The sequence below is a fragment of the Rhinichthys klamathensis genome, unplaced genomic scaffold (genome assembly GCF_029890125.1).
Source record: "Rhinichthys klamathensis goyatoka isolate OS25496 unplaced genomic scaffold, OSU_Roscu_1.1 h1tg000191l_1, whole genome shotgun sequence".
In the NCBI taxonomy this organism is placed as follows: Eukaryota; Metazoa; Chordata; class Actinopteri; order Cypriniformes; family Leuciscidae; genus Rhinichthys; species Rhinichthys klamathensis.
The window spans coordinates 2,103,902-2,248,080 of record NW_026606717.1 but is presented as its reverse complement, the minus strand read 5'-3'; the positions used below and the strand labels follow the sequence as shown (position 1 = coordinate 2,248,080).

Genomic DNA, 144,179 nt, shown 5'->3' with positions numbered 1-144,179 from the left:
TATAACACTTTGTCAGATCCATTGACATACTGTGAAATCAGCCGCTACAAACTTGTTGTTGATCTGTAATATGAAGGGAAATACTTGGCATGTTATATGTTAGCCTAAAGATTGACCTCTGTTTCTTTTTCAACAGTCTACTCAGTTTTTTGACGTGCTGGAAAAGATGGAGGTAAGAAGTGAAATCCTTTTGATAGTATGATTTATATATGATATAAATATTTCAGGATTTCCCCATTAAAGTAGATAGGGCTTGGTCTGGATGTCCGAAATAGCTGCCCGGAGGGGCTGCAAAATGGCCGCTGAGTGAACAGACTTTCCTCAAATGAGTCTTTGATGCATTCTGTGCCTCTCATGCTCAGCACTCCTCCACTGTCAGTTGCTAACACTGCAACCTTTTGACCCTGACCCCTTAGCAGGTTTCTGAGGTGGAGGAAATGAGGCCACAAAGAGTAAAGGTCAGAGGGTGTGAAAAAACTACAAGATTACACCTCAGCTCAGTGCTTGTCTGTGTTTCAGAATTGTAGTATTTTCAATGCATGAGGTTGGCTTCTTTAGATTAAGGTAATGATTGTGAGATCAAAAAGATCAAAGGTAATGATTGTGCCCTGCACAGAGGGCTCACGGGTTTTATCCACTTCGTTCAGATCACCCTGACAGACCCTAAAGTCTTATTGATTAACTTCATTGCTAAATTGTAAACAGTATGTCCTCTGCCCTTTAAAGGGTTAGTTTGATGTGTATGTGCACTGAAAAAAAATAGAAACATTTCATATTTCCAAACATTCAAGTTAAATTTAAATTTAAAACATTTTTTTTAAATGGCTTACAGGCAAAATAACAACAAAGGCAACCACTGAAGATACAATCCTACGCTCAAATGCATGTTCATTCAGATTGTTCAGACAGCCTAAAAAAAAAAGTTTGTTGCAAGCATGACTGTGAAGCATTGTGTGGACTGCATGTAATTTCTCACATAATGGGGTTGCATGAGCTAAACATATGCCTCATATCACGCTTCCTGTCATGGCACAAGAATCTTTCCAAAGCACTGTTAAGATGTCCATTTACAGCATTATCTTATATTTATATTACTATTACCCCTCCAGGATGATTACATTCCATACCCACGGATAGAGGAGGTACAGCAATTTAAGTCACCTGTTACTAATAATTGTTTCTAATAGCACTTTATGTGTATCAGACGTCAGTCTCTTTCTATTTGTTTGATTTCTCTTTCCAAGGTGTTACAGCGGGGTGAGCCATACCCTCAGGTCATCCTGCCTGAGTTCGGTGGTTACTGGATTGAAGATCCTGACGCACCTGCCGCCATTCCGAATTGGATGAATGGCTTCTGTGATGATGAAGATGGAGAAGGAAGGAATTCAGGAGAGTTTGGCTACGCACTGGAGAGTAACTTCGCCATTCGAGCGTACCGCAAGCACTTTATTGGCAGGGTGAGAACTCACATCAATATAGTGGTGTTATACTTAAATGGACCATCAGACAAAGGCTTTTGGCAAATATTTGTGTGAGATCATTTTAAACGGATCATTCAATGTCAGAGCTGGGATAATCGGCAGTCGGTGTAATTTAACGCTGTGTTCATGTTGGCAATGAATTGGTTCACAATTAAACCGCTTTCTCTTATCTGCCGGTCTCAGGAACATCTGAACTTCTACTGCACGGCCAGTAACCATGGCAACCTCGTACTGTCCCTCAGACACGAGGAGGTGAAGGAGCAAGAGTACCTGCACATCATTCTCAGGTAATAACATCCCTTTCAAACACTCTATGTGTAATTACATGATTGGCACATTTTGAAACGTTTGATTGCATTTTTCTATCAATTTCTGCCTTGTTTAGGGCTCCATCGAAGACCGTCTATGACAGGATCTCTTTGGCAGGCTTGACTGAGCTCCCCAGTGTCCCTCAGTTAGCAAAGGTAACATGGCTCACAGGTTTTATCCACTTCAGATCACCCTGACAGACCCTAAAGTCTTATTGATTAACTTCATTTCTAAATTGTAAACAGTATGTCCTCTGCCCTTTAAAGGGTTAGTTTGATGTGTATGTGCACTGGGAAAAAAATTGAAACATTTCATATATCCAAACATTCAAGTTAAATTTAAAATTCTCCCCCCATGGACCTTTTTCACGGACTGTGAAGTTATCAATATCGCAAAACTATAGATTTTTTGTTTTAAAACACTAATTCATAACACTATACTCTGTGTTATGTTACCTTGGCAGTAAATTACAAAAATGAATCAATGCTGCTGCGAATTTGACATCTTTCTCTCTTTTGACTGCTGTAATCAATCTCTCGATGTTTTGCCTCTTTTGGAAAGTCATGGAAATGCCAATACAGCTTTTTATCTTTTGCTTTTAGAGCAATTACAAAATGACCAAAATTGTACCTTTTCAACGCTATAGAATTTTACCCAGTTATGCCGACGTCCGCTTCTGAGAACCCCAGAAATGGTAAAAGGGTCCATTGTTTTGTGAATCTGTCTCTATGAAATGCATCTTTGCAAAGATGCTGTTATTGAAGGATGGAGGCGGTCAAAGTATGTTATTAAAAAATATATATATTGGATATGACAGTAAACCCATAACCCCTGTCTGAGTGGAGTTTCTCATTTTGCATGCAAATGTGGCATTTCTTACAGACACATCAACAAAAAAACAGACCATTTGTTTGTAAGATTCAGACAGAGGGTGGAAAATATTTCTGAAAAACAACATTATATGCTTTTTTGAGTGTTTTTTTACAATTGTAAACAGTATGTCCTCTGCCCTTTAACAGTATGTCCTCTGCCAGTATCTCCTGTCTTCTGCCCATAGAGTGTGTTTGTCACAAAATAGTAACATTATAAATGAAATACAATACAATATTTATAAAATGATATGACCTCTTTAAAGAATTAAATTACTGAACCGTAATAGTCATACTATTACCTACTATACCTACTATAAGTGGCTTGACTAAGTTTGTGTTTTTGTGATGTCATTGTTTCCCCACTATAGCTACTGTGTGAAGACATTGTAGGTCTGAGATTTAGTCCTGTGCTGTACCCAAAGGTGAGTCCAAGATTAATATTATGTTTTTATTATAAATATTGTACTAAAATTAGGGGGAATATTATTATTCCTTCTTCCTCTTCTTCTTCTTCTGCTCTTGAAGTCTAAGGCAGCCCATAGAATTGCTTGCGGGAAAATGGTGAAATTTGCAACACGTATAGAGCACAGTCTGAACATTAACCACAGAAAATTTAGAGTCTCTAACTCAATCCCTCTAGCGTCACCAACTGTCCAAATTTGTTATAGACACAACATTACTGTTTTTACTGAATTTTTGATTAAATAAATGCAGCCTTTGTGTACAAAAGATACTTTTTTCAAAAATGTTTTGACAGGTACTGTATACTGTATATGGGTAGTTGACAAATGGCCAAGAAAAAGTACTTTTTTTGGAAAACATAATTTTTCAAGAAAAAATACATATATTTATGGAGTATGAAAACTGCAGTTTCAGAAAATAGTAGTGGTCACTCATTTTGTCAATGACTTCACATATTTTTTTCACGTTTTCACTCAACACTACTGTAAATGTGTCCTATGGTGTGACATTTAAAAAGTATTAAGAAATTATATTAAATAACATATAAAAAAAATACTTGAGAGAATTGTTCACATTATTAAAACATTTTTTATGAAAGTGATATTTATTTTACATGAAAGTACAAATTAAAATAATTTTCACCATGAATAGATGAACTTGATAAACTTTTCCCTACGAATGTCAATAAAACTTTTTCGCCAACCTTACAAAACTGTTTGAAATTGTACCCATCTAAGAGGAGATATTATTGAAACTCCCCTAATGCCAAACTTGACTCTTTTTTAAAAAGATATTTTAAAATAAGTATATTTTTCTGTTGTTTTATGTTTGTCACACCATAGGACAAAACGTCACACCAAAGGATTAAGATAGTCATTGCATAAAAAGAGTCAGAATGTATAGTGTTTATAGTAACAATTATAAAGGAGGACATTTGTTTTTATTTTTCAGCAATATAAACTGTGCAAAACATATTACACCAAAAGTAACTTTGATTATAGATCCATCAATAAGGAAACACTGACTATGTTTCCATCCACACGTTTTTATCCGAATTAAGTGATATCGAATTAAAAATGCCTTATGGAACTCATATGAAATGATATCGACTCAAATGAAATGCGTTCGGTCTCATCGGATTTTGTCTTGATGGATATACGGCTTATGCGATAAACGCTGATGGAAACGTTATTATGGCGCGATCCATTTTGTCTAGCAAAACTTTGTTCGCGAATGTTGTGCAATTCGGTGAGAAAATGAATGGAAAATGTCTCAAATCAATTCGATATACCAATTTGATCGCAAAACAGCATGTGTCATTACGCACAGGTTTTTATTCGCTTTAAAGCCGTTGGATGGAAACACACTTTCACCAGCTTTATTCGCATGAGGTTTTTTACCGAACTTCGGATAATTCGATTGACAAGTGGATGGAAACTTGGCTTCTGACATGAAAATAAAATCCCTAAAAACATTGCATAAGTTTAGTTTGTCTCTTCCTTCCTAGTGCTTTAATGTTGAATGTATCCAATTCCCAGAGAGCCTTCTTTTCATGATATCTGTTTGAAATAATGATAGAATATAGATGAATGGATCAACAGAGAAATTAATGTAATGTATACTCAATTATGAACTCATGACCTACTGTGTTTTCCCTACAAATGTAACCACTTACTTGTCAACTTCTTATAAAACACAATATAGATTATTATTCTGTAATAACAAGCTTATTATGTAACTATTGTTGAACCTGAACCTCACACAGGTCTATTCTGATACTGAACAATTAGCAGTCGTTCAGATCCCTGAATTATTTTAAGATGTATATGATGTATATGGCAACATTTCAGTTTGATTTACTTTCTCCGTCGTTCTCTTAGGATCGCCTCCTTTCTCTGTGGATCCTTTTTAATTTGCTCCCTATACTGTCTGGTCCTCTCTTTTGCACTCATCTCTCCCTCAGTTCTTTCTGTTCTAAAAAAAGTTAAGTAGCATTATAAAGTAGTAGCACTGTATTTATGTACTTTATATTTGTTTATAGTTGTTACATTATACATTATAGTTGTTTTAGTAACACTTCAGAACATTTTATGCAATGTCCAAAAAATGGCAATAAACATTAAAATGTAAGTCATTATTGAATTTAAAATCATCAAAACTGGTCAAAAAATAATGAAAAGTATGTTAACAAACTTTATCCATTTGTTTTAATAGCTTCTTAAGGAGGTCTTGTCCTATTGTGTGACATCTGTGTCCTATGGTGTGACAGGCCAAAGTGTCACACCAAAGGACATTTCCTGTCACACCAAAAGACATTTGAGCTTTTGTGGCATGCTAATAACCATGCTAATGCTAGCTTAACTGTCATTAGCAATTGGCATGATACATTTGCATTATATTACATAGTCCTGTGACGTGGTGAAAAAGCCACGTCACGTCAACTACCCATATACATATTTATTTACTTTTTATAATCACATGATGTTTATCCCTATTTGTTTTTATGAAATATTTCATAAACACAATATTGCTTCTGGCTAAATATTAATTTGTCAGATAAAAACCTATTACACATTTTAAAATTCCCAGAATGTTTTGCAATAGATTGTAACTGTTTCGGCAGATTGTTTAATAAAGCAAATACTAATGAGATGGTTTAACCCCTTAACTGTCACCACCCCCCCCCCCCCCCCCCCCCCACCCCCCTCCCCTTTTTGAGAATGGACATTAAAATGCACTATTCAAACTTAAATGGTTGTAATTCAAGAATACAGACCTAAGTTTGGTCGTTTTTAAGAAAAGCATATTATTGCTGAAGTGAAAGCACTTGAAAAAATTAAAGTGTGAAAAGTTATGGAAGTTTACTTAAATTATTTAAGTAAATCAAATATACTGTACTTAATATTTTTTCTTTTATATAAAATATATATATTTTACAAAATATTTTTTTACTATAAAATTACTATAAAATCAAAGCCATTATCTAACCAAGTTGTGTTCCATATTTGAAGTTGATATCACAAAAATTGAAGTTCCCATGAGATTTTGTTTAGGCGTAATACCAAAAATAGCCACCGGGTGACATACATGCCATTGAATTTAACTGTATGCATTCTGCCATAACAAATTAATACATTTCTTTCCAAATATCACTTCTATCACAAAATATGGAACTTTGAAACAGACCTTTCTGACAATATGTGTTTTGCAAGATTAGAAAAGGTTTTGATCATAAATTATGAAACATTATGACTCCCAAAAGGGGATGAGCCCGATAAAAGAATTTAGAGTACCGTTTCTATAGTAATGCAATGTCCAATTTCACAGGATGAATTTTGAGTTCGTAAGCTTTCAAATGATACCTAATTTATGATAACTACTAAAATATGCGATGTAATAAAAAAGACGATAGAAAAGATAATATTATACTTTTTAGAGGATAATATTATTTTATAATTTGTTATTGACAAATTCTAGGTTATATGTTTTATTATGAACTTTTAGCATGAAACCCAAAGTTTAAATTATTAAAAGTGTGTGCGTCGACTTTTTGTGACAAAGGTCAGAATTTTTGGGGTGCACTCTTGTCATAAATTCATCTATTACTGTTCCTACATAATTTGTAACAAAAAACATCTATTTAGGAGTCTTAGACCTTTCCAACGATATATAGTTTGTCATGATTAGATTAGGATTTAATTGTAATATGGTAAATGGACTGCATTTATATAGCGCTTTCACAGACCCAATGGCCACCAAAGCGCTTTACAATTTGCCTCACATTCACCCATTCATACACCGACAGCAGTGTCAGCCATGCAAGGCGCCATCCAGCTCGTCGGGAGCAGCTGGGGTTAGGTGTCTTGCTCATGGACACCTCGACACTTGGTCAGGTGGAACCGGGGATTGAACCACCAACCTTCCGGTTTGTAGACAACCTACATGAACCACTGAGCCTCTGCCGCCCCCAATATAGTGAAGTAAACTAGTTCAAAACCGCTAGCGGGACTTAAGAGATAAAAAACATGTTTTGCATTGGAGTCTTAGTGAAATTAAACTTCAGGAGCCAGTCAAAGCTGTATTGATGAGGAGCATATTAATTGTTTGACATTTATCTTTGTTTATTCTTGTTTTTTGCAGGGCTCTCAATTAATAGTGAATTATGATGAACATGAGTTAAACAATACCTTTAAGTTTGGTGTCGTCTACCAAAAGTTTGGGCAGGTGAGAAAATGATTGTTGTTTGTGTGCAGTTCACTGACCATTATAAATATATATATATAAAAAAAATGGGTACCTGGTCAGGCTGAGGTTCTCAAGGACACTTCAACAGCTTTCTTATCAAGCTCCTTCAATCTGAATCACCAAAGCAATAAAACCATAAAGCTGTTGCCATATGTGCAGTATTTTATCTATTATTTCCTGTTATCTTTCCACTCTACCTTTGCTTCCTGCTGTTTTCTTCATCGTTTGCCATTCACTGATGTCTTCTGACTCTCTGCTGCCCGCAGACCTCAGAGGAGGAGTTGTTTGGGAACAGTGAGGAGACTCCAGCCTTCATGGAGTTCCTCCGAGTGCTGGGAGACAGTGTAGAGCTGCAGGACTTTAAAGGGTAAAAGAAAACATGAAAGAAAGGCTGAAAAAGTTAGGATGAGTGAATATATAAATGCCCTGCAAAGGACAACGTGATTTCTCTGCATCACAAATACTTGTACTTTTAATAGCCTACCTCAGTTTTCACTCTATGACATATATTCAGGTTTCGAGGAGGTTTGGATGTGTCTCATGGTCAGACGGGGTCTCAGTCGGTCTACACTGTGTTCAGAGGGCAGGAACTCATGTTTCACATCTCCACCAAACTACCCTATACAGAGGGAGACATGCAGCAGGTGCTTCTGATTATAATTATGATTGAAATCTAGGGACAATCAGTAAGCTGTCACAGCGTGTAAATCATTATACGTTTCTTTTTCCTACACACAGCTCCAAAGGAAGCGGCACATTGGGAATGACATTGTGGCTGCAGTTTTTCAAGAGGAGGGCACACCATTTGTGCCTGACATGATTGCTTCCAATTTCCTCCATGCCTACATTCTGGTTCAAGTGGAAAACCCTGGAACAGATGACACCACATACAAGGTTTGTCATCAGAATTTCTTAGTTCTCACTTTACAATAAGATCCCATAATGCATTAACTAAAATTATTACACGCCTCTGTGGAATACTTGATTCTGATTGGTCAATAGCGCCATCCAGCGGTAAGTTATACCCAGATAACAACCGCTCAAAACAGATAATGCAGGCTCATCCGGGTTACTGAAGTCAGCAGCTCTATACGCCTGCTAGGAACGTTTTTCTTAGTGGAAGATTTGTATTTGGTGAGCTAACAAAGTATTAAAACTCAGTCGAATACATTTTTTGTGTACAGTTATTTAATTATGCCATCCAGTATCGTGGACTCGATCTCTCTTGTTTCATACGCAGCTGCTGCCATTTTGTGACTATTGTTTTGTAGCCTACACTGTTGGATTATGAGATACAAACAAGTACGGATTTAGAACAGTTTAATCTGAAATCAATATATCTTATACCCATAATTATTTATGTGGCGAAATGCTGTGTAATAAGTGGTATGACTGTATACCGTATCTCTTAAATGTCCGTCTAGTTTGAACCTACCTCGCTAGCAACTGGTCTCTGCGGAAGCTTTGCCTTTAAACACCTAAAATATTTCAACTCAGATCAATATTTAGTGTCTAACTATTTACTTATGTGGCAAGTAGCCGTGTAATAAGTGGGATAATATACATCCAGCCGTTGGTTCTCTCAAAATAACCCCATTCAGGCTGATCAAGACCTCATCACCCTGTCGGGGGGTTATTTTGAGGGAACCACTGGCTGGATGTACATTATCCCTTACTTGACTAACAATGAGCAATTCATTTGTTACAGTATTATTAAAGGGACAGTTCACCCAAAAAATTACTCACCCTCGTGTCGTTTCGAAACACAAATAAAGATATTTTTTAAGAAATCTGAGAGCTTTCTGTCTCTCCATTGACAGCTATGCAACTACCACTTTGACACTTCAAAAAGTTCATAAAGAGATCATAAAACTAATCCATATGAATGGAGTGGTTTAGTCCAAATTTTCTGAAGAGACTCGATCGCTTTATATGAAGTACAGATTTAATTAAGGCTTTTATTAGGCTTTTATTCACATATAAACATTGATCAGCAAACATAAGCAGAAGCCTAACCGTACCTGCTTGACGTGCGAGAACAAACCTCCTTGGTTCTTGCGGAAGATTAAACGTGCTGCGTAGTTCGAGAATTAACCTCATTGGTTCTTGCTGAACTCAAGCGTGCTGGGTAACACACTAGAATGAACCTCATTGGTTCTTGAGGAAGTTCAAACGTGCTGCGTAACACAAGAATGAACCTCATTGGTTCTTGAGTTTATCATAACTGATGTGTGAGTTGATGAATGTTTATATGTGAACAAAAGCCTAATTAAATCTGTTCATCATATAAAGTGATCGTGTCTCTTCAGAAAGAATTGCTTTACGATCTCTTTTTGACCTTTTTGAGGTGTCAAATTGGTAGTTGCGTAGACTGTCAATGGAAAGACAGAAATCTCTCAGATTTCTTTAAAATATCTTTATTTGTCTATCGAAGATAAACGAAAGTCTTATGGGTTTGAACCGACATTAGGGTGAGTAATTAATGACAGAGTTTTAATTTTTGGGTGAACTAACCCTTTAATCTTTGTTAGAGGGGTGGTTGATTATGATTTCACTTTTCTAACTTTAGTTAGTGTGTAATGTTGCTGTTTGAGCATAAACAGCATCTGCAAAGTTACAACTCTCAAAGTTCAAAGCAAAGGGAGATATTTGCTTTTAAAGAAATCGTTTTTTAAGGACTACAACAAAAGGCTGGTAGGAACTACACGAGCTTCCTCCCGGGTTAGTGACATCACTAACCCTAAAATTGACATAAACCCCGCCCCCGGGAACAGTCCATGTTGAGAAGAGGAAGAGCTGCTGTAGTCAAGCACATTTGTGTGAGTCAGCTCAAACTGTAGCATCCATCTTTTCACATGCAATAGAAAGTCACTCTGTGTGCATCTCACAACAGTTCCTATACAAGCGATTTATAGATTATCCTGACAGAATATGCGAATTTAAGATAGTTAACTCCACATCAGCAACATAAATTCATCAACTAACCATTCAGAGATGTCCTGTTGCATTCTACATGTTGTCACTTCTTCTTAGTCTCTCCATCTTTGTCTGAAAACATAAAAGGCAGTTTCTGACATTTTAGCGTGTGTCTGCGTGAGGTAATCGGAGCTGCTAACACACACACACACACACACACACACACACACACACAAGCTCTTGAAGCTCCGCCCACTGTGTCGGGAGCTGCAGCTCATTTGCATTTAAAGGGCCAGACACAAAACGATGCGTTTTTGCTAACCCTCAAAAAGTGACAACTTTAACATGCGATATAAAAATATCTGTGGGGTATTTTGAGCTAAAACTTCACATACACTCTCTGGGGACATCAGAGATTTATTTTACATCTTGTGAAAAGGGCATTATACCACCCCTTTAATGTTAGCTAAAAAATACAACTGTTCATTGTTAGTTCATGTTAACTAATGTATTAAACTAATGTTAAAAAATGGAACATTATTGTACTGAATTATTATAGTGAATGTTGAATTGTATTTATATGGTGCAGGTGTCTGTCACAGCACGTGATGATGTGCCACATTTCGGCCCTCCGCTTCCCAATCCGCCCATCTTCAAAAAGGTAAATTAGTGCACCACTACATCTGCCACACTAAATCATTTAATCAGTATAAATCCAAGTATATTCTCTGTGCCTTTTTGCCTAGTAAATTGATCTTGTTTTGTGGATGAATATTTTTATGTGAAAGCAAAGGAAATACTGATTAGGGCAGACAGTTTCCTGTCAAGATTATTGTTTATCTGAAGCACACATTAGGTTATTGCAGGCAGGATTTTGTCACGTCATTGTCTTTTAAGGCAGTTCTTGCATCTTTGTTACATTTGCGGTGTCATTCTATTCTCTCTTAGGGTCCAGAATTCAGAGAGTTTCTGCTGACCAAGCTGATCAATGCAGAGTTGGCGTGCTACAGGTCAAACCGATTTGCCAAGCTTGAGGTGAGGAAACAATAGAGCATCCTTTATTACCGCATTACAGTCCTGATGTACGTATCAGGCCTTTGCTGTTCATAAGTTTCTGCTTTGCCACAATCTCTGACTGTTTAGTCATTATGTTGTATTGGGGGTCTCAGAGACCCAAAGGCCCTTTTAATAGCTTGAGAAAAAAAATACTTAAATAACTTGATACTTCTTTTCTTTTCCAAGTCCTACAATAACTGATTATAAACCAAACATGATAACTCTCTCAAACGACCTTCTTTAAAAGTGTTACATTTTAGGTCATAGAGACTTCAAATTTCAAACATGAATAAAAGTATTACTTTCTTTTAAAAAAAACATCTAATCTTACTGACCTCAAACTTTTGAACAGTAGTGTTTGTAATAAGGCATAAAAAAAAAAATTGTTTGGTTCCGGTTTCCGACCGACCCTGTCAATTTATGTGCGACCCAAATTTATTTTATGAGCTTGGGTAAGAAATAATAAAATTTAATAAATACACAAATAAAAAACTTTGAGGCGAACTATAATTTACGTTTTTGTACAGCACCGTATTTTTATAGCACGCGATGCAAGATGCCTGTCCTCCAGCAAAACAAACGAGGCAGCTACATGGTCGTTCACACATCGTTCGTCAAACTGAACTATAATACATATACAAGTCTTTTTTTTTTCTTTTTTTTTTGTTGTCATTTAGGACACTTTTATTCATATACGCACACATACAAATGCATGCATTCATAGGCACGCACACACCACATGATGCGTTAAAGAGTGAACCTCCATCCGCCTCCCAAGTTTCATTAAAAATCATCCCAAATCCCAATACCCTCTTCTGCTGTCTACCACTTCTTTCGCCATGTATTTGTTCGTTTCTTTTATTATTTTATGCAATCCAAAACACTCTAACCTGCCGCGCTTCGTATCTCCAGAGCCCGTCTAACTTGTCCGGGACAAATGGATTTTTGAAGGACAAGTTAGAGAATTTTACTTGCCCGAACGGACAAGTAGCCTGATTAGAACATCAATAACAAACAAAAAATAACTAGGGAATCACTAAACCGAGAGAATGATTCTGATTTTATTACATTTATTGTAAGTTGCGATCGATTGTGGATGTATTAGCCTGCTGACGGTGAGGTTGCGCTGTTGACGCTCGCGCAGCCTCTCGAGGAGAAATCTACACACATGAGCGCAGCACACACACACACACACAGGTTAACAACATACTGCCTATAAAAAATCTAAATGTGGAGTTTCTATATTTTAACATATGTGTTAAGCAGCCTCAATTATTTTTCCTGAATACCATATCACGATTGAAAATGTGACATTGATTTCCTACAACAGTTCAATAAACAGTTAAAATTAAGTCACTTACATTTTAGATGCAATATTGGCTGTTTCTGCAGCGAAAATAGTTCCAAACAAAAATCACAGCAGAACCACGGCGCATCTCACAGGAACACTCAACCTGTTTTCATTACTGAATGATTCTGCATTTTGACCGAATCGGTTGAGTCAAAGATTCAATGACCCATTCATTAACATCTGTCTCATTCTTGAATGAATCAACCGTTTAAACGAATCATTTGAATTAATGAATCAATGACTCACTCATTAATACGGCCGCCTGCCGCCACCTATTGGCAGTTTAGTGTTATGTTTATAAGTAGCCTAGTATACTTCTTTCCAATGTTTCTTATTTGTACATTTAAATCAATTTCATAACATTATTTTATGCAATTGTAATTTTTCAGTGTAAATTATTTAATTTGATCAGCCCTACCTAGGGTAACAGTATGCTCCATCTTTCATTTTAAATTCCTAAATTTGATCAATAAATTCAATTATTTAGAATAAGACGACACTATAGGGCATTTAATAAGATTGGGGGAGGGGATGCCCTTCAAAGGTGCAGATATTACAATATGCCAATTTAAATATCAAAGCTGATTGAACACTGATGAGAATATTGCTTCAGAATAAATAAATAAAATTTAAAAAAATCCGAAACAAGCAACTTTTTTGATGTGAATGACAGATTTACTTGTTCGGAGGGCAAGCACATGAAAAGGCTTAAGGTCGAGCCCTGAATAATTTCCTACCTATCCCTTGCTGCCACTGAAAAAAAAAAAAAAAAAAAAAAAAAAAAAAAAAAATCCCTACCGACCCATGACCTCAACTGACAACAAACCGGAACCAAACTTTTTTTTTTTTTATGCCTAAGGGCCTCTGGGACCTCAAATGTAACAAGTCAATCTCAATAGTTAACTCGTGTAATGGTTTGTGTTTGTGTGATAGGAAAGAACACGAACAGAACTGCTAGATAACCTTCATAATGAGTTACACAAGCACACACAGGCAATGCTGGGTCATCCGCTCAGCGCAGATGAAGAGAGGATGGAGAACGGAGGACATGGAGGAATACTGGAGTCTATTAAGGTAAAGTCAAAAAGATCAACCGTCATATTCACATGGGCAAACTATCCCTTTGACGTCTTTTTGTCTGTCTCAGCGGGCGATGCGTGTCCGCAGTCATTCTATGGAGACAATGGTGGGCTCCCAGAAACATGGCCGCTGTTCTTCGGCGGGAGGGGGCGTTCCCACCAGCCTGAGTGGGGTCGGCCTGATCCACAGCAATACTGAGGCTGCTAAGTCTCCTCTGAAGAGCCCGGTGAAGAGACGCTCAGGGCTGTTCCCACGGCTGCACACCAGTATGGATGGACAGTCAGAGCGCCACACACGCAGGTCTGACAAATACACAAAAAATCAACACTTACAGATTTGTAATCAGTATACATATAAATCAGGCTCAAATATGATAGTTTAAAAAATGACATATAATAAGCCAAAATATCTCTTGGTATATAGTTAGTCAATGTGCCACAGGGTTTTCAAACTTTATGATGCTAAATATTTTTATGTATACAAATTGCATACTGTGTATTATATTTTATTATAAAGATGATGTCATAAAATCAACAAAATTAAATAGTTTAAATGTATATAGACAAAAAGTACTATATGGACAAAAGTATCGGGACACACCTCAGACCCATTACCACAGGGGTATAATATCAAGCATCTAGCCATGCAGTCTGTATTTACAAACATTTGTGAAAAAATGGGTAGTTCTGAAGAGCTCAGTGAATTCAAGTGTGGTACTGTGATAGGATACCACCTTTGCAATAAGTCAGTTCATGAAATTCATCCATTCAGCAGCAACTCAGCCATGAAGCAATAGACCATGTCAAGTCATAGAGCGGGGTCACTGAGTGCTGAGGTGCATGGTGTGTGAAAGTCACCAAAGTTCTGCTGATTTCATATTAGCTGAAAAGTTCCACTAATATCAGCACAAAAACTGTGCGGCGGGAGCTTTATGGAATGGGTTTCCATGGCGGAGCAGCTTCATGGAAGCCTCACGTCAACAAGTACACGCCACTGGACTCTGGAGCAGTGGAAACATGTTCTGTGGAGTCATGAATCACACTTCTCTGGTTTGCAATCTGATGAGCGAGTCAGTGTTTGGCGAATGCCAGGAGAACGTTTCCTGCCTGACTGCATTGTGCCAACTGTAAAGTTTGGTGGAGGAGGGATGTTCTTCTGGGGTTGGACTATGTACAGTATAGGCCCTTTACTTCTAGTGACGGGTAAACTTAATGCTTCAGGATATCAAGACATTTTGGACAATGCTATGCTTCCAACTTTGTGGGAACAGTTTGGGAAAGGCCCTTTTCTATTCCAGCGTGACGGTGCCCCAGTGCACAAAGCAAGGTCCATAAAGACATTGGTTTAGTTTGGTGTGGAAGAACTTGACTGGCCAGCACAGAGCCTTGACTTCTACCCCATTGAACACCTTTGGGATGAACTGGAATGGAGATTACAAGCCAGGCCTCCTCGTCCATCATCGGATCCTCTACCAGATTAATGGGCAAAAAGTCCCACAGAAACGCTCCAAAATCTTGTGGAAAGCCTTCCCAGTTATAGATGCAAAGAGGAGACCAACTCCATATTAATGTCTATGTTTTTAGAATGTGATGCCATTACAGCCCCTGTTGGGGAAATGGTCCAGTGTCCTACATGCCCCCCTCAGAATTTCTACCCCAAAAAATATTTTAGAGAGTGGAATAACTAGAAATATGTATATTCATTATAAAAATAACCAAATACTAAGAAATATCTTGATTTTTATTTTTTTGCTTGTTTAATTGTTGTTTTAGTTTAATGCTTGTTTTTATTTATTTTAAATAATTAAGTCATCTTGAGACCCCCTTGTGGGCCCCGGTCCCCTGGTTGAGATCCACCCCGGGACCCCCATTTGAAAACCCCTGCTCTAAATGATCAAATTATGTTTTTCTGTCATTTTAGTGTCCTATGTGATCAGAGAAGTCTAGATAGCGGTCATCTCTCACAGGAAGTGAGATCAGAGACGTCGTCCAATCCTAGCTCTCCAGAGATCCTGAACAATGAGAGGTAAGTTTCACCACTGGTATTCAGTAAATTCATACTCTTAATAGGTACTAATACTTTCTTTATTTCGTCTCTCTGTTTTAACAGGCCGCCTCTCAAGCTGAAAGAGGCCGGTGCAAAACCAGATATTTCTCGTTCCTCCTCTAGCACCAGCAGCTTCAGTAGTGCTGCAGGAGACACAGAGACTATGGAGGAGAAAGAGCCTGTAAGTAAATGTGTCTTCAGGCAGACTAACATGTTCAGTAAGTTAAAGTCACCATGAAATCAAAATCGACAATTCTTATTTTTTATGGAATATTGCAGTATTTATTATAAATAATTTCTTCGTGCACATAATTGATGTGCCCTGGTAATCTTTATTCAAAATAACTTCCCCTCCCTCTTGCAACGACATCTCTTCTCTGATGATGTGTTCACTGGTGCGAGGGCGGGACAACCTGTCACTCACATGACATCACAGCAATAGCAAACCACAACGATGTTCTACTTCGACAAGCTGTTTCACTCAGATATAGAGAATGTCACAATAAGGAAAAAAGATTATGGCAACTTCCGTTTCATGCTGACTTTATGTGTGTTGTGTCGTGTTCAGAGCAGCCTCCACATATCTCCCAGTCTCTCGCCCGTATTTGGCTCTGTGAGCACAGAGGGGCAGGGTGCAGGAACGCCAGTCATTATGTGCCGCAGTCCAACAGGTATCCGAGACTCTTTTCTCATATTTAAACTCTGAATTTAATATTTACAGCTTAATGTATCATTTTATGCATATCTCCCTACTAAAAGATTTTAAGAACAAGACTTCACCCAGATCCAATCTGAAGTTTCGCTTTGACCGATTGAGCCAGTCCGCTGCTGTAAGACTTCATTCTTTTATGACTTTAGTGTTGCTCTTTCATTGTTCGTCATCCTCTGTAGTGTTTTTCCATTTGCTTGTGTGTTTTAGTGTGAGGAGTTTTACCACTGAAAGGTAACTTTGAACTCTTAATTCACAGGGACATTAGCAAAGAGAATGTCAAAGACAACCAGAACCATTGTGAGTATGTATGTTACTATTGAAATTACAGTCATTAACACATGTAGGGCCAGATTTACTAAACAGGGCAAATTAGTGCAATCCCATAAAAGCACAGATGGGAGTGGAAGGTTCTGCTTGTGATCTACTGACGACACGCAAATTAAAGAACACAGATGCAGCCGGATCATTTTCATAATGACAAACACAATCTACCAAGAACAGTGCAAATTAGCGTCTGGTTTAAGACATGCTTTTATTGGGTGTTAAATAATGGCGCAAACACCAGTACATTGATGAGCGCAAACCTTAGTAAATCACCTTGCGTGATTCATTTAAATACTTTTTGCATCAGACATGGAAACTCCTACAAATGCAAATGCAATAAGGTCAGCCTCAAAAATAAGGCCACGCCTTTTCAGTGCCAATTTTTCACTGCTTGTCTTTATAAATCCTGACAGTAGTTTTTAAACGCCAAAAGAGGGTTTGCACTGGAGCAAACTGTTAGTAAATCTGGCCCATTATCTTGCAGGAAGAGTACATCAAACGGCTTTTTTTACTACTTATTATTTTGTATAAAGACTGGTCATTCTATAATTTTCGGTATATTTCATAACAGTGAATGATAATTACATTTTTCTAACAATTTTCTTTAAAAATATCATATTTTATCCATTAAGATAAAGGAAAGCATACTATAATCTCACACAAATATTTTGTGCAGTTTTTGCAATGTCTGGTTTTGAAGTGAGGTTGTATTGAGTTAAAAATAATGGATTAAAAATGTTATAGCATTATCTATATTAAAGAAAATGTTATAGCATTATCTATATTAAAGTTATTTGTAAACCTAATTTTTTCTGAAATCTAAATACTAAAACATTTTTTTAGATTTTAGTTTAAATGTAATTTTCTTTCAGATTTAAAATGTAAAAATTTAAAAACCTTTACAGATACATGGTTTTGTTCAACATATATATTATTTTTTTAGAAGTGAAAAAAGACCAGACACTTGAGTTAAAATTTGGGGGATGACACCTATTGAATTCCAGTGGAATAATTCATTGAATATTATTCATTAAATCAGTGGTTCTCAAACAGGGGCTCGCTGCCCACTAGGGGTCCTCAGCAAAATCTCAAGAGGGCTTTAGGGTAACTTGAAAGTATTTAAAGCTGCAGTCCGTAGCTTTTTTTGGGTTAAAAATTATCCAAAATACATATTTGAGAAAATACATAACCAGCCAGTGTTCAAAACTATCTGCTTGCCTTAGCTCGATTCAAAGCGGTAAGCTTGTAATAATGTTTTTAAGTCCAGTGGTACTGGTGGATTTCCGCGGGAGATTCGAGCATGTCTTTGCGTCATTACGTCACATCTGTACACATGAAGAAGGAGTCTCGGCTAGTATACGCTATATTGCGTGTGAGGATGTTGGAGGTGGAGATTTATAGCCTTTTCTCACAGCACTTGATATAATTAAACTTATCAATTTGATGGCGGATCCAGAAAGGTTCAAACGACAATCACCAGTGACAACAGATTCACCCGCTGTAAAATGCAAAAGACTTCGTTCGGACTTCAGAGTGGCTACAGAAAAAAGAGACTGCAACCGGCCCATGCGAAAACAAGGATACATATCGGAAGGACATTACATGTAGTCACGCAATGCTGACGTTGTTAACATTAACAATTTGAGAACAAAGTATAATTTGCACGGTTTTGCGTCATATGATAACTTATAAGCGATTGTTAGGTTTAATCAGCGCGATTTACTGCAATGTCAGAACTAAAACAAAAGTGGATATTTCTTACTACAACCCGAATTCCGGAAAAGTTGGGACGGTTTTTAAATTTGAATAAAACGAAAACTATAAGCATTTCAAATCACATGAGCCAATATTCTATTCACAATAGAACATAGATAACATAACAAATGTTTAAACAAAGAAATGTTACACTTTTATCCACTAAATGAGCTCATTTCAAATTTGATGCCTGCTACAGGTCTCAAAATAGTTGGGACGGGGGCAACAAATGGTTGAAAAAGCAAGAAATTTAGAAAGGATTCAGGTGGGAGAACATCTAGCAACTAATTAAGTTAATTGATATCAGGTCTGTAACATGATTAGCTATAAAAGGGATGTCTTAGAGAGGTAGAGTCTCTCAGAAGTAAAGATGGGCAGAGGCTCTCCAATCTGTGAAAGAGTGCGTAAAAAGATTGTGGAACACTTTAAAAACAATGTTCCTCAACGTCAAATTGCAAAGGCTTTGCAAATCTCATCATCTACAGTGCACAACATCATCAAAAGATTCAGAGAAACTGGAGAAATCTCTGTGCGTAAGGGACAAGGCCGAAGACCTTTATTGGATGCCCGTGGTCTTCGGGCCCTCAGACGACACTGCATCACTCATCGGCATGATTGTGTGAATGACATCACTAAATGGGCCCAGGAATACTTCCAGAAACCACTGTCGGTAAACACAATCCGCCGTGCCATCTCCAGATGCCAACTAAAGCTCTATCATGCAAAAAGGAAGCCATATGTGAACATGGTCCAGAAGCGCCGTCGTGTCCTGTGGGCCAAGGCTCATTTAAAATGGACTATTTCAAAGTGGAAAAGTATTCTATGGTCCGATGAGTCCAAATTTGACATTCTTGTTGAAAATCACGGACGCCGTTTCCTCCGGGCAAAAGAAGAGGGAGACCTTCCATCGTGTTATCAGCGTTCAGTTCAAAAGCCAGCATCTCTGATGGTTTGGGGGTGCATAAGTGCATATGGTATGGGCAGCTTGCTTGTTTTGGAAGGCACTATGAATGCTGAAAGCTATATAAAGGTTTTAGAGCAACATATGCTCCCCTCCAGACGACGTCTATAGACTATGTGCACGTTAGCATATGCTACTTCCGGCTGCGAAACCGATAGGGGGTGTCTAGTTTCCGGTAGCCTGATGGACGACGTAGAAGTAACGTTAAACATTGTTTACTTTTCACAATGCAGCAGCGCCTGGTTACCGTAATTCCTCAAATAAAAACCGGTATTCAAATAAACGCCGGGCCTCTGATAATGGCCGGGTGCGTGATCAACGCGGACAAATAAAGGCCGGGGGAAAATTAGTGTGGATAATCTCCTAAATGACTTTCATTGAAGAGATGTTACACCTGTCCACTTCATGCGTGTTCTGTGATCTGATCGTGAAAAGACCATGTATAAATGCCATCCGAAGCACATTCGAGACAATTTAAATCCGATCGCTCAAACCACTTCTTCAGGAGGAGATCTGAGACGAGATTCCAGACGAAACTGCACAAGTGTAAATCAAATGCATCTGATTGTTGAAACCACGTATCTAAATTTTACTCCTCCCAAAAACGCTAAAAAATAAGTGTGAGAGCGTGTTATAGGCTATGTAATGTTATAGCAAGATGTGACAACGCTACTGCAACACGCATCACTGCAGCCGAGCATCTATCCATAAAGCCAACGTGCAAACTATTGCAAATTAAAGTGAAAGTAAGTCGCAGACCATTCTCCTCATCATTAAAAGTAAAGAAACGAAATGATCTTACCAGGCTTGTTGCCGCTCTCGCTTATTGCGGTCTTTTGATTTAGAAATGAGCTGATCTATCAAATGCAGCTCATATCTGTTGCTTTCGGTGACGTCCACTCCATTAAATCCGCATATAGCGTGGGAATTGAAGATTTATATCCGTTTTGCGAAAACGCATTTGTGAGCAGATTTAAGTAGAATTGTTTTGATAAATCAGAGAGCTTTCCGATCTGAGAAAACACATGAAGTGGCCAGGTGTAAACATCCCCTAATATGCATTCAAGTTCATCGTAACGTACAGCCAATAGATGGTAGTAGACAATAGATGTAACACACATATAATTTAGTGCTGCTAGTGTAACGGTCTTTTCAACAACTTTAATGAAAACGAAATTGTCTTGAGGAGCATGGAACCCAGACGGAAATTTGATTTAGATTTTTTTTAAATAAAGCGCCTGCCTCTAATAAAAGCCTGTTACCTTCTGCAGTTTAGGTAAATAAAGGCCCCAGCTTTTATTTGAGGAATTATGGTATTACCACCGACTGCCCTTTGAAAAGTGAATCGGTTTTTTTTTATGTTTTAGGTCCATTGCGAACGATTAAACTAACTTAACGCCGGTCCACTGATGTAAACAAGACGGCAACCGGAAACGAAGTACCCAATTTCCACCCTCAAGCCGGAAGTTAGCATTTTTCTCGTGCACAGAGCGAATTTCAGGGAAGGCCTTGTGTATTTCAGCAGGACAATGCAAAACCACATACTGCAGTTATTACAACTGCATGGCTACATCGTAGAAGAGTCCGGGTGTTGAATTGGCCTGCCTGCAGTCCAGATCTTTCACCTATAGAGAACATTTGGCGCATCATTAAACGAAAAATGCGTCAAAGACGACCACGAACACTTCAGCAGCTGGAAACCTATATAAGGCAAGAATGGGACCAAATTCCAACACCAAAACTCCAGACACTCATAAACTCGATGCCCAGACGTCTTCAAACTGTTTTGAAAAGAAGAGGAGATGTTACACCATGGTAAACGTGCCCCCGTCCCAACTATTTTGAGACCTGTAGCAGGCATCAAATTTGAAATGAGCTCATTTAGTGGATAAAAGTGTAAAAATGTCTCCGTTTAAACATTTGTTATGTTATCTATGTTCTATTCTGAATAAAATATTGGCTCATGTGATTTGAAAGTCTTATAGTTTTCATTTTATTCAAATTTAAAAAACGTCCCAACTTTTCCGGAATTCGGGTTGTAGTTCAGATGACATTTTCCGGTGAAAATTCTTATGTTGGTCACACTTCCAAAAAGAATAATCTGTGATTCTGAATGCCAGGATCCACACCGGCGCGGTGACTGACAGCCTCACACAGTCTCCTCAAACATTGTGTTCATCCGCGCTGTGCCGTGTCGAGGGTGTTGAAGTACAACTCACGTAAAGTTGATTATTCCGCGAATGACTGCAATTGCAGATTTCGAACAGAGATGGCGACAAAGAGGATAAAAGCCGGACTGCAGCTTTAAATGAATAAAATTATGTTTAATATATTAAAATACTAAATTAATTGTGGTAAATTTATCAATACCCCCAGTTTATGTAAAAAAAAAAGCAGATTTATCATAATTACAGCACTGGAAATAGTAAAAGAAAATGCATAAAATAATAAAAAGAAAAAAAAACAAGAATCCACAACACAGAACTTGGTTAAAAGAGCTCTTGCCACAGAAGGTCTTGTGATATCAAAGTCACATTAAAAATACCCCCGCTTTACAATATTTTACTGATGGATTCAAAAAGAGCGTGACCGAAAATGTATCATCGGAGTGATGGATAATGATTATTTGTGGCGCAGGCTCTGAGTATATCTGTAATGGCCAGTATAAAATGACTCTCATAAGTCATAATTCTGTTATGTTATTGTCAAAATGATGTTTCTTATTTGGTATTTACTAACACCTTAAACTCACCATTTAATTAGAAAAGCAATGGATCAGCACCGAAGATCAGACACTGTCGGAAAGAAGGAGGGAATTTAAAGAGGGACACATCACTCCTGCGCTCCACTCTGAACATCACAGGATTAAGCACTTATCTCCTCTTATATCTTACTTATATCCGCAGGTTGTCATCTGCTGCTGACCTGGCACATTTATTGATTTTGCACATTTTGAGAAAGTCGTTCACTGTAAAAGAGTTAATAAAATACTAACTTATACAAACTGGATTAGTAGTTCAATAATAGTAACTATTCTCACTCAATAATAATAATAAAATGACAGTTTTTTTTTTAATTAACAAAATTCCCAGCTCCTGAATCACTCCACAGTATTTTGAGAACAGTGTGAATGACTGCCAGGACTGGATATACAGTAGTTTGATGAAACTGACCACAGCAGATATTCATTGTACACATTCATTTCATTACTAAATCAGTCACTTGTCTTTGAGAAATAAAAGGTTAGCACAGCATTGCCTTCCTCTGTAAATCTAAAACTTGTGCAATTCCTTAAAAAAATGACCTAAAGTTGTTTGGAGATGTAATTACTGTGTCCCCTGAAGAGTTTTTTTATAATATATATTATTAGAAGAAAAAAAAAACGTGTAGTGTACTAACCTCTTATTTTTAAATGGGTACTTCCATGACTGATGCCTATGTGTACATATTAGAAAATCACTGATTGCTCTTATGTGTATATTTATTGTGTATATTCATGGAAGGAAATGCAGAAGAATACATCTTTATTGTCACAAATAGCTCAGATGTGTTGCATGTGACAATTTAAGAAAGACTTTTCCATTCTGTTTTTAAGTCAAATCATTTTTTTGTTTCTTTGCTTAACAAAACGAACAGTGTTAATTTATTTCTCTATGATTGTACTGCTACACATGTAAAGGTTTCTGGTAACACTTTACAATAATAGTTCATTAGTTAACAACTTTAGTTAAGATGAACTAAGAATTATACTTCTACAGCATTCATTAATCTTAGTTAACAAACACTGTAACAAATGTATTGCTCATTGTTAGTTCATGTTAGTTAATAGCCTACATTAACTAATGTTAACTAATGAAACCTTATTGTAAAGTGTTACCAGGTTTCTGTAGGGAAAAGTTGATTTTGTTAAATAAAATATTGTTTTTTGCAGTGGTGTTGATTATATTGTAGCCTCTGTTTTATTCGTAGCTTCTCTCGCCCCCCTGACTGTATAATCATAATGCACTGGGTCTCTTACCTCTTTTTTCAACAATATGTATGGCAGGGACTTACAATCTGATGAACAGTGATCTATGACAGTACGGACATGCAGTGGCCCCAAAAATTACATGGATGCTTAAGCCACATTTAAAACTGTATGAATGCCATTAAGTAAGGTGGTAATAACAATAAAATGTAAACTTTGTTTTTACATTTTTCTCTTAACTTTTCCACAGACCCCCTAGAACCCGTCTTGTGACTCATGATGGACCTCAGTTTCAAAATCCCTGAATATATAGTTAAAAATGCTTTATTAAAATTATTTATACATACTTTTTTAAAGTATCCAAATACTTGTGGGTGCTGCTGTTTGTCCATCAAAGAAAGTGAAATAAAACGTTCCATCACGAAAAGCATGGTTTGTGGATTGATTATTTTTATGGCTTATTTTACCTGATTTATTCATTTACCTGATTATTATATCGGATCCTATTGGCCCCTGAAATCATTCTATGAACAATGTGAGTATGTGACAGAAAAGCTTATTATGAATGCTCTTTTAATACATAAGCAAGGCTACCTGTAAATTAATTCTAATAAACACTAAATGTAATTTACTTTAACTGATTAATTACCATTTACTAGCAGACTGGAAAGATAATTATACCGATTCTACTCTTTAATCCAAGGATCCTGTTCCTGTGTATCGCATACACATTGCACCCATAATATGTTAGGGAATGTATAATAATCTGCTTTAGTGAAAGAGGGCGTGTCACAAACTGGCAGCAACTGTCTCTTGGCCAGCGTGTGTGTGTGTGTGTGTCGCGAGGCTCAAACGCACTTAGCACAGCTAGCGCGAGGCACCGTTCCCTTCATTGAGAGAGAGTTAGCCGTTAGCTCGTTTAAAGACTGATCATGGCGGCGGTGCGCAGCCTGCGGGTGTCAGTGAAGTCCGAAAGCGCGTCCGATCGTTCAGAGTCCGAATCGGAATCAGACTCGGATCGAGATGCCCGGGAAGCGGAGCCCATGGAAGTGGAGGAGGGAGAGCTGGAGTCCATTCCTGTTCGCCGAAGTTTAAAGGAGCTTTTGCCGGTGAGTTATTCCGAACCGTAGGCCTCTTTCAAACCACGGCCTCGCGTAGTACAGGATCCGGCCGTTGGTGGGGCCAATGCTGTGTTTAGTTCAGAGCGAGGGTTCGTCGCAGCACTTAGCCTGCTTCTGAAAAGGTTATGGTAATGGATTTATGGTGGGTTATACTATTTGCATAAAATATAGCGTTAGTATGTGTGTTTTCGTATGATCTTGTGAAAGTAATGTGAATCTCTGGCCCAAGTTTCCTAAGACTAACAGACTTCATTTGGCGCACTGTTATGTCTACTGATCAATTATTCTGATTGTATATGACAGTGCAACCAAACCCATATTGCAGATTAAAGTGACCATCTTGAATCAAAAACTGAGGTGAAGACATTCTGCTGTATTTGCTGCTCGCGTGCATCTCTGTATGATTAACGTTAACTGTTTCCACAGGACACCAGCCGACGCTATGAAAATAAGGCTGGAACCTTTATCACTGGAATCGATGTCACGTCTAAGGTAAGTGCCAGCTGAATGTGTGAATATATTAGCCGGCCTAGTAATGTACCTGTTGTTCACCACATTTTTACGTGTTCAGGAGGCCATTGAGAAGAAGGAGAAGCGAGCAAGAAGATTTCATTTTAGCGCAGAGGAAAATCTGGCGCAGAAGAACGTTGTTCTGGACCGGGATGTGTTGAAAAAAGGTAAGAAATCTTAAACAGCTGTAGCCCAACAATTGATTTAAATGTGACATGATATTAAATGTCGTTCTATCCATTTACTAAAGGCATGATATTGGTCTTATTGTAAACAATTCATATGTGCACGTTCAGTGGCGGATTTAGCAAATTGGGGGCCCAAAGCGAAGGTATATATGGGCGCCCCCCCCCCCATCCCATCCCATCCCATCCCATCTTTATGAGAACGAAAAAAAAAAATTACAGACTGAATGGTAGGAAAAGCTAATCTACGGGGAAGTAAAGGTTGGAGAGGAGAAAAAAAAAACCTTCCCCAACAGAGAATAAGGTTTCAGATAACACCTGTCTTTGCCAAAATGTTAAGATCAAATCAATATCAATATAACCAGCAAGACAAGTAGTTAGGGTAAACCCCCACAAACAGCCATATACTTCGCAAATATTGCCTAGATGAATAATTGACTTTGAATGAGTGAGTGAGGTTGCAATTGGCATTGCACATGAGATTGACATTTCAAACATTCTACAAACAAACATTTTTATAGGTTTGTATTAGTTTATATATTTTATAATGTAATAATTTCACAGTTAATCTACAAATGAATGTAGAGACAACATAAAGACAGTATATTTTAAATACTTGTTTAATGGCATCTTTTTATGAATGAAGGTCGGTGTCACTGATACTAATACAGCTATTGATGTCTGGATAAAAATGAATTTTTTCCCCTAATTTTAAGCATTAATTATAGCCAGCCATCCAACATTACAGTGTAATTGAAAGCCAAAAAATTACATTTTGTTAGGCTTCAAAAAATATATAACAACTTTTAATTTACGTGAACTTAAAACAATCATCAGATAAACCCATAATAAATGTCATATTTACCTTTGCCCTTTCTGTCTAACAGGATGTATAGACGTTATCCTCAACTAGCGTCACTTCACAGCTGCTGCTGTAGCGGCATGTGTCCCCAACAGTAGGCGTAAAAAAGTTTGTCATTTTTGAGCCGCTTCGTTTCATTTTCGCGTTTAGACCATAGACTGTAAAAAATATGGACAAAGCGTCTGTGACGTCACCCATAGACTTTCTGAAGAACGGTTTTGAGGCGGTTTGTGGGGGGTATGGGCGGTGCCATCTTGGAAAATCTTACGATATTTCAAATACAAATGTTCAGAAAGGATACAGAGGTGGTATGATGTGTTGTGTCTAGGGCTGTGAATCTTTGGGTAGGCAGCGAATCGATTCGATTCACGATTCATAGGTTTTCGATTCAAGAACGATTTTTGCAAATTCAGAAAGATTCGATCCAATGCGATTCACATTAAAATTCGATGCGATTCGATTAATTCGATTCGATTCTTAATTTTTTATATGCATTCATAGGATTATTTAAATGCTTCCCCCAATGGGTCTTAGTCAGGGTGTGAATTATACAGCTGCCTTCGGGGGTCAGAGAGTGGGGAAGAAAAAAAAACCAACGACATTTTGTCTATTGTTAACGTTAGTTCATGTTAGTTTTTAATGAATCTATTATTATAAAAAAATATTTCCAAAGCCTATAAATTAGCATTTGTAAAAATGTAAACCAAGATTTAAAAAGGCTTTAAAAGTATAGTTAGTTCATCATGCAAACTATTTTGTAGGAATGGATACACAACCTTAAAGTGTTCCTGGTACATTAAACATCCTCCATTGTGAGACTAAAAATACCATGAACTTTCCCAACTAAACCTTAACTAACGTTTCCTCATGGAATAGCTACTCTTTGTTCTCTTTATCCGACTGAACATTTTCCTTGTGATTCTGAAAGAAAACGCGCCGGCTGTCTACTTGTGCTATATTAACGATTACGAATGCAACTTTAATGCGCATCTGATTGATGGATAAACCACGCGCTCTTATTTCAGTGTAATTAATGTTGTAGTTATTTTATCAGTTCAGTTTAACGACATTAAGTTACATTTCATTCATCATTCATGATTAATCGGAAGCGTGTGCATTTTAGACACCTATTATACGTTTTCTCTTTCCATGTAATAAATGCGCACCCTTGAATAAGTGGGGTTTTACTTTAACTGCTCAGGACGGGTATGACCCATTTCCGTAAAACTTCAGTATCTTAACTTAAAGAAAATAACGGTGACGTTTCCACGCAACGAACGCGTTGTTTCATAGCAGTGACCACGCAATGATATGGCAGCTTTATCAATGGCTTGCTTTCTCGATAGAGAGCTGTCATCTGCTCATGTGAACACCAATGGCTGTCCCGAGGAGAGCTCAAACATCGACTGCTCAAAAATCTGTAGATGAGAGCTATATGGGACCGAGCGCGAGCGAAATCCAGTGAAAGATGGTAAGAGTGCAGCGAGTATGTGAGAGCTGTGAGGACGCGAAATGACGCCGCACAACGCCTCATTAATTCGCGCATGTAGTCATTTAATGTTTATATGTTTTAAAGCACTGAATCGATATAGAATCGCAAATTATTAGATTCTTAGCATTTTAAATCGAATATTGACCGAAATAAACGATTCACGATTCGAAATACATGTTTCAAGATCGATGCATTTGCATCGTCAGGATTTGTAATCGATGCATCGAGAAAACGAATTAATCGTTACACCCCTAGTTGTGTCAGATCATGGCCGAGACGTCAAATTTCAGGAATTCCACTCGGCGCAGCCCGTTATCAGCTGTCGATCACGCGCTTATTTGTCATACATTTTATATCTAAATACGATCTAAACTACCGAGTTAGAAAAAAATTCACCCCCCTCACAGTTGTCAGGCACTCGGAACCTATCGAAAAATACAATAAAAGTCCATGGGACCAACCTGTAAAAACATGAATTTATGCTGTGAAAACTGACATTTTAACATGCGGGTCTATGGAGATTTGCTCCCTTTTGGGACCTCCCTCTAGCGGATTTTCGATGTATTGCAGTTTTTCGCACTTCCGGGTAGGCTTCATTTTTCAGATTAGAATGTTGCCGCTTGGTTTAGACTCGTCTTGCTTCGTTGTGTACTTCCCAGTCCTCCTGTCATGTTTATCTTTCGCGGTTTCGCACTGCGCACCGTTACGGACTAGTCCATTTTATTGTGAAAGTAGGGGGTGTTATGTGTAGGGACAGATAACCATGAACTGGACATTTTAACTACTACTTCAACATTTCAACGTATTTCTTAAGAATATTAATAACATTTACTATGCTTTTGAAGCGTTCATGATGATAAGGGGCTTTTTCTTTTCTTTTCTATTTTTTTTTAGGTTGGTTGGGGGACCCCCTACTACGACCGCTGGTAGGGGGCCCCAAGCAGCCGCCTACCTATGCCTCTATGTTAAGACCGCCACTGTGCACGTTTCATTTCTTCTTTTTTGACGTTGTAAAGTAGGGCTCCAACAACTTATCGATAATGATCAATAATGAAAATCATCTACAACGAATGTCATTTTTGATTAGTCCCGTCTGTCCACCGTGCACTGAAAATATCCACCAGTCGCGACAAATTACAGCACTGAATAATAACGCATTCCTATGGACAAAAAAAATGCATCTAAAATAGTGGGGTGAACATATTGAGCTGCTGTGGGATAGGTGCGTGATCAAAGCTACCCAAAACATGAGAATTATTTATAAGCTTTAAGCTAATGCATAAGCGTAATGTTTAACGTGGCTTGCCTGTCAGTTGCTTTGACAGATGCGCGTGCTGTTCAGTGTTGCCAGATTGGGAGCCCAAAAGCTCACCAAAACCCGCCCACTACAAGAAAAAACCGCTCAATTTTACTGCCAAAATAATGTGATATAATTTCATTACCATGTCATTTAAGGTTGATAAGCACAATTTGTATCTCCTTAAAACAAAATAACGATGATAAAAAAATAATAAAAAAATTTCCAGCAAAACAGATCAAAACAGGGCAATAATTAGGGAGAATTAGCCAATATGACTAAAATGTCCAGGTGGACACTGTCAAAACGGCAATCAAGAAATGAACCGATGACTTTAACCCTCGGAAGTACACATTGCAGAACATAACGCAGAATTTAGCAGTCAAAGTTCATCGTTGATTCAAACCTTTTTCAGCAGCTGTCAGGGACAAGAAGAGTGCAGTCTGGATGGTGTAAAGTTGCAGATGTTTGGTTAGGCTAGTGTGCACATATGACATGAATTGAAATCAAATATGGGACGATTCCTGTCCAAGTCATTCAACTGTGCTCTCCTCTCAGAGTTATATTCACCATAGAGTGCTCTCCTTCCACGTGTGCGTTTTTTAGAGTTGCTCACTACTGTACACTCTTTTGTATAGTAGGCTATGTCACTTTGCCTTAGCGATCACTTAAATATACAGCTACAACTTCTCGCGCTCAATCGCGTCTGCCTGCGGATCGCTGATTGGCTAAAAGTGCGTGCTCGTCTATGATGTCAACACTAACGCCAGCTGACTCTGCATGAGCGTGTGTGTACAATAATGTCATGATGACTGATTTTATGGACTACATGCACTTTAGTTTCGTTTTTTTTAACCAATTAGACTTTAACATGTAGATGTTTGAAAACCGCGGAAATGATCCCAAACCAGCCCAAATTTTGACCACCCGCCCAAACCCTTTTTTACCCGCACAATCAAATTCAAAACCGCCCAATTGGGCGGGAACCCGCCCAATCTGGCAACACTGGTGCTGTTCAATGTGTGATGTTTCCTCGGCGCAAAACTTTTTCCGGTTTCGTTAAATGTAAACGTTACAAATTCACGCAAGTTTTTCCATTTTGCAAGAATGCTCGTCCTGACAGTCTGCTTTTAACTTCAGACTTTACTGCAAGGGCGCATTACAGAGGAAGATAATTAATATTCATCGCAAAAATATTAATTTAGCTGAAATATCTGTTAAAACCTTAAAGTATTTGTAATAAGTATTTTATGAGAGTGGTAACTGTAAAGGGATGACTGTGTGTAATTGAATATAAATGTAAGATGTTTCTAACATTTACAAGGATAAAGAAATCACAGTAACAGCCTGTTACCGTGTCCAGAGTGAATGTGTGTTCCTGAGGAAAATCTGTTAACACTGAGTTTGTGTTTTTCTTTATTATTATCTTCATTTTTAATGTAGGGATTTAAACTGTACTTTTGCTTTATAGCTCTTTTGTACATAGCATATAGCCTGGATGCCAGCCCGAACCCCGCCCACAACATTTTTTGGTCGGGAAGTTCGGTCTGGACTCGATCCATTGAGGAGTAATTATGATCGGTTCAGAATTAGTCTGGCCAATCAAATTGCCAGGGCGGGCTTTATACGATGATGGACAGATGATCTGCAGTTACGTAATCATCGCGTTATCAAAGAGCGCTTGGGTTGAACTAGTTTCCCTCACAGATGACTGCCGCTGGAGAACTGAGATGTAGATTCCGCTATCGCGTCTGTTGTAAAAGAAATCGACAGCGCATTCATTTTAAAAGACGAACAGAGAACTGCAATCAAGGCATTTGTCGATCAGGAAAGATGTGTTTGCCGTCCTTCCTACGGGATTCGGCAAAAGTTTAATTTATCAGCTGGCTCCGATGGTCGCTAAGAAGATGGGACGCAATGAAAACCCTGTGGTCGTTGTGGTTTCTCCTTTTGTCGCACTCATGGAGGACCAAGTAAAAGAAGCAACACTCATTATTTTACTACTTCTTCCAGCGTGCGTGCAGTTGAGTTCTGTTGAAACTATGTAGCTGACTTACTGCGTTGCTCTGATTGGTTGTAGGTCTATCCAATTGAGTGCAGAGTTGTTGTTTTTTCCTGGTTCGGTTAAGACACGCCTCATAATCAAAGCCCTATGGAGCAGTATCAGACTCACATTCTGACTAGAATATGTGTATGATGAAGTCAGGCTACATAGCATAGATATATTCACTATGTTTTCATAGCATTCAGTTGGCACATTTGTTTGAAGGACAGCTTTGGCCAGGAAGTGTAATAGTGTGTTTTGTAAATAAAAGAAAAAGGGGCTTTTTAATCCGATTAATCGAAGACATAATCGGCCACCTAATCGATTATCAAAATAATCGTTAGTTGCAGCTCTATTATAAAGTTTAATTGCAATGTCACAGCCATGCTTACTCACACGGCAGCATATAAACATGTAATTGGCTTGGAAGTTCTTCCCTGTGAGTGAAGAAGACACAAAGTTAGCAATTTGTAATACTTGTAAGGGCAAAGTAAACCGCGGGGGAACCACCTTGAAAACATTCGGAACAACAAACCTAATTAGACACTAGTGTTGTCAAAAATATCGATATTTCTAACTATATGTAATATAATGATATTGAAATACTACTTTTCTGCAGTATCAATTCACCGATGCCAGCTGCAGCTCTCTTCTCTCCGATGGCGAAGTGACACACCCCTGGTCTCATTCGCTTCAGTTAAATAGTGCTTGTGTTATGCATAATTTGTCTTATTCACACAGGTTTCGCACTTACACCAAAAGCACGCACCACTGATTTACCGATTACTGTGGCAAGAGTGTACCGAAAAGTGGCACGCACATAAAGCCACCTCTCAAACAGCTTGTGAGTCTCAGGTACCAAAACGAGTGGCTTAAAATATAGTGCACACGTTGTATGAGCCACTTTACCCTTCTGTATTTCCATTGTATGGAAAAGAGCAGTGTGAACGTTCTTAAAAACATTTTTTGTATTCCACAGAAAAAAAAGTCATACAGGTTTGGAACGACATGAACATTCACTCATCATTTACCCTCCCTCATTTTTAGTAGACTTTAAGCTCTTGTGGACCGTGTACTCTCTCTTTAGCGATCCCAAATGTGCGTCTGGAAGCCCTATACATGGCTGGAGTCGATGACATGAGCACTCAAGATGTTTTTGGCTACTTTAAAGAGTATCCACCTGCCCACATCGAGTGGATAGATGACGCTTCCTGTAAGTATAGCCTCATGGATATTATTACCCCGCCGCCATTGTTATACATGTTGAATGCATCCAAATTCTGAATTGAAAACAGGTAAAGTTTTGTTTAAGGCTGGATTGTGGTACTCATAGTCAAATCACACTGTTTCCAGGCAACGTGGTGTGGCTAGACGACATCACTTCAACCAGAGCTCTCATTAACTTGAGTCGGCTGCCAGACAAAGAAGAGGTCACAAACACCGACAGCTCGAAACCCTCTGTACTTCCAGTCCAGCCGGAGAAAGGTTTGTCTGTCCTGTTATTTCATTGTCACCTTGATCTCTGTTCTAAGTTTTGCGAAACAAAACTGTCACACCATTGCTGAACAGCTCGGCGAAGCCGTGGCTCTGATGATGATGATGAGGAGGAGGAGGATGATGAGGAGGAGGAAGGAGAGGTAGATGATGAAGATGAGGTGGTGAAAGTGGATAAGAGCAGGAGCAGTGATGGCAGCGAGGGTAAAGCTAGCGACATTGAGGAAGAGACAGAAAAGAAAACACAGGACACTGCTGAGGTAAACTGGTCACATCTTTTAGTCAGATTCTCAATGGTAGTTTTCATATTTTGTTGTTTTTTGGGGATGTACCTTATATTAAATCTTTTGGTCCTAGGCAAGCCTGCTGTCCCAAGCAGAGCGAGAATCTCTCCTCCGGAATGATCTGCGGCCTACAACCAAGCCCTTCAAAGGCAACAAGCTGCTCTTGCGCTTTGCCACCCAAGGTGAGAAACATACTTAAGTGTCCCTTACAATAGAAGGAATTGTGTTAAGAGCTCTTCATTAGTCGAGAGGAACTTTTTCATAGTTCCTATAACTAATGGTATACTAAGGGGGACATTCTCGGTGGCTAGTTCCTGTAACTACCCGGTGCGAAAGCCCCTTATGCTGATCACGTTGATAAAGTACAGACTGATCTCTGCATGTCAACACTCTTAACTGTTATTTTTCTTCAGATGACAAAAAGGAGTTGGGTGCAGCTAGGAGAAGTCGGTACTACATGAAATATGGGAATCCAAATTATGGCGGCATGAAAGGCATCTTAAGTAACTCTTGGTAAGAAGAACTTGCCTGCAAAGATAAAATTTCATTTAAAAAACTAAAACTTTTATTTAGCACGTTTATTTAGGACACATTAAATTGATCAAACGTTACAGTAAAGACATTTATAAAGTCAAATCAATCCTGTTCCTTTGAACTTTCTGTTCACTAAAGAATCCTGTAAAAAAAAAAAGTATCATGATTACCACAAAAATATTAAGCAGCACAACTGTTTTCAGCATTGATAATAATATGAAATGTTTCTTGAGCTGCATATCATCATATTAGAATGAATTCTGAAAGATCATGTGACACTAAAGACTGGAGTAATGATGCTGAAAATTCAGACTTTAAATAAATATTTTTGTACTGTTCTTACTGTATTTTTGATCAAATAAACGCTGACTTGAACATAAGAGACTTCTTTCAAAAACAAAAAAAATCTTACTGATCCCAAACTTTTAAATGGTAGTGTCACTTGTCTTTTCTGAGCCATTTTTGCAATTTACTTCTAACTAAATGGTTAAAGTCCAAATTCTTCTTGGGGTTACTTGTTCATTTTCTGGAATTGTGTCCATTTCTGTAGGAAACGGAGGTATCACACGCGGAGAATCCAGCGTGACGTTCTGAAGACCAAAAAGCCTCTGATTGGAGACAGTATGGGACACACCCCCCCTTACACTCATCGACACTCTGGTAAATCCTTTAAACGATAAACATCCTTGTCTTATGTTTTTTCTTTGGTCTGTAATTTGAGCTCTCTCTCTTTTATCAGCTGACCTGGTGAATCTGCCAGAAGAGCCTATAGTGGAAGAAGAAGAAGAGGATGAGGATGGAGAGGAAGACATGGATGCTGATGATAGAGTGGTGGAGTACAAAGATCGGGGAGAACGGGGACCACGGCCTGTGGAAGGAGGTGTGCGTAGTCGCTTAGGAAGCCCGTCGCCCGCATCTTCAGATTCAGACGAGATGGACTACGATCTGGAACTGAAAATGATCTCAACGCCTTCTCCTAAAAAGAGCATGAAGATGACCATGTATGCCGACGAGGTTGAAACCAACCTTCGCAGTCTCCGGTAAGTCCAAGTGATCAAGCAGTTGCTACATTTGGGGATTTGAGTTTTATCCCTTGTAGATTTATCCTTTGGATGTAAATGCTGAAAAGATTTCATGATGAGTTTGATTGTCTTGATAGTAATTGCACATTTTGTCCCTTCCACTTTCCTAGGAACTCCATACGGACCGAAACAAGTAGCAGTGTTAGGAGTCGCATTGGTAGTGGTGGAGGAGAAGGAGGAGGAGCAGGAGCAGCAGCAGGAGGAGGAGGAGGAGGAGGAGGAGGCTCGTCCAAATCTACATCAGACAAAGTGACCGATGTGAGGCAGTTACTGGAGGAGAAGAGGCAGGGACTCTCTCAACAGAGATCACGCCCCCCAGTGGCTACAACCGGCAAGACTGGTTAGTTATTGAGAGATAAAAACATACAAATCTTAATTTAATGTTTTGTTTTGAGATTTATATTATATATCAATATATTTTATTTTTATAATATATTTAAGTCATTCTGCAGTTTGCTGAGGCCCCCTAATTGAGAACCACTGATCTGAACAAAAGTCTTAATTATTGTTTTAAATTATTGCATATTCAAAGTAATAACGCAGCACTGCACATTCTACAGGTTTGCGGTTTCAAAGCAGTTCGCAATCAATAAATACCGCACATTTATGACAAGCGGTTGTTTGAATTATGACCAATGTTACCTTATGGCGTTTGTATTGTAATACGTTCTATCTAGATGGTTGTAAGAGTGCATCTGTTTTTTATTTTTTATTTTTCTTGATATTATTGGTATTTTGGTTACACAATAAACTCTTTCTGGCATTTAATTCAAAGTAAACTCTTGTGGCTTTTCTCTGGGCCGCTCTGTCACAGGAAGGTCTAAGATAATTTGAAGACATTCAGTTTATAGATTTTACTAGTATCGATGCAATAATCTTTTTATTGCGTTTCTTAAAAATTATATCAGTAAAATCCAATATTGATTCAGATGCACTTATATATTATTGCATAAATCAATTTCAGTGCATATGTATATATTGAATATAATGTGCTTAAACTATTTATTTTACCCTTATTTGCTGTTGACTGTGCAGTCAAGTAAAAGAATCTAAGATACATGATTTATTTTCGAGATTGTACGAGTTAGTCCTTTATGGACACAAGCTATTAGTTTTATTTGTGAAGGTCTTAGAAATATTATAACCAATATAACATAAGCAGATGAATTAAAATCCACAGCTTTGCTTTATAAGTTTGACCATTAGCCGAGCAAATGTGGGCAATGAAAGGATGCATCTGTTTGTTTTACTCTTCATAGATGTGAGACAGAGATTAGGAAAGAGACCACACTCTCCGGAGAGACGTCGCTCCGTCTCTCCCGTCATCTCTAGAAACGCAGTGTCTCGGAGAGAGCCTTTGACCGACGTGCGCAGCCGTCTCGGTGTAGCTAAACACGAGAGCCGTAGCCTCTACGCAGAGTCCTCGAAAGACAAGAAAACAGGTACACGTGAAGCCGCCGCTCTTCTGGTTCTCTATACATTATTTGATGATACTAACTAACAGTATTTGTGTTTTCAGGGGGCTTGTGGAGTCGTCTCGGCCCATCTCACAAGGACAGTGGAGACGATGACAAGGCTTCTTCTCGAGCGACTTCCTCAAGAGGAATAAGGCGTCGAGATGATGAGGAGTCTGACGGAGATGAAGATGACAACGAAGAGGATGACACTCAGCTGCAGAAGGTGTGGGGAGCAATGATCAAGCAAAAGGAGCAGCAGTCCAACAAGATGAAGAAAAGCCGGCTGGACAACCTTCCCTCGCTGCAGATCGAGATCAGTCGAGACAGCAGCAACGGCTCGGACAGTGACTCCTGACTGACTCCTACTGTAGGAAGAGTGGGAATGGGAGAAATGATGAATGCTCTGTGGAAGAGAGTTGGAGAACATCTCTAATAGACTGGGCCAAGAGACCCTGACATGTATACCTAAACATTCCCACACTCCCACCTCTTGCCAGTCTACAAACTTTTCAGATGTTCTCCTAAGTCCTCTCTCCAGGAACTGATTCTGAGGGTGCTATTTGGAAAAAGAGAGGGCAGATCGTAATTTTTTTTTTTTTTTTTTTTTTTTTTTTTTAAAGAAAGGGCAGTGGATGAGTCCTCATGTTTTGTTTTTCTTCAAAAGAAAATGATTGGATTGTATTTAACACACATCAAGGGGCCCATTTTTAAATATACAGCGATGCACCAGGTCCCGTGATTTGATAAATGTATTGACTGGAAGCAATGTGATTGGATGTCTATTAGCAATAAGTTTTCTTAATTTTGTCAGTGTGGTTGGTTTAAGTTCATGTTACATTATTATGAATGAAATGTCACTGTGGATTTGAAGTCGAGAACATAATACTGGTATGATTTCTTTTCCCCTCTGGTCGGTGCAACCATTTTTATATATATATATATATATATATATATATATATATATATATATGTGGATGGGTCAGTGCTTCATTGTATACAGTCCTATGATAGGGACAAATAATGTAGCCAATGTAATGATAATTTCCCCCAAAGGAATGGTCTACATTCCCTAAATATATGTGGTCAGTGAAACATACAAGAATAAGCATTGTGTGTTGGAATAAAAGTCATTTTTTTACATTGGATGGGGTCTAGAAATTAATATCATACATACAGCATGTTCAGATTTTAAAATGACATAAAAAGCATTTGGAAAAAAAAAGTTAAAAATAATACAGTAATATGTCTGCGAATTACTGTCATTTTGTGTTTTAAAATATTTATAAATTTTAATTCTGTGGGAAAATTGCGCAGCATAACGACTTTGATTTTGAAATCTATTGGCTTCGCGGAACCGGAAGTTTTTGCGAAGTGCACTTAACGTTAGTAGTGGGAAGTTCGGATCATTTTACTGACTCGGATCTTTGAGTCTCGTTCAGCAAAATGAACGAATCTTTTTTCGAGTCATTTCGTTCATTTCGTTCATTTCAGCATAATATAATTAAAATGGCATGTTAAATATCCCAACACATCTAGTACTTACGAAGATGTTGATTACATTTGTAAAAATAATAAAAATAAATTATAGGGTAATGCAGCCAAAGCCAAATTATAAGAAACCGAAATTTTTATGAATTGATTAGTTGTTGGGTTTTAAGTTCAAGCTATTGCAGTCTGATTCTGTTAGTTCACCTCACCTCCTGATCCGAGACGTTCTTTCCTTTGCAACTTCATATTTATCAGGTTTGTTCTCCTCCTCTCGTGTCTCGAGACGTTGGTTGTCGACTCGTCAGTGTCTGACTCTGATCTGTGCTGTCTGCTGGGCCGTACCGTGTTTGATACAGCAGGGCCGGAAAGAGTAATGATTAGTTCATCTTTCGAGTCTCGAGTTCGGGTACGGCCGGGTCCGAGTCTTTCGTTCTTCCTGTCAGTCCCATAGAGGCTATGCTGTCAGTACCGGAAAGAGTAATGATTAGTTCATCTTCTGAGTCTCGAGTTCGGGTTCGGCCGGGTCCGAGTCTTTCGTTCTTCCTGTCAGTCCCATAGAGGCTATGCTGTCAGTACCGGAAAGAGTAATGATTAGTTCATCTTCTGAGTCTTCGGGTTTGAGTCCTTCGTTCTTTTGTCACGTGACCGCTGGTATCTCGCATCAAATACAATATTAGATTCGTATTATTGATTGCGTCTGAGTGTATATTGTTTTATATTTAGGAATTAAAATACAAAATATGTGAAATAAACATTATCTGAAAAATAAAAATATATTCTTATTTCATTAACTGAAAAATAAAAATAAAATCTTATTATTGTCCCAGTCCGTTTCTTTTCTAAATGTTTCTTGTGCATCTGTGGTGTGTTTTATTATATATTATACATTAATTAACTACTATTATATTATACATTAACTACGTGCTTGTTTGTAAAAAGGTTGTGAATTAGTAGGCTAACGGTTACAAGTCACGTTACAAAAGAACGAAGGACTCAAACCCGAAGACTCAGAAGATGAACTAATCATTACTCTTTCCGGTACTGACAGCATAGCCTCTATGGGACTGACAGGAAGAACGAAAGACTCGGACCCGGCCGAACCCGAACTCGAGACTCGAAAGATGAACTAATCATTACTATTTCCGGTACTGACAGCATAGCCTCTATGGGACTGACAGGAAGAACGAAAGACTCGGACCCGTCCCGAACCCGAACTCGAGAGAGATGAACTAATCATTTCCAGTACAGATTCAGAAACCATATGTTGCGCAATGCGCATGCGCGATCAACACAAAATGAACGAATCACTCTCTGAGACAACTCGGTAGTCCCGAGTCATATTAAAGATTCGTTCAAAATGAACGAATCGTTCATGAACGACACATCACTACTTAACGTTACACATCCAGAATAGCAGTCAGACCTAGACTTTTAACATCCTTTTATTCGAATTAAATGATTAACGGTTTACGTATCGTTACAGGATTGAACGTCGCTTAATTTAGAGGTCGACTGCTATTAAAACCAAACGACAGAGAGCCGGAGGTGAGCGAACGGTCACTAAGCATGTAATCAAAATCCTCATCCACAGCCTCTTTAAATCCGCAACTTCAGCTCGGACTGAAGTTAGAGACGCTGTCAACACGTCACTGTTCTCGCAATGGACTGCATAGCATCGGTTTGTAGCTGTTGACCCATCTGGAGCTGTAATTGGTTAAAGGGAAGGGAAGATGCAACAGGTCCCGTACGGATCTGTGGATCGAGACAAGCCTCTCCTCCGTGTGCCTTTCACCCGGTTAGCGGTGATCACAGTGTGTCTGCCGCTGCTCGGCCTCATCGCCTGCGTCGTGCTGGCTCTACTCTACCATTACAATGACTCTACCTACACACACTGCCAGGTGAGAACCAGTCCGTCACTGCCAGACCCACATACACACTCGACATGTGACGTTAAATTAGCACTCCCCTGAAATCACCTCCTCAGAACATATATATTACACTTTTCTAATATTGGCACCCTAATATTAATATGATTTGTTTCTGAAGAAAACATATTTAAATTGGCCCATACTTACTGGTCAGAATTTGGAAACATGACTATTTAAAAAAAAAAAATATATATATATAATATTAAAGTCTCTTGTGCTCCCCCTTATTTGGTCAAAAATACAATAAAAAAAAACAGTAATTTTGTGAAAAATTACAATTTATGATAATTTTATAGAATATTTTAAAATATAACTTATTTCTGTGATGCAAAGCTGAATTTTCAGCATTTTACGATTGCTGATCTATTATAATTGTTGGAAACAGTTGTGCTGTTTGATATTTTTAACCTATGATATTTTTTTTTCAGGATTGTTTGATTAATAAAAAAAAAAACAGCATTTATTTAAAATATAGATCTTATTAACTTTAAAAATATATATATTAAACAGCATAACTGTTTCCAACATTATAATAACTGAGTATCAAGACGCAAAACAGCATGTTAGAATGATTTCTGAAGGATCATGTGACACTGAAGACTGGGGTAATGATGTTGGAAATTATATGTTAAAGTATATTAAAATAGAAAACCATTATTTGAAATTGTAATATTTCTCAATATTTTTTTCTGTATTTTTGATCAAGTAAATGCAGGCTTGATGAGCATAAGAGACTTATTTCAAAAGCATTACTATTTTTAACGTTTCCAAACTTTTGACCAGTACTGTACACACACACACATATATATATATATATATATATATATATATATATATGTATTACTTATTGTAATGTAAAGTGTTGTCAAAATTCCTTCACAGGTTGCTAACTACCTCCCATCCATCAGCGCAGCCATCAGTCTGACACCAGAGCGCTACATCTGGCGTTTTAGCATCGGCCTTCATTCGGCCCCACGCTTCCTGGTAGCGGCAGCATATTTCAACGTTTACCGTGGACGCTTTTCCAGGAGGCTGAAGGAGCAACTTTTGAGTATCCTCACATTCCTCTTAGCTTTAAGTGAAAATGTAGGGCTGCTTCTGCTCACTTACGTCTCCTCCACCGAGACCTACAGTAAGTGCATTTTTGGACTGAAGCCCTGAGTCCTGTTTCAACACACACACATGCTGAGAGCTCCTGCTGGATCGACAAAATGGGGTTGTTATTATATTGTTATTGATTGGTTAATTTAATGTGGTATATTTGTTAATAGTTGGAGATGCAAAAGTGCTTTTAAACACTTCACGTTTTTACCTGTGTTATAATTATGTGGGGAGAGTATGACGGAGCGAAAACTTTTAAGAAATGTTTCACCCCAGAATCTAAAGGAAAAAATAAGAAATTATATTTTGTGAGACCCATAAGAAAAATGATATTGTTCATGCAGAATATAAATAATTAGTCTATTCTAGTCCAAAATTATCTCTGTATTTTAATGCAAAATATCATGATATAATTTAGTTTTAAAATTATATTTGTAAAGCACAGTTTTAAGTACACTTCATAACAGTATTTGTTTTTCAAAGTCGTCTCACCCAAGCTGCATTTATTTGGTCAAAAATACAGTAAAAACAGTAATAATTTGAAAATAATATTTTAGTGGGAATATACTCCCTCAGAAATCATTCTCATATGCTGATTTGATGCTCAGGATTTAATGCTTTTTCTAATTACTATCAATGTTGCAAACAGTTAAATTACAGCAATTATTTTTAAAATAAAAAAACAGGTTTAATTATTTTCATTTTTCATGCAAAATATATTTTTAGATTTTTTGCTTATTATTTTGGTTGAGATGATTTTGGTGTGAAATATGAACTTTATTGTATCAAATATATCAACTTTATTATATTAATTTTACCTACAAAATAAATTTGGTTTGTAATGCTGTGTATGTGTCAATCCGCAGGTGTCCATAAGAGCGGCTTCATCATGTTTATTGGCAGTTCTCTGCTACACATGTTGTGCACCTGCAAGCTGTGGTCGTTGATAGCGAAGAATTCCCTTAGTGCAGAGGTAATGCGTTTCTACATATTTGCCATCATCTGTTCTAAACATATCAGCAGAGGGCGATATAAACCATCGCATAAGCTTATACAACAATTATATTGCAAGCCCTGTTGGAAATTATGTTAGGATAATTGTAATGTGAATTATGTGTTTACGTTATTTATTTTTCGTCATATAAATGCTCTTACAGAACACTATCCCTGTGTCTGAATATAAATGCTCCCCTACTATATAGTAGGCGAAACACAGTATGTGAAAAGTGTAGTGCGTCCGAATTCACAGTATTCATAAAACAGTAGGCGACAAGTACCCGGATGACTTGCTACTTCCGGCGAGATTCTGAAGGACACTTTACTATCCCATGAGGCCATGGGAGAGGAGTGACGCAACTGATGTCATAGGAAAAATGACAGTGAGTACATACAGTGGTATGTTCAAACTATATAAAACATACTCTTTTTTTTTTTAACGGTTGCAAAGCTCCCAGTCAAATGTAGTCACTCGGTTGCAAAGCTCCCAGTCAAATGTAGTCACTCGGATGCAGCTTAAGTTTAGCTTTTAAACAATCCATGCACACAAAAACTGATTGGATGAAATGAGCATATCTGTTTAACATTCAGCTGATATATATACTATTACTCGCTGTAATTATTCAGATATCACGTCAGTTGATCTTGACACCACAAGCACAGCTCTAATAAAAGGTGTTGCTCATGGGAGTTAATGTGTCAGAGACCACAGTGTATCTTTTTATTTCTTTAGCTGTGAAAGTGCAGCAGTGTTTGTGTGTTTCGGGGGAAGTGGTTGCAGTACTCTGTGCTTTCACCGAACCTCGTCCCACCTGCTTGCACCACATCACGTTGCAGAAGAGAACTGATGCCATTGTGTCTTCTTTCTTCTTTTTCTTCTTCTGTCTTTCTTCACTGCATCTGCCCAAACCCTCTTTGACATCAGGAGATGATGTCATACCGCCAGAAGCGCCGCCTCTTCCTCTTCAACTGTTGCTTCTGTCTGTTGGCTGTCTATTTCTACAGGCGACACAACAAGTACTGTGAAGCAGGAAGTGAGTGCAACATCTCGACCGTTCTGTCATTCACCCCACCCATGTTCCTCTCTGCGATTGTTCCCTTTTGGGGATTTTAAATGCTTAACATGAACTCACAAATTCTTACCAATGATAATTCATTTCTTTTGTTTGACTAGTTGAAAAGTGAGTAGTACTAGTACCAGTAGAACCAGTATGCTGTTATTTTTCTGTAATTTATATATATACACTACTTTTTAAAAGTTTGGGGTCGCTAAGATGTTTTTAAATTTGTTCAAATATACAGTGAAAACAGTAATATTGTGAAATATTATTGCCATTTAAAATAGCTTTTCTCTATTTAATATATTTTTTGAATATGAATTTTCATCATCATTACTCCAGTCTTCAGTGTCACATGATCCTTCAGAAATCATTCTAATATGCTGATGTGCTGCAAGAAACATTTATGATTATTATCAATGTTGAAAACAGTTATCTGCTTATATATACTTTTTTCAGGATTCTTTTAATAATTAGAAATCTTTTATAATATTATGAATGTTTCATCAATTTAATGCATCCTTGCTTAATAAAAGTTAATTAAAAAGTTAATAATAAAATAAATCCCAAACTTTTTTTTCCATATTTTTTTGATAAATTGTTACAAAAAAAAATCTATTTCAAATAAATGCTTTCTATTCAAGTCATTTTTATACATTTTGTGAATAAAAGTATTAAAAAATACTCTTATTGACCCTTTATGTTGATCTTCTACATAAAATGACACAGATTGCAAAGCTGTGGAAATATACTTTAAAACAGTCATCATTTCATATTGTGTGAGATTGTGTTTATGTATCTGTATGAGACAGTATTGGATGATGTTTAATTGTGCATGCTTATTTTCCTTCTTTTTTTTTTTTACATTTAGATGATCTAATTTTAAATTAATCTTTAAAAACACTAATAGTTTAATAACACTGTAATCCTTAGCAAATCTCAAAATGAATGTACATTTTTCCTATTGTACTTTATAATGTTGAGATGTCTAAATTGGCAATTCATTTATTTGAATTTGTAATGTTGTTTTTGAACGTATTGAAACCAAATATTTCACGGAATTTTATTTCAATCCTTATTTCTTTTGCCATTTCAGTTCGATTGAAGTTTAGCGCTTCAGTATATGTTCTTGTTGTCTCCCTGTGGCAGTTTACTCATTCTTCGCTGGCTGTGAGTATCTGGTGGTGCTGTCCAACATGGCCTTCCACATGACTGCCTACTGGGACTTTGGAGGTAAGGAGGTGATGGTTGCAACACCTCCAGAGGGAAAGCGCTTCTGACACAGGAACTGAATACTTGCATCATCTCCTTGAAACTTGAGACACTAGGGGTGAGACTGACTGATCGAATGCATGTACGACTGTTTACATCATAGGGTTTCATTCACTTTAATACAGGTGTCTGATCGGATCATTGTCCGTTTTTGTACTATATAAACCATTTTATTCAGGTGTAACTGGAACGGCTGATTATGCCCTCAAAATCTTTTAGTCATCTATCTAATATCTATACTGTCATTACTTTGAAATCTCCTCATAAACCAAAATGTGAAATGGCATGTCTGTCTCTTACTGATTGGTTGTCAGGATCAAACATTGCACGTTTTAAATGCATATTATTTCTGAAATATTTGCAAATGTAAAAGTAATTGAGCTCTGGAGACTGAAGTCGTGTCAGGTGGTTTTTGCAGCTGCTGTTTCACAAGTGCCGCATCAAGCAAGCATATGCACATTCAGTTCAGTCACACCATGCGTTTCGCTCTTCCTTTGTGACGCCAGTGTAAATCATGTGAAAAGTCATCGTAAGCTGCCTTTTGCACAGCATTTCGTGTCTTTAGTGGCTAAAGAGCATTACATGTTTGTTCATATTTCTAGTGCAGTTCTTGATCATGAACGACCTGTGCCCTTAGTAAACGTGATGTTGCCATTAGCTGAACGTTAAAACTGGTAAAGCGCAATATGACATGTTACCCATATTTCGTAGATCACCACTGGGGTTGAGTTCAGCATGATGTTGTGAACATGATTTCATATAGCAATGCTTTTTACGATGTACCAAAATACTGTTTTTAAATCGTTGTGAAATAAATATTTCGATGGAAAAAGAAGTGGACCATTTCTGAAAATAGCACATTCCTATTACCAGATAATCGAGGTTAAGCGCATCTAACATAAAAGTTTGTAAATATATAATGTGTGTGTATATGTGTAAAAATGTTTATGTTAGATGTGAATCATCGATTTGATGATTATAGGAACGTAAGGTTGCATTTGTTAACATTAGATAACTACATTAGTTAACATGAACCAACAATGTACAATACTTCTACAGCATTTATATTAGTCAATGTTAATTTCAACATTTACTAATACATTTTTACAATAGAAAATTAGATTTGTTAACATTAGTTACTGCACTGTGAATTCAAATGAACAAACGATGAACTACTGTATTACTAACATTAATCAAACTTAATGTTTTGTTGGTTTTTTTGCTCACTGTTAGTCCATGTTAGTTAATACATTGACTAATGTCATCAAATGAGACCTTATTGTAAAGTTTTATCATAATTATTTTGATACATAGCCTTTAAGTTTAGGGGTTGTAGATTGTAGTTGTGTTGGAAAGAAATGACGTGTTATGTTCTTCACAAGTGTGTACTTTTTTCTTTTTTTCAAAATAATTTCAGATATGTCAGAAGAAGATTCTCATCATATAAGCAAAGTCTCTATAGTCTTTGATATAGCAGAGTAGCTGTCAGTAAGGCTTGAGTCAAAACCTTTCACAGGAACGAGCAAACAAATGAATGAAGTTAAACCGACAAAAGAGTCACTGTTAGCACCTGGAAAACAAACACAGGTACCAGGAGCTAATTTCACAGTCAAATAAGAGCGGTTAGGCAGCAGAGAGTGGGGCAAATTCTGCTTGTGTAGGGAAAGGCACTGATAAAGAGTGAGAACAAAAATAGCAAATATTACGGTTACATTTCAATAGGTTCTAGTTGAGAGCGAATAAGTGAGTAAAACTCGGTTCCTAGTCTGATATGCCCACCCAGTATGCGGGTAGAAACAGACAGGATGACAAAGAGTAAAAACTGAACATCATTCTGATGCCGAAATTGGGGGTGTTGTTTATTTACTCACAGATCAAGGAAGTTTGCAAGCTGAAGAGCACTAAAGGAAATCCCTTCTGCTGCATTCCTGATGGTCCATTCACTGGCCAGCTCTGACCTTTTTAAGAAGTTAGTTTAAACAGAATCTTGAAGAAGATGATTAAAAGGATAGTTGACCCGAAATGAAAACTTTCTCATCGTTTACTCAACCTCATGTCATTCCTAGCCTGTATGAATTTCTTTTTTTTCAGTGGAACACAAAAGATATTTTGAAGGACAGTTTTTGTATCAATACAATGAAAGTCAATGGGGTCCAAATGTGTACTGTAAAAAAAATATTTTACCAAGTTGTAAAAAAAAAAAAAAAAAAGGTTATTGGAGTACGGTTTACAATAAAATGCTATTTCAGTCTTTCTACTTCAAAATGTTTCATGTTTAATTCAATGTATCACTTGCCTTTCTTTGAAAATTGTTTTGAAGTAAATCATACGGCAATTTTATTCAGTGTAGTTTTTTTTTACTTTCATTCTATGTCATTCTTTGTGTTCCACATAAGAAATCACACAGGTTTGGAACAACATGAGGGTGAATAAATGATGACAGAATTGTCATTTTTAGTAAAATTGACTTTTTACAGAATCTGTTGTTTGCCGAAAAGACTTTTTTCTTGAACAGGTTTGGCACAGTTATATATTATAAAGAAAAGAGTAAGAACGTTAAACTATATTTTAAATGCCTTCCAGTCTTTGACTTGTCTGAACAGCTCTGCTGTAATCACTACCTACTGCAAAAGCTTCCGGCAGTTGTGTGAGTGTGAGTGTGTGTACCGGTATGTGTGAGATATCAGGTTCACTCTATTTTGCCTCTATCAAAGTCAGATAGGGAAATGATCTTGCACACTGTATTTAAATACACTACCGACTTCCTCTTTTAATCTGTAGAAATCAATATGACAGAATGTTTTTTTTTATAATGTAAATAATGTTAATGTAAATAAATTAAATACAATTGTATTAAGTAGTATCTTTAAAGACCAATTAAAAGTTTGGGATCAGATTTTTTTCATTCAACTTTTATTAAGCAAGGATGCATTAAATTGATGAAAAGTGACAGTAAAAACATTTATAATATTATAAAAGATTTCGATTTATTAAAAGAATCCTGAAGTATATATAAGCAGCACAACTGTTTTCAACATTGATGATAATATTAAATGTTTCTTGAGCAGCAAATCAGCATATTAGAATGATTTCTGAAAGGCTGGATTAATGATGATGAAAATTCAGGAATAAATTGCATTTTGAAATACATTAAAATAGAAAACACTTATTTTTAAATTGGAATAATTTCACAATATTGCTGTGGTTTTGATCAAATAAATGCATCCTTGGTGAACATAAGAGACTTAAAAAAGTAAAAGAAAAAATGTATTGTATTTTTCTTTAATGGGACATGATGCAGTTTATCTGCGAGGGTCTCCACCGGGTCCTGTTCCATCAGGCTGACTGACCTGTAGCATCCACAAAACTCCCAGCTTAATTATTCAATGCTTGTATTGCTTTCACATGACTGTGGGATTTCTCATACATGAATGGCCATAAGCGCACATACAGATTGAGCAACACATTATGACTCAAACATCATCATATGATTCATGCACAATGAAGTGTTTGTCCATTTGCTGTGAATGTTTTAAGGAGACTCAAGCACTTCAGCATAGTTCTTCAGAAAGCAGCATGTGTCCTTAATGAGCCACAATATTATCTTCTTGACTTTCAGCTAACATTTGATCTAACGCCAATAGAAAAAAATGGAAACGGCATTAAAAACAGCATTTTTATTGTATTGTATAATTTTGCCCTTGGCTTTGAAATTTGACACGCAACAGTCTTATCTGCTTACATTTAAGCTTAAAATAACCATTATAGGAAGGCACTGTAAAGTTATACATTCATCTGAACCACACAAATTAAGGTAAAGTGATTCTCATTTAGAGCTTGTTGATGAATCCCTGAGCCTTGAACTGAATCTTGGGCCAACTGAAAGCTTCCTTCCTTTACATTAATGGCTCATTTAGGATTGTGCTATTTAAATCGACAAAAAGCTGTTCCCAAATCAGTCACCAAGTGAAGAAAGTGCCTTGTTTTCTAAAAAGGTTCTGAAGCCCCACCCTGGAGCGCAGAGGAAGTAAAGAATGAAGAGTTGAATGTGACGCAGAGCATGCTGGGACCTGAAGGGTTTCCTGAAGGGTCTGCCAGACAGTTTCCCCAGCACAAGGAAGTAAAGCCGTCAAGCTGCCAGGCAACATCCTCATCATCACACATACAAGATCAGGTATGTCTAAGGAACCGCTTCACTCAGAACGCGTTTGAATAGAGTGCAACAGGAAACATCCCATTGATTTTCTCCATAGAGGAATTGATTTTGAACGATAACTTAAAAACCATAAAAACCAAGGCAGACCGACTGTGAGCTACGAGGTGCCATCAGTGTGCATTAGACACGCAAAGAAATCTCCACCAATCAGAGAATCTGGGCAAGTAAATTGCGCCAAAAGAACACTTTTGCACCTGCCCACTCCCATGAAGAACTGCGAATCTTCCTTATACGCTCTCAAACTACTTAAATATTAGTACATCTATGCAGATTTTTCAATAAATGCAAAATGTTGTTTCTATAGACACGATCAATATCTTTATATCAGAGGTTTTATGTTTATCTGAAGTTTTTAATTCGATTACATCATTCGCAATGCTTCATGGGATCGTAGTTCTTTCCCTCATTAAAGTCGTTAATTGCACTTTGTCTTGTCCTGATTTTTAAAAACGTAAAAACTCCGAAAGTTTGTAATGTTGTGATTCACCTTGTTGCTAATTGGTTTGGTTCGTGGCTTATTACTTTTTAATGAATACTTTTTAAAAAATCCATATGGGAAAAATACATAATAAAAAAAGGGCCGGTCTGGTGCGCTCTATTGTTTCTGCTGTTACAGCGTCTTCACACTCAAGCACCGTGTTTTAAAGATAGGAAGTTCAACTTTTAAAAAGCGCTACCCTGCTTTCTTTCAAATTCAGCTGTGGCTCGCGTTTTTAAAAGCAAGAACGCATTCTGTTTTGAATGGCTCATTCAATATCATAGATAATGTCACTATTTATACAAAAAGGCCTGTCCTCAAGGACACCCCAATCACAGAACAAATGCCTTGGGCTTAAAAAAATATAATAAGTGCTATATATATTCTCAGATTGTGTTTTGTAAATAATAAAAGGAAAAAAAAAAACCTTCATTAACCAATATTCTCCAAGTCTCCAAACACTAAAAATGAACTAAAACCCCTTTTCACTGAAATATATGTAAGTGTTTACTTCCTGTATTTGATGTATTCCTGAGATACCATGAGATGGTATCAAACTGTTTAGTGGTCTTATGAATTCCCACCCAAAAAAAACACTCTCTCCACATAAAACCAAGTATTTGCTTACAAGCAAAAATAAAAACATTTATGAAAAAAGTAGGGATCTCAATACAGTGTAAAACTTGATATTTTTCTTGATCTTGTATTTCTCTAATTTCACAGATTAAGGCTGTTTCTTGGTCACCGTCCACTGAAAACCGGCTACTCCAAACATTCAGTAACATTCCCACCATTTCTATGCATTCCTGTGTGTAATTCAATTCAAATACCTCTATCCTCTGTATTTTCAGAGGAGTATACAGGGCTTCTTGGCAGCCACAGGCTGAGGACTGAGGAAGGCACGCACCGCGTCTGCAAACACGTCCTTGATGCCGTCCTGGCTGAGTGCCGAGCACTCCAGGTACTTGGCGGCGTGGATTTGGCGAGCCAGAGCCTGACCCTGCTGGTGCGAGATGGGCGCCTGGTTCTGCTCCTTTAGCTTCTTCAGCACATCCGCGTCATTGCGAAGATCGCTCTTGGTCCCCACCAGCAGGATGGGTGTGCTGGGACAGTGGTGCGTCACCTCTGGATGCCACTTGTGCTTGACGTTCTCGTAGGACGGGGGGCTGGAGATGGAGAAGCAGATGATGAAGACATTGGTCTGAGGGTAGGACAGCGTGCGAAGGCGGTCATACTCCTCCTGGCCCGCTGTGTCCCACAGATTGAGGCTGATGGTGCGGCCATCCACACCGACTTGGGAGCTATAGTTGTCGAACACGGTGGGAATGTACTCTTTGGGGAACGCGCCAGTCGTGTACGAGATGAGTAGGCAGGTTTTACCCACTGCTCCATCCCCCACCACCACACACTTGATGCTCTGCATGATAAAAAGGTGACCACTCGACTTCAGCAGTCTGCAGAGAAAGAAACAACGCTCTCTGTTAGAGGAAAACATGACAACACTCTTTAGATGGCCAGAGTTGGCAGGACAGGTGATCAGATTAATAAAGGAATGGATAAATAAATGGTTAGATGGATAGATGGCTTGGATGTGCACAGTGCGATATGTGTGTGTGTGTGCTTCAATGAAAGCAGCGCATTAGTATAGAACGGTGATTAAACTGACTTTGAAATACCTGTGCATTAAATGGTTTTAATGCACACTTTCCAGCCAATCAGAATCGAGTATTCAGACAGACCATTGTATAACATTGTTTAATGCAATCTTCTGCACATCATTTTTATACTGTATATTATAATGTTGTCATGCATAAAGGCCTGTTCACACCAACACGAATGTTCCGCACAAAAATTCGCCCCAGAGAAAGGAAGTGAAACAATATTTACATGTTTTTAAACAGCCATTCAGACTTTTGTATTCGCTAGGCCTATGGTGTTTATCAAACAACACCAAATAAAAGAGTACAGAGACAAAAGAGCCGCTTATGATACTATTATAGTTCCCTAGTTTTAATATCGGTCTCTCAACATTGCGTTATCGATGGCGCTATGGGGAAACAAATGTCCAATGACGTTCAAGCGTGCGAATTAAGGGCGGGAACACATTGTATATAACACAACGCTGGCGGGTGTCATTTCCTCCGAATCTTTCTCCTTTCTACAAGACTGACACATCTATCTTCATTTTTGCAGTCGAGTCATGTATATTTTAAATGTATATTTTATTTCAGTTTTAGCTTTAGTTATTTTAGTACATCAAATTAAACTAAATGAAAATGAGAAATGTTGCTTTGGCAACTAGTTGAAATCAAATAAGTTTAAGGTTTTTTTTATATATTTGATTTCAGGTAACATTTATTTTATTTCAAGTTAAGAAAATGTTTTTTTTTACGACTTTAGTTTTAGTTGACTAAAATAACTGGGTTCTTCCTCTATTCACTGTCGCTTAGCAATATAGTCTGTTTATGAGCAGCACTAAGTCATAGCTTTATCCAACAGCGGTGCAATGGAAAATAAATTAAAACCTCTCTGTAAAACATCCGTTGCATTTATCGCACCAAATTTTCGCACCGCACACATTCATCTTGGTGTGAACAGGCCTTAAATAGTTACTTAAAAATGAAAGTTCTGTCGTCATTTACGCACCCTCAAGTTGTTTCAAACCTGCATGAATTTCTTTCTTCTGCTGAACACAAAATACTATATTTTGAAGAATGTCGGTAACCAGACAGTTGATGGGCCCCATTGACTTCCATAGTATTTTTTTTTTCCTATAGAAGTCAATGGGGCCCATCAACTGTCTGGTGGTTACCAACATTTGTGTTCAGCAGAAGAAAGAAATTAATACAGGTTTGAAACAACTTGAGGGTGAGTAAATAATTTTCATTTTTAAGTGAACTATTCCTTTAACTTCACTTAAACTCCATTTAAAAATGTTTTAAGTGTTTTATTTATAAGTTATTAAGGCGAAATGTTATAATATAAATTTGAATATGAAAATAATTATCTGCGGTTTCAGCCATAATTAGGCCTAAATTTTAAAATACAATATCAGTGCATCTTTGATGGGTGAACATACACATTTCAAAAAGTGAGGATGTATGAATGGATCGGTGGAAAAAAAGATTTACACATGCAAAGAGAGGGACAAAGGAAAAAGGTTACGAGAACATCTAATTGTTTCTTCATGCAAATGCACAGCATGTTGAGGTCATTTGGGCCTTTATGAAACAATGTTTTGAATACAGTCAGCCTCATCCAGTTCCTTCTACTTCCCCTTGCAGTTCTATCGATAAGCAGTGTATATATTATATAACACAAATGAATTTCCACTTGTAGGCTAAATGATGGGATTATGTGCATTCATATCCTCAGAAATGCACAAAAACTATTTTTTTACCCTCCATTCGGGTCATGGAAATATGACAAATTTGGGTCATGACTCAAATGGCTTTCTGAAGGAAATATGACACGTAAAGTGAAATTTTATACAACATGTACATGCTGGATAACTTTGAAACAGGAGTGATTAGGTTTCAGTTTATGCTGGAGACATTTGATGTGAGAAGAGGACTGATTCAATATACAGTTAGTCAACATATGGGAAATTCTGTGCAAGGGCAACATGCTGTTTTTGTGGAAAAAGGAGCTGGAAAGTAGATTTACTGACGAGTTGTGCGCGTTACACTGGAGGTCAGTGTGAATTACTGTCAGCAAAGCACTTTCTAAAATCGTTCCAACAGCTGTTATTTTATGTTATTAATCAACATTTTTGTTACATGATAGTTTGATCATGACATGTAGGCCATCTTGCTTGTAGCAAATGTGAGAACGATTCGTGTTCTCGCACATCAACAATAAACTGAGAGCTGTGGATTTACGACCAAGAACTCTCAGTTCTCTCTTTCTTTCTCACTTATTCCAAGAGTCTGGCAGATGTTTGACCCCTGGAGAAAGGAGTGAGACGGACTCTGCCCAATCTCCAGAGACGCTCAGAGAGAGAAATACTCCGAGCCCTGCCCTTCTCTGCAAGGCGTTAGCCAATGTGGTTTAGCGAACCAAGAGCTCAAAGAAACAGCACTGACAGCTCAGTCTGGGTGGAGTCTGTCCTGTCACTTACAACACAGCATTGTCATATCACAATACCCATGTTTAGCAGAAGAAGTGCTCAGTGATATAGAAAATGGAGTAAATCAAGTGCGACAGAATCCCATTGACATTTTTTTACTGTGTCCTTGTAGTTTACTATGCTGAATTCATATTTGCGGTACTGCTCAAGTCATCGATGTTTACATTGAAGTGTAGCTGACTAAATGTAATATTTTAAGATTCAACCATTGGAAAATCCCATAATGGTTGACCACTAATCTGAACATATATGGTGATTAAGGTCCTTGTTCAAGTATCGTGTGTGAGTTTATCGCACTTTATCAACAAACCCGAATTACGCAAATCATGTAAGCCAGCAGAGGAACAGACGATCTTAATGGCTACTAGTTTTGGCAGCAAAAGGAGAACTTGCACTAGATTGCAAAGTATGCAGACGGGAATCAAAACTAGAAGTGGTCAGTTACATTTATCCATCCTTCACACTCTATACTGAATCTAGAATTTAGAGTCTTTCATCATAAGGGGCTCTTTTCATCATTGATGGGCTGTAATTGCACACTTAGTCCTCTATATTTGCACACTTAAATATGTGAAAATAAGAAAAAATAAATGATCGTGGGAACTGTCACCACAACTTATGACACAGCAAGTCACCTCTTTCCAGTGACTCACCACAGGAAAGTGAGCCCCTTGTGTCATTCAAGATATTCAGCTGTTTTGTAGGCTACTTTCACATTAAGAAGTCAACAACAATAACGGCCTACAACTGCGTGTAGGTTGACGGATGAGTGTGGAAGATCCTCTCACAGATGTGCTATTATCTTTACAAACTGTAATGACAGTGGTTGGTTAGTAAAATATGACTTCTCTAATAGAAGCTGTTATATTGTTCTGAAAAAGATAAATATCCCAACTTCTGCATGGCTCTGTTGGATTGCTTAAAATGAGGATGTTTCTCAGTTCCTCATTCCCTCTGGAAAACCCAACTGCCTTTTTTTTTTTGTCTCCAAATTTGCATAATTTCCCATTCATTCTCTATATTATGTTTCAAAATACACAACCAAATTTCCACAAGTCTTTCAGAAAAGTATCTATAATGTAAACTAAAAACATTGTTATAACAAACTTTGTTTCCATCCATGTAATTTGTCACAGTAATTATTCATTTCTACTCAGTTTTATGTGTTTTCAGAGTTTCAACCTTATACAGTCTGGTTTCAACTCACCATTTATTTAATTCAAAGTGGTCAAAAGTGCCATGAAATGAACTCATCACTGCAGGTTATCTTTGGCATCATTGTGAATGAACTAGAACCTCGTGTTTTAATATTAATGAGCGTATTTAATTGATATTTATTCAACGGTACTCTATGGGAGTGGCCCCTATTCCTGCTCTCTGATTTAAAACTCTCAAGCCACTGGTTAATCATCGAGCCGCGGTCGAAAGCGAGAACAGGATATTTTGCTAAATATCACACGGTCGGAATTATAAATCTCTGCGTAATTTCTCTTTAACAAATGAAGTCAGAAATGAAACGCATAAAGATGTTGTCTAACAAGCTACGCTAGTATCACAGGACTATTTATGACTATTAAATAAATATGTCTTACCAAACATATCAGATGCTTTGAGGACCGTAATCCCGCTGCTGTGGAAGTTAGTTGCTGAGGTCTGTAGGACGTGAGTTGTGTTCACCCCAGAGAGGAAGTTAATGGCTTAACGGCATATTTGAGGAAGTTTACCGAAGTAAATGTGGCTATGACAGTGTTTAAGAGGGCGTAACAGTCTGTCTACACTGCGACTGCACGCGCGCGCGCTCCCACTTTAAATCAGGCAGTTCGTTCGCGTGCACTGTCAGCTCCGTTGATCGTTCGCTACTGTAGTAGAATATGCATCACAGGGAAATCCCGTATCACCACAACATCAAACTCATATTGAAACTACCTGACCTAAGGAGGAGCCGTGAGAATATCGACTTGAATCATACACAGAGCCGTGGGTGTTATGCAAAAATTATTGTTACCAAATGTAATGGAATAGTTTACCCAAAATGAACATTAATGTTTTAATTTATTTTATTATTTTATTTATTTTAATATTATGTCGTTACAAACCCGTGACTTATTGTTTTGTGAAGAACAAAAATATAAGTTTTGAATACTATCAAAGTGGATGGAGAATGTGAAACAACACTCTTTAAAAATAAAGGTTCTTTATTGGCATCCATGGTTCCATGAAAAACCTTTAACGTCAATGGAACCTTTTCATTCCACAAAAGGTTCTTTAGTGGAAAAGGGTTCTAGATTTTAAAAATGTTTTTTACACAGAGAGAAAAATGGGTTCTTTTAAGAACAGTTCACTAAGGTTCTCGGGGAAAATATAGGCCTAGTATATTCTTCTATCAAACAACCTTAATATGAAACCTTTATTTTTAACAGTGAAGTTCCAAAAAGCATTGTAAAACAAACAATCTAACTTTCATTGGCCTTTGTATATTTTTTGGAACATGGACTTTATCATTGTATGGAAAAGGAATTAAATTATAGGCTATGAAAAAGTTATTCTTTTGTGCTAGCTACACACACACAAAAAAGTCAGTCATACAGGTTGGAAGACATGAGGATGAGTAAATTACAGAATTTTAGTTACAGTGATATCCTTTAATAGCCCATATCAATTGTGGAATCTCATTCAGTCAGAAAGCTTTCAGAATTTTTTTATAGATAGATAGATAGATAGATAGATAGATAGATAGATAGATAGATAGATAGATAGATAGATAGATAGATAGATAGATAGATAGATAGATAGATAGATAGATAGATAGATAGATAGATAGATAGATAGATAGATAGATAGATAGATAGGATTGGTAAACAGACAAGAAAACTGGGAGTGGTTTCTTCATTTTTAGCTGCATGGTTGAGTATCACACCACTAGATGGCTGTGTCTTTCTGCTTTTTGAGACCAAACCTCAAAACCTGACAATTTATATCCCAAGAAACTATTTGCGCTACCATTAGACATCCTCCAAAAGCAACACCAAACGGTTTCCTAACACCGATGGGATTTGGACAACTCAGAAAATAGGACTTTGAAACAATGAACCTCGAAATTTGATTTATATATCCGGGACATACTTTTGTGTCATATATTTGGAGAACAATTCTTTCTTCATTTTGGACGTTTTGTTCGAAGCGGGTATTGTGATGGACAAATATTTTTGACAATATTTCACATTATTGAGAGGGAGGGCATGTTATGGCGCAGACTATGAGGGGGAAATGTGGAAAATGAATGTCTAACATCGTTGAAGTGTTGTTTAAACTTATTGGACCATTAAAACGACAACATTTTCTCGTCTGAGTTAAAACAACATCCTACAAAATCGGTTACCTAATGGATCTCAGTCAGACCAAACGAAACTTTTACATCTGATTCGTCACAAGCGACTCCTGCAGTTTCCAACCTTCGGCGTTTGACAGGTAATCTGACATTTTTAAAACAATAAGACGATGAGTGTGAGTAGGTTGCATGTGCATTTGCAACATGAAGACAACTTTGAAATAGCGTGTGTGTTACTTTTGCTTATTTCATATGCCATGATCTGATATGAGCCAATCGGCAAAATACGCAAAGGCGGAACTTGATCGTATCATTCACAAGGAGGCACATTTGCCGCTACTTTTTATAGTAAGATGAATTTGAGGAGCCTTTGTCAAAAGCTATCTAAATATATCAAAACTAACGTGACATGCCACGCTTCACTATAACTGAAGCGTGAGTTGGAGGCTTTTTTCATAGCCATACAGTAACGTTAGCTCCAACTATAAATATTGGCTATAGCCATATGGTAGGCTAACATACGTTCTATTATGTTACTTGTACTCATTTTTTTTTTAAATTACTGATACAATCCAGCAGTCACTAGCCTACTATCTTTTTTCAGTTTCACTAGTGACTTTTCATTAGACTATTTCATTAGACTAGTGACAATACCTGCTTTTGAAAGTAGTCTGTGTCACAATTATTGGTGGTTATTCCACTTCCAGTTTACTGGTATTAGTATGTAGCCTATTCCTTGTTACTTGTAAATATTCAAATAGTAGGCTAGTATCAAATCTATAGTACCAATTTATTAGTGTGTATTTGTTACTATTGTCATTACATTTGACAACTGTAAGAATTGTAAATATTGCAATAATAATTCTGGTAACACTTTATTTTACAGCATATTTGTTACTCATGTTGCATTGTTGTTACTATTGTAATTATATTGTGCATAATTACATGCAACTAACTCTAAACCATGACCTTATCCTGACCCTTCCTAACCCTGTAAGTATAGTTAATTATTATTACTTTGTACTTAAATGAATAATTACTCGGACATTTTACTAGTAATAACTGGGACATGCATATAAATTATTTTCATGATTTGTTATCACAACTTTTTATCTTTTGTCAAATCAACTTAATGTGGTTCAGATAACATACTAATTTGAGTTTCTATTTGGTAAACCAATCTCATTCATTGAATTAACTCAAATGTTTAATTTCAATTAACTCAAAAATGTTAAGGCAACCAGGTAACTTACTTTTTTAAGTTAAACCAACAATAATTTTTTACAGTGTACTAGTAAACTTGGAATAGGTACCAGCAATATTTGAAATACATACTAATTGGAAGTGACTAGTTGATATCATTCTGAAACACATAAAAATTACAATTACCATAGATTCAATAGAATAGTTAGGCGTACGTGTCACTAAAGGGATAGTATTAGTAGCTAAAGAGTAATGTCTGTGACTAATTGAGTCACTATTTGAATAAGAACGGTCTGGAACTTAATAATTACTAGTGAAAAAAAAAAACTAGCTATTAAAATAAATACTAGTAACCTAAAACGAGATGTGAATGGAACAAATGTTAAAACCGAGTTGCTGTAATACCCAACATTAATTTTTATGTCAGAATATTTCATAATGTATTCCTGAACGGTAGATTACTGTTCTTTTAAATGCTCTCTCTCTCTCTCTCTCTCTCTCTCTCTCTCTCTCTCTCTCTCTCTCTCTCTCTCTCTCTCTCTCTCTCTCTCTCTCTCTCTCTGTTTAAAGTTTAGCATGGATCTATTGAGATTTGCCAGACACTGTATGTACATTGCATGGCTTGGTTTCTTATGGAGGAGTACAGCAGATCAGCACAGCCTGACAGACCACCTGCAGTCTGCCAATGGATTATCCGGTAGGAAATCATCATTCAGTTGAATCACTCAGCGTTATTTCCCATGTTTTATGTGTCCGTATAGTGTGCATTTTACGTGTTACATAATACCAATGGAACATAGTGTAGGGGGTGATGTCCCACTCTGAGAAATGGTGCATGATATACACCGTTCTTGTGCTACTAGATAAGATGAAGTGCTTCCCTTGTTTAATCAGAGCCTCATTGGAGATGATGTCAAACCTATCTTTCACAATCCAAATGCTGCACTTACATTTGTTGACCAAGAACTAAAAGAATTGACATGACCGAAATATGTGTCAGGACAGAGGTTTAGTTTAGCAAATGCACAGAGTGACATAAAGGCCTCCCATGAGGCAAGACTGCTGGTGTATGAAAACCTTGCAAGTTTTTAGTGTCCATCAAAGTCTCCTCTTGTGCTTTGACACTAACGTTCAGTTCCCACTTAAAGGAGTCATAATGTGCAATTTTCACTTTTCCATGAGAATCAATGTATGTTATGATTGACTAACGATTATACATTTGCCGGGATGCCGATATTCAAAAGTGAAGCGTTTGTTTACTAGCCAACGTGCACGCGCACTCAAATACGAGATTTCAATTTCTCCCCCGACATGACGTCAAGACGGGGCCGGATATACCATATATGGACACCGCAGAGGAGGCCCGCCCTGCCCCTCTCCCCATCATATTCAGTCAAGAAAGATGCAAGAACGTAGTGCACACGTGAGTTGCTCTGTGGTTGACTGTCATAATCCACATTCTAATGTTTTTTTTTTACCCAAAACTGACCAAACTACAAGGGACAAGAGGATGAAATTTATTTTTAATGACGCTGTTCCAACAACCATCTCAACTTGCTCAACGTTAGGTGTCTGCGCTAAACATTTCACAAAAGAATCTTTTACAAATTTGGGGCAATATCAGGCGAAGTTGGCATCGAAGCTACGTTTGGAAAAAGGTGCCATTCCAACAATCAGGGACTTGCCTGAATTTGAAACGGTAAGACTGTGTTTTTATTACTATATTTTGTGTAACAAACAGCAGCTAACTACTAATGCGGTTAATGTATGTGATAAGGATAGATACATTTAAAAAACAGTCAAGAATTAATAAACATAAAGAAAAACATAACGTTACATGTCTGCAGATGAAAATGATTAAATATCTAAAAAACCACAACGTCAAAAAAGGCAAAAACAACACATTATAGCAAACGTTAATCTCTATAACCACTGTAAGCTGAAAATAAAGTAGACTACATCTCCGTTAATGTAATCTACATTAAATTAAAGCTAAACTTATGTGGGAGAAAATAGCAAAAAAACGTTTTAGCTCGTTACTGATGTTAATGTATGTCTCAGTCAAAAAAATTGTCTTTACCATTCAGAGACATGTTGATGTAGACGTCCTTCAATTGACTGTTGTTCCTCTTCCGTTTCCAGCTCTGGTTCAGAGTCTGGCTCAAACATATACGGTTGAATCCCGTAGGTCGCGTTCATTAACAACTTGCGCCATGATCTCTTTTTGGAATGATATGCTGAAGTTACCTGCGGTGTCAAGCCCCCTCCTTCCTACCACCAATCAACGCGCCCCTCATTTGCATTATTAAAATGACCGTCCACGACAGCCAAAACCTCGCATCAGATCTCGCGAGACAATAATGCATTCAGAAATAAGGGTCAAACGAGCTCTGTGTTTATTTTTTTCCAATTTTTCTTTTTTAGAAGGGCATGAAATGACTATAATAGACCGTGGGTATCAAAGTTAATACTACATTATGACTCCTTTAACAGACTGAAGCTCATCCTGTGATGCACCTTCACCATGGTTATAATCCACTCAAAACTCAAATTAATAAAATGCAGACCTGGTGAAAAGATTAGAAAAAGGAACACTCTTATATATTCAACAGTATTCTTTGGAAATTATTTTATCATCATGACACTTTCATTAATAAATTCTTCCAAACTCCAACTCAATCTAGCCTGATCGCTCAGAAAAGATTAATAAACCCTAAACATCATCTGGCTCTTTAAAAATCTGTAAATCTAGCTGCCATTCTAGTGCGCAATGACCTTTGGGGTGAGTTTTTAATAGTCAGTTAGGGTAGTTGAGTAAAGTGAGTTTTATCACGGTATTGACTTTGGGAATAACTCAAAATCTTCTAGTCTGTTCCTGATTTATAACAGATACTTCACAGGGGTTACCAAAGAACTGGAGAGTTGCTGAGGTTTCCTGTTACTATTTCTGTTATTCTAGTTATTAGTTTACCGTGAGTCACTTGGATAAATGCCGTAATCAGGCTCAGGTCATCCATCCATTTTCCCAGGCCCTCTGCCTGACTGGGGTTAATTCAAAATGGTCATCTCTACATATACCAGGTGAAACTCTTTGTATGCATCTGGAAAAGGCTCTGAATTGTACATATTAGGTCCAGGGCTTTGTTGACTTTATCCAACCGTTTTACAGAAGGACTTTGCATCTCAGTGCTTGGTGGAATGCATTCCCTAAAACATTTCTCCTTTTATAGGAAATGGTGGGAATAATTAGATTTTCAGTGTTATCTCCCTTTGAGGTTGAGAACTGTGAAGTGGACCACAATGGAGATTGTTTTATTGGAATGCAAAATGAAACTTTATATTTGATATTCCAGGTTTAATACAAGTTATGCTCAATCCACCATGTTTATGCATTATGTTGATTACCATAAAATTATTTTGACTCAACTCTTCTTTTCTTTTACAACGAAGCACTGTTGGTTACTAGGTTACCAATACCACTGTCATCTGCTCGAACAGCTTTATGGAAACGCACATAATTCACATTTGTTTGGTTTGAAAAGATTCACTTCATGTTTGGATGGAAACCCAGATAATGTAAAGCTTATAATTTTTATAAAAGCACCTAGATTAAATGTTGAGCTGTAAAGCTGTTTAAATAATTTTTACAGTCATTTTAGGGTTTATGTGTTATGTTGACATGGACAAAATTAGATATAACTTTACACAGAAAAGGTATAAGCAATTTTTCATACTAAAATTATACCATGGATGCACCGAAATTTCGGCTGCCGAAAATTATCGGCCGAAAATGGCATTTTCAGTTTTTGGCCGAAAGATAAAAACGGCCGAAAATATAACGCTCCGCTTATGTACTGCTCATGCTCATCGGAAAAGCAAAGTCTGCTGCCGACAGACGACTAATGCGCCGACATGAAATTTCGATGTAGCAGCTAGTAGTATAACGTTACTTGTTTCGGCTTGCAATGTTTTTATATTGTAGCATCCCTAATTTTAACACACCTATTGTATACGTTTTGCGGCTATACTATTGAAACAATCACATTTATATATTGGCCTCATTCATTTTCATTGTAAGAGCCTCACTGTGAGACAACTTTTTGCATTTTTCTTAACCCTTTCACGCGTACGATCACACCGGTGTGATCAGTCTTGGCTGGTCCCTGGAGCGTACGATCACACCGGTGTGATCAGTCTTGGCTGGTCCCTGGAGCGTACGATCACACCGGTGTGATCAGTCTTGGCTGGTCCCTGGAGCGTACGATCACACCGGTGTGATAGAACGGTCAGTGCATCACGTTATCAACTGCTAAATTCAAACGTGCTTTCGCGCGTTGGCTGGCACTGAGCCAGAGACAGACGCACTCAGTGCTGTCATATATCACAACTATTGAGTATTTTAAACCACATAATGTTTATTTTAGGTTTCAGACATTTAAATACACATAAGTACTAGCAAAACAGTGATTTTGAGTTAGTAAAATAGACACTGATGTCTATGGAAACGGCAACAATAATCATTTCCATTATAATAAGACGAAACGTTTTATTCATATCAGATACACATTGTGTAAGTAGCTTTACATTTTACCTATTCTTCTCCTAGTTCACCGGCCACTTACTTTCATGTATTTCGTGAGAAACAACAGATCCGATTCTCTGAACTGTGAAACAAACTAACATGGCGCCGCCCATCGCGCATACAGCTCAACTAACGTGATCGGTATAAAGATGTTTATAAGAATGTGTATAGTTCTATAGTGTATAGAAGTTTAAAAGATGTGTATAAACAACAAAACACATCCACTTGCACATATTTGACAATCGGAATATCAGTGTTTCATGCTATAGCTAATACATTTGTGAATATTTTGAATAGAAAAGGAAAAAAGACATAAAAGCAGATCATCACTCATTCAGCTCTGTGTTGTGATTGCACTGTGTCATGTGATAAGAAATGACGCGTCACCATGGAAACATTAAAGTGACAGGTTCTAAATAACGGTCGCCTTGAAAAACTCACGCTGGGGGGTCAGTTAGAATATTTTAAACTTACAATCAATTTTCTTAACCAATTAATTTTGTTGTAATCAACACTATGCCACAAGTTATGTCGATTTATCTTAAATGGTATTGAATGCAAAATATTCCTTTAAATAGAAAAATAAACATTAATTTTCAGCATTAACATTGGAAAGTTAAAGGAGAACTCCGGCGCAAAATGAACCTTTGGTCTAATAAAACATTGGTACCTAGTCAACCGTTCTCTGAGATTTGTTTTCATGATAATCGAATGTAAAGAGTTTTATCTCTAAAAACTGTTTAGCGTATAACGCTAGTAATGGGGGCATCTATTAAGTAAAAATTAATCGCTAGTTTATACCACTAACAAGGCTCAAAATAGCCCCACACTAACACAGTAACATAATGAGGGTCCTTACATGCAAAACGAAGCATTGAGAACTTTGTAAGTGTACAGACCGTTTAATAAATAGATGTTTTATAAAGACAGTCCACTTCGTGTATACAGACAGGAGCCATCTTTGAAAAACAGTCTCGACTAGTCAAACCACAAACGACGTGCTAAGTGAGCTGAACTGTATGAAGTTCAGTGAACTTCTGAACGGTACGAATGGCGTTCGTGGTTTGACTAGTCGAGACTGTTTTCCAAAGATGGCTCCTGTCTGTATACACGAAGTGGACTGTCTTTATAAAATATCTTCTTATTAAACGGTCATGATCTATCATTATCATGAAAACAAATCTCAGAGAACGGTTGACTAGGTACCAATGTTTTATTAGACCAAAGGTTCATTTTGCGCCGGAGTTCTCCTTTAATATCGTTTGTTCCACTGCTATGTATAAGCATCCAAATCTCTAGTGTAAATTGTGTAAATTACCCATTTGATCCTGACCCGTGTATGACTTCATGCAGCTGGGTGATACTGAAGGGTCTTTTTACAACAGCTCTATAAATCCTTAAGGCTCAGCAAACACTGACGGTCCTCTCAGATCTTTTTAAAGGTCCGGTGAAGCAGACCAAACATCACCTCGTTTCATTTTTTTCCCTCCTCTCCTGATCCTAGGGCTCTCCGTTTTCCTCATTCTCCTACCAAGACATGCTCTAGCTAGAGATAAAAGAAATGGCGGAAATTGATTGTCTTAAAAGACTTTCATTGTTTCTGTGGGATTTTATCAAATACTAACAGCAGCTTGCTTAAATATATCTTAGCTGTTTAAGGGAAAGTTCATAATATTCAAATATTGAACTTCTGTCATTATTTACTGTTCCAAACCCATTCGACTTTCATTATAAATTGATAAACATGCAATAAAACAAAATAAGGGGGGAAAGTGTGTTTTTTGTCATTGCAAGTATTGTTTAAAACAGGTTTGTTTGTTTTTTGTTTTTACTAGAATTTTGACCCTATTGGCTTTCCATAGTTGAATGCACATTGTACACTGATGTTTAATGTCATTGACTGAGCGGTTGTGTTTGTTTAGAAGTTAAGTTGTTATAGTGTTTGCTACGGTGGCCGAGAGAGCTCAACGCGCTGGAACTGAAGAAAACACATGCAAAAAGAAGAACACCCGCAAATTAAGAAAACATATTCATCAGTTTCAATACTCACAACACAACCAAATACAGAAACGCGCTACAAATAACACAGACCACAACGGGAATGTTTCCTGGGGACCCCAATAAGTGACGAACCCGGCTGGGAAGTGCTTATTGCTCGTGAGCATCATAGACATAATAAATACATGTATTTATTATGTCAATGGTGAGCATCCCTATGCCCTACTCCCTTCGAAGGGCAGATGGCAGAGCCGGACTTTGGAGTGAGCAGGGCACTTGTGTGCCATTATGTAGCCGTTTGGAACGCACTTGATGAAGGGAGCAACGAAAGACAACTTAATTTCCTCATTATTTTCACCTGGGAGGCTGGGATGTTCCCATGACAATGCAGCAGGGTGTCCATCAGCTGAATAGCTGTTCAATACGACAGAAATATCGTATTAATGCTGTTAACATAAAGGTTGCAAATAAATATACTTTTTTTTTTTACAAAAAAGCTTTTAAAATATGCGTTATATATCTGTGTCTCAACTTTAAAACTTTTTAAACATAACATGACAAAATTTGTACAATGTAACTGATGTATAGATTAACATATTTCCCTCATGTTCCTTTTCTCTATCTTTTTAATTAATTAATTAATTTAAGTTATTTTCTCATTTGTATTCTGATGACATTGAACATATTGTTAGAACAATTTGTATATTGTATACAAAGTTGTATGTCATAAACATGTCATCTCTCTGTATGTGTTGCAAAAAAAAGTTAAAAGAAATAAATTTCCGTTTCTGTATTTGGTTGTGTTGTGAACTTTTGCAGTGTGTTTCTGTATTTGGTTATGTTGTGAACTTTTGCAGTGTGTTTCTGTATTTGGTTATGTTGTGAACTTTTTTTGTGTGAAACTTATTTGGTTGTGTTGGCTATTTGGAGCGCACGTGTGTTGTGAAACTGATGAATATGTTTTCTTAATTTGCGGGTGTTTTTTCTATTTGCATGTGTTTTCTTCAGTTGCAGCGCGTTGAGCTCTCTCGGCCACCGTAGTTTGCCCCTTAGACAAAAATAGTTTCTGGATTTGCTCATTTGCGAGGTTCATGACAACATGGTGTAATAATGGAGTTTAGCAACATCTGTAAATAGCCAGGCTTGTGTCTTAAAGTTGGCCCAAATTAAGCTACAGGAAATACTTCAGAAATTCACCTTTTATGTTCCACAGAAGAGTTTGGTGATGACAGAAATGATAACAGAACCTCATCTGTATCTGTAATCTGTCAGACAACCATTAACGCAGAAACAACTATACTTGTACAGTATATACCCATTTCTTGTGATAAGAAATTTGCTTCAACACGTTGAGATTTTAAACCTTCACGAAAGCAGTAGTGATAAATGCTAACTGATAGTAAACACTAACAAACAAAGATGATATCTTAAGTAAATCGGGTGGAGGAATGCATACAAGGAATTGAGGGATAATATTTGAGGAAATTCCTAAGATCCTCTTGTTTTTCTCATGTCAGATGCCTTTTTCTCTGTTAAATCAATGGCAAAATCTGCCCGTCGTGCATATTAAATTAGTAAATCTTTTTATGTGCCCTTACCTTTACTTGTACCAGGTTGAGTTATAACCGCTTGATCCGGGTCTGATGAGCTCAGTTTAGTTAGCAAGTTTAACTGTATATGTTGTCAGCGTTTTTAAATGGTTCTCTTAAAGTCATGATGTGTCTAAATAGTGCAGAAACCCATTGAGTGCAAATACACGGTTGTGTGATGACAAGAGTTTTTTGAAGAGTCGCGGTTGTGGCATGTTTGTTTAGTGGTTTTGTACAGACATTTTTGCAGGCTGTGAAATGGGGACAAAAATAGCAGTGTAGATCTTACGACATGAAACATTTCTTTGTATTATTAAAACAGATCCACCTGCCGGGAAGAACACAGTCCAAGAGGTTTAATTACATCCATCCTTAGAAGTGCAATGGCTGATGACCTTGAATTAAAAAAAAAAAAAAACTTGGTATCTAATCATCACAGTGACGATTGATTTCTTATGTTAATACCTGCTCCATGATGAAGTCTTTAAATTCTGTGAGACAGAAGTTAAGTCCAACACGTCCACTCCCACCCACTGCCATATTACAGCAATATCCACAATACCTCAGCAGCTGTCCTGTGTCTCCATCTAAAAATAGTTTAAAGTCACTCTATGGCTTATACGTGGCTGTGTTTGCATCACCCTCAGACTGAACTCTCCTGTGACAATGGGCTTAAACATTGGGCCCTTACAAAGGCACCGCTGTTGGCCCTGTGTTTAGCTGTGCATCACTGCTAAAAGAGAACAATTCTTCAGCCTTGCTTAATTTCCATACTCTAAAGACTAGTACATTTTGCGTTTTTGCTGTGAAATAAAAGTGGCCGTTTACCATGTAAGAGTGGATGATGCATGAATTTCACAGAAGGGACTGAATCTCAAAGTCATTTTCATCAGAAGGTCATTTGTGTTTGAATAGGCCTTTTGTTGTGTCAGGCCTTTATGTGCTCATGAGCAAGGCTTTTAACTTGCCTTTTTGTGCAATTATAATAGATACAAGGATTCAACTTTTCTTTTCTTTTCTTTTTTTTGCTATTGTATGCACTTAAAATGAGCAAGTTTACCCAGAATGCATTGCAGTGAGACGGTGTGTAATTAGCTGTGTTCCAAAATACAGTGAGTGAACTGCCTGCAAATCATTTCAGTAGCATTTGTCCTTAACACGTTGGGTAGCTAACAGTTTGATACTTTATGTAAGGAATATTTGACGACGAGCCCTGAATTATTTGAAGAAAAAAAAAATGCACACCTGAGGAGGTAATGCTTTCCATCTATAAAAAAAAACATAATTTTGTGGCAAAAAAACATGGAAATAATTTTTCCATGTTTTTATCTTATTGTTTACAATATTTATTTGCTTGGTCAGTGTAGCTGTGGGTTTTGGTTCTTTTGCTGTTGTCAGCTGTAAGGACATTTGAAATAAAATCATTTTCGAGAAGTGATATCTTATATGGAACTGTAATGCGGCCAAGACCTACCTGGAACTACTTTAGCCGTGCATTTCCCTGAAAATAATTGCACACCTTAGAATGTTCATCAACCAACCATTCATGTGCCTTGTAGTATAATAGAGTGCAATGGTCAGGTTATGGAAAATAAAAAATCCCATTCATTATTTCAACTTAATTTTTAAATAATCGCATTGAACAGCCGAATTCTAGGTGAAAAACTACATTACCGGTACTCATTAGAGTCAAAGAAAATGCAACAAAAAAAATTCACTAATCAAAGAGTTAAAACAGGCAAATCATGCCAGAAGAACTCTTTATCACCCGCCCACTCCTATGAAGCACTGTGAATGACGTAATGGAGTCAGGGCCTGTCCCAATATCCACCCTTGTGGTCTGTAGACTTGATCTTCAAACATACATGACGTATTTCCGGTATTTGGCCCAAGTGTTCAACCCGATAGGACACACAACGTAGTGTTGTAAAAATGCAAATACAATTTTGAGAGAGCTTTATTTACACATTTTTATTTTCAGTAGTTTTCCACTTTCAAATAAACTTCTAGATACATGTTCAGTAATTCCTAAGATGCATTTATTAATTGTGGTTCTTCTAATTAAGTGATAAAAAGCATTTGCAATGTTTCACAAAATGCAATAATAAAATGTGCAACACTTTACATTTTACTACCAAATGATGTCATATTCTAATTATTTAAACTTACACTGGCTAGTTTTCCTCAACATTATGCGATTTCAGGGCATGCGAGTTCCTGAACATTATGAATGATGGGTTATGTTTAGTTTAGTCATGTGTTTTGGTTTCCTGTATATCCCATCAGTTTAGCTTTCTCCATTAGTGTCCTTGGTTTCTCGTGAGTTAATGGTTGACCTGATTGACCTGTCATCTAATTAGTTGCCTTGTTATCTCTGTGTATAAGTACTTCCTGTTTTGTTCAGTTCTTTGTCTGTGATCAGTAGTATTATGTGTGGAAAGAGTTTATGTCTCCTGAGATTCTCCTATGTATTTCCTGTTGTTGGATTAAAGATGATTTAGACTGAATTCTGGGCTTGCCACCACACGTTACACTTAATTATTAGTATACATATTAAAGGTGGGGTATGTGCTTTTCTTTTTTGACCATTTTTTTAACAAATCACTTGAAATCCTTTTCCTAACCCACTTAAAACCACTGAGTTAGAAGCACTGAAATGAAAATTAAGCAATTTAATCATCTGTGGAACGGGCAGAACTCAAAAAACTCCAGCCAATCATTTCCAAGACCATCTAGAATCATTGGACAGTCAGTGCGTCAATCAAACGGTCGTACCATACCCCCATCCCCCTCGCGCGCGTGTCCCCTTCATGCGCACTCAAAGCTCAAAGTGACCCATTCACAGTAAGTGCAAGTCGCCCCGGTACAGAGAAAGGGAGAAAGTGCAATCTGCAGATGCATGATTGCGCGTCCATGTTCTTCGAATGGGTGGAGTCAGGGCCAGCGTTGGAGGACAGAAGGTAGGACCTATTGAGTTGGGTATTTTCAAAATCTGCCGGCTGTTTTGCAAATCCCATACCCTACCTATAATATTTTGCAATTTAAAGACATTTAGTGGATGCTGCACACTGGATGCTGGTTGAGGAGAGAACCCCTGATATGATTATAAAGCGCTTTGGGTGTACAGTAGTACATATGAAAGCGCTATATAAATGCCTCATTCATTCATTTATTCATTCATTTAGTACACAATAATGCCTTTGTTCTTTTTGCTTCGAATCAAAGTTTGCAATGTGATTCCCCTTTATGCTGATTGGTGTGGTTATAGCTTATAACTCTTTAATGAAGACTTCCTAAAAATTCCTATAGGAAAAATACTTGCGGAACCAAGGACACTGAAAAAAAGGGGCGAGCACTGTTGCACTCTATAAGCATGAAAGTACACATATTATATTGAATAAAATAATACATTACATTGATACGTGGCTAGATTCCTTAAAAATATGCCTTTGTAGGCAGCCTGTTTTGTAACAGAGAAGTTGTGTACCGGACCGGTAGTTTAAGTGGAGTTTTTGTCGCATATCTCATATATTGTTTTCTCTCCTCAGAACTGTGTGGTATTGATGAGCTACTTTGCCAGGACGAAAACTCTCTGCTAAGTTTTGAGGCCATGCGCAGCATTCATAAAGACATGGACGATGATGCAGACGGCAGTGTGGATGTGACAGAAACTGATGGGGTGAGGGCTGCAGCATTCATGTGTGGTTTTGTGGTCTGCTGTGTTGAGAGATTGATGTTACAGCTCAGTGCACAGTGCCCAATGTACAGACAAGTGCTTAGTTTGCTTGCTTAAAAGATCACAGTCGCTTTTGGCTTGTTCATTGGACACATAGATTTCTGAGCAGTGCACTGAAGTACAACATATGGCATGCAGTATACAGCTGTACTGGTACAAGTCTGAGTGTGTTGCAGAGCTTTTGCAGAGATGAGGAGCGCAAGTTACACATGTTGTTATTTTTTCATCTGTCATAGCATTCAACTGTAACATTTTTATGAAATACACTGAGGTGGAGATATATAGATGTGGAATATGTATTTTTTGCAAGATTATCCATTTTAATTGTATATTAATATTAAGCAGTACAACTGTTTTCTATATGAAATTTTTCTTGAGCAGCATATCATCATATTAGAATGATTTCTGAAGGATATTTCACAATATTAGCTACTATTAGCTAAAAAACTGTAGCCTTTGTGAGCTTAAGAGACCCCAAACATTTTAAAGGTAGTGGTGTGTGTGTGTGTGTGTGTGTGTGTGTGTGTGTGTGTGTGTGTGTGTGTGTGTGTGTGTGTGTGTGTGTGTGTGTGTGTGTGTGTGTGTGTGTGTGTGTGTGTGTGTGTGTGTGTGTGTGTGTGTGTGTGTGTGTGTGTGTGTGTGTGTGTGTGTGTGCTTTTTGACCTACATTATGGAGTCCTTATATTGTGGTGTGTATTCAAGTTTCAGGCCACATCCCCTATATTATGCCGATGTCCTCATAATTCAAATCATTAAATAAACATTACTTTATGTTTAGGGGTAGGTTTAGGGACTAGAAAATGTAATTAACTCAGTATAAAAACCATTGTGCCTTTAATGCATGTTCTTAATAAGTCGACAACATGTGTGGTCATGTAAACGCATTCAACCATTTACCTTTATTGCCGTTAGGTCAAACGGCTTGTGAATAATCGACACGGCTAGATTTTTGCCAATTAACAAGATTTCGCCGTATGTAAACAACCTGCATTCTGTCAGCTTATTGAACTTATTATTAACTTGTCTGCTTATTGAAGCTTATATCGCATACTCAAACTTTTTTTTATCCTAGAAATATAAAAAATGTGTTCTAATCTCGTTTAGCCAAAGGACAAGTTGTACAGTTGTAGAAACTTCAAATATGAGAGGAGAATGAGTCATGCAGAATGCAAGTTTCCCACTGACATTTTAAAATACTCTGGGGGCTTTAATGCTTTATTTAACATCACAACTCACATAATAAATAGAATACTCTAAAACATGGATGCTTATTTTTGACGTCACCACCGTTTGACGTTTTTATTTTTTTATATACAGTCTTGTTAACATGGTTTACTTGCACTGCCAGGTTATCGATTTGTATGTAAACCAGTGAATAAGGATATTTCAATAAACTGATTTTTGGTAGTTAGCGCATGTACTGTAAATGTGCTCAATGATAGGTGCACCAATGTGTGTGTATGTATATTTAGCAAACTGGCAATGATCTTTGAAAAGAGGATTCTAAAAAAGTCGATTGGACTGACCAAATTTAGGCGAGTCAATGTGTTATTGCTGTCACAATGTTTTAGATAAACACTATGTTTTTCATACAATATTATTTTTTACAATAGTCATGCAACCTGATTATCAAAGATACAAACAAAAAAGAAAATTCAAAATCCACTTCTGGATCTGCTTTGAATAGACATGACATTTCTGTATGTATTCTATTCAGAAGTGATTATTAACCATGATTATAGTTTACGTTTACAAACCTAGGCTATCACACAAAGCGATTCCTTTTTCATGTGAATGCCACATCTGAGCACTGAGTAAACAGCATTACTGCTGACCGACCGCAGCCATAGGCAGTCCAAGGCCATAGACAGTCCTGTGAGTGTAACCTTAACTACAGTCTGAGTTATTGTGAGGCGATTGAACCAGTGAAAATGACAGCATTTTCATACTTTAAGTTGTCTGATGCTCTACAGTAGGCTAAGACTACTAGTGGATCACAAAAACCCCAAGACTAGTTTTACGATTTGAATATGCCAAATAAACTGTTTACTGTGGCTTTACATCTAACCTCTTGCCAAATGTTGGATTATGCAAATAGACAGTACTGTAAAAAGAAACAGAAATAATCAAGTCCAGAACGGACTGTGACTGTAATTGGAAAACCACTGTTTAATATTAGATGACATTTTCAGGGTGCTGGATTTTCGTTTTATTTTCTCCTCTCCTTTAGCTTAAGTTAAACCTATAGTTAAGCATATTTATTTTTACAATCCTAACTATGCATGTTTATATGATTATACACCTGCTACATGTGAGCCTATCAGAAAATGATATCAGATGAGAACCACTCTGCACCTGATGCTAAAATCCAGTCTTTGTTTCCTTAAACAGTTTCTAAGGGAAGACTTAAAGTACAAAGATCCTAAGGGAAAACACAACAACTTCCATAGAGCAGATCTGCTGATCACAGTGGAGGACATGTGGAACACCTGGAAGGCCTCTGAAGGTTTTCACAGATTCTTTTAATTTGATATAAATTATACGATGGTAAGAAGCAGTCAACCATCTTAGAGCAAATTCAAAGTCATTCCTGTTAGCCACATCATAAACTATATTTAAACTACTACATATTTAAATACATGTAGACTTGTAAGTATTATGTTTGTGTAACTGAAAACACAAGCCTTTCAAAGTATACTTCTTTGGCCGTGAGCGCAGAAAGATGCCTTCAGCGCATGCGCACTATCTTGTGGACTCAAGTCACTGTTGTACACGCACCGTCCGCAAGGACACAGAAATTGGGCCTCCTAACGACAAAAATTACGTCACACAGACAGTCGTGGAATGCTACGGCCGAAGTATACTTTGGGCTTAAGCTTCAATCTGATCTTCCATGTTTGTGTTCTCAGTGTCCTCTGGCACCGTAATCCACTTGCATCACTTGTTTTTTTTTTGTTTTTTAGTGTATCACTGGACAGTAGAAGAAGCAGGGGATTGGCTCATCCGCTGTGTGCAGTTACCTCAGTATGTCGATTCCTTCAGGAAGAATGACATCAGTGGCAAAGCTTTGCCCAGGTAAGAAAGTTTACAGTTAGCATCTCTATTGGCTTCATCTGTATAATAAGTTTTTCAGCTGATGGACATAAATGAATTCACTGATCACGTACTGACTCACAGTGTCTGTTCCATTCACAGACTTGCAGTGAAAAATGCCACCCTGCTTCTGTCTGTGCTGAAGATACCAGACCGCAGTCATGCACAGAAATTGCAGCTGAAGGCTCTGGAGACAGTGCTTTTTGGAAATCCAAGTGAGTAGCACTTTGTACTAAGACTGGGCTTATTGAATATCCACAAAACATCTAAATGATCTCATGACTTTTGAGTTTGACATGTTTTAATAGTCTCTTTTGGCAAGAGTTGTTAAGATCAATTCATTTTCTGTGAATCAGTTAAAAATGTCCATATGAATTAATCAGTTCTGATTAATGGGCAAGAGTTGGTAAGTTTGATTAATTTCAATTAAACTGTTCATTTAAATTAATCATTTCTGAGTTCTGAGTTTGCAAAAGAGTTGTCGACTTCGTTACCAAGTTGGTACTGAAATTACAAAAAAAATGTAAACACCTCTGATTGCCCATTGTACTCACGCGCTCATCGGATATCATATAAATATACATCAATGACGCTCTTCACCGAAAGCACAAGCGCTCCCGTGTGTATCTGTGTAAGCGCTCGGTGAAGAGCGTCATTGATGTATATTTGCTCCCGTTTTTTAAAACACTTTCAAACACTTCCGTGTGCTTTCAAACACTCCCTTGTGTTGATCATTGTAGCCAATCACAGACATATCTGATGAGCGTGTGAACACAATGGCCAATCAGAGGTGTTTAAATACATCTGGCTCAACAGCGCTCAAAGCGTCACAATTTAAAAATTTCAGTACCGACTTGGTACCTAAGCCAGTACTTTTTGACAACTCTAGTTTGCAACATCACTCAATAAAGAAATATTCATAGTAGAATCATTACTGTCTCTGGACAATATTGTTCATTGCAGTTCCGGGCTATATTTTGTATTTTAGCGTGACTGAAGTGCTGTATTCAGTAGACCAATTCTACTAATTTGTTGGAACTGTTTTCTTCATTCTTCTCCCTGTTTTAGACGTTTTAGAAAACTACTAGCATTGAAATGTTCTGCAAGGAAAAACAAGGTTTTTTAGATAGCTGATTTCTGGATGAAGTCCAAATTGCAGTTTTCTTTGCTCATTATGTGCTGAAATCAAGGAATGGTTTATTCTGTTTTCTTTTCTTGTGAGCAAATATATTCTCCGTCTGAAAATAGCCAGACTTATTGTATAACAAAAGCCAGACAGAAGAGGTATGTTCCTTTAATGTCAGCCATTACAGCGTGATACTCAAGTACAGCTGGTGAAACAGAAAAGAGAGGGATGTTGTCAATAATAGGTGAGAGAGATTGAGAGATTGATGGGGATGTAATGGTCGAGGGCATTCCATCATATGATTCATAGTTCATGTGACTGTCTCTACCTAGAATATCAGCCAGAGTTCAAGGTATCAAAGATGCTGGCAAGAAAAGTACTTTACACAGCACAGATTAGACACAGCACCATCATAATCCCAAAGGCTGTCGAAGACTGCATGATTTGTTGCAGGAATTTCAGCTCACACAATGTCTTCATGCACTGATGCACTGTTGGTATATGGCTCATAGTGAAACATGATAAAGCACAAGGCTACAAGATCCATATTCCTTCTCGGTGCTCTAGCAAAAAAGAACATCAGTGATTTATTTTGTGTTGCCTGCAGTTTAAAATGCCTGTGCCTTTTTCCGTATCCCGCATTTAAACTATAGGTTAATACTTGCTGATTAAACAAGATGTTTTTAGGGTGTTGTAGGTGGTTACCAATATGTTTCTATGCAGTTCCTTTTCTGAGTAGTTTTTAGCTTGTTGCTATTAGGGCTACACGATATATCGTTTTAGCATTGATATCATAAATATTGTCAATTATAGGGCTCATAGTTGATCCGTACGGACCAGGCAAAGTTTAACCATCATAGAGCAAACTTTTATTTTTTGCATATGTTTTAGGTCCTGTCAGTTTAAACATTCAAGCGATTTTAAACCATTTAAGTTCAAGAATATGTGAAAGAGAACTCGAATTCGTAGAATTCGTAACTCTTTTCTGTGTACATACAGAGCTGCGCAGACATCATCTTTTTGTGCTGAACGGCACATACAACGCAAAATTATGTCAAAATGCCTGTCTTGGCGAGGATCCTAGTAAACACAGTTTCTTATGGCTTATGTTAATGTTAACAATTGAGAAAAAAAAACAGATGAGGATCATTATATTGGATCAGTGCATTCGGTCTTAAAGTGACAGCAGCCTAATATTCCTGCTGCTGTCTGTGTCATTAATGTTTATTAAACAACAACATACAAAGACAAAATCACATTTGCAGCTTTAACAAAGATTAATTATATTTATACAGTTAAGACTATGCAGTGTTATTTTACATTTAATTATTCATTTTCTGTACCTGTAAAAAAAGCACTGTTTATGTCATTTGTATCGTTGTTCTATTGTCTATTTATCTATGCTTGTAATTAGTTTATTATCTTTTATGCAGATTCACTCCCCTACAAAATCACCCCAATCATTCTAGAATGATTATTTCTTTCCAAATAGAGCTAATCAAGTCATCTGGTGGAAAAAAAAAATAAGATAAGATAAAAAAAAAAAAAAGATTTAAATAAATATTTATTAAAATAAGCAAGTGAACACAGAAATAAAAATGGATTTAAATAATAAAATAAACAAATAAATAAAATTTAGATTAAAAGAATTAAGTAAATAAATAAAATTAGATAAAAATAAATAAAGAAATTAAGAAATAAATATAAATGAGTAGAAAATTACCATTCAATTGTAATAACATTGTAACTTAATGGAAAAAATACATATTTTCCAAAATATATTTAGACATATTTATAATATAAAATATATATTTTATATATATATATATATATATATATATATATATATATATATATATATATATATATATTATTAAAATATAAAACCCTTCACAGTATAAAGTGGGTCTTTATTCAAGAAACTATATAGATGCCTTTTCAATTTTAAAATGGGGGTCCCTCACATAAGAATGATCATATTTGTAGTATACATGGCATCTAAGAGATTCAAAACCCTTGCTCTGAGAGATTGCTGGGTGATAGACTCTCTGTTTGAAATATTTGTTTAAAAATATTTTACAATTTTTTAGAGCCTTTATGTTATTGGTTAAAAATATTTGTCAAAAGTTTGTTGGAGCCTTGATGTGTATTCTAAAGTCATATTAATTGAAGGAACTTGACGTAATCACTGTGTATATATAGACCAGTGCGTCTGTGAATTGTCCGATCTGTCATCTGATTGGTTGATCCCCCCTGGGTCCAGGTTCCGTCTGGAGTTTCTTAATAATCTCAGCTATGGCAGTTATTTGGTTCTCCGTTCGCTGTTTATACTGTCTGCAGTAGAAGGTTCTTCACTGTTCTAGACAATCTTACTATAGAGTCTTATGGTGTTGCATTACTAATGGAAAATCTGTGTCTATGTACAGTTTTCAGCCACAGCACTTACGCATGAAGAAATGAGAACGCTGTGCCATCCAGTGTCCTAAGACTTAGTCAAAGATTATGTGTGCAAACAAAACACTCCTTTATAAACGCTCAAAGAGCTCTTTTATCCAAACACTAGTGCAATTATTGAAAAGGAAATCCAGATGGAAGTTTATGTGCCAGCCTCAGTAAACCCACATCAGATTTAACCTGATCCCAAATCAAGCTGGTTAAGATGGGGGCGCGTCAAGGTTGAGGGATTCAACACCATCCCCTCACAAATATTTTGGCACCTCTTGATGTGCCGTCACCTGCCATGTTCCTGAGCAGGATGTGAGCAGTGAAATCGTAGATGGAAATAGCGCTCACTAATCCAGTCATCCAGATCCTCCCGTTACGCAGCTGATGCCGCCACCTTTGTGGGAAACACCGCTCTGGACTCACTTACTGGGATCATTGCTGCACTCCAATGCAAAACAGATTAAGGCTTCATTCATCCGGATACATTTGAAAACAGCATTTCGCTTCAAAATTATCTCTGTCCACACTAGTGTTTTCAATTGTTTTATAAAAGTTGCTCGTCCACACTGAAATCATTTTACTGCACATGCATAAAATGTAATAAAAATCATCTTTGCTGGGATGTAATATGAAGACTGTACAAAGTCAATTTTTTTAATAACACTGTAAAATTGAATAGCAGGCACAACAATGCCAGTATAACCATAGTACATGTTCTATGAGTACAATATGTGTCACATGAATAAACATGTCAAACATGTAGAATACCTCAGTTTTCTCAGTCCACACTACAACGCAAAACCTGTATTTTTAATATATTCACTTGAAAGTGTGTTTTCAAAAAGCTCTGTTTTCACTGGACAAATACACTATCTGTCCACTACTAACAAAGGGCGAAAAAAGAGAAAGAAATGTGCTTTCAAATGTATACGGATAAATGTAGACGTTGCATAAGACAGATGTGACAGAGAACTGATGTGTATTCATACATCTGCATGGTTAGATCCAAACTGGGAGCTTTTTTATCACTTCTGGGACTTTTTCTAAGTAGATTACTACTTGTTTGTATTACTGTACTACTTCTTGCTAAAAGCGGTATGTGTGTTTTATGTCACAGTGTTGTGCAACCCTCACATATGTTGGGTTGTAGAGGAAGACGCTCAGACTGAGCAGACCCTGATTTGATGTATAACTCCTGCCAAAAAATCCTTGGCTCTTTTTCATTTACCTTCCTCATACTCTTGGGCTTGTGATTTTGTTAGTATATAGAAAGTCAAGTCAGTCCACATTGCACATCCTGGTAAAATCAATCTGTTTTTAAAATAATATTCCAGTTTCATTTGTTGTATTTAACCACAATATATATTCATCAACATGATGAAAGCATCTTCAACCCATCAGTCAAATACTTTAACTGTTTTATTTCAGTCTGAAAAACAACATTGGAGATGGTTGTTAAGAGAAGATTGCAGACATAAGCATTGGAAAGAAAACATTAATTTGCTTTTGCCATGTCGGGGTCAGCAGGGGTGACAGATGGAATGTGTGTTGAAAAAGAGTCATAATTCTCACATGACATCACTGTATTTGATTATGTGATACGCTGGTTTATATTACAGCACTATGTACATTCATTCAGGCCATCCTTAAAAATATTCTTGTTTGCCGTAACCCGACCGACCCTGTCAATTTAGGGCCGACCCAATTTTTTTTTTTTTTTTCCTTTTAGTCCGACCGACTTGCCGGTTGTAAACTTCCATTAAGACCGACCGATTTTTTTTTACTCTTCAAACAACTAATACAAATGCAATAAAATATCAATTACATTATAGTAAGCATTGTGAATATAAATTGCATAGGCTACGTTCTTTCTTTTAAATAATAACCCGTGGCGTCATCTATGATGATTATGATTACACCATTGGTTTACGCATGTCACACTAAACGATAACGTTCGCTTCGTTTCATTCACTGTCAATGGTTCGCGCTCGGTGATGATGGCTGCGGCGCGGCTGCTGGTGAAATACGTCTGTATGAGCCTACATTTAGGCGCTCATTATTCGAAATTCTTACTGGTCAAATAGGGTATCGATGTTAACGGCCTTTTCTCGGAGTGCGTCCAGCAGCTCGTCACGATATGGCCGCCGCGAACGCGCGTCACACAGCAACGGCAGGCTCTGACAAACACACATAAGTGTGGGAAGCCAAACACACCGAAAGTGGGATGAAACGGCGCGGTGTTACAGAGTTCGCGCAGCGCGGACATGTAATCTGTGCGGCTCAATGGACCGAGACGCGCGAGCGCGACAGACTCGACAGCGCAGAGAGGAAGTGTTTGCTTGCGCGACCTAATCTCACCAGCGCCGCGCTGACCAATAAAACAGCACATCCCATACAGACAGTGGCGGCCTTAAGCATCTGGGGGCCCGTTTCAATAACTAATATGGGGGCCTACATAAAACATAAACATAATAGAGCAGAAAAAGCAATATTCCTGTTGGTTTGCATCAATGGTACATTATTTTATTACGTGCACTTTCAGCTTCATGAACAGGCAGCTTAACATAGAAATAATCCAACCTTATTCGATTAAAACTATATACAATTAACTTATATATCATGGAATAAGCCTCGCCCTTTCACGCAGGGTAACTTCACTTTTGGTAGACTGAATAAAGCTTTTCTTTTGTTGTCCGATATCTTTCGTTTTTCAGTTTCATTTCCTCTTAAAATTCTTTTTCTGCTCAAAATAACATTTTAACCTAACGGCAAAAAAGGCAAAAGTATAAATACATAAACTACCGATATTATTCAGATCGCTTAAGCCGTTCGCGGGAGTGGTAACCGCGAGTTCTACCAATCAGACGTCAGTGTTTTGCAAATAACAAGGTTGATTTCGTAGCTTGTGGCTTTTAAAGGAGCAGAAACTTTCATTTCACAACCTCGTAGCTCGTGGTCAATCTACCTTGAATGGTTTAGACATTATGGCTGAAAATCAATATCCTACGGAGAAAATGAATGGGATTTTGCTGGTCTGTTGGGGCCCCCTTGGAGGGCGGGGCCCGTTTCAATTGAAACGGGTGAAACATAGGTAAGGCCGCCCCTGCATACAGAAATGTACTAAATTACCCTAAGAAAATCGACCATTCCATAATATGTCAGGACTACTTAATATAGTTTCTACAATGCGCCGCCGCCTAGCCATTTGACCTCACTGATTTCCGTTAATAATAGCAGATGTTTATGGGTCCAATTTAAACGAATAGAGCCAAATGCGCTGTTTTATTGGTCGGCGCGGTGCTGGTGAGATTAGTCATTTTAATTTATTTGTTTCTCTCTGAAAATCCACTCTTTTTCCCCAAATGAATGCAGCTGGAATTAATGCATTAAACATGTTTTTTGACAAATATTTCAAATTGTTTGTGGTCTATAACCTGTATCAGAATGAGATTCGCAATGGTGCGCCCAAAGGCATGGGTTGAAGACACTGTCAGTGGCGTCACGATATGCAAAGTTGTTTAAATTCATACCGACGTAATCACCATGACCAAAATTGTCCTTTTTTTTTTCATTGAATTTTGAAAAAAAAAAATATAGACCTACCTACCGACCCTTTTTTTTTTTTTTTTTGCTGTTACTGCAAACCAAAATATTTTTAAGGATGGCCTCACTACCGTTCATAAGTTTAATAAAATACTGACATTTTTTAAAATGTGACGCTTTGAGCGCTGTTGAGCGGAATCGTAAACACCTTCTGATTGCCCGTTGTACTCACGCGCTCATCAGATATGTCTCTGATTGGCTACAATGATCAGCGCTTCAAAAATATGTTGTAAATATACATCAATGATCTTCACAGAGCGCTTACACAGATACACACGGGAGCGTTTGAAAGCAGGCGTCTATCAGTGGACCGGTCTGCTGATAGACGCCTGCTTGTGCTTCAAATCCCACTCCCGTTTTTTTTAAAACTTTCAAACACTTACGTGTGTTGATCATTGTACACATTGATGAACACCATGGCCAATCAGAAGTGTTTACGATTCCGCTCAACAGCGCTCAAAGCGTCACAATTTAAAAATTTCATTACCGAATTGGTACCGAAGTCGGTACTTTTTGACAACCCTATTGGGGCAGTAAGATTTTTTTTTTTTTAAAGAAATTACAAATTAGTCATATATAATGTTACAAAAGATGTCTCTTTTAAATAAATGATGTTCTTTTGAACTTTTTATTCATCAAATCATAAACTTTTACATCTTTAAATTTTTACAAAACATATATAAGATAATAACTGATAATAATAAGAAATGTTTCTTGAGTATCTGTCACAACTAGTGGTTGTAGATAGGCAGATGAAGATGAATGTCAAAGTAAAGTCTTTAATAGATAATCCAAACTCACCCCAATCCTTCTCGATTAATTCTTTCCAAATAGAGCTAAGCAAGTCATCTGGTGAAAAAATAAAATAAATAATAGAAATAAATAAACAAAAATTACTAGATTAAACACAGATCAAGGCAGGAATTGGGGAACCAAACGTATGCATAGACGAACATATCCGTGACAAAACACCGCCTCCCGGAAGGCGCGTCCTCCCGCCAAAACAGAAGAGACGAGGATCTGAGGGAGAAGCCATAATGTAATCTTGGCAGGTGACATCCGGGGGACGACTGGTGGAGATGGAGCCATTGTTAGGGAATTGCTGGGCACAGATGGAGAGCCGATGGTACTGAGCGACACCGCTGGCACTAGAGACCAAGGCGGAGCCGCGGCGACGAGCGTCCGATGTGGAGCTTGAGTGCTCAAGGACTGAGGCGGAGCTGGTGTGACGGAGGACAGAGGCAGAGCCGGAGGGGAGGAGGAACCCGCTAAAGCCGTAGGGGTGGTGGGTCGGAGCGCAGTGGAAGGCTCGTAAGTCCATGGAGCAGGCAGAGTGACGACTGACCAAGGTTGAGCCGCTGGGATGAGGGAACCCGGTGGGGCCGTAAGGCCGAGGGTCTCTGGTGGAGCCAACAGGTTGACAGGGCGAGGTGGAGCGAGGAGATCAGAAGCCGGAGGCGGAGCCGAGGGATCCTCTTGCTTCAGTGAAGCTGGTGATTGCACAACCTGAGGTTTCACAACAACACAAGGCGTCACAGGCATCCAGCTGAGTGGCTTGAGGACTGGGTGAGCTCTGCGGTGAGGGTGAGAGAGGGAAGCTGGACAGGATCAATAATGATAAGTCAAAGTCCATACAGGTTGACGATGCAGTCTCAATGCTGGCTTGAACCAGCGGTGATGAAGAAGAAACAAATGATTCAGGGTGGGATAGGGTTGGAGGCAGTACCCCAGTGTCCCATTCTATCACCCAGTCCTCTTGGTCTAATTCCCCCAGGTTTCCTTTTTGCCACAGATGTTTCTGGCTCACACCCCTGGTCAGACTCACTCTGGGGCTCCGGCTCTGGGGCGATGGTCGGTGCTGTCCTCACTTCATTGGGCTCTGGCTCATTCATCGCGGCAGGAGGAAGCTCTCGTCTGCGGGGGGCTCTAGCAAAATCTCCGCAGTGCAGGGTGAGTCTGGGTCTAGCTGTTGTCTGGATAGGGGGTAGACACTCTCCAGATGATGGTAGTTTGCCCTGATCCAAAACGGCAATTTCACCGTCCCGTCGTGATAGGTGGAATTGGCGGCGAGACGGCAAATCTACAGCAAATAGTCCATTAAGCTCAGGCCCCTCCTGGCCAAAGCAGTGATCGGAGCTGCAAAATCCATTTTAGGTTGGGTATTCTGTCACAACTGGTGGTTGTAAATAGGCACACGACAATAAAGATGAATGTCAAAGTAAAGTCTTTAAAAGATAATCCAAAAGGCAAACACAGATCAAGGCAGGAAAAGCGCAACAACACATATGCAGAGACGAACATATACATGACAGCAGCAAATCAGCATATTAGAATGATTTCTGAAGGATCATGTGACACTGAAGACTGGAGGAATGATGCTGAAAATTCAGCTTTGCCATCACAGGAATAAAGTACATTTTAAAATATATTCAAACAGTCAGCAGTTCTTTAAAATTTTAATAATATTTCACAATAATCCTCCTGTCATACTGTATTTTCGATCATATAAGTGCAGCCTTGATGAGCATAAGAGACTTCTTTTTAAAAACATAACAAAATCTTACCGACCCCAAACTTTTAAACGGTAGTGTACATGCCAAAGGCACAGATGATAGAAAAACATATTTCAATCTAATATAATCCATTGATATTGGATGATTTGTAATTTTGGGGTGAACTCTCCCTTTTATTGTTACTCAAGTGTTGTTTTTTGTTCTTTTTGGCAGAGGGAGACAGTCACTTAAAGGACTTGATGCTGGTGGTGTCTATCGTGATTGGAGTGGGAGGCTGCTGGTTCGCCTACATACAGAACCGAAATTCTAGGGACCACGTGGGCAAGATGATAAAGGACTTAGAAGGCCTTCAGAGAGCTGAGCAGAGCCTCCTGGACCTGCAGCAGAAGTAAGCACTCAGTTTGTATAAATGAACAGAAAACACACTTACAGTGAATAGCAGCTAGCAGGCTGGAAAAGCTTTAAAGTGGAAATGTGATGCTTATATTTCATGATGCACAGTTGAATCATTTTAGTGAAACAGGACTACTTGTCTAGGTGGAGGAACATCTGGTTGTAAGTTAGCAATGTAATTCCTGTAGGTGGAGTTTGAAGAACTCAGCTGCATTGTAAACAGTGTTTCCATTTCATGGATAGTTACATCATACCCCAAGCAAAAGAAAAAACCCAAAGTTCACTTTTTAGCTGGTCATGAAAGATTTAAAGAAAGTAAGTTTGAACAAACAGGATTGTTAAGTAATGCTGTCAGCTCTAGTCTCATGCTAACTCATGCTTAGTTAGCATGGGTATACTTTCAAAACAGGGAGATTAGTTTTAAACCTTTTTTTTTTTTTTTTTTGATAAAGTCTGTTTGCTATAGTTACCATTAACAAATTTCTAATCCGTTTATACACATTGGGGGATGAATATGAATTATGGTCTGGGGTAATTGACAGCATGCCACACATCAGGTTGAAAATAACCTGGAAAATACATTTAAAGTTTATTTCTCATTCAAAGTGCAGTTTAGTCTGGTTATTCAATTTGGAGCAGTTATACTTATTAGTATCTTCAAACTTTTATTTTTATTTGAAATGCTAGACAGTTCCAGACACTGCAAAGATACAGGATAGAGGATTTGAGAATGTGAAATATCTTTCATCACATTGAGCTTGCAGCACAGGAGGCTACGTCACTTTTCTAATAGCATGATTCATCAGAGAATTATATTACATTAGTAAGCAGCAGCCTTCCGTTACGCTAATGAGCACTAATGCATATTACTTAATACTTTATACTTCATTATTTTAGTTTACTTTATTACACAGCTCTCTGTAATATTTGATTCTGATTTGTATTTCACAGAATTCTTCTGTCAGACATTTTTGTATGACCAAAAATGGTATATATTGGGCACTATCCATGGTGTAAGTGCAGAAAACGTTTGTCTTTTATTTTGTATTTTGCGTGTATGTTTCCAGGTGGTTTGGTCACATGGGTATCGGTGAGTATATACCTGGTAGTGTTTCCTGTTTGGTATTGTGTAGAGAGGGGGTGAGTAGCGGGGAGTGCTCACTTTCTGTTGACCCTTTATACGTATCTTCATCATCAATTGTCTCTACATGAATAGTCTGCTATCATGCCAATAAAACGTTATTGGATATTCAATGCAAGAAAACGCATCACGGATATTTCCTGCTGCTTAGCCTCTCAGCGGCTATAGGTTGCCGCTACACATGGCAACTAGTCGTAATTAGATAAATAATACTTGAAGAAAAGTTCATGCTTTATTGAAATACTTACGTTAAGATACAGAAGACAGAAACTTCTATGAATACATGCTTATTACATCTAAAGTGGCCTGAAATGAATGTGAAATACAACAATGTCAGTCAGATCTACACTAATTTGCTATTTAAAGACAAAAAGAGGAATTTGTCTATCTGTTGGAAATGTTTTCATTTCCTACTATCATTGTTCAGGTCAGAAGACTCTTGCTGGGTGATGCAAGCAATTCCTTAAATGGCAAGAGGATGGGCAGTGCTGTGCTGAATCCTGCTTGGAGTGTTTCAGACAATCGCACTATCATGCTGTATGCTCAGTTCAGCTGGCGCCCGCTGCACTGAGGCAGAACAGAGAACGTGTCTCTGTCTTTTTTCAGGGGTCAGAGGTCAGAGCTCGGAGAAGATCATGATTCAAACATCCTTTCTTTACGGTGCATTAATTTAAAGCAATGGCCTTATAAGGGGAGAGATGCAGTTTGGTGATCTATATTAGTTTACTCAAGGAAAAAGCTGTAGCGGAGGAATGTTTGTTGAGTGTAATGTGATTAAGTCACTGTGCAAGTATGGCCGGTGTAACAGCAGCCATGGATTTGAGTGTGTGGCACTTCACTCTAATTCCCATTTGGAACAGAGATCAGGACACCTCGTTTCCACTTCGATCCTCACCACGTCTGTCCCTGTGTGATGCAACTGGAGTTTCTGTCTGTCTTTCTGTCTGTCTGTCTGTATCTATCCATCTATCTATCTATCTATCTATCTATCTATCTATCTATCTATCTATCAGTCTAACATTCTTTCTATCTGTCTGTCTGTCTGTCTGTCTGTCTGTCTGTCTGTCTATGTCTGTATGTTTGTCTATATCTATCTGTTTGTCTATGTCTGTCTGTATATTTATATCTATCTGTTTGTCTGTATGTTTGTTTATCTGTCTTGCTGTTTAACGTTTTGTCTATCTCTGTGTATATCTGCATGTTTGTATATATCTATCTGTCTATCTGTCTGTATGTTTGTCTATAGCTATCTGTATGTTTGTCTATATCTTTCTGTTTAACGTTCTCTCTCTGTGTCTATGTCTGTCTGTCTATGTGTGTCTATAATGTTCTGTCTGTGTCTGTCTGTATGTTTGTCTATATATATATATATATCTGTTTGTTAAGTTTTTTCTTTATGAACTTTTCTATTTGTTCTATGCTGTTCATTTCCTTCCTTTTCATTTATCTTCTGCTTCCACTCCCAGTTATGAGTGTGTGTAACATTCTGCCTTGGCCACTGTCACATCATTGACAGTTTGATTTATAGCTTACTTCCTGTTTGAACATCATGGACTACGTCAGCACGAGAGAAGGCTGCCATGTGCTTCAGCTGAAAGCTTTGGAAAGATCACATTGTGTGATATCACGGTTGCACTTTATTTAACAGTACGTGCACTAACATGTACTTACAGTGTACCTATCTAAGAAAGTACTGGTAATATAAGGTAACTACATGGGTTAAGGTTAGGTTCAGGGGTAGGTTCAGGCAGGGTTAGTACCTTAGCCCAGTTATTTTAATAACCATAATAAGTACATACTATGTACATGGGGAACAGGACTGTAAAATAATGCTCTACCAATATCACAGATATGTATGTCAAACACAACTGATTTTAATTATTTTAAATGGAATCGAAGACCTCTTGTCAACATGGAACCACATTAGCCACATTAACACAACTAAATTTAGCCATCCTCCATGACTCAGAATCTCTATACGGTCTTCCCGTATATAGCTGGGAGGATGCATTTCCCTGTAAATCTGTAAGGAGTTTTTACCACATTATTACCACATCGAACAGGCCACATCTTGTTCAACTGTCTTTTCATGAGGAGGAAGAGGTGTGGTAGAGTCTTGCAGATCCAGTTCCCTTTTCATGTTGACTCAATTCTCCAGTGCTCCACCTGCTGGTGACTGAGGGGATATTATATATATATATATATATATATATATATATATATATACACTCACCGGCCACTTTATTAGGTACCCCATGCTAGTATTAATTCTTCGTGGCATAGATTCAACAAGGTGCTGGAAGCATTCCTCAGGGAGTTTGGTCCATATTGACATGATGGCATCACACAGTTGCCGCAGATTTGTCGGCTGCACATCCATGATGCGAATCTCCCGTTCCACCACATCCCAAAGATGCTCTATAGGTTGAGATCTGGTGACTGTGGAGGCCATTTTAGTACAGTGAACTCATTGTCATGTTCAAGAAACCAATTTGAAATGATTAGAGCTTTGTGACATGGTGGAAGTAGCCATCAGAGGATGGGTACATGGTGGCCATAAAGGGATGGACATGGTCAGAAACAATGCTCAGGTAGGCCGTGGCATTTAAACGATGCCCAATTGGCACTAAGGGGCCTAAAGTGTGCCAGGAAAACATCCCCCACACCATTACACCACCACCACCAGCCTGCACAGTGGTAACAAGGCATGATGGTTCCATGTTCTCATTCTGTTTACGCCAAATTCTGACTCTAACATCTGAATGTCTCAACAGAAATCGAGACTCATCAGACCAGGCAACATTTTTCCAGTCTTCAACTGTTCAATTTTGGTGAGCTCTTGCAAATTGTAGCCTCTTTTTCCTATTTGTAGTGGAGATGAGTGGTACCCGGTGGAGTCTTCTGCTGTTGTAGCCCATCCGCCTCAAGGTTGTGCGTGTTGTGGCTTCACAAATGCTTTGCTGCATACCTCGGTTGTAACGAGTGGTTATTTCAGTCACTGTTGCCCTTCTATCAGCTCGAACCAGTCTGGCCATTCTCCTCTGACCTCTGGCATCAACAAGGCATTTCCGCCCACAGAACTGCCGCTCACTGGATGTTTTTTCTTTTTCGGACCATTCTCTGTAAACCCTAGAGATGGTTGTGCGTGAAAATCCCAGTAGATTAGCAGTTTCTGAAATACTCAGTCCAGCCCTTCTGGCACCAACAATCATGCCACGTTCAAAGTCACTCAAATCACCTTTCTTCCCCATACTGATGCTCGGTTTGAACTGCAGGAGATTGTCTTGACCATGTCTACATGCCTAAATGCACTGAGTTGCCGCCATGTGATTGGCTGCTTAGAAATTAAGTGTTAACGAGCAGTTGGACAGGTGTACCTAATAAAGTGGCCGGTGAGTGTATATGTGAACTGTTTGTTCAGTAACGAGTCAACAGTGGTGCAGCTTGAGATTGATAATGTGTTTGCGTTCAGGCTGCAGATCGCACAGGAGGAGCACCACACAGTGGAGGAGGAGAAGGTCAACCTGGAGCGGCAGATGAAAAGGGAGATTGACGCAGCCAAGCAGGAGGCGCAGAGACTGCGAGAACTACGTGAGGGAACTGAGAACGAGCTGAGCAGACAGACATATGCAGAACAGGAGCTGGAACAGGTATGAGAAGGTTTTTTTTTTTACTCTTATCAAAACTTTATAGAGTATATATATATATATATATATATATATATATATTATAAATGGCAATTCATTTAAATAAATAGCATTTATAAAAGTAAAATAAATCAAATAGATTTATAAGATAAAACATAAAATAAAATGGTCAAATTAGCTATTATTAGAATGCAAAATATTGCAGAAAGTCAAAATTGTAAAGTTATCATTTATAAGTGTAGTACCTCCCCTGAAATGTATTTCATTTTGTTTATTTCAAGAGGGTGATTTTTTTCAATCAATCTTCCAAATCCTAGTAAAATAATGCCTCTTTTCATCAATCGCTCATCAGCAATATTTGGAAACCCTTGCAGTCTCCCTCAAATTCACCTTAGAGATGTCCAATCACCATGGGAACTGCTGAAGAGGTTTCCCTCATCAAAACACTGAAATGCAGCCAATATTCATGAGCGTGTGTGTTTGTTTTAGGTGCGAATGGCTCTAAAGAAGGCCGAGAGGGAGCTGGAGTTGAGGAGCGGCTGGTCTCCTCCTGAAGCTCTGCAGAAGTGGCTGCAGCTCACACACGAGGTGGAGGTGCAGTACTACAACATTAAGAAACAGAATGCGGAAAAACAGCTCATAGTGGCTAAAGAAGGGGTAAGATGGTCACATACTCACAAAATGACAAGCTTTAACTGAATATTAAATCTGTTTTGCTTGTTCAGCTAGCTTAGCATCCAGGTATTGCTTGTTAACTATGAAGTTGTGACCACCATAACAGGCAGAAAAGATCAAGAAGAAGAGAGGAACTCTCTTTGGGACGTTCCACTTGGCCCACAGCCCTTCACTGGATGATGTTGATCACAAAATCCTGTCAGCCAGGTGAGTCGCCATTTTGAGGAAGCTCTTGCCATTTTTGTATGCAATGTACAAGGTGAAGAATAATCTGAAGAACCTTTTTCCACTATGAAGACTATTCCTTTTGTGCATTGGAAAGCTTCCATGGACATTTTATGGTTCTTCATGGAACCATAAATGCCAATAAAGAACCTTTTTATTTTATTTATTTTAACCAAACTAAGTCTCACCTCTCTTTCTCTCTCACTTCTGCAGACAGGCTCTGGGAGAAGTGACCACTGCTCTGAGAGAAAAGCTCCATCGGTGGCAGCAAATTGAGATTCTGACCGGCTATAATATTGTCAATAACCCTGGCATGTCGTCTCTGGCCTCTTCCCTCAACCTGGACCCTGCTTTCCTGGGCATCCGCTCTGCTACACACCAACACCTACTGCTATCCGATGACCTAGACGACATGGACGAGGACATACTTTCCCCAGGAACCCTGCAATGTGAGTTTATCATGCACACAAGTGTGGTACAATGAGTCAAATCCGATCATATTCATCTGTGTCCAAATTTAAAGCTTCTCAGTCGCCTATAACCTTTTTTAAATGAGTTTTCTAACCCTAATACTTGGCAATTTAGCTTTCCGTTGAGCTTTGCCTTTTGTGGTGTGATATCATTGGCTAATGTCCGCAGATGCCGCCTGGCAGATGGATCGGCGAGTGAGCGACCTTTGGCCCATGGCCGTCGAGAGCCAATCCCCGTGGAAACAATCTGGTTGGCAGCATCCCCTTTATTCTCTGCCAATGCTGACACAAAGCAAACACTTCTATTTCCCTCCCACTGGCCAATTAAGACCTTCTAGATGGAATTTGTATTTACAGCTCTCAAAAAACCCTTAATTCTTTATTAGACTTTTGAAGTGCAGATGTGGAATCAGTGCTGCTGTTTATATTCCTTTTAAATGTGGATAAACTCCAGAGCAGGCGAAATCCATGTCCAGGCTTGGTCTATTATGAATTAGAAGCCTCTGATTCCATGTTTGCACTGATTTAAACTTAACAGGCCAAAATACCAAGTTTTAAGGTGGGGTCACATTTACTGTTGTTCGGTGAATTTTCAAGTGCAAAATCCTTTCATTACAATTGGAATCCACGCAATCAGAAATTTTGTTTGCGAAAGATTTCCCAGCACAGATTTCCCAACGGGTTCAGGTTGTTCACGGGAATTCTCCGTGTTGACCACCAGAAAGTTGCTTATTTTAAAAGTGACTTCTGTGTGAGCTGTGCTTCATGCATCGCTACACTGTTGACAATAGATCTTTTATTCCCGCCAAATTATGCCAAAATGTGACCACACTTTTTATATCGAAAATGATGCCACAAAGCAATGCTCTATAGGTAGCGCACAAGCTAGCTAACTCAAAGCTTTCTTTTTTATTATATATATGGGCTTTTCACACTGAAATTGTTAACCTTGGGTTATTTCTAACATTTGTTCTATGATGCTGGGTTTCACAATATTCACATTATGTCTTTAACGCAGCAGCTTAAAGTTAGCATTGCAAAGGCTAACTTGGGGTTAAAAACACATTGCTTACCCAATTTTTACAACCCCACCTTTTTGTTAAACTAAAGTTAAAAGTGGCCTTAATATAGGGTTAAAAGAAAGATGGTAACCCAGTGTTAAGCGCAGATTGCAAAGCCTATATTTAAACTTATTAGACGGCTCTTTGGAATATTCTGATTGGACGATGGCAACATTCTGCGCATAAACATTTTGTAAATTGTCTGTTAAACTATATTGGCTGTTGTCGCAAGCAGACAATGGGTCTCATTCACTAACCTAGTATGCGTGCAAATTTGTGCATGAAATCTGCAGATGAACATTTTCATGAATAAATCATGATTGATCAAAATCATGCAGTCGTTTATTAGAATACTCTAAATGTATTAACATTACAACGAGGTTAAGAACAAATTCATGCTCGTACGCACTTGTTGTGGATTAGACATACATTTTTTGTAAAAACGTCTGTGTATAAATACAAATAATCCACTCGTTATTGGTGAATGAGACCCAGCATCCTACTTGCTGCGTTCGTTTCATGTCTTTCAAAACACTCCATGGTCTTCTGACAAAATAATTAGACCCCAAATAATATTTCAAGTCCATTTATTCGTTAAGTAGCCGTGTAATAAGCTGGATAATGTACAGTCAGACGGTCATTATCCATCTCAAACGTTTCCATCATTCATACAACTAACCAAGAGCTGCATCTCTGCAGTATTTTTGGTGTAGGCTGGAAACCGTGTATTCGTCATCGTACATTTTTTGTGGACACTGATCTTCTTTGCACTGCGGCCTTGCAATGCTTTCACACTTTTATATGTTCACTTCCTGTGCCACATTATCAGCTCTGTTTTCCTTCATTAAGCACAGTTAATGTGGTCAATCATCATCATCATCACGCATGCTGCTTCCAGCTGGAACTTTCAAAATGTGTTTCAGTCATGTGTTTGTATTGTGGTCAATCTTTTGCATCAAAGACTGGTGTGATGGTACATGTATGTTCTCAAGTTCCCCTTCATCAACATCATGGCACAATATCTCATTATACCAGATATCATTTAGCACTATAGCTTAGTGTTCCACATGTAATCATCTAGTTGTCATGACGTATTGAATACTGTTTCCAGGTCCAAGCCTCCATTCCAAGTGAGAATACTATCTCAACAGCTGTTTTTGAGCCTTATAGCACATAACTATAACACATAGATTATAGCACACCTTTAAAGGGTTAGTTCACCCATCAATTACTCACCCTCATCATTCCAAACCCATAAGACTTTCTGTCATCATCTTTGTACGAATCTTTTTGATAAAATCTGAGAGCTTTCTGTCCCTCCATTGACAGCTACGCAACTACCACTTTGACACTTTAAAAAGTTCATAAAGAGATCATAAAACTAATCCATATGAATTGAGTCCGATTTTTTTGGAAGAGACACGATTGCATTATATGACGAACAGATTGAATTTAGGCTTTTATTCACATATAAACTTTCATCAAATCACACAGCAGTTGAGATTAACAGAAGCATGTTCTCTTGATGTGCGAGAACCAATGAGGTTCATTCTTGTGTTACGCAGCACGTTTGAGCTTCAGCAAGAACCAATGTGGTTTGTTCTCGCACATCAAGCAGGTTCGGTTGAGCTTCTGTTTATGTCCACCGATCAATGTTTAAATGTGAATAAAAGACCAAATTAATATAAAGTATCAATCGAGTCTCTTCAGAAAAGTTGTACTAAACCACTTAATTTATATAGATTAGTTTGACGATAATCATCAAAGGGTCAGTTGTGTAGCTGTTAAAGGGATACTCCACTTTTTTTGGGAATAGGCTCATTTTACAACTCCCCCAGAGTTAAACTGTTGAGTTTTACCGTTTTTGAATCCATTCAGCCGATCTCCGGGTTCTGGCGGTACCACTTTTAGCATAGCTTAGCATACATCATTGAAGTGGACAAGACCATTAGCATTTCTAAAATAAAAAATCGAAAATAGGCTACCTTCCGTCAACACAACGGAACTATTTTCAGGCGCTGCGTCATATCATTACGCCTGCTGCACTCATGGTACGGCAGTAAAGTTTCTTGATTATTACGCAGGAATGAGAGTATAGTTCCTAGCCATACCAGCCTAGAAAATCGTAACTTTACATTTTCCGTCGGTCTTAGTGCACGATGTAACTACAGAAGAGTCAAGTTTTAAATAGGAAAAATATCGAAACTCTTTGGATTCAAAAACGGTAAAACTCAACAGTTTAACTCTGGGGGAGTTGTAAAATGAGCCTATTTCCAAAAAAAGTGGAGTATCCCTTTAATGGAGCGATTGCATTAAAAAAAAATCTTCATCTGTCTTCCGAAGATGAATGAAAGTCTTACAGGTTTGGGTCAAAATGAGGGTGAGTAAATTATGACAGAATTTCCATTTTTGCGTGAACTGTCCCTTTAAGCTAAGCTTTTAAGAACTCAGTGTACACTACAGAACAGTCTTTGGGCTCTCAGTGTCCCAGACTCCAATATGGGTTAGGGTTATCTTGATAAGATTTAACGGTTTGATTATTTCTCCCATGTACATGCAGTATGTATCTCACAGAGACTGGATGATTTGAATGACAAACATCTGTGTGTGTGCCTCTCCTCAGCTCCCAGCCTGGTGTCCCTGCGGCCCCGTCACGGAGACCCCACGCTGAACCTGAGCTCACAGAGGTTGGTAGAGGGCAGTGAGAGTGAATCTGGGCCCCTGCGGCCCCTCGGCCGACCTTATGTGCGTCAGACTCGCAGCCACTCTATTGGTCACACGGAGTTTCTCCCTGTGCCTTCACTCTCTTCCTCTCTGTCTCATCCCTCCATCGTCTCTTCCTCGCGCTTTGCTGCGCTTCAGTACCGTTCCTCATACTTCACGTCAGTGGAGGCGGTCTCAGGTCTGCCGCCAACAGGGTTCACCGGTTCATGCAGCGATCAGGGAACTGAAAGCATCGGGTACCACAAACACAGTTTGCTGTGCACACACACGGCATGTGTGTAGGGTTTCCCTGTTAAATACTTTACTAATTAAGAACTGAAATATTTCCTATTCTAAAAAACTGACTGCTAACAAAGTTATTATTTAATTTTTTTAAGCTTATGCATTAGTTTTCACGCTAAATAGTAATGAATATCAATTCTATATTAGGCTATAATATATTGAATTATATTATGATTTCACTTTTCTTGAATCATAACTTTTTGATTTAGCTAATTTGTTTTTAATTATTTAAATGTAAATGCAGTGAGAAACCAAATTAATCCAGCATGCATCTCTTTGTTATTTAAAGTCCACATGAAATCAGAATTCACTCGATTTACTTTCTTTATAAAACGTGATCCATCAATGGACATCCTTCCAGTGGGGGAAAAATGTCTTCATATTTCTAAACTTAAAATTAAACTTGTCCTGTCTCTGAAACAACTTTTTACATGACATTACAAAGGGAGGGAGGTGGGTTATTGGAATATGCTGAGATGTTTTCGTCTTCTCAGTCAAACGTTCTGTAGGTGCTTGAAGCATTTCATGAGGGAAGTAGTATCTCACAATCCACTGCAAATTGAATTGAGGTTTGGCTGCATTCTGAATGGATACCTAATTGGGGATCCAATCGTTTTAAGTGTGATGGAAGTACATGATTAAATAGAAGTAAAATGGATAGCGACTGCCTTTTCATGTTGACCAAGTGCAAAAATTGAAACTAGCAGACAGAAGGAAAGTAAATGGGTAGATTCTGAAATCCTCTTCTCTCATTGTACCATCATCTAGGGATCTGAACCGGTCTGAATCGGATTCCTCCCTCTCCATGTCTCATTGCGGAGACGCCCAGCGCTGCTCCTCAATTCCACTCTACAGTAAGCAGTCCAGATCCAATGGTGGTTCCTCCACCGACAGCCTTCTGCTGCAGAAAAAGACCTTTGGCATGGAGAAATGTGCCAGTCTCGGAGAGATCCACTCGTCCAGCCTCACCTCAGCCAACTCCATGCGCTCTCTCAACTACACTTCCGAGCAGGACGGCCCGTCATCACCGTCAGGAAAGAGATCCAGCCGAATCTCTCACATCGCAGGAAAGAAGAACCTGTTGGACGAGGACAGTTGCTCCAACGGAGAAGACACTGAAGGTTCCAGCACGAACCGCAAGAAACACGCCTTTACCAAAATCTTCAGAAGGCCAAAGAAATAACAACAGTTTTGGGAACATGTCAAAATATAAAAGGACTAAGACCCGCACAATGGTACTTTCTAATCTTGAAGAGTTTTAGTAAGAAGAACGTCATTTATGTGGAGTTTTGGATTTATATAGTAATTGTTTTGACCAACGGCAACAGGAAGAGTTATTTGTTGGGAACAGGTGTGATATCACTGTACATTTATTTATTTACTTCAACAAATAAGGGCACTAGATGGTAATGTCCATTTTTGGTGCGAGTTTCTTCTGTTTTTAAGTGTAGTTAGCCTGAGCTTGAGCTTTCACTCTCAAAACCAACGCCGAAGCGCATGAAAAGACTTTCAGCCTCTGCCTACTCTATGCTGTTTTACATAGGATTTGCTTGTACTTCTTTCCTTTTCAAGTGCAGCTCAACATTGTGTTGACAAAGCAAAAGATTTGGCCATAAATATTACCATTCACATCCCCTTGCTAAAAAAAAAACAGACCGTATGACACAGTATAAGTATGTGTATTGACCGACAGATGTGAGGCTGAATATATCGTTACTTGCCTCAGATTTCCCCCTACTGTTGCCAAAATTTGTTTGAAAATCTTTTAAACTTTGTTACGTCCTCATGGTGGAGATGACCATGCCTTTCATTTTAAGCATTGCCAAATGTCATTTCATGCGAGTCAGAGATATATACTGTAGTTCTCGTCTCTGTTTCTGATGGTCAGCGTGTAACTACATGCCTTTAATTTCATTCATGCATTTCATACTGGTGAAATAATAAAACAAGATATACAAAGGGAGGTTTGGCAAATTAAAAGTTGAGTGCTAACATACACTGAGGACTTTCTTTTCTTGACACTAGAACACATTTTAAAATACATTTGTCACTATTATTAGGTATTTCTTTTTCACATTTGACTTATTTTATTTAATTTTGGCAGACTTTGTAAAAAAAAAAAGTGAAAGGTCAAATTATTAATTGCATTTTTTTAAATTTACAGGGACAATGTATTATCAAAAAATCTAAATGAAAATCAAAAATGAAATCTGAAATTAATCCGTTTTTAATTTTTTTCAAATTGATTATTTTACATATTGGCACATGCACTAGCACTACCATTCAAAAGTTTGGTGTCAGTAAGATTTCTTTAAGAAATAATTTTATTCACTTTGGGTACTGTGTACTTTTATACACATTAAATTGATAAGTGACTTTTTTTCTTAAACATTTAAAAATACCTTCCATAGACCACAAGAATAATAAAAAAAGAAAACAATGTTTGACGGTTCTCAGAGCTGAATAGGTTTTCTAGAGTAACTTCCTCAGCATTGCATTTTTTTTAAAACCTCTTTGCGTCATGGAGCTGGTGATGAATCTGCAAACGTCTTTTTGAAACCATCGCAGGAAGTAGCTATGCCATAATTGTTTGCAGAAAACCACTGTGAAATATACACCAACGCAGTATGCAGACCCAACGCAGCACGTTCGGTGTATAGATCCCCTCAATTTTTGAATTGTTCATCCAGGGTAAGCTGAACACCAGTGCACTCACTGGACATATTTCTTCTGTGTATTTAATAAATCCTGAAGGTTTGTTTGCATCTACTGTAATGGAGCAGAACATTAAATGGCAGGCATTCGTGCACTGAGAGAAAACATCTAAATCCAGATAGCTCAATGAGTTAGTGTCCACAACAAAGTCCCAACAAGAGCAGGTTTACCACTGTTACCATGGTGCTCTGAATAAACAAACCTGTTTCAGAGCCTCCTCTGTCATAAGGAAGTATGCTACATTCAAGTCCTTGGCAGAACACTGAAATAAGCTGAATCTGCCCTTGGTCAACAGATCAAACAGCTTTTGCTGAGAACAAATTATGAAAACATTTTGATTTTATTTGCTGTATGTGTGGCATCATAAAAAAAAAGGTAATGATTTTATACATTTAAACATTCTAAAGAGGGTTTACAATGCCTCTTGTACTACATTTTATTTTCTTGAGAACAGTTATTTTAAATAATACGTTCAGTTTTGCTGTAGATCGCTTAAAGGCATTGTCTTGACTTGATTTGACCTGGTTCTTGTATATAATGTACATTTCACTGTAAAGGAAAAACAGATCATGTTACTCAGTCTGTTACCTTATAAAATAAGTCTTTACACTCTTTGATGAAAAGACTAGGTGAATGGCATGAAATGGAATCCTTAAGACATCAAGTATTCAACCAGAGATACCAAATGTCTTTTCCGTTTCTCAGTCTCTGGCTTCGGCCTAGCCCCAGTGCTATTTCAAATGAGCAACATCATCATAAATTAAACTAATAATGGTCCTACAAGTCAGTAACATCTTTTCAGTCCAGCTGGACTGATGAGGAAGAGTACTGTTCTCTAGACAGAAGTCCTCACCAGTAAGTGTCCTTTTGAGAGTGTTACGCCTCGCTTATGGCCTCCCAGTTCATGGCGGTGAAGTCTGCTTCAGTCAGGTTAACCGTGAAGGGTCCCTCTATTCTCTGGGGCTCCACGTGCTGCTCCTGTGAGGTCGTGTTTATGTTGTTAACACGCCAGGAGTTGAGGGGACGAATGGATTTCTTAAAGCGCTGAATGTAAGAAACATAGGTCAAAATTAACACATGCAATGTTTATTGAAAAATTAAAGTGCCCTATTATGCCATTTTAAAGGTTGGAGGTCTCCTTCAATAGGTTTACATGCATCCAAGATCAAAAAACACTTTAATTTGCTCATTATCTACAGCATCACCTCTTTTCTCAGTGTCTGAAACGGTTCGATAAAGGATTCAGTCTCTCTAAACCCTGCCTTTCTGAGAGCTACTCTGCTCTGATTGGTCAGATGGCCCAGTCTGTTGTGATTGGTCTACCGCTTACAGCAGGTGTCAGAAACAAAACGCCCATTACCACATTTGAGTGTCTGCTCAGGAGGTTTCCTCGGAGCTTGTTTAGAAAGTGATATGAACAGTAATGATGGCGTCCGTTTTAACCATATCAATTCCAGCTTGAGTCCTCATCCTTTGGAAGTGCATACAAAGTGAATTTGCTTTCAGTGTGCAGAAAACGGTGTTTTCTCGACATATCGACAACACGAACCAGACTCTTCCAGGCCTCAGCTACAAATACAGTGTTTAAGGGCGGGTCAAAGTAGACGCTGTTTCCAGGCAGCCAATGAAGTCCATCGGCTGGCATTCATGCTAATTTGTTACAGGCCTACGTAAGTTTGTGCAGTAAGTAGCCATCTTTCCATCCACTTGTCAATCGAATTATCTGAAGTTCGGTAAAAAACCTCATGTGAATAAAGCTGGTGAAAGTGTGTTTCCATCAAACAGCTTTAAAGTGGATAAAAACCTGTGCGTAATGACGTCACATGCTGTTTTGCGATCAAATTGGTATATCGAATTGATTTGAGACATGTTAAGGTGTTTCCATTCATTTTCTCACCGAATTGCACAACATTCAAGCCAACATTTGCGAACAAAGTTTTACTAGGCAAAATGGATCGCACCATAATAACGTTTCCATCCGCGTTTATCGCATAAGCCCTATATCGATCAAGATAAAATCCGATAAGACCGATCGTATTTCATTTGAGTCGATATTCATGAAATTCAATCGAATTTTAAGTAAATTTAATTTTACTTAATTTTTCATTCGATATCACTTAATGCAGATAAAAACGTGTGGATGGAAACATAGCTAGAGAGACTGGAATTACTGACGACTCGTTTCAGGCAGTTCAGAATCGATTATTTATAGAGCACTTTGATCTTTGAAACTTTGCAGACATTTTACATTCACAAACAGCTATATTACAAACGACACAAAAAGATATATCCAAAAAAGCATAATGGGGCACTTTAAATAATATTTGAAACTTTTATTTAAATCATTTATTTACATTCATTCAAAATGTATTAATTATTCATTTAATTTAAATAATTATTATTATTTGAAATCAAAATTTATTATAACATTATAAATGTCTTTACTGTCATTTTTGATTAGTTAAATGCATCCTTGCGGAATAAAAATGTTAATATATGGTGATTTGGAGGAACTTACATCTTTAAGAGTGCCAGACTCTTTACTGACAGCCACAATGGCCCAGATGAGAATCTGCAGACAGCAGAAGGCACCCATACACACGCCCAGCGCTTTGCCCCAGGTCGGAAACACGTATGAGCCGTAGGTCAGAGACGTGCGGTACATCTCGATGAAGATGTAGGTCAGGATGAACTGCACAGACAAAACAATCGCTTAGCATTCTGAATATAAAGACAGATGCCTCTGTGAATGGGAACCATCACTGTCAGTGTCCCAGCAACTCTGAATTATTCATTACACTGGACGCAGGACAGATATGGTGTTTGGTTCCACACTTTGCTGCAGAGGCAAGTTTCTACCCGTAATACAATTCTGTTCTGACCCTTAAAAGTCTGATGAACATTTCCATATTACATTATTTCACAATTACATAACTGTTCATCATAAACAGAAAGATCACAATATACATCATTACATGTTAAAAGATGAGGCTGATTCCAAAAAACAACCCAACCAAAAACAGGACACTCACTGTAAGCAGAAAGGGAGTGAAAACCACCCAGCAGGCTTTAAAGTACCACAGCAGTTTTGTGCACCAGGGCGGGCAGTGACAGATCATGTCCACAATGTCCTGACAGAACTGGTTCACCCCTGCAATCACATCAGCATATGCAAATATAATATAGATCTCAGAATGCAGTCACATGACGTAAAGGAACATGTGACAGAGAGGTTGATTATTATTTAGCAGACACTTAGCCAAACCAATGAATGTAAAATGACTACAAGAAAATTTAGTATTTTTCTATAAAGCTCTATTGAAACAATATTGGTCTAAAATGGACATGCTGTCAAAATTAGAGAACTTTTCATATAACATTTCATGTAACTCAGAAACACAAAGCAGAATATCTTATATCAGAATAAGTGCATCAGATGTGAATATGCGTGTTGTGTTCTTCATCAGAAGCACCAACAATATCGACCTGATACTGTTCCTTTAAACCATTAATTTTGCTTCCTATGGACTCATAAAAACCCAAAAAGTTGCTTTACTCTAAGGCAATCTGACTGCAGGTGCTTTTCAGTTTTATGTGCTATATGAATCTTAGTTCACACTTGTAGTTGGGTTCTCTTGGTTCTTTTGGTCCAGACCAAAAAGAAAATGATACATTTAGTTCTGATTCACACTGTCATTTTTCAGGCCGAACCTAAAGATACAAAACAATAAAACGGCTTTTATATTGAATATGTATTTTACGACAGAACACTGAAAACAATGCTGTGTTTTGGGCTAAACATGCTCGTTGTATGTGCGTACATGTGATGTTACTTCTACCAGCTTAGAACTCATGAAGAGTTTATAAAATGTGAAAAAGTGTCAAAACAGTACCAGGAATTCCTCGGTTCCACATAAATGAAGATCTGCTGCAAGACAGTATTTTCAACACCTATACGCAACTGTAATGTGCAACTAAGCAAACTAGGTATGCTTGAGCATTCTGTCCTTTTTAGGGTCTCATAGACATGTCCAGTTTTTGGTTCATTTAGATGTCATTGGTCCATGTTGCGTTCATATTTCAGTTTAATTTCAACAGAGTTCATTTCACTTTTTCAGTGGTCTCGGTCCGCTTGTTTGGTGCGCACCAAGGTTCAGATGGCGGCGTTCACACTTATTCAAATAAACCACACCAACAGAGCAATCGCACTAGAGTTTGTTTTAATCGAACCAAACCTGCCAAGTGTGAACACCCCCTTAAACTACTATATCAAAGAGAGTGTACCATAGAAGAATGAGATGCCAATGCACATGAAGAGAGTAATGATGATGAGACCAAAGCTAGTGCTGAAGGAGTCTATAAGCGTGAACCAGTATATCCCACCCTGTGATGAAAAAACACAGGACAAAATGAAAATATGAGACAACAAAAACAGTAATAGCATGAAGAAGATCCCTAATGAACAATATGAAGATGGACAAGATGATGAATTATGATATTAAACATTTCAGAAGCATAACTAAACCTTGGACATCCGTACACAAGTATTTATAAAAATGTCAAATACGGAACACTAATATCGGTTCGTTTGCTCCTCTTACATCAGTGATAAGCAGCAGGCCCATCAGATAGAAGGCGAAACAGAGCAGCGCCAGGAACAGCGTCTTGTGCTTCAGATTGGATCTGAGCTGAGGAAACTCATCCATCACTGCTGTACAGATGCCCTCCATGTTACCAAACTACAGGACACAGAGAGAGAACTTCACAATAGCAAGAATTAAACAAAGGACAGTGTCCTCTCTTAACCTGTCTGGAGTATACAAACATGTCATAAGTTTCCCTGACATCTACATCAACAAAATTAAACAGATCCTCGGTTTGCTGTTAGGGCAACACAAGGACTGCTGTGTGCCATCCATCATTCACCATCATCTGTTTGTGCTCATTCCAAACTGCAGTATATTCAAGCTATATTTGTTGTATATATAAAGCAATACAATACTCTGAAACTGAACTTAGTGACACTGAAAGACAGACAGGGCTTTCAGGGGAAGACAGAGGAAGGAAGACCGCTGTGTTACTGCACATCCCATCCCTGAGCTACAACACTCATTTCAGTAAATGTGCATGAAGACAGGATGTATTGTACACTGTTATTTCACACATCTCTTGACAAATCTGCTTCCTGAATACTGATGTTTCCTACAATAACATTTCGAATCCAGAAACACTGAAACCCGATCACTTGGATTCCTATCAAACAGAGTTCTCACACTTTTGGACCAATCAGGTTCCCATGGCCTTTCCAGTCATTTAATATGGATCATTCTTTCCTTTTTAAAGAAATAAACGGGCATATCTGTATGTCAGGTCCTAGTCTCCCTAGATTCAAATGATTATTCTTATGTGTACAGTACACGTGCACAAATAATGTTTGCATACCATTCAAATGTTTGGGATCCGATTTTTTAAAAGAAATACTTTTTAGACAGGATGCAGTAAGTTGATCAAAAGTGACAGTCAAAGACATGTATAATGTTACAAAAGATTTCTGTTGACTGGAGTAATGACATGAACATTCAGCTTTGCCATTACAGAAATAAATTACATTTTAAATTGTTATGATATTTCACGATATTACTAGTTTACTGTATTTTTTTTTTTTTTTTTTTTAATATATGAGACTTTTTTCAAAAACATTACATATTCTTACCAACCCCAAACCTTTGAATGATAGTGTATGTGTGTGGTGTGACATTAGACACAACATGAAAATGGTCTCCAACATGAATAACTGTCAAACTTAAAAACCTGAATGCACTGCAGGGTCTTACCAGTGTGTCCACTCCCAGCATAAAGAGCATGAGAAAAAACAGAATGGACCAAAACACTGATCCAGGGAGAAGAGCAAGGGCTTCTGGGTAGGCAACAAACGCCAGACCAGGACCTAAAAGGTTAAATACAATGACATAAGTTCTTGAAAAATAATAAACTACGTATTGGCTTTGAAACTGCAAGGATTTAAAAACATTTTATGTGACTGTAAATCATAGGGCTGGTGTGTGCTGAGCTATCCGGGATGTCAGAAGAGGAAGAAAACAGGCTAAACAGGCTGTACCTGTGTCTGCCACCTGACCCACGGGCACTCCCTTCCTCCAAGCCATATGACCCAGGATAGAGAAAATGGCAAAGCCAGCAAAAAAACTGGTAGCGCAGTTCCCTATGGTGATAATCAGAGTATCCCTGCAGGAAAGAAATCATTTTAAGACCTTTAAGTTTCATGAGACCAAAAGCAAAAACTGTTTTTTCCCACAGTAAAAAAGCCTAACCTGATGACATTATTGTCAAATTTATTGTAAGACGCCATTGACAGGAGGCCACCAACACCAATACCCAAAGAATAAAAGATCTGCGACGCAGCATCATTCCACACCTACAATGACAGGAAGTTACAAAGTGTGTACAAAGCTGAAAGAAATGGAAAACTGTAGCATTGATTTAAAAAAAAATTGCATTGTTTAGTAGATGGTACCTGTGCATCAGCCAAATTGACCCAGTTTGGGGTGAGGTAAAAGGCGACACCGTTTAAGGAGCCCTCAAGGGTGGCCCCTCTGATGATGAGGACCACCAGCACAAAATAGGGGAAGGTGGCAGTCACATACACCACCTTACATCAGAGGAAAGATGGGAAAATAATTTGTATCATGTAAGAATATATTCTCCTCTGCTCTGAAATGGCCTCCACACCAGGGAAATTACAATTAACTCAAACCATAAAAAATTCAATTAAATATATTTTTAAAAAACACCATTTTATTTTAGCTAGTTGCCAAGGGAACACACACACAGAGAAACGGGGCTCTCGCTTGATTTCCGGGATATTGTATATAATTTGCGGGCGTCAGGGAGCCGCTATCAATATGCGTGAGACTCCCGGAACTTCCAGAAGAGGTGGGATGTCTGTGATGTATTAAAATAACTATAACTAAAATAAAAATCAATAGCAAGCTAGCAACTATATTAATGTTTTTTAAAAACTTATTTTAAAAAAATTACAAAAAAACCCACAAAAACAATTATTTAAACTTGAACTAAAATTTTATGGAAAAAAAACAAAAACAAAAAAAAAACAACGTAAAGCTACTTTCCTATTGGGATAAAAGCCAACTGGATGCACTGCGACATCTTACCTTGCCGGAGCTGCGAATGCCCTTGAGCATGCAGAGAAAAATGACCACCCAGGCAGCCAGCAAACAGAGAGCGAGAGGCCAACGCACTGGACCGGGATCATGCAGCCCTTCACTGTTCACCACACCCAGAACCTTTACACTGAACACACAAACACTGTGTAAGCCTCAAGTACAACATGCAGTATTGTGCCATCGGCTAGGGCTGTTTCAAGTGGTTTGTGGTACATTAGCATTAGTCTCGCCACAGAACACTAGAATAGATGTTACAGGTCTGTGTGTGTCGGTAACAACAGATCATCACACCTCTAACTGTGGTATTTTTAGATTCAAGGATGTGAACAAACATGAAACATGAACAATCAAATTATGGCAACAATTTCGGTTCATTAGTTCATGCAGGTGAGCTTGAAAATACTTTTACAGCATTTATTTAATCTACACTACCATTCAAAGATTGTCTTAATGCATTTGAAAGAAGTCTTGTGCTTACCAAGGCTGCATTTATTTAAACAGAAATACAGCAAAAACAGTAATATTGTGAAATAATATGACAATTTAAATGATCTGTTTTCTATTTTAATATATTTTCAAATGTAATTTATTCCTGTGATGGCAAAGCTGAATTTTCAGCATCATTACCCCAGTCTTGTCACATGATCCTTCAGAAATCATTCTAATATGCTGATTTGATGCTCGGAAACTTTTCTGATTATTATAAATGTCAAAAACAGTTGTGCTGCTTAATATTTGATACATTCAAGTCCAAATGAACAGCATTTATTTAAAAGAGAAATCATTGGTAACATTATAAATATCTTTAAAGACACCTTTGATCAATTTTATGCATTTTTGTGGAATAAAGGTATTAATTTCTAAAAAGTGACCAAACTTTTGAATGGTAGTGCATGTTAATTTTAACATACACATATTTAATAAATAAAACAGTTATAAACATGATTATGATTACATTAATTATAAACAAATAACAATGAATAGTACATTTATAAATCAACATTAATAAATGCTGTAAATATTAAAATGATTAGTACATGACACTTAACAGATTTACAGACCTATTGTAAAATGTTACCCAAATTTCTATGAAAAACTTCTAATAATCAATTATGCAACACAACTTCTCTTCCAGGCCCTGGTCATATCTAGGCTGGATTACTGCAATGCTCTTCTGGCTGGACTTCCATCATGTGCAACTAAACCTCTACAAATGATCCAAAATGCTGCAGCTCGTCTGGTCTTCAACGAGTCCAAAAGAGCCCACGTCACTCCTCTGTTCATGTCTCTGCACTGGCTACCACTCGCTTCTCGCATCAAGTTCAAGGCATTGACGCTTGCTTACAGATCTATCACAGGCTCAGCTCCCTCCTACTTTCACTCGCTCCTACGAGTTTACCTCCCTACCAGAAGCCTACGATCAGTCAATGAGCGACGGCTCGTGGTACCATCACAGAGAGCCAAAAATGAACTCTCTAGAGAACATTCTCATTCACAGTTCCATGCTGGTGGAATGATCTCCTCCACCCTCATCCGGAATGCAGAATCCCTGACAACATTCAAAAGACAACTGAAAATTCATATCTTCCGTGAGCACTTAACCTCATAAAAATAAAAATAACTCTTTCCTTTTCCCTTAATCCTCCCTTGTCTGGCTTATGCTACTCTGAGAAATGCCTGCACTTTGTATTTTGAGCACTTCTTGCGTTGTTTTTGCCTCTTCACAGTGACTCGCTTTAATTTACTCCTAATAAGTGGCTTACACATCATGTCAGAACTGTGCACATTTTATGGATCATCAGTTAATATATTAATATACACTAGTTTCAAAATCAATGATGGTATTTTTAAAATAATTTTTCATTTAATTGTATTTATTTATAAAAGAAGGCAATTTACAGACTAGTTTAGTAAATTTGTATAGAGAAACTGAGAAAAAAAGAATAATTGAGAATCCTTACTTCCAGAAGACCTCAGAGGGACTTTGGGTGACATTAGTTTTGTTCTGTGGAGAGAAAAATACAGATGATAGGCAGCAGTCTGTAAGGCTACAAATTACAATTGTTCAACATTTTATGTTAACTTTTGAGCAGAAAAGTAAGACTTACTCCACAAAAGGCAATGTTATGAAGGGCATCACATGACCAGGGAAGAGGGCTCTGGAAAGAGCTGCCCAGGTAGTAGAATGTCCAAGCGATAATGACATTATAATAGAGACACACAAGAATGGACACACACAGCATCCCTATGCCAATCCCTGAAACGAGGCCAAGACAACACAGTCAGCTCCTTTTGTTTAGCCCTGTATTTAATTACTGATTATTACAATACAGAGGGGCTATTTATTCTTACTTATGCAAAGTGGTTACACGACTTTGAATAATGAATAGAACTCAAACCCACAGCCCAATTTACAAACCATAATTAAGCTGCTGAATTGGTGAATTGCATGTGTTGTGGTACCTTTGAGGAGCGGACAGCACTTCCAGACGGTAATGGGACCTGCAGCTCCATACTGGCCCAGGCTGAGCTCCATGAGGAAGAGAGGCATTCCAGTGAAGAAAAGCATGATGAAGTACGGGATGAGAAACACACCTGCAACCCAACACAGGATAACAGTCAATGTTCTATTTCAGAAACTTATAAGCTTATTTTGTTGCTCAAACAGTAGAGTATGGCACTAGCCATGCCAAGGTCATAGGTTCGATTCCCAGGAAAGTCGAGAACTGATTAAATGTATTCCTTGAATGCAATGGAAGTCACTTTGGATAAAAGCATCTGCCAAATGCTTACATTTGAATTTTTGTTGTCAATGTTAATTTTCGGCCTTTTAAACACTTTTATTCTTATTCATATTTGTTTTAAATGGCATGAGTCAGACACAGCTCAACATGTTAGAACATGTACACCAACCACTGGGCCACAACCCCAAATGATGTCTTTTGTGCCAGTGATTCCACACTCCTAAATCACTGGGATTTGTCAATGGGTTTCTTTTTCCCTCAGGATTTGCATTATTTATACATTTCACATTAAATAAGTCTCTTCAAACCATCCAGAACCTTAAAAAACTAATATATTTACCTATGGATATGAAAACATCCTGTCAGGAAAGCTGTGATTTTTAAAAAATGTATATAAATGTTAACAGTAAATATTAACAGTAAATCTTAACAGATTTACTGTTAAGAAACTAGTCTAATTGATGTAATAGCTCTACTATGTGATGATGAGGCCAAACAAAGATTATATATGCCCATGTTAAAGTCCTGATAATTCTGTATATAACTAATCATGAACAGAACTGAAACATCACTGTGTGTTAGAGCTGCACAATTAATCGTTAAACGATCGCAATCTCGATTCAAACACCAATCTTATTCCAAAATGTCAACGATTCTCATGAGTCTTTTAAACCTTTGACGAGTCCAATCACAGCGTTGGTGTTGGTGCTGCCGCTGACCCAGAGAGCGCAGTTGTCATTATGTATAGATATGAAAAGCTTCACAAACAATCACACACACAGTATCATTATATTTATCCAGTAATGGATGTATGAGCGAGTCATTGAATCATTCATTCAAACAGATTTTTACAAAAATAATTAATTCAAATTAATAATAAAAAATGTAATATACTATATTGTTTAGGTGTCTATTCAGAATCGTGATTGCTATTTTAAACAAAACAAAAAGTGTGATTCTTAATTTATCCAGAATTGTGCAGCTCTTGACTGGTAAGACTGTTCACCGACCCTTAGGAAAATTATCCATGATTTTGTGATCGGTTACTGTTTGTATTACCATAGTTTTCCGACAAATATGATTAAATGGTGGATAACATCATATCTATAAGAAAATGACAAAAAACATACCACTCTGTGGTATAAATCGTTAATATTTAAATCTGAGTAGAGCTTGCAGTTACAGAGGTGCGGGATATTTCACAAACGCGCTAAGCGGTGCCAATCACAACACACTGGGCCAGCTAACCAAAATCACAGCACATATTCTATTTAAAGGGGTCATATAATGGTACATGCACTTTTACAAGTTGATTGTACTGAAATGTGTGTTGGCAGTGCCTGTACACAACCATCATAAAATGATAAAAATCCATCCAGTGTTTTTGTTTTAATCTCCTTATATGTTTTCCCCTGCCTCAAATCAAGCCGTTCGACCGTGTGACATCACACGGTCGGAAGCCCCTCCCACGATTGTTGATTGACAGGAGCATTTCAACACAGACCCGCCCTCGCTCTTGAGCGAGCTGTCAATCATAGTCTGCGCGGACCGGCGCGGTCATTGTTGATACGCTGGAGCACTGTCTATGAGCAGAATGGCGTCTAAGCGATTGTGGTGTTCTGTTCTTGGGTGTAATAACGAACACAGCAGTCATTTTAATGTTCCTAAATCCGAACCGCTGAAGACGCAGTGGCTGAGTTTGTTTTCGAAGGGAAAATTCCCCACGAGCAACGTCAATGCCCTCATGTTTGCGCGAATCATTTCACACCAGACTGCTTTATAAAGGAGGATCAGTATAAAGCTGGTTTTGCTAAGAAGCTGCTCATGAAAAAAGGATCGGTACCAGATATTCGTGTTCCTGCTGAACCTCTAGAACAACTGAAGTGAGTGTAACGTTTTATTAAACTTTATATTAATATATTAATCTTTGCAAATCGCTAGCTGCACGCTTCACAATGAATGCGTCTAAGGTTTACACTCAGGGTACATTACGGCATGTTTTCTATGAATGATGTTCTCAATATAATTCATAATCCCACGTTTATAATGAACAACACGTTATGGTTATTGTGTTATTGTGTTACAAACGTGTAGGCACAGAACAGAGAGGCGGAGTGAGCAAACCTCATTATCATTTAAAGTCATATGCACTGAAACGGCGTGCTGAAAACAGAGCTGTTTTTGACCAGGTAAAATAAGTGTTTTCTTACAATACTAATGAGAATTTTTAATTTAAACCCTAAAGAATCATATTAGCTTGTACAAAAATGGCATTATATGACCCCTTTAAAAAGGAGGGGCTTCATCCAAAATGACTAGTTCGAGATAGACTGGGGAGAGAGGAGCTGTAATGTAAAATATGTGAAAAATAATGTGTTTTTTGAACAATCAAGCATGAATAATAGGACCCCTTTGAGAATTTACTATGGTAATAAAACCTATAACCTCTCAGTGCTTTTCTACATCACCTATTCCCACAATCCTTGAACAGGTGTCTTCATCTATATTACTAACCATCTTTACATTGCAAATTTCTTCCTTTTTTTGAGGTTGTCTTGGTTTAGCCAAATTTGTTTCAGAGGTTTAAAGGAGGAATGTGCACTCCTCCCTACTACAGGGAAGGGTTTTGGTTTTGGTTGGTTGGTCAGAGGGATGGATTTCAGTTTAGGATTACCAAACGTCCTGGTTTTCCTGTGAAAGACCCATTCACAAAATTATCCGGGAACTTTTTTGGGGCAGAATTCTATTGAAATTACTGCATTTTGCCTGCAAATCTTCACCAGATAATGGTAAATGAACCACACATTTACACTGAGAATAGCTTGTATTTTACAACTTAAATGATCCACAATGTACATTCTGTTCATCCTAACAGATTATTTTTTCATATTTACTGTCGCTCACCTCCTCCATTTCGGTAGCAGAGGTAGGGGAACCTCCAGACATTTCCCAGGCCAACACAGTAGCCAATACAGGAAAGAAGAAATTCATATTTGCCACCCCACTGTTCTCTGGGAGGCAGAGCAGGTGCAGAGGATGGAGCTTGATGCTCAGGTTGGGACTGGGATACGGGGCTGACGGCATCGCGAGAAGACCCGTTCTGCTGTCCTGAACTCTGCCAAGAAGATCATTCAAAGATTATGATCAATGATCAAACACAACCAATATAACAGATCAACACACCTCCTTGTCTTTCAATAATTATGTCAGAAGATATAAAGATGAGTAAGTCCACTCAGAGATCTTTTGAATCAGGCCGTCAGCAGGCTTTAGATATCACACTGGCAACTGCCTAGCCACACCCTAACAACCATCAAGAACACCCTTGCAAAATATCTACCTGACCTTTAAACTTTCTAGCTACTTCAAACTATTCAAATCTTAAACATCAAGATTTTAAAACTACTTCAAACTTTTCACCTTGCTTTCTTAAGCCAACATCAAAGTGTGCCTGGACAAATGCTTTTATCTAGTTTGCATTACTTCTCTTCAAATCAAGCATGAATTGAAGCATGCATTACTTCTCTTCAAATCAAGCATGAATTGAATTTTTTTTTTTTTTTTTTTTTTTTTTTTTTTTTTTAGCTGAAGACTTTGCTCTATAAGCCTGTTCTGTATTTCACTAAAGTCTGGGATGAGGAACTAACGGTCAGTTTGGTTTGTGCAGTATGAACCCTATAGTGAGATAAAAGGGAAGTCATTTGATTGCTAAAAGTACATGGATGACACACTACTGAATAAGGGGGGCTGTAACTGCCATTATTTGCAGGCATTTTTCATCATATAAATATTTATTATTAGGTTGTCTATGGTATGCAGACAGACCAACGTTAAATTTTGTAATCATAGTTTTGTCTTTATCTTTATTCACCTTTCCTTCAGGAATATAGTAGTAGCTTATATCCTCATCCTTCCAATGAACATTTTTATTGGTTTATTATCTACCGAGGGAGTGATAAAGAGAAATTAAGACAAGTCACAATTCACTTTCACTGTATGGAAAGAAGAAAGTGAATAGTGACTGAGGCCGTTATTCTCCTTTTGATAAAAAAAAAAAAAAGCAAAACATTTATGGAACCAAATGAGGGTAGAATTAGCATTTTTGATTACCTATACCTTAACACAAATGTAATAATACTAACTAACCTTTTTTTTTAAACTAACTTTTACAACAACAAAAAAACTAGTTAACCGTGGTGAAACGCATTCATGGACAGGAATGAGAGCAGACGGGTTGTGTTACCTCGACAAACCAGCAAACCAACCAACAGTGTTCAAACGAGTCCAAGTTTCATTCAAAACTCAAATAACATCAAAACCCTAGAGTAAAATAAGAATTTGCGTTTATTAGTATTAGTAAGTACCTCTCTTGTAGGTGCTGCGTTCACATTCACACCGTTTCCAGGTGCTGTTCTCGCCTCCTCCTCACTTGGCATCTCCCCAGCGCTTTTCTTCTGATGCTCGCTATTGTTCACTTAATGGTTTCATCGAGAATCCTGGTTAACTCTAAAACAGAGTGCAATGTTCTAGAGACCTTTCATAGATACCTTAGAATAAAATAGAATAATCTTGACTACAAGGCGCAGCAGGTGGACTGCAATGACCCATGTTGTTGGTGGTTGGTTGGGGGGAGGGAGGAACAGTCGATGAAGGGAGGCGCCGGAGTCTGTTCCGCACACAGAGCTCACCTTCCTGCAGGTAAACTCGTAAATAATGCCCCTCCTATGAACACTGTTGGGTCATTCCCATCCCATCCTCCATTCTTTTTAATATTTATCAGTCCATATATGTAGCTTTCAGTCTGTCTCTGACGTGACTCTAAACTGTAGGTGCAGACAAGTGATAAGCGTATTCGTCTCATTTCAACAGGAAGTCACTTCTGCAGGCAAGTTCGCTACAACAGCAGGAAACCGCAGTGTGTCCTGGCTTGGTAGCCTATGACACAACTCGATTTTTGAGTCAGCAGCAGACACAAAATCTATTATATTTTAAATACACAAATAAAATAATACAATTTAATAAAAATAATTGTATGCAATCAGTATTTACAAATGCTATTTATTTGTTCATTTAAAATGTATTAATCTATTCTAGCTTATTATTTGTGTAGGCCTATTTATTCATAAACGTTAACATAAATATGTATTATTAAATACATTTATTTATGTATTTATTTTAATATACAAACTGGATGTGATTATATCAAAAACTCTTACAAAACAGTGTTAATTAATCAGTTTTCTACAAGTAAAAAAAACATGTCTAAAACTGAACATGATGAAAATATTTTACTTTATTTTATTTGTGATTTCAAATTCAAATAGGAGCTTCATAAACAGTTTTAGAGATTTCAGTCTTTATAATTCAAACATGATCTGTACTTGCATGATGACAATATAGATATGCAGCTATATTTACATCAGGGAATTACGATAGTAAAACCAGAAGTTCTATAATAGGCTATAAGTGTTATCCTAAAATATCAATGGGATAAATGAACAGAAATGGTTGCCAGTCAAACTAATTTAATCTGTAAATAGCTGAACATCATGAATTTTGGGATGTATGTATAGGATGTTTTATACTGTTGTGTTACGTATTCATTGTTGTATTTCTTATATCGGTAGCTGTTTAATTTTGTTGTGTTGTGTTAGGTTTAGAAATTTTGAGGGAATGTCTATAATCTTGAGAAGGCAAATATTTCAGTTTCTCATGTGGACACATTCAGTTGTCACCTGAGTTGGAAATTATGTCACTGTATGGAAAGTGATGTCATGGCAATGCTGATTGGCTGATGGTACCACAAGTACTGTGAAGAAAGATTTTAAAGTCAGCATGAACGGTTGTTCATGGAAGTTGTGATAGTCTTTTCTTCCCTATTATGATGTATATTCTTAGTGAAACGGCTTCTCGCATAAGAAAATAATGTAGGGAGGGACTTTCCATTGGGAATTGATTAGATAGCTGTGGTTTGGTATTGCTGTGATGTCATGTCATGTGAGTGACAGGTTGTCCCGCCCTCACACCAGTTAACACGTAATCAGAGAAGAGAAGAGATGTCGCTGCAAAGAGGAAATATATTTTTATTAAAGGTTACGAATGAATTAAGTCCACATGATTTAAAAAAAAATTTATGTGCACGAATAAATCATTTAAAATAAATACTGCAATGTTACATTAAAACCTGTGCCAGCCAAGCAAATGAGATACATGAGAATGCTAACAGAGCTTTCTCCTGGATTAGACATCTAGCTCATAGCTATCTTATTGGTACATGATCTCTGACATCAAAGGTGGATGTTGGATGATAAGACATGGCTCGTAATCTCCATTCCAGTTCATCCCAAAGGTGTTCAATGGGGTAGAGGTCAAGGCTCTGTGCGGGTCAATTTCTTCCACACCAAACTCATCCAACCATGTCTTTACGGACCTTGCTTTGTGCACTGGGTCTCAGTCATGCTGGAATAGAAAAAGCCTTTCCCAAACTGTTCCCACAAAGTTGGAAGCATAGCATTGTCCAAAATGTTTTGGTATGCTGAAGCAATACGTTTTCCCTTCACTGGAAAAGGGGCCTATAGTCCAACCCCAGAAGAACATCCCTCCTCCACCAAACTTTACAGTTGGCACAATGTAGTCAGGGAGGAAACGTTCTTCAGGCATTCGCCAAACACTGACTCGCCCATCAGATTGCAAAACTGATTCATGACTCCACAGAACATGTTTCCACTGCTCCAGAGTCCAGTGGCGGCACACTTTACGTCACTCCATCTGACGCTTGGCATTGTACTTGGCTTTCATGAAGCTGCTCGGCCATGGGAACCCATTCCATGAAGCGCTGTGTTTCTGCTATATCCAATAATACCACTTACAGTTGACTGTGGAATATATAGCAGGGATGAAATTTCACAAACAATATGCTTATTGCAAAGGTGGCATCCTATCACAGTACCACACTTGAATTCACTGAGCTCTTCAAAACTACCCATTAATTTTAACTAATGTTTTATGCACCTGTGGTAATGGGTCTGATTGAAATGCCTGGATTCAATAACTAAGTGGTGTGTCCCAGTTATTTTATCCATCTGTGTGTTTTGTTTTGTTTTGTACAGAATCCAAAAAAAAAAAAAAATTCAGACATTTCAAGTGACCATTGTACATATTTGTATTGATACTTTTTTATGTAACGATTATAATGTTACATCACTCTTTTCCGTTGTCTAATAAATTTGATGACGACGAAGAAGAAGGAGCGAAAGGCCATTGGCTAAGATTCTTGTTCCGGAAGGTGACGAAAAACGTTCTGGCGGGTTTGTGTTTCGCGCTCAGCACTTGTTCATAACAACTGTCTGCAGGAGCAGCTGTGAGGCCGGCCAGCAGAACAACACTTTATCTACAAATAACAGCTACTATTTGTACTTTTTTTTTTGGTGCTGTGCTCTCTACCAGAGACCTTAATCATGCACGTGATCAAGCGAGGTAACGTAAAGTCCCACTCATCCTCCAAGTAACGTTAGCTTACCTGTTCATTTGCAATATAGTAAAAAAAAAGTGCTATTTAAATGCTAATATAAGTGTAACTACTGTTTCTGAATTGTTCTCATCATAACTACAATGATGGCAGGTCTGCAAAACAAACATTTATTGACCTTAATCGTGTTTCAATGTCTGCACGTAAAGAGAAGAATGTAACGTTAAATCTATTGAGTTCATTTGAAGTCTTAGATAAGGTCGCATAATTATTTGCTGTGTGTTATTAAATTGACTTTTCCAACTACATAACCTAATCTTTGAGAATATGTTTATGTTAGCAGCCGACTAGCTGTTCCCTTTGTTAACTCAAAGTTGGCGCCAACCGCTTTATTAACTAGGTCATTGCGGGTAACGTTAATGCTAAAAATACATATCGTCGAGTTACAGGTTATAAAAGTTTAAAGTTGTAATGCCACACTCACGAGCAGCATATTTTTATCCACATTTCATGTCTTTATTTGAAGTTCATATCATGTCTTTATTTGCAGTTCATATCATGTCCATGTATTCTTTTTTATGGGTGTTATTATATTTGACTTAATATTTTGACTTAATTATTTATCTGATGTTTTTGTTGTCTCAGATGGGCGCCAGGAGCGTGTTATGTTCGACAAAATCACATCACGTATACAGAAACTTTGCTATGGACTCAACTCTGAATTTGTCGATCCTGTAAGTTATGAAAATGCTTCCAAACATCTTAAATTTGTCTCACTTTGCACAGCCAACCATTGCCTAGTCCAGGGGTTTTCAATCTTTTAGATGCCACGGCTCCCAAATATGATTATCCCTGTGCAAGGGACCCCCCCACATCCAATTTGAAAACCCATGGCCTAGTCACATAATACAATTTCCCCCGGTTTCACAGATAAGGCTTAAGCCTAATCCTGGACTAAAATGCATGTTTGAGCTGTCTTAACTGAAAGCAACTTGCACTGACATCTTAAAATATGTCAGTGCCATTGTTTTGTCTCAAAATGCCCACCAGTAATGTTTTTTCTACACCATGTTGTTTATAAAAACTACTTGGATGACCTAATTAAACTGAGACCTAATTCTGGCTTAATCTAAGCCCTGTCTGTGAAACCAGGCCTTTGTCATTCATCAAACAGTACATTCATAACAGGCCACTTCCAACTTCTGTTAGAAGAGCCAACACCCTAGTAATATTTAAACAAACTGTATTGGCCACCCTCAAACATAATGCTTAGAACCTTGCATAACATCTAGGTCTTCCATGTAGCCCTGTATTAAGTCATTTCATTAAAGAAGCATCTTCCAAGAAGCCAAATGTAAAGCTCTGACCCTATGTCGCATGGTTTTGCTTTGCAGACTCAGATCACAATGAAGGTGATTCAGGGCCTTTACAGCGGCGTGACCACGGTAGAGCTGGACACCCTGGCTGCTGAGATCACTGCCACCCTCACCACCAAACACCCTGACTATGCCATCCTAGCAGCCCGCATCGCTGTGTCCAACCTTCACAAAGAAACTAAGAAGGTCTTCAGTGGTGAGTGGCCATGCATCACCCGTTTCATGTCAATGTTACACTTCACAATCTATGAATTAATGCCTTTAATTTGCTTGCTTGCCTCCAATCATAGATGTTATGGAGGACCTCTACAACTATGTGAATCCCCTGAACAGCCGCCACTCGCCTATGGTTTCAAAAGAAACCCTTGATATTGTTTTGGCCAACAAAGATGTAAGTATGATATGCACATTTCTCTTATTTTATCCCCACAGTGTCACAAGTATTTGTAATTAATGTGTTTTTTCCTTATTTCCATAGCGCCTCAACTCAGCCATCATATTTGACCGAGATTTCTCTTACAACTTCTTTGGCTTCAAGGTAATTCTGAAACAAGAGAAAATGTAAAAAAAAAAAAAATACACTAATGTTTGCCTGAAAGTCATTTTGTGGTGTTAATCTCATTCTTTAACATTTCGTTTAGACATTGGAGCGCTCGTATCTGCTGAAGATCAATGGAAAGGGTAAGTTAGTTAAATGAAATCCACTGTATGCAAATAAAATAGTCAAATTATGACAGGGAAATGAAGAGTAGGGCTGTGACGGTGGCAGTTTTTTTTACCACCGAGGTGGTAATGGACCAACTACTGGCAGTGTTTGGGGGGGTGGAAAATATATATATATATAATATATATACTTCCGTCAGTGGAATATATGGGCTCGCGTACCTCTCTCATTCTGCATTAATCCAAATATTTCTGTTGCTGCGATGTTACATTTAATTGCTAACCTATTATATCTTTGGTAAACAAAGCATTGTGCTTCACTTGTGTCATAATGGTCACGTAAAACAGCATTCACAAACTGAAAAAGTGTTTTGGCTTATCAACGCTGGTGCTACTTGGCCACCATTTTGCGTTTGTCAAATTTACCAGCACAGCCCTAATGGAGAGAAGAGGAAAAAATAGAAAACCATAAAGAAAAGACCAAAATAAGAAGTGGTAGATTGCATTTTTAATGAAGGAAATCCAAGTGAGGTGAAGAAGAACAAAGAGACTGACCTGAATGGTAAACGTTCCTGTGACACTGTGACCGCTTCTGTTTTCAGTCGCTGAGCGCCCACAGCACATGCTGATGAGAGTGTCCGTGGGCATCCACAAGGAGGACATTGCAGCAGCTATTGAAACCTACAACCTGCTGTCTGAGAAGTGGTTCACTCATGCTTCTCCTACACTCTTTAACGCTGGCACCAACCGGCCACAGCTCTCCAGGTGAGCACCAGGAAATCAGTCACTATACAGCAATCAGACACAAGGGGGCAGTTTTTCAAAACAAATGTTTTCCTATTTACTGTTTGCAAAGTCCGTAGACTACTGTATGCGTAACACAAGCAACTTCCTTTTGTCAAATGTCTAGTTGCTTCCTGCTTGCTATGAAAGATGACAGTATTGATGGGATCTATGACACATTGAAGCAGTGTGCCCTCATCTCTAAGTCTGCCGGAGGTATCGGGGTGGCAGTGAGCTGCATTAGAGCCACTGGCAGCTACATCGCAGGGGTGAGTTTTCTTCATCCTCTGCTTTAGATTCATTCCAATGGTACTTTAAAATTCAGCAGTTGGGTTTACTTAATATCTTTTGTCATTTAGACAAATGGCAACTCAAATGGCCTGGTTCCTATGCTTCGTGTCTACAACAACACAGCACGCTATGTGGACCAAGGAGGAAATAAGGTAAGACATTTTACATGTGATATTTAAGGGGGGTTAAGTTTGGCTTGAATTACTGACATTTTCTGTCCTCCTCACTTCAGAGACCAGGAGCTTTTGCCATGTACCTGGAGCCCTGGCATTTTGACATTTTTGACTTCCTAGAGCTCAAAAAGAATACTGGAAAAGAGGAACAGAGAGCTAGAGATCTGTTTTATGCCCTCTGGATCCCTGATCTGTTCATGAAGAGAGTGGAGACCAATGGGGTGAGCCCACTTTAAACTTAACAATTATTTGATATTTTTAAAATATCAGATTTCTTCATGTATCTTTTATTCAGCCAAGATGGAAGATCAAAAGATAAAACATTTTTTAAACTTTCTATTTATCAAAGAATCCTGGGGGGGGCACTGTTATTAAGCAGCACTGTTTTCAACATTGATAAGAAGTTTCTTGACTTATGCAGCAAATCAGCATATTAGAATGATTTTTGAAGGATCATGTGACACTAATGATGCTAAAAAATGAGCTTTACCATCACAGGAATAAATTAGTTGAAAATCTATAAAAAATAGAAAAAAGTTTTGTAATGCTGTAGTACTTCACAATATTACTGTTTTACTGTATTTTTAATTAATAAATGCAGCCTTTGTGAACACGAGACTTCTTTCTAAAACATTACAAAATCATACAGATCCCAAACTTTTGAATGGTTTGTTTATATATTGGTTTTTATATACATAAAGTTTAACACATCCAATTTAGTTCAAATGCTTCATTTTAAGAACAAAAACTCATGTGGCTCCTCCTATCCCATGTAGGACTGGTCTCTGATGTGCCCCAGTGACTGTCCCGGGCTGGATGAGTGCTGGGGAGAGGAATTTGAGAAGCTCTACACAAGGTGTGAAAATATTAATTCTACTACTGTGAAACTATGAAACTCATTGTTTATTAATCATTCAGTGATCTTTTGTTTTAGTTATGAGCAGGAGGGCAAAGCTAAGCGTGTGGTGAAAGCTCAGCAGGTCTGGCATGCCATCATTGAGTCTCAGACAGAGACCGGCACACCCTACATGCTTTACAAGGATGCCTGCAACCGCAAGAGCAACCAGCAGAACCTGGGCACCATCAAATCCAGTAACCTGTGCACAGAGATAGTAGAATACACCAGTAAGGATGAGGTAGGGAGGGTGCAGAATACCTACACAAAGTATAATGGTAACACTTTACAATAAGGTACATTAGTTAACTATCTCAGTTAACATGAACTAAGAATGAACAATACTTCAACAGCATTTATTAATCTTAGTTGTTATTTATTTCAACATTTACTTGGGTTAAGGTTGTATTTGTTAACATTAATGCAATGTGACTTAACATGAACAAACAATGAACAGTTGTATGTTTATTAACTGACATTAAAAAATATGAATTAATACAGTAACAAATGTATTACTCATTGTTAGTTAATACATTAACTAATGTTAACTAATGAACCTTATTGTAAAGTGTTACCAGTATAATATCGCTTACTGTCTGTCACATGACAAGTTGACTCTATTGGAAAGTGCATTCATGAAGAACCACACTCCCTTGTAGGTGGCTGTTTGCAACCTGGCATCCATTGCACTTAACATGTACGTCACCTCAGAGCGAACGTTTGACTTCCAGAAGTTGGCCTCTGTTACAAAGGTCATTGTGAGGAACCTGAACAAAATCATCGATATCAACTACTACCCAGTGATAGAGGTGAAGTGCTGTTTATTCCGTTATAACCATCCTGCACTATTGTAATCGCTACTGAGGTTGAACATCTCTCTCAATTGACAGGCAGAGAACTCCAACAAGCGTCACAGGCCCATCGGTATTGGTGTTCAGGGTCTGGCCGACGCCTTCATTCTCATGCGCTTCCCCTTCGAGAGCGCAGAGGCTCAACTTCTCAACACACAGATCTTTGAGACCATCTACTACGCTGCCTTGGAGTCCAGCTATGAGCTGGCTGCAGAATTGGGACCGTATGAAACCTACCCTGGGTGTCCTGTGAGCAAGGGTGTAAGTTAGATGTTTATAGTTTAAGGAAATCTGATATTAGTTGAGATTTACAGAGCTCTTATTGTTCCTGGTGTGATTTCACAGATTCTGCAGTATGATATGTGGGAAAAGACACCTACAGACCTGTGGGACTGGGCGGCACTCAAGGAGAAGATCGCAAAGTTAGTAACTGCTCATTCATAAATGTGTTATTTAAAACTTTACATTTTACCATGTAATTCCTATCTATGTTGTAAAGGTTTTACTGATGGATGTTCATATATCATTTGCCTGATTTTATGTTTAGTTCCTAATATTTTCTTTTTTGTTTGTCTTTTGGCTGTTGACAGTATTTTCTAATTTATGGAGTGATCGAAAAGATATATCGAAAATCCCTTCTTTAAAAACCTTTAACTCTAATGTCAACTAAATGAAACCATTTTGAACCAAGCTTTATCCAATGTTCAGATTTTTTTTCTGGAAATTAATGCAAATGAGTGCATGTTTGATTAGATAATGCCACTATACTGTGGAGATCGCGAGTCAGCATTGTCCACTTCATCATTGCAGCTGACACAGAAAACGCTCATTTATAATTAATAAATACTTAAAATGTCTCCTTGCAGTTTTTTCCTGACATATTCATAATAATCATTACTTTTGCTGGTGCTTTGTGGGCAAGATTTATGCGGAATAGGGTATATTACACCTATATATTAAACGCTCATTGTTTTAGTATTCTCAGTATTTAAGTAATTAAATTAACAAATGTGCGATTAGTCGACTAATGGCTTACATGAATGACTAGTCGACTAGAAAAATCTTTAGTCAAGGGCAGCACTAATATATATATATATGCACACATTTATTATTCTTTTTCTCCTCAGGCATGGTGTGCGTAACAGTCTGCTGCTGGCTCCCATGCCCACTGCTTCCACAGCTCAGATCCTGGGCAACAATGAGTCAATCGAGCCCTACACTAGCAACATCTACACACGCAGAGTTCTGTCTGGAGAGTTTCAGGTGGGCTTGATGTTACAGTGAACGTTTGCAAGATAAACTGACGTCTTTGTACATCATTAACTAGTGGGTTTCGTTTACCTCTAGATCGTGAACCCACATCTTCTCAAAGACCTCACAGAAAGAGGTCTTTGGAACGAGGAAATGAAAAACCAGCTAATTTCTCAGAACGGATCCATCCAGGTTAGTTGGCATTTACAATTTAGATGACTTTTTTTGTTTTTGCTTTGTCACTTTCTAAACGTCCTTCTTTTTGCAGAGCATTCCCACAATACCAGATGACCTGAAGGAGCTGTATAAGACGGTGTGGGAGATCTCTCAAAAGACCATCTTAAAGATGGCTGCAGATCGAGGAGCCTTCATTGACCAGAGCCAGTCCCTCAACATTCACATTGCTGAACCCAACTATGGCAAACTGACCAGCATGCACTTCTACGGCTGGAAGCAGGTAAACTAGATACTTCATGAGCCTGGGAAGTTTAGGAATTAGTTGATAGATAAATAGTACGTCTACTTCTCTCCACAGGGACTTAAAACAGGAATGTACTACCTGAGAACTAAACCAGCTGCCAACCCCATCCAGTTCACTCTGAACAAAGAGAAACTGAAGGAGACGCAGAAAAGTGAGGAGGAAGCCAGAGAACGCAACATAGCCGCCATGGTGTGCTCGCTGGAGAACCGAGACGAGTGTCTGATGTGCGGTTCATAAACTGAACTGTGTGTACAGTAATAAACCTTTTATAATGGGCATAGAGAATAATTAATATGAATAATATTATTATACTTTTCCATCTGTGTACAATAAAGAATTTTGGTAAGATCAAACTTTGTTCAGATTTATGAAAAGATGTTTTGGAGTAATTTTGAATATGATCCTTCTGGCAGAGTTTCCTAAAACTCGTGGTTGAGGGACAATAAATTGTCAACACGCACAATGTAATTTATAGTGTAATGTTTTTGGAAGGGAATGTTTGTTTTGTTTAGCTTTGATAAAATAAAATGCTGAAAAAGTCATTTGATCTTCTTTTACATACATTTGAACACTAGTTGACGATTTTGTTGGCTGATGTAATTCCACCAGCATTACCATTAGTGAAGTAACTGGTCATATATTCGTATGGTTATGGGAACAGGTGTGACGTTCCAGTAGAGGTGCATGGGGAGGGTCTGAGGCTGCAGGTGATTGGGTTATGAATAGTCGTGGAGGCCTCATGGGATGAAGCAGCTGTGTCACAAACAGAAGGTGTTGAACAAGCTGCAACATGTGCATGAGGTCTCTGGGGTTATAAATGTGTTCTCGTGTACCTCTAACCATGGCTGCGTGTACGTATTCAGGGTTCTGAGATTAATTTACATGAATTTATACTTCAAGGGACATGAACACTGCACATTTATTGTTTATTTTAATGACAAAACATGACTTCTATAATAATTGAATTTTACAAATCATTTTAGAATTTCAAATACCAAGAAACCAGAATGCCTCTCAGAGTACATTTTATTTATATATATGTATATATATATATACAGTGGCCCAAAAAAGTATTAGTCACTTAAAAAACCCTACTGTTTAAAAGTTTTGAGGTCATTGTAAGTTAAAGGTTTTGAAAGAAGCCTCATGCTCACCAAGATTGCATTTATTTTAAACAATACATTAAAAACAGTAATACTACCAGATTTTCCATTTTTATTTTAAAATGTGATTTATTACTGTGCTGGCAATTACTCCAGTCTTCAGTGTCACATGATCCTTCTGTAATCAGTCGTGCTGCTTAATATTTTTGTGGAAACTTTGATACTTTTTATACAGAAAGTTGAAAGAATAGCATTTCTTTGTAATATATTTATGTAAAATTAGGTTTGTGTGATGTTGCAATTGTTTTTACGGTCACTTTTGATCAATTTAATGCATCATTGCTGACTAAATGTGTACATTTCTTTAAAAAATCTTACAGACCCCAAACTTTTGAACAGTACTGCAGAACAAGGGAAACTAACTTTAAAATGATAAAAAACAATTGTTATTTTGTTCTAAATTAACAGTACTTCCTGGCTGTAAAATGAATATGTTCATAGATAATGTGATGAACTACACCTGTGTGAACAGACTTCGTCCACCAAAAGTTACTTTTGAGAAAATATAAACGCACTAGCATAATTTGTTTTCAGCTGCGACTTTTGATATTTTGTTTTCAAATGTAACCCTAACATTAAGACATTTTCAGTGACAAATGTGTCCAAATACTTTCTGATGCCACTAACATAAAGCATTTTATCATCTTAAAAAAAACTAAAACAATGCTTTCAACTAGGTTTATGGTTTTCACAAGCTAGTTGTTTTGAACTAATCTTAGAAAACCGATTGCCGTCATTAAGGGCTACTAGTTGAGGAGGACTCAAATACTTGAGAACCAAAACCAGTGTCTTGGGAGCCATCGCTACCAGTTGGAGATGATGCTTGGTCTCCACTGAAAGTGAAATTCGTCACTAGTGGGGTTTTCTTCTCTAGCTTTTCCTCAATCCTCTTTGCTAAAAGACTCACTAGGCTTGTCTGGCTCAGGTCAAACTTAATGCCCTCACTTGTACTTCCCTCATTGACGACTTCAACTACATCCTCATTAATATCTTCTGTCGTTCCATTGTTTTCCTCAACCTCTCCATTTTCCTCTGTCTCGGCTTCATTTAGATCTGATCCTCCTGTTGCCTCATCTGTATTCATTTCCTCTATATTATCTTTGGTTTTCTCTGTCACCGTCTCATCTTCTCTTTTTCCACTGGCTTCACTCTCAGCGTCTGAATGGGACTCTATATCTATGACTGTCTCACTTGTATTCTCTGTATCTGTGTTCTTCTCAGCACCCTCCTCCTCCATGCTAATCTCGATGGCATCATCAATTTCTGTCTCATTTCCTCCCTCCTCTGTCCCGTTCATGTCATCCATTTCTCCCTCACTGCTTTGCTCTTCATTTGACTTCCCGTCTGCCTCTGTGTCAGTGGTCGGTGACTCCTGCACGTCTACAGTCTCTTCATGCTTCTCTTTTACAGTCTCCGCTGGTTCTTCATGATGTACAACCTCATGCAGTGGAGCAGTCTTTCTCTCGCTGATGTCGAAGTCCTTGAAGTTGTTTTTGGCTCCGATGATGTACTTCCCCAGGAAAGAAGAGCCTCCTGATGGGTCTGGTTTGGTGTTGTCTGAGTAGTCAGACATGTCCTTGTGAATCTGTTTCATTTCTGAGTGTAGCTTGCTGATCACTTTATTCAGCTCTGTGATCCTGTTCCCAACATCTACAAGAAAGACATTCCAGATCATTTCAGCATTTTCACTGGATGTGAAAACTATAGTATGAATATAGTTATATATTGGGGGGGTTTGAAGATATTTTTTAACCCTCTAAACAATTTGTTTTTCTTTGAAGAACTAAGAACTAGGATTCCCAGAAATGAACTAAACCAAAAAAAAATTAATATATGAGGAAGCCTGGTGTTAAAAGTGTGATTTGTAGCCCCTGGAAAGTCACGAGGCCTTTCTTTCTTTCTTTCTTTCTTTCTTTCTTTCTTTCTTTCTTTCTTTCTTTCTTTCTTTCTTTCTATCTATATATAAAGACCCCATTAAAAACTTTCAGAGAGCAGTTTTATTTCCTGTGTTAATGTGTTTCCTGTTTTGGGGTCATGTCGGAATTACCGTGATTATTAGATTCCAACTTGTAAATACCGTTCACATCCTTGTACAGCTCATAATTACTTCTTGTAAACTGAATCTTTTGGGAGCTGACGGCGGCAATATAATGCGTAAATACTCAAAATAGTGTCCGTTTCAGCTGTAAAATGTAGTTTATTAATTATCTCCTAATATTTCTGTTTAATAACTATTATTGACTATTGTTAATGTGTTAGTAATGCAAAATGAATATATAAATAAACGAAAGACATACAATGCAGTTTAATGTAGTTAGCACAGAGTATAATAACTAGTGCCTAAAGTCCTGCTAAATACACTAAATAAATGAAATACATTTTATCAACAACTGTTAAAAACTGTTTGTCTTATTGTGGTTTTGTCTATTGATTACTCAAATTACACCGATTAATTTTGCTGTTGATAATGTTTACAGAGTCCTGCACAGGACATGCGGGAATTTCTTTTTATTTTATTTTTTCGTTCCCACGACTTACTACTCACGTTTTACAAATTCGTTCCCTCGTTTTAAGTAAATCGTGAGAATGGTATAATAATTAATTACCTCGTTTTACTAAATCGTGGCCATGTTGTAATAATTTGTTCCTTTGTTTTATTTAATACAAAATGAGGGAGGGAATGAATTCTTAATTTGTGGCCACGATATATATTTTTGTTTGCACGTCATGTACAGGGCTCCGTGTTACCATAGAAACACATAATTCTGGTTTACACGACATCTATGTACTAAAAACAGAAAAGTTGAACGTTTTCCTGTGCATTTCCTGTGCATTACAGTACTATTGTGCATTACAGTACTATTGTGCATTACAGTACTATTGTCAAAACGATCCCGTTCACATGGATCCGCGAAAACATCTAAAAATGCTGTATTATTCATGCGAGGCCAGTAGAGGGCAATGTCAATTTGTAAAGAAACACTTCACGCCTATAAGCTGAAGACGTAACGTACATGACATCACAATTTTATCAAATTCATGTTTTTGTAGTTTACACAGAGACGATAACAGTATCGTTTTCAAAAACCTGCACTTTGAAACCCATTTTCGAAAGTTTGCATTTTCAGACCTCCAAAATGCTGTTGTCGTGTAAATGAACGACCGAAACGCATAACATATTTTCCGTTTTTAAGTTAAAAATCATCTCGGGTAAACGGCCCCTGAGTCAGTTGTAGTTGGTACTGGGGGAGGGGCATGCTTATTCTAGAGAGCAATTGATTGGATAAAAAAAACTGCATGGCCCTGTGGTCAAGATGAATTATCAATATTATATGGAGAAGTTGGTACATTAAAAATGTGTGCTAAAAGTAAACTTTTAAAAGTACACTAGCATAGAGATGACCTCACGACTAACAGACTAAACTAATCCGATCCAATGGATGGGGTCTATAACAAAACATGATGAACAGATTCAAAAACACCTTATCAGTCTTACCTTTGCGTTTGGTTTCTTCAAACTCTCTCCTGGCAGATTCGATATAGCGCTGAACCAGAGCACGAATGACCTGCTGTCTGTAGGGAATCCGGTTCTCCCCTGAGCCCGCGTCATCCTTCAGTGTTGCATTTCAAACAAAGCAAATGGAAGAATGGGTTTTATCCAACATGCTGCACAGTAATGTATTTTATAATCTTGAAAAAAAGTGTACCATAGACGTGAGTGGAGGGTAGTCTTGAGCAGAGTTACAGTTGAAGCAGCAGCAGCAGATCCGTCTGAAAATCCCTCTTAAATATAAAGGGAAAAAACTCTAGGATTAAAATTAATATTTTCCCTTTTACTTTTTTTTAATAAACACTTAAAAAGTGCCACTTGAAAATAAAATAATGGAATAAATGATCAGTTTATTAATTTATCATTTAAAAAATGCACATAAATCTATCACTTGACTAATAAATAGTGGCATTTAAAAAGCCAAGTATTTAATGAATGGTTTAAAAGTTAAATGTAACAATGTTTTCAAATTTGACATACTCTAAATAGCTGTTTAAATAATGTATTTTAAATTGAGTTATATATAATAATAAATAATACATTAATAAACCCCTTTTCAAATGAACAAATAGCTGTTTATTTAATTGTTGTATTTTAAATGTAGTTAAATATAATAATAATAAATAGTACATTAATAAATCACTTTTTAAAATGATGAATAAATAAAAATATTTCAAAGTTTATTTAATGCATTTGTATAATGTTTTTTTTTATGTAACTAAAAAAATAATACATTAAATCTTTTTAGATCCAACTTTTATATTTAAGTTTAAAAAAAGAAAAAAAAAAAAAAGAAAATTGTGTTGTCCTTGTGCTGATTCCTTAATAATGGACTCATTCAAATAAGAAAATCAGCAACCTTAAAAGATAGAAAGAGGCCTTTGGAGAGGGGATGATGTTGAAGGGGACAGGCATAGTCAGTCCTTCTCTGAAGTAACTCAGGTAGAGCTTTGAACGGGCGAATTTCCACTCTACATCAGCATCATCCTACAGGGATGAACAGTTTGAGTCAAACACCAAGCCTGCATTTTTACTGTACACGTTACATCAGGGTCAGTTCCTCCAGTTTACCTCAATTTTCTGAAAAGAGTTGGTGATCATGGCAATGAGCATGTTTAGAAGTACAATGACAATGATCAGGGTGTAGATGCCATAAAGGATTCTGCCAACGAACTCAGCCAAAACAAACTCAGGCATGTCCACATAGGTCTGGTCGGCCATACCAAACATTGTCCAGAAGAGGAAGCTGAAGGTTTCATTTAATCTGTGAATGTAAATGTATGTGGCGTTGTTCCATTTTGAAGATTATCTCAAAATTCAGCTCACTGATTCGATTTCTGCAGCTGCTCAGAACTTTAAGCTAATGTTCATGCAAGGTTCTTTCAAAGCTATAAACAAGCATTCCTCTAGTCAAGTTCATAGAACCTTCATTCAATTATCGGGTATTATTATTAGCAACATTTTTGTAGGCTGGGAAATACCTTCCAAGATTAGGGGACATCATAAATGGGACATAGACATTGTTGATGCCACACAGGAAGGCGGTTCCAATGATCACCAAAATGAACATAAACCTGGAGAGAAAAAGAAGCATCTTGAACAAAGAGCACCAGAATGTGCTTCTCACGATACTATTAATCTTTATAATCAACACGACCAGGTCTTGTCGCAGCTGAATACCTCATCATGTCGTCAATCATCTTTCCAATGGAGATCTGCAGGGTACCTAGAGACTCGTGTGCTGGCAGGATGTAGGCCAAGCGAGTGAAACTCAGCATGCTGGTCACTGCAAACAGCACCTCGGCGATGAACTGGGGATCCTCCTGATGCCACTCATCGCGCACTGTAAAGCCACAAACACGTTACTGCAGTAGGCCAGTCAGATGCCATATTGTAGGCTAAATTGTGATGCCTAATGAAGTATTTTCTCTCACGAGTGTTGTTGAAGTAGACACACTCATCCTGGTTGTCGGGTAACTGGCAGAGGAAGTGGACCTTGAGCATGATGACCACTCTCAGGGCGAATGAAGCCAGGTACATGCTAAGAACCATCACATCCAGACAGTTCCACCAGTCCAGGAAGTAACACTTCAAGCCCTCGATCCAAACCTCCTTACACTCGAACCAGAAAAAACCTGTTTTAAATGATTAATGATTACTAAATAGTTGTTTTAGAATGATTCATGTGTAATGCAGAACTATATTTTCATCTTAATCAAAATGGTTTTCAAATATACAGTATATTTAAAAAAATATATTTTCAAATATTATGAATTGTTAATTCATAAATATCATTATTTTGGGGGGAAGTCACACCACATGACATTTTACAACCTGAACTGACCTTGGCTTAAAGTGATAGTTCCCCCCAAAATGAAAATTCTGTCATTTCTCATCCTCATTTCGTTCCAAACCTGTAAGACTTTCGTTCATTTTCGAAACAAAAATGAAGATCTTTTTTTGGCAGTCTACACAACTACCAGTTTGACGCTTCAAAAGGTTCATAAAGAGATCATAAAACTAATCTATATGAATCGAGGGGTTTGGTCTAAAATTTTCTGAAGAGATACGATCGCTTTATATGATGTACAGATTTAATTTAGGCTTTAATTCACACATTCATCAACTCACACACAGATATGGTAAAGGGAGGCTCAAGCATGTTCGCTTGACGTGTGAGAACCAATGAGGTTCTTTCTCGTGTGTTCAATCTGTTCATCATATAAAGCGATCGTATCTCTTAAGAAAATTTGGACTAAATCGCTTGATTCATATGGATTAGTTTTACGATATCTAGACTGTCAATGGAGGGACAGAAATCTCTCAGATTTCATTAAAATATCTTCATTTGTGTTTCAAAGATGAATGAAAGTCTTACTGGTTTGGAATGACATAATAATGAGTGAATGATGACAGAATTTTCATTTTTGGATGAACTAACCCTTTAAAATAGGTTAAATTTTCTGATATTTTAAGAGATTTATTGATCTTGTCAATAATCATTTTCTTTTGTTGTTTTTTCTGCATGTTTCTACATGATGGTTGGACCATATGACTTTGATTTGGAAGACACAATTTAACAAATATTAATAACCAGCTTTATTTAAATAATAGTTTCATTTTTTTTAAATTAGGCTTTTTTTCCATTATGATATCAAAACAGTTGTATCACTCTTACATTTTTTTACTTTATGCAAATGTTTGAGTTTTTTGCGCAGTCTGGTATTCTTTTGAATGTTAGTGTACACTCATAGCTATTCAGGTATATGGTTTTTTTATTAACTTTTTATTAACCAATATGGTAAAAAAATAAATAAAAATTAAATAGAATCAGGTGTGCTACTGTCTGTCTCTGTATTTTTTCTAAGAAATTCTCTACTATAATGTGTGCGAGCTCTTCTCCTTGTTGAACTTAGATTTTTTTTTAGCTTACACACCAAAGTCATTTTTATCAACAAACTGTTTCAGTATTTGATCGTGGACGTTCAACGGCCTTTCGGCTGTTTTTGAAAAAAGAAATTTAAAACATGAGCATATGCTTATCATCATTGTATGTATAAATTGGATTTTATTGTATTTTTTTTATACATTTTGAATACATGTTTCGCAAATATTTCATGTGTAACGCTCAAAAATGAAGTTGAAGATCTTGCAGAAAAATTAATCTAGTACTGTATTCCAATCAATTTCTCATAAGCATTTTTCAAGAAGTGTGGTTCCTGGGACTTACCAACCACCCAGACCATGTGGAAAGAGCTGTGCAGGATGGTGTGCTGACGAGAGGCAAAGCTGTCCCGATACACCTCCATGGCAATGGATTCCCCCAGTAGCGTGATCAGGAACCACATATATGAAGCCGAATGGAGGAGGAATTTAATCACTGGGATCTTTATTGTCTTCCCCATCTGAGAAGACAAAAATAAGACCACAACATGGTTTACAATTTAGTTGAAAAAGCCTTAGAATAGTCCTGTGATGGAGTGGCCATCTGTCCAGGGTGTTTCCCTGTATAATACTGTATATTCTGTATAAGTAGATTTGACACAAATACATTTAGTGGAAACAAAATGCTCATTTTAGTTATGCAAATTTAACAAGCAGCAAAAATAATATTTTATTATGGCAAACCTTTGACTTTGGTGCGATCCAGTAGATTAGGCAAAGGAAAGGCATGGTCAGGAAGATACCAAAAGACACCAGAAGCTTCCATGCCGTTCTGCTGCCCCTCCAACCTGAAAGGTTCCCACACCAGATGGAGGAGAGCACCTGCTGGCAGATGGGGTGAGCTACAAACTGCAGAACAAACAAGAAGCCAATGGTTAGCCAAATACATGGATAAATATCAATACAGTTTTTTCTTGCTCAGAGGTGTTAAAGCTCCTACTTGTTTTTGATTGTAGTTGACAGCAAGCCTCAAGCGAGCAAGGTTTGGAATGCCCTCCTCAAAGGCCTGATGGTCCAATTCGTCCTCGCTGTCCTCATCCTGATTCCCACAGCTGTTCAGGATGGTGGTGACCTCGCTTTGGTTCCGGCACATTCCAAGCAGCTCCACGGCAAATTCCTGGCACACCTGCTCGAGGCTAAGATACTGAGGCTGTATGAAGCAAAGGAGACAGTGGTTGTGAAAAACATGCCATTGCACAAAATACAAGAGTGACCACTATAAAGAAAATGAAAATCTTTCAAGACACAGGTACTAATTTCTTAGAAATGTATTCTTTGTATTCATTTTGGTTTCATATGGTTTTGAAAAACGTTTGTATCATTTTCAAGAGAAAGTTTAACAGTAAGAACTTTAAAAATGTCATTATTATTTATTTAAATTTTATATTATTTTAATTATAATTAAAAAAATATTTCATTAAAATGATTATTTTCAATAAGACTTTTTCAAAGTCATGAGGGTCTGCAGGTGTCTCTTTAGGTCTGCATTTATTTGATTAAAAACCCAGTAATATTGTGAAATATTATTACAATTTAAAATAATGGTTTTCTATTTTAATATACTTTAAAATATAATTTATATATTTATATATACATCAATTATATTATGATATCAGGGCAGTTGTATCACCCTAACATTTTTAGACTTTATTCTACTTAAAAAAATATCAAAATCGATTTTAATAGACAATTAAAGCATACACATATGCTGATCATCAAAGTGCTTTTTGTAATGTATATATTTTGATTAAATTAATAGAAATGAGAGTCACATTATTGATCAGATTATGGAATGTTTTATATAATACAGGTCCTTCTCAAAAAAATAAGCATATTGTGATAAAGATCATTATTTTCCATAATGAAATGATAAAAATGAAACTTTCATATATTTTAGATTCATTGCACACCAACTGAAATATTTCAGGTCTTTTATTGTTTTAATACTGATGATTTTGGCATACAGCTCATGAAAACCCAAAATTCCTATCTCAAAAAATTAGCATATCATGAAAAGGGTCTCTAAACGAGCTATTAACCTAATCATCTGAATCAACTAATTAACTCTAAACACCTGCAAAAGATTCCTGAGGCTTTTAAAAACTCCCAGCCTGTTTCATTACTCAAAACCGCAATCATGGGTAAGACTGCCGACCTGACTGCTGTCCAGAAGACCATCATTGACACCCTCAAGCAAGAGGGTAAGACACAGAAAGAAATTTCTGAACAAATAGGCTGTTCCTAGAGTGCTGTATCAAGGCACCTCAGTGGTAAGTCTGTGGGAAGGAAAAAGTGTGGCAAAAAACGCTGCACAACGAGAAGAGGTGACCGGACCCTGAGGAAGATTGTGGAGAAGGACCGATTCCAGACCTTGGGGGACCTGCGGAAGCAGTGTAGTGGAGTAGAAACATCCAGAGCCACCGTGCACAGGCGTGTGCAGGAAATGGGCTACAGGTGCCGCATTCCCCAGGTCAAGCCACTTTTGAACCAGAAACAGCGGCAGAAGCGCCTGACCTGGGCTACAGAGAAGCAGCACTGGACTGTTGCTCAGTTTTGCATGTCATTCGGAAATCAAGGTACCAGAGTCTGGAGGAAGACTGGGGAGAAGGAAATGCCAAAATGCCAGAAGTCCAGTGTCAAGTACCCACAGTCAGTGATGGTCTGGGGTGCCATGTCAGCTGCTGGTGTTGGTCCACTGTGTTTTATCAAGGGCAGGGTCAATGCAGCTAGCTATCAGGGGATTTTGGAGCACTTCATGCTTCCATCTGCTGAAAAGCTTTATGGAGATGAAGATTTCATTTTTCAGCACGACCTGGCACCTGCTCACAGTGCCAAAACCACTGGTAAATGGTTTACTGACCATGGTATTACTGTGCTCAATTGGCCTGCCAACTCTCCTGACCTGAACCCCATAGAGAATCTGTGGGATATTGTGAAGAGAAAGTTGAGAGACGCAAGACCCAACACTCTGGATGAGCTTAAGGCCGCTATCGAAGCATCCTGAGCCTCCAGAACACCTCAGCAGTGCCACAGGCTGATTGCCTCTATGCCACGCCGCATTGAAGCAGTCATTTCTGCAAAAGGATTCCCGACCAAGTATTGAGTGCATAACTGAACATAATTATTTGAAGGTTGACCTTTTTTTGTATTAAAAACACTTCTTTTATTGGTCGGATGAAATATGCTAATTTTTTTAGATAGGAATTTTGGGTTTTCATGAGCTGTATGCCAAAATCATCACTATTAAAACAATAAAAGACCTGAAATATTTCAGTTGGTGTGCAATGAATCTAAAATATATGAAAGTTTAATTTTTATCATTACATTATGGAAAATAATTAACTTTATCACAATATGCTCATTTTTATAGAAGGACCTGTACATTCTAATTTCAGTTTGTAAATATTATCCATGTAGGATTTATCAACTTCTACTACAATGAAAAATATCTAGAAACCTCCTAGAAAAACACGAGCCCTGCTTTACTCAACCTTAAACTCAGGTTCCTTCTTAGACAGCTTGCGGAGATCCCGGCTGAGTCGAAAGGCACTGAGCATGGCATCTTCTGCGGTGATGGACAGGTAAGCACGGCTGGCAATACCTCGGTAAGTGTTGATACGGGACAACGAGAACTTGAGCAAATCGTATTGCCGTCCATTCCTGCACTCCAGACATACGCATGAGATTTTATGAGGCCAAGGAATTTCGTGACCTTTCTGATTGAGCATTGTTACAATTTCATACAGATCCTTCTGACAGGCCAGAGTCAATGGTGTCACTCCAGGGGCAAACTGGGAATCGTCAATGGAGTGGTCAAAAATGGCCATAGCGAAAGAGCGCACATCCATCTTGTTTCCCTTCTCTAGATCCAGCCGGTCCAGGAGGCGCTTGACCACACGAGGTTGGTTGGTGTCCACGGCCACCAGAAGAGCTTCGTGAATCTGCCGGAAGTCAAACTTGATCCCTTGGAGAAGGGTGTCCATGGTGTCCTCATTGCCAAGTCGGATGGACAAGTTCAGCGCTTCTCTCCATAGCCTGTCCTCGGAGTCGTCCAGCTGACGGATGATGCCGTCACCTGTCTTCAGCAGCGAAGACACCATGTAAATGTTCCTCTCTCGGATGGCGCCGAGGAGCTCTGGAGGGAAGCGAAACTTCTTGTTCACAATCTCGCGCCATTGTTCTGGCTATTCAAAGGGGAGATTAAAAAAAACATTTTAATACATGGCAACACTATCCGTCAAACTGAAATACGAGATTCTGTTTCACAGAGGTCTAGACGTCTGTCTGTTCTTCTACTATTTCACTCCTTCAAACACTGTCAGTTTAATTTTCTAAAAACTAAAGCGTTACTATGCAATGTCACATTGTATGTTCATAAAAAAAAAATAAAAAAAAGATAAAGTGGGGTACAAATGTCCAAGAGTCCATACTGAAAATGTGGGATTTAACATCAAGTTTTAGGACTTCTAATAGTAGTTCTCTTCTCAAAAAGGGAGCTGAGACTGACTAAGGGGCCACAAAACTCTTCCAAGGGGCCACAAGATGGCTTAAAATGATTTAAAACAAGACAAAACAAGCTTTAAAATAAGACAAAATAGATTTAAAAATATATACAAATCAAGATGCTAGCTGACATTTCTTATTTTAACTGAAAACCTGGAAAAGTCTAGAAAACGATGACTAGAGAAGTCACGTATATTTACTGGCCATAAAAAGTGTTAACCCTGAAAACATTCAGTTGTTGAAACATCTAGAATTCAATTATAGGGATACTTCACCCAAAAATAAAAATGTTGTCATCATTTACGCACCCTCAAGTTTTTCCAAACCTGTATGAGTTTCTCTCTTGTGTTGAAATCAAAAGAAGATATTTTGAAGAATGTCGGTAACCAGACAGTTGATGGACCCCACTGACTTCCATAGTATTTTATAGCAGTATTTCCATCTATGGAAGTCAATGGCTACCGTCAACTGTTTTTGGGTGAACTATCCCTTTGAATTAATTACTTATTTGAATATTGCCACTCTTAGTTTTTTGTTCATATAAAAGTAAAAAAAATAAAATAAAATAAGCAGCTTCTTTGTCATTAAAGCAGAAATACTCAAGATATCTTGGGGGTTCTTTAAATATCGCCTCTGACAATGAGTGGCCTTAGACTGAAAAATTTTCAGGATTTCAAAAAAAGGTGTACAAACAAAGAAATATTTTATATTCTCTACGATTTCTAGGTTGATAATCAAATAGGCAAATTTGTCACTTTTCACTCAGGTTATTATGTTGATAATAGAATTTGCAATAGAATGGGATCATTTTAATAAATGAGACAAATGTAAAATAGTATTTTTCCAATCTATATAGATATACACAAACTCATTCAAACTGCTGTATACATATATATATATATATATATATATTGTATATATATAATCTTGCATGTCATAAAAACAGTCAGGAAAATTGGTGGAAATAAAATTAGCAGATTGTCACATAACCTAAACTTAACAGATACAATTTCCAAAGACTTTGACACATACTTACTAAATAAACTTCTCACAATGAACATATTTTTTATTTCTTACCGTGAGGTTTTCCATCTTCAGTCACACCTGGGAAATAAATATTACAGTGGGCTTGTATCAATGGATGTCTCACATGTCCACTGTATATCAAAAAACAAACAAAGCAGCTTCAAAAGCCAGTTAGTAACGCTGTTTTATGAGGCTCTAATTCTGATCTGAAGAGAGTGATTAAGTTCACTGGTTTGCCACCACTGAGGAGTCAACACACGGCTGAATGATTACATTGTGAACGAACCAAATAACAGGTATAATTCCCAGAAGGACACGGCCAATTAAAAATGCAACTGTAACACTATGTTGCATCCCATCAGAGTTCACTAAGGACTTCTGAATTTCCACTCCCCCATCAGTGCACTTCCTCCTTTCAACACCTCTGTAAACAGCAGGGCTCAACAATAAGGATGGCCCCATGACACAGGGTCAGTGTGAGAGCGTTTCAGGCCAGCTATTTGAAAATTAATTAGAGAACGTATTGCAATATAAGTGTTCACACAATCTGTATTGTAAAAAGCGCTACATAAATATAAAGGTTACTTGACCTGACATACACTACTGTTTAAAAGTCTTTTTTAATTAATACTTTTATTCTGCAAGGACACATTAAATTCATCAAGTGACAGTAAAGGCATTAATAATGTTGCATTTTATTTTTTTTACACTTCTTTTGGACTATCTATTTATCAAAATTTTGGTTTCCACATAAATACTAAGCAGCACAACAGTTTTCAAGCTTGATAATAATAATAAATGTTTCTTGAGCAGCAAATCAGCATATCGTAATGATTTCTGAAGGATCATGTGACACTGAAGACTGGAGTAATAATGCTGAAAATTCAGCTTTGCATAACAGGAATAAATTACAGTTGAAATATATTAAAGTAGAAAACAGTTATTTTAAATTATAATAATATTTCATGATATTCCTATTTTTTACTGTATTTTGATCAAATAAATGCAACCTTGATGAGCATAAGACACTTTATTTAAAACATTAAAACATCTTACTGACCAACATTTTTTAAAAGTAGTGTATAAATATTTATATATCAGTTTTAATTAAAAAAGATATATTTATTTTGTTGTTGAGAAAGTGAGAAAAATGACAGGGCAAATCCTAAAAAATCTAAACTTTCTAAATCACATATTTCACAATTATGAGAATATATTGATAATTAAAATCAATGGTTTCATTTAATATTCTAATTGATACCACGAAGAGTGTGTTTGCCAGTCCAAACATGTTTGCCAGTCAAACATCTCATACATTAAAATGTCCCCATGGCACACAGTATAAACATAATGACCATTGTCATAATTGTCTCCATAAAAACAATAAAAATACAGTCTTTTTATGGAATATTCTCTAAAACTCATAAGCCAGTAGGACACACAATGTTTACACGCAAGGCCAGAGAAAGCAAGGGAATACCTGATTTCTATTTGCATACTGCTATTTTGAAAAGGCTTCCGAGACCACAATGCTCTTCTCTCAGTTCAGCCACACAGTACTTGGCTCTAGCGTGTCCCCACAGGAGCTGGCGTGCAGCTGGATACGGTCTGGGGGGAATCGGATGGAGCAAAGAGGACATGGAACCATATGCTCATCTGTGCCAGAGCCAAAAACAGAAGAGCTGCTGTGCGGTGAGATCATGACCTCTGTTTCTCTGACTTCTATGAGCTCCGCTTGATCACAATCCAGGCAGGTGGAAGCATGGAAAGGCAGGTAATCGGGACTGAAGGATTCTACGTGGACAAAAAGCAAAAGAAAGAAAGAAGAAGAGCTTGTGAGCAGTAAATGATGAGCCAAAATTTCTGCCAAAGGTGCATGTGCACAATCACATTACCTCCACAAAGAGGACATCTGGTCTCAGGAGAGCTCCGGTGGGCAGATTCCTGTGTGTCCTGTGGGCTCTGACTGTGTCTGCTGACACTTTTGGGTGGGCTTGTTGAGGTGGGTTCATGTGTGGATGCTGCAGGTCTGGGTCTCTTCAGTGGAGTGCCACTGTTTATGAGGCTCTGCCTGAATGACCACCATTAAATACAGAATACACAGTATGGGTCTATACAAATTATAAATAGAATGAAGAATATATATATGAAGAATATACAACAGGGTTGTTCAGAGAGTCTAGAACCACTAGTGAAAAATGTATTTTGCATTTTTCTCATTTACTAACTTGAAAATCAAGTTTTTAATGTTGTTTATATGTTTATGTGGTGTTTTTAATATGCTTTAAGACAAACCATGTGCAAATTCATAAGTCAACACCATTGCTGAGTGTTTTCTCCTTAAAACTGCGGTGAACCAAAGACAGTCTCAAAAACGCAGTTTGAAATTGCTGGCGTTTCTTACGTCACAAACTACCTTGTAGCCAATCACGTCAATATGTGGGTGGGCTTTAGCATATCATTAACTGCGCTCTGAAGCAGTGAAGTCTCAAGAGAAGCCAGGTTTTCCCGGTATATTTTTCTGTTAATATGATAAATCGGGTATATTTAGTTATATCGGGTGAATTATGTATATGATGTATATTACAATGGTTACACATTTCCTTACAAATTATATAATCACCATAACAATGAGTGAAAATAAATCTTAAATTAAGAATGCCTTGATTTTTGGTATGTCTTTTGCTTTTACGACAGAAGCACTAGAGATGCATAACCTCCATAAATCTGTGTCAAACCTGATGATCATGTTCTCCTTCACGATTTGAGATTTTCCAAAGTGCATCTTGTGCTTCAGTGGAAAAAGAAAATGTTTTTTTTTTTACCTTAAAAATAACTATAAAAAGTCTACACATTTAACAAATGTTTCTGTTAAACTGTGAAAAATAAAGTGTAATGTTATTAAAATTAAATAAAACTTAATGTGATAAAAAAACTGTTTTCTTTTTTAATATATTTTAAAATGTCATTTATTCCTGTGATGCAAAGCTGGATTTTCAGCATCATTACTCCAGTCTTCAGTCAGTGTCACATGATCCTTCAAAAATCATTTTAATATGCTGATTTGCTGCTCAAGAAACATTCTTATTATTAGCAATGTAGAATACTGTTGTGCTGCTTAATATTTTTGTGGAAACCCTGATACATGTTTTTCCGGATACTTTGTTGAATACAAAGTTGAAAACAACAGCGTTTATTTGGAATTGAAATCATTTGTAACATTAATAATGTCTTTAATGTCACTTTTGATCATTTTAATGCACCCTTGCTGAATAAAAGTATACATTTACTAAAAACAAAAATGTACAAATGCAAAAGACCCCGATTTGTTTGTCCTTCATATTTGACCAGTACTTTTTTCTGAATTCATACCGTGCCTTAGACTTCCTCCTTTGCTCTTGAGGGGTTCTCGTTTGGTCACTGGAAGTCCTAAATTCACCTGATTGTAGCCGTATAGACAGAAACAACATTTACTTGATCCACTGAAACCATTCTTTATTTTTGCTTTGTCTGAGTGGTGGCCAAATAACTTGCCTGGAGGGGTTTTCATATCATCGCCTCGCTGAGGTGTTGTGCTGGAGGATGTGGTACTGCATGGGGATGTTGACAAAGAGCGTCTGTTAGAGTGGGCGGCTATGACCATGCGCTCTGCCCGACTCAAACTCCCAGCATTCCTTTGGCTTTGAGCATCTGAGGAGTCGTTCCTGTAAGAGAGAGTACAGAGTGGCTTCTGACTACCATGTAACTACAAATCTAGTTTTGAAATGAAGTGTAAGTGTCAGACATTTAATTCACACACCCTGTGATTCGCCCAAAAAACGTGTTTTGGATAGCTGGGCTGGATAGCCACTCCATCACGGATGTCATCTTTTCTGGCGTGTGCTGTGAAAAGCAATTTATAACAATTGAACCCAGTTGTAATGGCTGCTATGACACTGGATATATAAGAAAATGCAAATTTGTTTAAACACAAGGTGATAAAACCTTCATGAAACCTCTCACCAGATTTTCATCAGCAATATCTTCATGTTGCTCTGAGGCACCTTCAGCCTCTTCCTCCATGGTGCGAATGCGCAGAAAGGACAGACCAAACTGCAAACGTTTGTTGAAAGGTTGAGTGCAGGAGACTCGCAGTCTGTCCCAGCTCTCCTTTGCAGCCTGAGGTAGAAAATCAGCTGGACACGGAGACATTTAAGACATTATCTTAATCTTTCAGTGTCAATGAACATAGTTAAGTCTTGTGCACTTGCATACAGTTCACAAATTTAACCCTCTGGTGGTCTTCTTCAGCCATTTTAGACCAAACAACTTTTGATTTTTTTACTTAATCGAAATGGAATGAAACTTGGTGACTTTTGTGGTGCTTGCTATATGAACACAAAAGAAAATTGTGGACATGATTCAAATCATTTCATGATGGACCATGAAATCCAAATTTACCATTTTTTTATATAATATTGAGGTATTTATTAAAAATGATTTATCTGTTTTAATTCATGCAACCTCATAATCTTTAATCAAAATAAGTCTTGCAGCAAAATCTCTTCTCTTCTCTGATAACACAAGGCCAGGACAACCTGTCACTCACATGATGTCACAGCATTAGCAAACCACAACCATCCAATCAATTCCTGATGGACAAAATCAAGTCCCTCCCTACATTTTTTCCTGTTCGAGAAGCCATTTCACTCAAATATATGTCGAAATATGAAAAGAAATGACAAATCACAACTTCCGTTTCATGACAACTATGAAAAAAGAAAAATGAATGGGATATACAAAAAATGCAGACCAATTTCTTGGCATACAAACTACAAATCGGCTACAATGAAGTAGTCTCTGATAATGTCTAAATATATATCCAAATGTAAAAAACCTCATAAAAGGAAGTAAGAATGTCTTAAGTAATTAGTCCTTCCTTGTTAGAGCTGCACGATTAATAGTTAAAAGATTGCGATTCAAACACCCATTCCTAAATGATTCGAAACCTCATTCCTAAATGACAATGATTCTTTTTATATTCTTTTAAAGTTTATAGTTTGGATATAAACACTGATGTCTACGGAAGCTATCAAAATAGAGTAAATCACCTTGTCAATGAATCATTCGTTCAAGATTATTCGTTCAAAAAAACACTCTGAATCCTCCAGTAAATGAAACAAAATGAGTGAACCATTGAATCATTCATTCAAACCGATTTTTTTTTAAATACTTCATTCAGATTAATTAAGATTTATAAATAGACTGCAGCAATTAACCTTTTGTCAGAACCTCTAGTAAATTACATGTTATTTTGTTTAGTTGTCTGTTCAGAATCGTGGGAGAATCATAATCTCTGTGTGAAACAAAAGAAATCTTGATTCTCAATTTATCCAGAATCTCACACTCTGCGCTCTTCTGGTTCTTGTACTCTTTAGTGGCCCTCATTTAAGTTAAAGTCTATTGGTCTATTGGTCTCACTTTATTGCAGCGCTTTGGGTTTGAGAAAAGCACAATATAAATAAAATGTATTATTATTATAATTATACTCTTATAATAAACTAAGGAATACATTTTATGATGGCACCAATCCGCTTTCAATGCTTTGGATTTTAAATAACTTTGCTCTGTTTTTAACTTAAATGCTGTATTAATTTAAAATAATATTTTTTTTTATATATATATTTGTATAATATTATGTATAAAAAATAAATGCCACATCATTTAGAGGTGAATATGGTCTAGTATCATGAAATCTGCACAAAATACAAAATATTAAAGAAAAAATATTATGGAAACAAAATATGGTACATTTATTTAATTATAAAATGTTGCGCTTATTGTCTATTGTCGACCACCGAGGATTACAAGTGTCAACCCCTAAGGGAGAAATACCAGAGAAATATAGGGATTTGTAGTAATTTTACCTTTTTTAAACATGCGCACATTTTGGCGACCAGTGCCCTGTTTGGAGTCCGCTGGACTCATGAGGGTTGCAGTGGGCAGCAGGGTGACATAGGGATGGTCTAATGACCAGGAGGAGCGGCCAACATCAAACTGAATGAACGCAGAGCCACAGTTGCCTTTACAAACAAACAAAAAAAACAGGAAGACCATGAATATTAATGTCAAGAACACATATCAGATTTTAGTGGAAGATTTTTCTGTTAACAAACACACCAACATCAATGAATCCTATAGCAGAGACTCGCTCCATCTGTAATTCCACCCTCAGCACTCCACTGCGGTCCTGAACGCTGCACAACCAGGGCCTGCTGCTGTCACTGCCATTACACAGATTATCCACGCCATGCTTACTATCCTGCAATTCAGGCATGTAAGAGAGAACGTTATTGCTTTAATAACTTGTATTACTCATTATTACATAACGTTACATAACAACCAGAGCCTGCTGCTGTAACTGCCATTGCACAGATTATTCACACCATTCTTACTATCCTGCAATTCAGTCATGTAAGAGAGAACGTTACTTTAATAACTTGCATTACTCACATTATTACATACATAACAATTAATTAATAACATGCAATAGCATGCTTATAAGCATTATATAAAGTAACTTACATTCAAAGAGTAGAAATTAAATAACTTTGATTTATATGTATTTTTTAATCTCTCTATTTTCACCGTGCGGGATTAACTAATATAAAATTATTTGAATCTGTATGAACTCTTCCTCATTACGTGATATTGTTCATGACAGTTATTATAAAATACTAGACAGTACAAGTACTTATTATTAATTGCTGTTAGATATTTACCTGTGATGTAAAAGAGACGATATGTTTTATTTTGATGGGAGCCATCGCAAAAACAAGCATTCAACGTGAAACACCGTACGTCATCACGTATTCGTTTTTCCCGCCTGAACTCAAAACAACTCCGCCCACGGCGTCACCGCCCTCATCCGGTTCAGCCAAAAAATCAGATGATGCCCTCTCGTGGTCTTTATATTTTTTTAATGATTTGAATTATATATGAATTTAAAATCAATTTAATCAACTGATTTATCACAAAGGTAATTTTTATTCAAGATCTGCACTGTGGCCAGTTCCAGTAAAAAAATAAATAAAAGCCGAGTTATGATAGGCAATTTATATTGACCAAAAGTCAAATCTATTTTCAAATTAATTTTCTGGGGGGAAAAAACATATTATCAATATTCTGTATCATATTTAAAGGTAATAAGGGTGTATAAACTCATAACATGAAATTTCGTGTTTTTCCACTTGTTATTCATATTTCCAGTTCTTCCTCAGTAATCTCATCCTCGATGCCCAGCTGTTCTGTCTGTAACCTAGAGTTCAGAATTCCCCAAGTTGTCCTGAGGAAAAGCTGAAGACAGCTGCAGATATACAGTATATCTTCTTCTTAAAATAGTGCTTGGTACACGCTAAACCCGAGCAAGACAAAGCATTAAGTCTGTCTACTAACAATCAGATACAAATTATTCATTTTTTTAACCTTTTAATGGAGAATGTTTCATGTTAAAAAAAAATCACAATTTGATAAAATATCTGCACATATCTTACATGTATGCCTGAGTGAAACCAAAACATGAAAAACCTGACTGGGATTTATAGTTGACCGTTGCATTGAAATCAAATAGATATATTTCCTTTGCAAATGAGTTGTTATTGTGACTTTCCCTTCTCCAGCTGTTGTCAGCCCCTCCTGTAAAGCTGTTGTATGTGGGTGTGGGGAATCAGGGGGCCGCTGTAACTCAGAGACTGCACTCAAAACATCTCTCTCCCATCCTCGTCATCATATACATACCAACATCATGCATGAACAGGAAATCAAATAAACACAATCTATAAATGTATTTCCCCTCTAGTTATATTGTTTGTTGCTTTGATTTAGGAAACATCTTGGGATGGTATTTGGCAGTAAGCTACATGAACAGAAAAATCAGGAAACTACTGGTAAACAAACCACGAGTCTCTGCTTGGTGAATAAATTCCAGCTATTAAGCTGTCATGCTATAGGCAAAATGACTGCACTGAAGATTTATTTTTTTATTTAAACATATTCCATTGAATTAATTTGCCTTGGTTTGTGCCTGATTACTTTGGAAATCAAAACATGTTGCAAGAATGTCCCTTTAATAACAGTTTTAGTTAAAGATAAGACAAAACAGTCTGACCACATATTTAAAAAGCAGATTTGCTGTGTGAGATAGTAGCCTAATATTCTCTCCTCTGCAATATCAGCTGTATACATTCATCTACAAAATACAGAAAAACACACATAGACTAAAAAACAACATGCATGCTCAATACAAAATTATAATAAATACATAAATCATTTTCAAAAGTTATTTTAAAAATTGATGTGATGTAAAGTGTACTATGTACATTTGTGAAACTATAGCCTACACTTTGTACTGCTTGTAGTTATATAGTATGCTTGAAATTACTTTTTTTTTAATTAGGCTACCATAGTAATATATGGAAGCTGACTACTTTTTGATTACTTTTACATTACTTTTGGCCTAATTCATTTACCACATTGAATTGAATAGAATAATATTGTACCATATTGATATAAAAATATTCCATTCATACATGAAGTGCATTAAATATTACATTAAGTCAGGGTTTCCCAAACTGGTGTTCATGAAGGAACTGCAGTGGGTTTGTTAGTTTAATAAAAAGCTAATAAATCAAAATAAATAATTTTAAAATAATAAAAATTATAATGAAAATGTGTTTGAAAGACAAAAGCCTTACAAAGACATCATAATATACATGGTTAAATTACTTACCAAGTTATAATTCAAATAATAATCAATGTGTTCACCAGGGGTTTATTCTATATGCAATGTTGAAAAAATGATTTCTGTAAATCCAGTGGTCAAATCCTTTGTGTGGCCTCTCAATTTTCCATTTATAGCCACGTGTGTGTGCAATATCACAAAACTAGAAGACTTTCTGAATGTATATATATAAGCAATATAATTAAAAACATGAAATAGAATTATGGAGAAAAAAAAAATCATGATTGATTTACTGATATTGTGTGAATATAATCATGTAATCAATAAAAAAGTAACTAGTCTGATAACGAGTAGCCTATTTTAAAATGTAATCCCATTAAGACTAGTCCCAGACTAAAATGCATGTTTGAGCTGTCTAACCTGAAAAATATCTTAAAATATATCAGTGTGATTGTTTTGTCTCAAGATGCACACCAGTAATGTTTTTTTTAAGGCACGTTTATAAAAGCTACTTAAATGTCTTAATTTAAGGCCTACTCCTGTGCTGTCTGTGAAACCAGGCCAATATAATCTAATTTGTAAACTAAGTTTTTACTTTAATTGTTTGACTGATTACGTAATCAAGATTAGTAGAACATTACTACCCAGCATTGTGTAGCCTATGTGCTACCATGTTTTATTATTTATATTATTATTATTTTATTACAGCCTCTACACAGCGTGTAAAACAGAGTGCAGGCTACAGCAGAGCAGATGTAACAAACAGCAGGTAATAATAATGGGAGGCACGAGGAGGTGTCAAATGAAAACCGAGAGGGCAGGATGGAGAGCGGATGATATTGCCAGTCTATCGTCAAACTCTTTCAGTTGTTATTCCGTGCAGCAGCGTGTTTTTACAGCTACACCGCCAACTTATTGTCACTAAAACGCAGAATTTACTGGAACCTCGTTTTGCCTATAAGATGATATTATTGTCATTAAAACATATTTGTCTCCTTGGACTCGTTGTCTGTGGTGGTAGGTAAAATCAAACTTCTTTAGTTAGTCCTAGAGATGGACATGGACTCTGCAGCCCCTCCTCAGCGCGTGATGGAGTCATTCGACAGGAATGCCGCGGCATCCGAAGGCAACTCCGAATATTTACAATCTGTAAGCAGCGAATCGAGCTCATTCATCATGGTTCAGCCCAAAAATCGCCTCGAAGTGCCGTCCAGGTTGTGGGTGACTACGGTTGTTGTTATCGTGATTGTCCTTCAAGTTGCCTCGACCACTGGACTCTTCATATACTTGAACATGTCAATGGCACAGGTAAAACTTCATGCAACAAAAAGTTGTGTTACGTTACCTATATTGCTGTTATTATTATTAACAGTAACACTTATGCACTGTCTGTATCACTTTAAACTATATTTTCTGTAAAACAATTCGACATAGGCTAACATTCTTCAGAACTGGAGCTCTTGCAGGCTCGTTTTCATTGTGCACTGCTTTTTCTTTGACTATAGTCTTGAGATGGTTATTACTGCATTAATTTAGCTGCCACAAGAATTAGGTCATGGGTCTTTGTCATAATGCATTCCGATACAAAGAATCAGTCAATACATTTTGCACATAGAATTGCTGAATTCTTTACTAAATCTTGTATTGAAATCATCTCAGGCTTTCAAACTCCCATAGCTCTTTGCATGGTGTCCTTTGTATTATGACACCTTCTTTATCTATTATGTGGGAAAGTTGTCAAACTATTGACTGAAAATGTCCTGTGGGGCAAGTTGCATAATGCACTGAATATTAATGATTTTATGTGTTATTAAGATTGTTTCAGCAAATCATTTGTTCCTCTATTGGCTGCAAAAACAATCAAATGTGCCCTTTTAGTATTTACATGATTTAAGTATTTATTCAAATAATACCAATAACATCATCTGTCTAATTGTATCTCTCCAAAAAGTTATAATAAAATTATTGGTAAAGGACTTTAAAACAAGGCTGAAAGTGGTCTAGGAAACTCCCCTCAAAGATGAAGAAAGATTTGGGCTCTCGGCCGAATTTTAACTAAATCAGAGGAATGCTGTCAGATTTAATTAGCATATTAATTACTTAGAAATCCTCTCCTTTATGAGAGCTCAAGGTCAGTGGTTTTGAGTGCGAGGGTTTTGCAGTTTGGGTCACATGTGATGAGTTAGACACAATACACAAGGGGCTCTGTAAACAACAATACTGTGGAAAAAAGTCAAATGCAGAAGCCTTCGTGAACTTCAAATATCTGTACCGTCTAGTCTAACCATGTTTTTCTAGTGACAGAGATATTTATTGACATTTAGAAAGTTCTTAATATTTTTTTCTTATCATATGAACTGGTCGCTGTCTAAATAGTTTTCCATTGTGATAAGCCTGGTAATTTTCTGATATAATTTCCTCATATTATTATTTTGTCATTTGAACCTTTCTAAGCTTTCACTAACTTTCCTGAAATAGTAAC

General features: G+C 37.5%; 10 protein-coding genes across 16 annotated transcripts in view; 6 read left to right on the top strand and 4 right to left on the bottom strand.

Moving 5' to 3' along the window:
* Positions 1-23,402, top strand: part of rap1gap2b (RAP1 GTPase activating protein 2b) — a 52,049-nt gene extending 28,647 nt beyond the window's left edge. Inside the window, exons 3-24 of one of the 5 annotated variants that reach the window (XM_056262079.1) lie at positions 137-172; positions 417-458; positions 1,110-1,142; positions 1,245-1,457; positions 1,665-1,768; positions 1,867-1,945; positions 3,031-3,084; positions 7,265-7,348; positions 7,636-7,736; positions 7,884-8,013; positions 8,108-8,263; positions 10,875-10,946; positions 11,234-11,320; positions 13,626-13,766; positions 13,840-14,072; positions 15,693-15,797; positions 15,882-15,999; positions 16,387-16,489; positions 16,578-16,648; positions 16,787-16,827; positions 22,339-22,954; positions 23,023-23,402. In XM_056262079.1, coding sequence (XP_056118054.1) covers positions 137-172; positions 417-458; positions 1,110-1,142; positions 1,245-1,457; positions 1,665-1,768; positions 1,867-1,945; positions 3,031-3,084; positions 7,265-7,348; positions 7,636-7,736; positions 7,884-8,013; positions 8,108-8,263; positions 10,875-10,946; positions 11,234-11,320; positions 13,626-13,766; positions 13,840-14,072; positions 15,693-15,797; positions 15,882-15,999; positions 16,387-16,489; positions 16,578-16,648; positions 16,787-16,795 — 1,971 coding nt within the window. In that variant the 3' untranslated portion in view covers positions 16,796-16,827; positions 22,339-22,954; positions 23,023-23,402. Of the gene's footprint in view, positions 1-136; positions 173-416; positions 459-1,109; positions 1,143-1,244; positions 1,458-1,664; positions 1,769-1,866; positions 1,946-3,030; positions 3,085-7,264; positions 7,349-7,635; positions 7,737-7,883; positions 8,014-8,107; positions 8,264-10,874; positions 10,947-11,233; positions 11,321-13,625; positions 13,767-13,839; positions 14,073-15,692; positions 15,798-15,881; positions 16,000-16,386; positions 16,490-16,577; positions 16,649-16,786; positions 16,828-22,333; positions 22,955-23,022 lie in introns of all 5 variants that reach the window. The other 4 variants (XM_056262078.1, XM_056262082.1, XM_056262081.1 and 1 more) reach the window with 4 other exon arrangements.
* A 971-nt stretch (positions 23,403-24,373) lies between these two features.
* On the top strand, positions 24,374-36,753 carry ncbp3 (nuclear cap binding subunit 3). Of its 2 annotated transcripts, XM_056262084.1 has the most exons (14): positions 24,374-24,646; positions 25,085-25,150; positions 25,230-25,335; positions 32,136-32,261; positions 32,402-32,533; positions 32,618-32,802; positions 32,900-33,008; positions 33,240-33,339; positions 33,911-34,020; positions 34,100-34,400; positions 34,553-34,605; positions 34,639-34,782; positions 35,702-35,884; positions 35,962-36,753. In XM_056262084.1, the coding sequence occupies exons 1-14, from the start codon at positions 24,470-24,472 to the stop codon at positions 36,252-36,254; spliced, it is 2,085 nt and encodes a 694-aa protein (XP_056118059.1). In that variant the 5' UTR covers positions 24,374-24,469; the 3' UTR covers positions 36,255-36,753. The 2 variants fall into 2 exon arrangements, with proteins under 2 accessions (XP_056118059.1, XP_056118058.1); XM_056262083.1 differs by having other exon boundaries at positions 34,553-34,782.
* Positions 36,754-38,789: 2,036 nt separating this feature from the next.
* On the top strand, positions 38,790-44,582 carry pgap2 (post-GPI attachment to proteins 2). The gene is made up of 5 exons (XM_056262090.1): positions 38,790-39,285; positions 40,198-40,447; positions 41,283-41,389; positions 42,338-42,446; positions 43,620-44,582. Exons 1-5 carry the CDS (start codon positions 39,118-39,120, stop codon positions 43,748-43,750), a joined length of 765 nt encoding a protein of 254 aa, XP_056118065.1. The 5' UTR covers positions 38,790-39,117; the 3' UTR covers positions 43,751-44,582.
* A 4,615-nt stretch (positions 44,583-49,197) lies between these two features.
* rhogb (ras homolog family member Gb) lies at positions 49,198-54,353 on the bottom strand. The gene is made up of 2 exons (XM_056262077.1): positions 54,158-54,353; positions 49,198-49,890 (listed from the first exon to the last, which is right to left on the bottom strand). The coding sequence occupies exon 2, from the start codon at positions 49,857-49,859 to the stop codon at positions 49,284-49,286; it is 576 nt and encodes a 191-aa protein (XP_056118052.1). The 5' UTR covers positions 49,860-49,890; positions 54,158-54,353; the 3' UTR covers positions 49,198-49,283.
* A 1,178-nt stretch (positions 54,354-55,531) lies between these two features.
* Positions 55,532-94,101, top strand: stim1b (stromal interaction molecule 1b). 2 transcript variants are annotated; one of them, XM_056262075.1, is made up of 14 exons: positions 55,532-56,033; positions 57,667-57,793; positions 68,814-68,944; positions 71,393-71,507; positions 71,965-72,076; positions 72,197-72,309; positions 81,995-82,169; positions 86,788-86,965; positions 87,452-87,619; positions 87,744-87,844; positions 88,076-88,311; positions 88,502-88,582; positions 92,017-92,080; positions 93,168-94,100. In XM_056262075.1, exons 2-14 carry the CDS (start codon positions 57,673-57,675, stop codon positions 93,580-93,582), a joined length of 2,010 nt encoding a protein of 669 aa, XP_056118050.1. In that variant the 5' UTR covers positions 55,532-56,033; positions 57,667-57,672; the 3' UTR covers positions 93,583-94,100. The 2 variants fall into 2 exon arrangements, with proteins under 2 accessions (XP_056118050.1, XP_056118051.1); XM_056262076.1 differs by lacking the exon at positions 88,502-88,582 and having other exon boundaries at positions 93,168-94,101.
* Positions 94,102-95,984: 1,883 nt separating this feature from the next.
* On the bottom strand, positions 95,985-109,897 carry slc6a7 (solute carrier family 6 member 7). The gene is made up of 15 exons (XM_056262074.1): positions 109,425-109,897; positions 107,965-108,175; positions 104,780-104,911; positions 104,425-104,573; positions 104,278-104,321; positions 102,305-102,443; positions 101,647-101,781; positions 101,444-101,547; positions 101,233-101,357; positions 100,949-101,061; positions 99,716-99,853; positions 99,399-99,498; positions 98,147-98,265; positions 97,633-97,806; positions 95,985-96,158 (listed from the first exon to the last, which is right to left on the bottom strand). The coding sequence occupies exons 1-15, from the start codon at positions 109,494-109,496 to the stop codon at positions 95,991-95,993; spliced, it is 1,923 nt and encodes a 640-aa protein (XP_056118049.1). The 5' UTR covers positions 109,497-109,897; the 3' UTR covers positions 95,985-95,990.
* A 2,454-nt stretch (positions 109,898-112,351) lies between these two features.
* Positions 112,352-119,568, top strand: rrm1 (ribonucleotide reductase M1 polypeptide). The gene is made up of 19 exons (XM_056262073.1): positions 112,352-112,536; positions 113,174-113,262; positions 113,923-114,100; positions 114,195-114,295; positions 114,383-114,442; positions 114,546-114,585; positions 115,170-115,332; positions 115,478-115,619; positions 115,710-115,793; positions 115,874-116,035; positions 116,591-116,670; positions 116,749-116,950; positions 117,369-117,518; positions 117,600-117,821; positions 117,906-117,982; positions 118,688-118,823; positions 118,908-119,003; positions 119,080-119,268; positions 119,347-119,568. Exons 1-19 carry the CDS (start codon positions 112,518-112,520, stop codon positions 119,527-119,529), a joined length of 2,373 nt encoding a protein of 790 aa, XP_056118048.1. The 5' UTR covers positions 112,352-112,517; the 3' UTR covers positions 119,530-119,568.
* A 1,564-nt stretch (positions 119,569-121,132) lies between these two features.
* trpc2b (transient receptor potential cation channel subfamily C member 2b) lies at positions 121,133-133,410 on the bottom strand. The gene is made up of 13 exons (XM_056262071.1): positions 133,030-133,410; positions 130,941-131,633; positions 128,390-128,599; positions 128,134-128,298; positions 127,736-127,910; positions 125,940-126,140; positions 125,686-125,848; positions 125,487-125,579; positions 125,077-125,269; positions 124,865-124,992; positions 124,163-124,238; positions 123,952-124,066; positions 121,133-122,105 (listed from the first exon to the last, which is right to left on the bottom strand). Exons 1-13 carry the CDS (start codon positions 133,042-133,044, stop codon positions 121,192-121,194), a joined length of 3,141 nt encoding a protein of 1,046 aa, XP_056118046.1. The 5' UTR covers positions 133,045-133,410; the 3' UTR covers positions 121,133-121,191.
* An 853-nt stretch (positions 133,411-134,263) lies between these two features.
* xndc1 (xrcc1 N-terminal domain containing 1) lies at positions 134,264-139,787 on the bottom strand. The gene is made up of 9 exons (XM_056262072.1): positions 139,740-139,787; positions 139,138-139,279; positions 138,885-139,040; positions 136,981-137,153; positions 136,778-136,860; positions 136,513-136,682; positions 136,351-136,417; positions 134,874-135,049; positions 134,264-134,772 (listed from the first exon to the last, which is right to left on the bottom strand). The coding sequence occupies exons 1-9, from the start codon at positions 139,782-139,784 to the stop codon at positions 134,519-134,521; spliced, it is 1,266 nt and encodes a 421-aa protein (XP_056118047.1). The 5' UTR covers positions 139,785-139,787; the 3' UTR covers positions 134,264-134,518.
* A 2,810-nt stretch (positions 139,788-142,597) lies between these two features.
* The window catches only part of tnfsf10l3 (tumor necrosis factor (ligand) superfamily, member 10 like 3), a 9,426-nt gene continuing 7,844 nt past the window's right edge, over positions 142,598-144,179 (top strand). The window contains exon 1 of the mRNA XM_056262070.1: positions 142,598-143,005. Within this exon, the coding sequence (XP_056118045.1) occupies positions 142,751-143,005 (255 nt within the window). The 5' untranslated portion in view covers positions 142,598-142,750. The remainder of the gene's footprint in view (positions 143,006-144,179) is intronic.

Coding starts and splice junctions, on each gene's coding strand:
- rrm1 (XM_056262073.1), top strand. Junction 115,620..115,709: donor CTGGCAGCTACATCGCAGGG/GTGAGTTTTCTT, acceptor TTTGTCATTTAG/ACAAATGGCAACTCAAATGG. Junction 119,004..119,079: donor CTCAGAACGGATCCATCCAG/GTTAGTTGGCAT, acceptor TTCTTTTTGCAG/AGCATTCCCACAATACCAGA.
- trpc2b (XM_056262071.1), bottom strand. Junction 128,600..130,940: donor AGAAGGAACCTGAGTTTAAG/GTTGAGTAAAGC, acceptor TGCTTCATACAG/CCTCAGTATCTTAGCCTCGA. Junction 122,106..123,951: donor TGAAGAAACCAAACGCAAAG/GTAAGACTGATA, acceptor TCTTTCTTGTAG/ATGTTGGGAACAGGATCACA.
- xndc1 (XM_056262072.1), bottom strand. CDS start 139,784: ATGGCTCCCATCAAAATAAAACATATCGTCTCTTTTACATCACAG. Junction 137,154..138,884: donor TGTGCGCATGTTTAAAAAAG/GTAAAATTACTA, acceptor CTCCGTGTCCAG/CTGATTTTCTACCTCAGGCT. Junction 136,683..136,777: donor TTTTTTGGGCGAATCACAGG/GTGTGTGAATTA, acceptor TCTCTCTTACAG/GAACGACTCCTCAGATGCTC.
- stim1b (XM_056262075.1), top strand. CDS start 57,673: ATGGATCTATTGAGATTTGCCAGACACTGTATGTACATTGCATGGCTT. Junction 87,620..87,743: donor TCATAGTGGCTAAAGAAGGG/GTAAGATGGTCA, acceptor CCACCATAACAG/GCAGAAAAGATCAAGAAGAA. Junction 87,845..88,075: donor CACAAAATCCTGTCAGCCAG/GTGAGTCGCCAT, acceptor TCACTTCTGCAG/ACAGGCTCTGGGAGAAGTGA.
- ncbp3 (XM_056262083.1), top strand. CDS start 24,470: ATGGCGGCGGTGCGCAGCCTGCGGGTGTCAGTGAAGTCCGAAAGCGCG. Junction 32,262..32,401: donor GTGGATAGATGACGCTTCCT/GTAAGTATAGCC, acceptor CACTGTTTCCAG/GCAACGTGGTGTGGCTAGAC. Junction 32,803..32,899: donor AAACACAGGACACTGCTGAG/GTAAACTGGTCA, acceptor TTTTGGTCCTAG/GCAAGCCTGCTGTCCCAAGC.
- rhogb (XM_056262077.1), bottom strand. CDS start 49,859: ATGCAGAGCATCAAGTGTGTGGTGGTGGGGGATGGAGCAGTGGGTAAA.
- slc6a7 (XM_056262074.1), bottom strand. CDS start 109,496: ATGCCAAGTGAGGAGGAGGCGAGAACAGCACCTGGAAACGGTGTGAAT. Junction 104,912..107,964: donor CTGCTACCGAAATGGAGGAG/GTGAGCGACAGT, acceptor GTTGGGTTGCAG/GTGTGTTTCTCATCCCGTAC. Junction 101,782..102,304: donor GCATTCGCAGCTCCGGCAAG/GTAAGATGTCGC, acceptor CTCTGATGTAAG/GTGGTGTATGTGACTGCCAC.
- pgap2 (XM_056262090.1), top strand. CDS start 39,118: ATGCAACAGGTCCCGTACGGATCTGTGGATCGAGACAAGCCTCTCCTC. Junction 40,448..41,282: donor CTCCTCCACCGAGACCTACA/GTAAGTGCATTT, acceptor GTCAATCCGCAG/GTGTCCATAAGAGCGGCTTC. Junction 41,390..42,337: donor AGAATTCCCTTAGTGCAGAG/GTAATGCGTTTC, acceptor CTTTGACATCAG/GAGATGATGTCATACCGCCA.